The sequence below is a fragment of the Cervus elaphus genome, chromosome 23, assembly GCF_910594005.1.
Source record: "Cervus elaphus chromosome 23, mCerEla1.1, whole genome shotgun sequence".
Lineage (NCBI taxonomy): Eukaryota > Metazoa > Chordata > Mammalia > Artiodactyla > Cervidae > Cervus > Cervus elaphus.
The window spans coordinates 52,612,042-52,756,220 of NC_057837.1; the positions used below are offsets into that span (position 1 = coordinate 52,612,042).

The 144,179-nt window shown below is 43.5% G+C and overlaps 1 protein-coding gene, 1 non-coding gene and 1 pseudogene across 2 annotated transcripts; 1 reads left to right on the top strand and 2 right to left on the bottom strand.

Moving 5' to 3' along the window:
* Window positions 1-24,802: 24,802 nt before the first annotated feature.
* Window positions 24,803-66,748, bottom strand: TGM3 (transglutaminase 3). The gene is made up of 13 exons (XM_043884737.1): window positions 66,663-66,748; window positions 55,021-55,188; window positions 54,445-54,687; window positions 53,712-53,830; window positions 52,216-52,344; window positions 49,030-49,207; window positions 48,787-48,922; window positions 37,846-37,949; window positions 35,808-36,050; window positions 31,900-32,208; window positions 29,459-29,616; window positions 25,822-25,955; window positions 24,803-25,452 (listed from the first exon to the last, which is right to left on the bottom strand). The coding sequence occupies exons 1-13, from the start codon at window positions 66,667-66,669 to the stop codon at window positions 25,305-25,307; spliced, it is 2,076 nt and encodes a 691-aa protein (XP_043740672.1). The 5' UTR covers window positions 66,670-66,748; the 3' UTR covers window positions 24,803-25,304.
* Window positions 62,453-62,559, bottom strand: LOC122682271. The gene has a single exon (XR_006337290.1). It is a non-coding gene; the product is annotated as a U6 spliceosomal RNA (small nuclear RNA).
* A 5,691-nt stretch (window positions 66,749-72,439) lies between the features above and the next one.
* Window positions 72,440-80,544, top strand: LOC122681089 (annotated as a pseudogene).
* Window positions 80,545-144,179: the final 63,635 nt, after the last annotated feature.

The window sequence follows — 144,179 nt, forward strand, 5'->3', positions numbered from 1 at the left end:
ATTGATGTCAAGGAGATTACCACTTATTTTTTCTTCTAGGAATTTCATGGTTTCAGGTCTTATGTTCAAGTCTTTAATCTACTTTGAGTTAATTTTTGCGTATGTGTAAAATAGTGGTCTAGGATGTGGCTGTCCAGTTTTTTATCAACACGATTTTTAAAAAAGACTGTCTTTTCTCCACTGTATAGTTTCTACCCTTTTATTATAAATTAGCTGTTTGTATATTTGTGGTGTTATTTCTGGACTCTCAATTCTGTTCCATTGATATGTTTCTATTATTATGCCAAAACATCTATTTCTGCTTTATTGACCTTGCCAAAGCCTTTGACTGTGTAGATCACAATAAACTGTGGAAAATTCTGAAAGAGATGGGCATACCAGACCACCTGACCTGCCTTTTGAGAAATCTATACGCAGGTCAGGAAGCAACAGTTAGAACTGGACATGGACCAACAGACTGGTTCCAAATAGGAAAAGGAGTACGTCAAGGCTGTACATTGTCACCCTGCTTATTTAACTTATATGCAGAGTACATCATGAGAAATGCTGGGCTGGAAGAAGCACAAGCTGGAATCAAGATTGCTGGGAGAAATATCAATAACCTCAGACATGCAGATGACACCACCCTTATGGCAGAAAGTGAAGAGGAACTAAAAAGCCTCTTGATGAATGTGAAAGAGGAGAGTGAAAAAGTTGGCTTAAAGCTCGACATTCAGAAAACTAAGATCATGGCATCTGGTCCCATCACTTCATGGGAAATAGATGGGGAAACAGTGGAAACAGTGGGTGACTCTTTTTCTGGGCTCCAAAATCACTGCAGATGGTGACTGCAGCCATGAAATTAAAAGATGCTTACTCCTTGGAAGGAAAGTTATGACCAACCTAGATAGCATATTAAAAAGCAGAGACATTACTTTGCCAACAAAGGTCCATCTAGTCAAGGCTATGGTTTTTCCAGTGGTCATGTATGGATGTGAGAGTTGGACTGTGAAGAAAGCTGAGCGCCGAAAAATCAATGCTTTTGAACTATGGTGTTGGAGAAGACTCTTGAGAGTCCCTTGGACTGCAAGGAGATCCAACCAGTCCATTGTAAAGAAGATCAGTCCTGGGTGTTCATTGGAAGGACTGACGCTGAAGCTGAAACTCAATACTTGGCCACCTCATGCGAAGAGTTGACTCTTTGGAAAAGACCCTGATGCTGGGAGGGATTGGGGGCAGGAGGAGAAGGGGACGACAGAGGATGAGATGGCTGCATGGCATCACCGACTCGATGGGCATGAGTCTGAGTAAACTCCGGGAGTTGGTGATGGACAGGGAGGCCTGGCGTGCTGTGATTCACGGGGTCGCAAAGAGTCGGACATGACTGAGCGACTGAACTGAACTGATCATACTTTTTTGATTACTATAGCTTTGTAATATAGTTTGAAATCAGAGCACATGACACCTCCAGCTTTGTTTTTCCTTCTCAAGATTGCTTTGGCTCCTGAGGGTTTTTTGTGGTTCCATACAAAGTTTAGAATTATTTGTTCTGGTTTTGTGAAATATGTTTTTGAATAAAAAAAAATATTATTTATTTTCTTGGTTTTCCTGGGTCTGTGCTGTACTTGGTCTTCCTCTAGTTATGGTGAGTGGGGGGCTACTCTCTAGTTGTGGTGTATGGTCTTCTCATTTTGGTGACTTCTCTTGTTCTGGAACATGGGCTCTAGAGCATGGGCTCACTGGTGCATGGGCTCAGTTGTCCCTTGGCGTGTAGAATCTTCCTGGACTAGGGATCAAACCTGTGTCTCCTACATTGGTAGGCAGATTCTTAACCACTAGACCACCAGGGAAGTCTCCCTTTGGAATTTTTATAGAGATTACATTGAATTGAATTTGATAGTAGATTACTTTGGGTAGTATGGACATCTAAACAAGTTTAGTTATTCTCATTTATGAGAATAGACTATCTTTCCATTTACTTGTGTGTTCAATTTCCTTCATCAGTGTCTTATAGTTTTCAATGTACAGGTCTTTAATTTCCTTGGTTAAATTTTTCTTGTGTATTTTATTTACCTATTTTTGATGCAATTGTAAATTGGATTCTTTCCTTAATTTCTGATAGTTCATTATTAGTGTATAGAAATACCACTGACTTCTATAGCTGCTGCTGCTGCTGCTGCTAAATCCCTTCAGTTGAGTCTGACTCTGTGCGACCCCATAGACGACAGCCCACCAGACTCCCCCGTCCCTGGGATTCTCCAGGCAAGAACACTGGAGTGGGCTGCCATTTCCTTCTCCAACGCATGAAAGTGAAAATTGAAAGTGAAGTCGCTGAGTTGTGTCCAACTCTTAGCTACCCCATGGACTGCAGCCTACCAGGCTCCTCCATCCATGGAATTTTCCAGGCAACAGTACTGGAGTGGGTTGCCATTGCCTTCTCCGGCTGACTTCTATAGACTGATTTTCTATCCTATAATTTTACTAATAGTTCTTTTTATAGAATCTTTAGGGTTTCCAATAACATATAAAGTATCATACCATCTGCAAATAGTGACAGCTTTACTCCTGTCTTTCCAATTTAGTTGTATTTTATTTCCTTTTCTTGCCTAATTGGTATCATTAGTATTTACAACAAAATGTTGAGTAAAAGAGATGAGAATGGACATTTCCATCTTATTACTGATCTTAGAGGAAAAGGTTCCAGCTTTTCACCATTAATTATGAAGTTAGCTGTGGATTTGTCATATATAGCCTTTATTATGTTGAAGTATGTTCCTTTGACTCCCACTGTGTTGAAAGTTTTTCTATATATGGATGCTGAATTTTGTTAAATGCCTTTCCTGCATCTGTTGAGATGATCATATGCTTTTCATCCTTTATTTTGTTAATGTGGTGTATTGCGTTGATTGATTTGTGACTGTTAAACCATTCTTGTGTCCTTGCAATAAATCCCACTTAATCATGATGTATGATGCTTTTAATGTATTGTTGAATTGATGTGCTAGTATTTTGTTGAGGACTCTTGCATCTATCTTCATTGAGAATATTGACTTGTAATTTTCTTTTTTTATGATATCCTTGTCTGGTTTAAGTAGCAGGGTAATGCTGACTTCATAAATTGAGTTTGGAAGTACTCACTGTTTTTCAATCTTTTGGACAAATTTGAGGATAGGTATTAAGTCTGTTTTGAATGTTTGGTAGATTCACCAGTGAAGCCATCTGGTCTGGAATTTTATTCGTTGGGAGATTTTTGATTACTAATTCAGTCTTTGTACTAGTAATTAGTCTATTCAGATTTTCTATTTCTTCATGACTCAGTCTTGGAAGATTGAATGTTTCTATGAATTTATCCATTTCTCCTAGGTTGTCCAATTTGTTGGCATATAATTGTGGTAGTCTTTTATCTTTTCATATTTCTGTGGTATCAGTTATAATGATTCCTCTTTCTTTTCTTATTTTGTTTATTTAGGACTTCTATTTTTTCTTGGTTAGTCTAGGTAAAGATTTATTAATTTTGCTTGTCTTTTCAAAGAATCAGCTCTTAGTTTCATTGATCTTTTTGTTTCTCTTCCATTTATTTCTACTCTTATCTTTATTATTTCTTTCCTTCTCCTAAAGTTGAACTTCATTTGTTCTTCTTTTTTTAGTTCCTTTAGGTGTGAAGTTAGGTTGTTTAATTGAGATTTTTCTTATTTCTTGCAGTAGACCTGTATTGCTGTCAACTTCTCTCTCAGAACTTCTTCTGTATCCCGTAGATTTTGATATGTCATATTTTTGTTTTCATTTGTCTCTATGTATTTTTTTATTTCCTCTTTGATTTCTTTGATGACCCATTGGTTATGTGTGCATGCTTAGTCATGCAGCTGTATCCAATTCTTTGTGACCCTTTGAACTGTAGCTCACCAGGCTCCTCTGTCCATGGGATTTTTCAGGCAGGAATACTGGAACTGGTTGCCATTTCTTCCTCCAGGGAATCGCCCCAACCCAGGGATCAAACCCACTTCCCCTGTGTCTCCTCCTGCATTGCAGGCAGATTCTTTACCCACTGAGGCATAGCATGTTATTTAATCTCCACATTTCTGGATTCTTTCAGTTTTCTTTTTGTAGTTGATTTTCTGTTTCATACCATTGTGGTCAGAGAAAATGCATGATAGAATTTCAGTCTTCATGACTTTATTGAGACTTGTTTTGTGACCTAACATGTGGTCTATCCTGAAGAATGTTCCACGTGATTTCAGAAGAATGTGTATTTTGCTGCTTTTGGATGGAGTGCTCTATGTATATATCTACTAACTCAATTGTTGCAATGTGTCATTTAAGGTCAATGTTTCCTTGTTTATTTCCTGTCTGATCTACCTGTTGATGTATGTGGGATGTTAAAGTCCTCTACCATTATTGTATTGCTGTCAAATTTTCCCTTTAGGTCTGTTAACACTTGCTTTACATATTTTGGTGCTCCTTTGATGGGTGCATATATATTTATAAATATTATATCTTTTTTCTGGATTGGCCTTTTATCATTATGTAATTCCCATCTTTGTATTTTATAACAGTCTTTGTTTTTAAGACTTAAAATTTTTTTAAATTTATTTTTATTTATATATTTTTGGCTGCACTGGGTCTTCATTGCTGTGCACAGGATTTCTCCAGTTGTGGTGAGCGAGGGCTTCTCATCGTGGTGGCTTCTCTTGTTGTGTAACATGGGCTCTAAGTGCTCAGGCTTCAATAGCTGTGACACAAGGGCTCAGTAGTTGTGGCTCATGGGCTCCAGAGTGCGGGCTTAGTAGTGGTGAACAGGCTTAGTTGCCCTGTGGCATATGGAATCTTTCTGGAGCAGGGATCAAATCCATTTACCAGCTTTTTCATTTTCATGGAGTTTCTTTTTCTGCCTTTAACTTTTAGCCTGTGTGTATACTTACTTCTGAAGTTAGTCTCTTGTAGGCCGCATATAAATGGGTCTTGTTATTTAATTCATTTACCCATTCTATATCTTTTTATTGGAGCATTTAGTCCATTTACATTTAAAATTATTATCAATAAGCATGCACTTTTTGCAATTGCAATTTTGTTAATTGCTTTCTGCTTTTTTTGTTATTTAATTCACTTACCCATTCTATATCTTTTTATTGGAGCATTTAGTCCATTTACATTTAAAATTATTATCAATAAGCATGCACTTATTGCAATTGCAATATTGTTAATTGCTTTCTGCTTTTTTCCCCAGAATTCTTCTCTGTTCTTTTCTTCTTCTCATTCTCGCTTCCCTCATGGTTTGATGCCTTTCTTTAGTGTTAAGTTTAAATGCTTTTCTCTATTTCTTTTCTATATTTCATTTTGTAACTACTGTGAGATTCATATATAAAACCCTATATGTATGATGCTTTTGAATTGTGGTGCTGGAGAAGACTCTTGGAGGACTCTGGAGAGTCCCTTAGACTGCCAGGAGATCAAACCAGTCAATCCTAAAGGAAATCAACTCTGGCTATTCATTGGAAGGACTGATGCTGAAGCTCCAATATTTTGACCACCTGATGAGAGCCGACTTTTCCAATGAGAGCTGACTCATTGGAAAAGACCTTGATGCTAGGAAAGATTGAGGCATGAGGAGAAGTGGGTGACAGAGGATGAGATAGTTGGAGGGCATCACTGACTCAATGGACATGAGTTTGAGCAAACTTGAGAAGATAGTAAAGGACAGGGAAGGCTGGCTTGCTGTGGTCCATGGGATCACAAAGAGTTGGACATGACTTAGCAACTGAACAAAAAAAAATGTTTATAACAATCTGTTTAAGTTGATAGCAGCTTAAATTTAAACACATTTTTACCCCCTCCCACCATGTTTTATATTTTTGATGTCTCATTTTACATTGTTTTATTTTGTGTATCCCTTAATTAATTATTGTAGTTTTAGTTAATATTTACTATTTTTGTCTTTCAACCTTTGTATTTGCATTATAAATAATTGATTCACTATCTTTACTATATATTTATCCTTTTCAGTGAATTTTTACTTTTGTATGTTTTCTTGTTGTTAATTAGTGCCATTTCTCTTCAGCTCAAAGCAGTCTATTTAACCTTTCTTGAAAGGCTGATTTAGTGATGATGAACTTCAGCTTTTTATTTGGAAAGCTCTTGATCTCTCCTGATCTGCTGATAGCATTATGAGGTTTCCCTTGTATATAAGAAGTTGTTTTTCTCTTGCTGCTTTTAAGATCCTCTCTTTAACTTTTACCATTTTAATATAATGTGGATTTCTTTGGGTTTATTTTATTTGAAACACTCTTTCCTTCCTCACATTAGGAAAGTTTTCAGCCATTACCTCTTCAAGTTTGTTTTCTGGTCCTTCTGTCTTCTTTTTCTGGGACCCCCAGTAATGCAAATGTTATTCTCTTTGGTGTTGTCCCAGAAGTCCCTTAAGAAATCTTCACTTTTTAAAATTCTTTTTTTTTAAATTTTTGCTGCTCTAGCTGCTTGATTTTCCTTGTCTTCCAATGGGGCCCAGAAACACAAGCCCTTCTGGCCACCAACACCCGATGTTCAAGTAGTGTCCCTTGTGTGGGGTGCGTGCACCTTCTAGATCTAGTGGGGTGAGGCTGCTGTGGATGAGAGCCAAGATAGGGCAAGCCCATCTGCTAGATCTGGTGGTTCCGGGGCTGTGCTGAACAACTGCTGGACTGGGGTGAGGTCACACTCTGAGTCTGGTGGGATGGGGTCTGTGGTGGGTGAGCACCAGGCTGAGTGAGCAGTGCTAGTGTATAAGATTGAGAGTGCCAAAAATGATGCCTGCTAGCACCAGGCTAACAAGGCAGAAGGCGAGTTAGAAAACTGGCACCTGCCAGCACCTCCGTCCCTGGAGAGACCTCCAAAAGACCTTCACCCTCCAGTATACATCCTAAGATGAGTTAGCAAATCTCCCTCGCACATGGCCCAGGTGCATCTCAAGCTGCTGCTTCTGTGTCAGGACTTGGAGAGAGTGAGTCTGTGTATAAGCACGAGTGGAGGCTGTTTCCTACCGTCCTCCAGCTCTCCTGGATGTAAGCCCTGCCAGACTCCAGAGCCAGTCATTCCAGGGGCTCACCTTTCTGGATCAGGTCTCACAGGCTAGAGGCCCCCCTGTGGGGCTGAACCACTCACTTCTTAGGGAAGAGCTCTGTGTTTGCAGCATTCCTCCTGCTTGTGGGTCACCATACTTGGGGGTGGGGTGGGGGTGAGTCCTAGGAAGATGGCACCTCTGCCTCTCTTATCCATCTTGATGTGCACTTTTCCTCCTCTTTTGTCTTTTGTTGTGGAATAGCTGTTTTGCCCATCTTTGGGTCTTTTCTTAGAGAATTGTTCTATAGTAGTTGGAACTTTAGTGTGTCCATAGGAGGAGGTGCTCTCAGGATCCTCCTCTGTCATCATTTTAAACTCTTTTCCTGTGGTGAAGTTTTGACTGTCATGCCAGTTATGTGGCCATCATTTGCTCCTGCTCATTTTCTAAGCCTGGTCCTCCATCTTCTCTCTTTAATGAGAGTTCCCTTTGTCCTTTTGATATTTTCTCCTCTCCAGCCAGAGTCATTTTCCTTTGCTTGCAAGCAGGTCTACCATGCTTGGTTTCATCAGGTCTCAGCTGAAACCGCCCTTTAGAGAGACCTCCTCCAACCAGAGGGGAAGTAGCCTATTACTCCCCAGGACATCTGTGTTTTTCCTTCATGCCACTTATAACAACCTGTCATCATTTTATTTGCTTGTTTACCTGCTTCTGTCTGATTCCCCATTATGATGTAAACTTCATGAGGCCATGGATCATTGTGTTCTCATGTGTGCAGTGTAGTGCCTGACAGTAAGTGTTTAAGATGGTTGTGACTGAATAAATGCATAGATGGCTGATGGATGCATGGATGGTTCAAGAGGCTTGTTTTGGGACAGAGCTAACCTGGGAGGCACCTGATGGGCAGATAAGCCTTAGGTCACATTCCTTCCTTCAGAGTCATCTCAAATCTCCCAGTTCTCTTCCTCCACGATGAGCAGGCATATCATTTCTACAAGACAGCATCATGCAGAGAGAAACTTATTCTTAAGCAGAACCGCAAGGGTTGTTCCTGTCCTCCATTGGGAGTGTTCCTGCTTTCCCAATAAACAGCCAAGCACAAAGTGTAACAATAATAAGATACTATTTAGATAAAAGGCTATAATTGGCTTTAATGTTTGTGCATAATACCTACTTAGACATTGATAAGCCTGTAAATGATAGGGACACGTTAATGACGCTGGAAAATTATTCACCAGGCTGACATGCACCGAAGCTTGTGACAGTTACTATAAATGCATAACAGATTACCCCCAAACTTTGTGGGGTAAAATGTTCATGTATTGTTCTCATGAGTGAAGGTTTCAGACAGGGCAAGGTGGGGATGGCTTGCCTGTGCTCCGTGAAGTCCAGAGACATGGCTTGAAGACTCAAGGACTGAGGGTAACTCAGTGTCTAGGGCTGTAAGCTACTGAAGGTTCACTTACTCACATGGTTGGCAGTTGATTCTGGCTGGCAAACCTTAGCTGGTTCATGCCTACATGAGTCTCTTCATGTGCTTTGGGCTTCCTTACAACATAGAGGCTGGGTTCCAAAGCTGAGAGAGACAGAGAGAGAGAGAAAGAGAGAGAAAGAGACAGAGATAGCCAGGCAAGAGCCATATTGTCTTTTATGATTTAACAGAAGTCATGTACTACTACCTCTGCTGTATTCTGTTCATCAAGGCAGTCTCAAAGGACAACTCTTTGACAAGGGGAGAAATTAGATTCTACTTTTTGATTTAGTCTGCAAGAACACATGAAACTATAATTGTGGTCTAGTTTGGAAAATATTATCTGCCATACTGTTCCTCCCTTACTCTGCCCTGCCAAGTTGAAATGAACTCTGGCCAGTCAGAGTCAGGCTTTTCCGAGTCTTCATCTACTTGCCTCTCCAGCCTCACATCTGTCAAGTTTAGCAACATATCTTCCCTTCTCATGTCTCCCTATGCCAAGGTCCAAGGCCTCCTGCCTAAATATGAAGAAGTCCCAACATCTCTCAAGGTCAACTCATCTGAGAAGTCCTTTTTGATTGCTCCAGTCACCCATCCGCACCTCAAGTCTTTTCTTTCTGAAACCTGCTCTTCCTTCCAGGACTGCTCTGGGACTCTGAATACCTGGGACATCAATCAAAAAGATGCTTCCTGTGCTTAGGCCAGGGTGCCAGCACAGTGGATAGGGAGCTAGACACAGAGAGGTAGCCAGTGGGGGGCCAGAGTGAGCCTGGAGGGAGAAATAAAGAGCTTCTCTTCTACAGTTCCCCACAGCTCACCTGGTGCTTGTTCAGTCACTCAGTCATGTCCGACTTTTTGTGACCCCATGGACTATAGCATGCCAGGCTTTCTCTGTCCTTCACCATCTCCCAGAGTTTGCTCAAACTCATGTCCATTGAGTTGGTGATGCCATCCAGCGATCTTGTCCTCTGTCATCCCCTTCTCCTCCTGCCTTCAATCTTTCTCGGGAAGAGCAAAAGAGCTTGCTCCCTAAGACCTGGAATCACTGAATTGCTCAGGCTAATAGATGTTGGTGTCAGTTACATGCCTCCTTTCTTCATATCCCACATCGAATCCTTTGGGATGTCTTATGGGTTCTGTTTTCTCCACCACTTCTCAGTCAAGGCATTGCTACCACCCTAGTCTGAGCCACCGTCACCTCTCACCTGGGTGGTTACAGTAACCTGATTACTGGACTCCCTGCATCAGCCAGAGGGTTTCTTTTGAAACACAAGTTAGATCCTGACACTTCTCTGCTCAACACGCCCCCGGCCCCTGCCCGGACCCTCAATCTCACTTAAGATAGAAGCCAAATTGCTACGGTGGTCTCAAAGACCCTGTGGGATCTGTGCCCCCCACCCCACCTCTCTTTCTTCATTCTGATTACTCTCACCCCCACTTCCCCTCTACCAGAGCATTGCTTCCTTATGTTCTGATTACATACCAGCGATACTCACATCTCAGGGCTTTGCCCTGCTGTTCCTGGAACTCAACGTTTTAGATCTTTATATAGCATTCCTTCACAGTGCATTTTAGGTTTCTATCTAAACATCATCTGTCAGAGGGTTGCCCTGCCCAGTCCCTCCCCAACCCATGGCCCTATCCTGACTTTTATTCATTAGTGTACCAATAGTTACTGTCAGGAAGCATTTAACAAGAGGCTTCCTCTGTGCTGTTTTGGATCTGTCAGGAACCCTCTGGCCCTTATTAATCCCTGAATATTCAGGAATTAAGAGGAGAGGCACGCCTTTCCCGGGGCTGAGGAATCCAGGCATTTCTCATTACGGTGATAAGTACCCTCTTCCTTTTCATGAACCGTACAGTAAAAGGTGATTGTTTGCAACTCTCTCTTTGATAGGGATCTCGTTATGTTTTGTAAATCTGGAATTTTAATCTTTATCTTTGCTGAGAATAACTACCTTATATATGTCCACACCTTGTTGATTAAAACACCTTTGCTCCATCAGAGCTTGGGTCCCCGTGTCTTTCTTTCTGTTCTTTCTCTCTCTCTCTATTTCTGGCTAATTCCTTGGAGCGCTGAGGCCCGCTGAGCTCACTTTCTTGCCCAGGCTTCTAAGACCCTCTAGAGAAGGCATACTGTGCCTTCACCCACTTGTGAGGGCTCCTGGTGCCTACGTGCTGCAGCGCGAGCCCTAAGAATAGGACTCTATTAGTTTTCCGTGTAAACCAGGGGATATCAGCCTCTTTCTCTCTCTTACTTTCTTATTGTCGACTCCGGACCACCAGGTTCCGGTCCATTAAAGGACCAACAAGTTACTTAAAGATATATTTATTTGTTGGACTGTGCATTTTATTATCTATCTTCCCACATCTACTCCCATACCTCTGTCTCCAACAAACTTCCAGAAAACACAGATGATCATCTGTGCTGAGTCCCTAGAGTCTGATCACAGTAGGGGTTTATGAATCATCTATGATTCAATAAAATCTTGGCATTTAATGGTGTGGTGACCTGGGAGTTTACTCACATCAGGTGACTTGGATTGCTCATGTCATACACAGAAATGCCAAAATCTTGTAGAGTTATGCCCCCAGTCTCCACAAGGGTATCAAGATTAAACAGAAGGTGGGACTTTCAGTCTGAAGTGTGGACCATCAGATGATTTTACAAAAGCCTGTAATTCTCACCACAGCACAGTAGGAGACCTCAACTTCCCTCCCTCAAGAGCCCAGAAATTGAGAGGTGCACACTCCAAACTGACAACTTGTGTGTTTTCTGGAAAAAAAGAATAGAAGAGTGGGGAAGAGAACTATTTTCCCACTCTCTTATTTGCTGAAGCATTTAAGGAATTTTAAGGAATTTTTATGCTGTGACTGTATTTGTATGAAATATTTTAATAAATGTATCTGTATATGTTAAATATTTTTATTCTACAAAAGAGAATAAATGTTGAAGCTGAAGCCCCAATACTTTGGCTATCTGATGCAAAGAGCCAACTCATTAGAAAAGACCAGGAAGCTGGGAAAGATTGAAGGCAGGAGGAGAAGCGGATGACAGAGGACGAGATGGTTGGATGTCATCACTGACTCAATGGACATGTGTTTGAGCAAGATTCAGGAGATGGTAATGGACAGGAAAGCCTGGCATGCTGCAGTCCATGGGGTTGCAAAGTCAGACATGACTGAGCAATTGAACACCACCACCAACAATTTACTAGAGGTTGGCCATCAAGTTAAAATACATAAACAATATTACTTAATTTTATTCCAGGTTGAACGCGCTTGGTTACATCCTGAAGCATGCTGACACTGCGGGTTTATTCAGTGAAAGTCGGAGACACAGTTTACCTGGGACAGCATGCAGGACTCCTGGAATTGCTGTGTTAATGCTTAATTTCATTGCAGTTTTGCAGAAGACAAATTATGCTGTACAATAATTCAAACATGTTGAACTTAAGCAATGTCACTGAATAGATCATATATTATAATGTGATATCAATAAATCATTTTTATACACATTTGCCTATGTTTCTACCTTGCATAATGGCAACAATTGACAGATAAATGACTGCAATAAAGGTGATCATAAAGGTATGTGAAGGCTAGTATGAGAGCAGAGTGGAGAGAACTTGCTAAACCTCTGTTTCTGCACTGGTATAAGGAGGCGGGTAAGTAATGTCTGCCTATGAAAGCTGCAAGGAGGAGAAATGACATAATGGCAGGAGGACCCCCTACTTAGGGGGTAGGATCCAGGAGATGATGGTTGATTTCAGCTGTTTGAGGTTTGCTTCTCAGGCAGGTGTGTTCAAAGTTGGGAGGAGCAGTGGCCTGGAGCCAAAAGCAGGGTGGGTGGAGAGGCTGGTTCTGGGAAGAGGGACTCTTAGCTCCCCTGCTAATGGCATGTATTCAATGTGGAAAGAGAGAGCCAGGAATCAAGTCATTGCAGGAAAGTAGCCTGGGAGGAGGCATCCAAGGATGCCTCTCCAGGGCTGGGTTCTGTGGAAGAGGCACACTTCCTTGAGTTTCTTGTCTCTTACCTCCCTATCTCTGTAAACCTGTGATGGCATTTATTACTGGCTACCTTTTCAGAATTTGTGTAGGTAGTAGAGCATAACATAGAGGTTAGGCACTAGAGCCAGTCTACCTAGGTGCTAGCACTGCCACTTACTAATTCTCCTGTGACCTAATTAAGTCTTGAAGTCTTGGTTCCCTTACCTATAGAGTGAAGATTATTGTTACTCCTTTCTTCAAAGATTTGTTGGGAAGCTTAAATAAACAAATACCTATATAATGCTTAGAATAGACTTCCAGCGTCCCAGTCTAGCATGTAAGAAGCTTGAAAGTCACCAAGTACTATCAACAAGTAAAAACCTGAACAAACTGATAAAAAAACCCTCTTCTTAGATCCATAAGAGATGTGAGGTCACATGGCAAATTGCTGTCCCCCAAACTGAAGAGACTGGTGAAACAGAGAAATCCATGAGCACAACTTCTATTGGAACCAGTGCCAGGGTAGGAAAACCTGAACCGAAGTGACTGTTATGTTCTTTTTTTTTTTTTGCTTTGTTTATAGGATTTTAAAGGTAACTCATCTTAAATGAAGTCAGTTTTTACAGGATTAATATAAAGTAAGTAACTATTAAAGGAGGCTCAGTGTGGACAAGTCTGAAAGTTAAAAACTCCAGGGGACCAGAATTGAAAGAGACACTTGTACCCCAATGTTCATCGCAGCACTGTTTCCAATAGTCAGGACATGGAAGATGTCCATCGGCAGACGAATGGATAATAAAGCTGTGGTACATATACACAATGGAATATTACTCAGCTATTAAAAAGAATGCATTTGAATCAGTTCTAATGAGATGGATGAAACTGGAGCTTATTATACAAAGTGAAGTAAGTCAGAAAGAAAAACACCAATACAGTGTATTAATGCATATACATGGAATTTAGAAAGATGGTAACGATGACCCTATATGTGAGACAGTAAAAGAGACACAGATGTAAACAACAGTCTTTTTGGACTCTGTGGGAGAAGGCGAGGGTGGGATAATCTGAGAGAATAGCATTGAAACATATGTATTATTCTATGTGAAGTAGATCACCAGTCTGGGTTCGATGCATGAGACAGGGTGCTCAGGGCTGGTGCACTGGGGTGACCCTGAGGGATGGGATGGGGAGGGAATTGGGAGGGGGGTTCAGGATAGGGAACACATGTACACCTATGGCTGATTCATGTCAATGTATGGCAAAAACCACTACAATATTGTAAAGTAATTATCCTCCAAATAAAATAAATTAATTAATTAAAAAAAAAAACCTCCAGGGGAACCCAGTCACAGAGGATCCCAACACTTCTGTGGGCTTTCTCTCCAGAAGCCTTACCAAGTTTTCTTGGTGAAGATCAGAGAAAATTCCCCTAATGATTTTCTTGTTTTTATTAATATTAATTGATCTAAAAGATAGTAGTTTATTCAAAATAATAATGGCAACAATATATTTGATTGTGTATTTATATATCATGTATGGTATATATATATATGTTTGCATAATAGCAAAATGAAAGACAGCAGTGATATGAGGGACAGGAAGAAAGACTTTGGATTATTATTATAAGATACTTGCACTTAAAAAAGAACAAAGGGTATGCTACACCAGGAGATAAAATAGAATAATATAAAAGGATCAATTAAAAGCACAAGAAGCAGAAAAATAGTGAGAGAAAAAACTAGGAACTATGAACAAAGACAACAAATAGAAAACAGTAATAAATATGGTAGATAGCAACCCAACTATATCCAGTTACTTTGAATGTCAATGATCTAAATACACCAATTAAGGCAGAGATGGTTAGAGTGGATTGAAAAACAAGACCCAGATATATTTTGTCTAGAAGAAATCCACTTTAAATATAAAAATGTATATAGATTAAAAATAAATGAATGGAGAGAGATACACCATAATAACACTAACCAAAAGAAACTGGGAGTAGCTATATTATTTTCAGGCAGAAGAGATTTCAGAACAAGGAAAGTTGTTAGAAATAATAGAGGGCATTATATAATGATAAAGGGGTCAGTTCTCCAAGGAAACAGAACAGTCCTCAACATGTATGTGCCTGACAATGAAGCATCAAAATATGTGAAACAAAAATGGGCAGAACATGAGGAGAAATAGATAAATCCACTATTATAGTTGGAGACGTCAGCACGTCCTTATCAGAAATGGGCAGACCCAGCAAGCAGAAAAGCATAAGGATTTTCAACAATGCCATCAATCAACTGGATATGATCGGCAATTATAGATTAATGTATCTAACAACAGACTACACATTTTTCTCAGGCTCATATGGAATATTCACCAAGATATAACATATTCCAGACCATAAAATAAGATAGATCATATTCTAGACCATAAAACACCTAACTATTAAAGGAATAGAGATCGTGCAATGCATGCTCTCAGACAGCACTAGAATTAAATTAGAAACCAAAAGCAAAAAAATAACTGGAAAATCCAAAGATACATGGAGATTAAACAACACAATTCTAAATACATGAGTCAAGGAGGAAATTTCAAGAGAAATTTAAAAATATTTTGAGCTAAATGAAAATGTAACTTAAAATTTGTAAGATGCAGCAAGCCAGTGCTTAGGTGGAAATTTATAACACTGAATGCATATATTAGAAAAGGAAGATTTACAATCAATAATCAAAATTTCCACTTTAGGAAACTAGAAAAAGAACAAAGAAAATCAAAAGTAAACAAAATAAAGGAAATAAAACTTAAAAATTAAGAAATTTAAAAACAAGAAATCAAGAGAGAAAGCCAACAAAACCAAAAACTGGCTCTTTGAAAAGGTCAGTAAAATCAATAAGACTCTAGCCAGGCAAAATAAGAAGAAAGAGAGAAGACACAAATTACTAATATCAGACATGAAAGAGGGGACATCATTAAGTCCCATGAGAACTAAAAGGAAAATAAATATTATAAATAACTCTATGCCCACAAATTGTATTAATATAATCTAGATGAAATGGACCAATTCCTTGAACACACAATCTGTCAAAATGCACAGAAAGATCTGAAAAGGCTTATATGTATTAAATTTCTATCAAAGAAATTGAATCAGTACAAAACAAAATGCACCAGTCCAGATGGGTTCATTGGTGAATTCTACCATTTAAGGAAGAAATTATACCAATTCTCTACAGCCTCTTTCGGAGAGTAGAAGCAGGAAGACTACTTCCTAACCCGGTCAATGAGGCCAGACAAATACCAAAACCAGACAAAGACATTACAAGAAAAGGAAATTATAGACCAATATCTTAGGAACATAGATGCAAAAATCCTCAACAAAATAATAGCAATATAAATCCCACATTGTGTAAAAATAATTATGTACCATAATCAAGTGGGATTTATCCCAGGTTTGGGAGGTTGGTTCTACATTCAAAAATCAATTAATGTGGAAGGGATAAATTGGGAGATTGGGGTTGACATATACACACTACAGTAAAATAGATGACTAATAAGGACCTACTACATAGTGCAGGAAACTCTACTCAATACCCTGTAATGACCTATATGGGAAAAAGATCTTAAAGAGTGGCTGTTTGATCCCTGTGTCAGGAATATCCCTTGGAGGAGAGAATGGAAACCACTCCAGTATTCTTGCTTATAAAATCTCACGGACAGAGGAGTCTGGTGGACTACAGTCCATGAGGTTGCAAAGAGTTGCACACAACTCAGCACTATGTATATGTGTAACTGATTCACTTTGCTGTGCAGCAGAAACCAAGACCGCATTGTAAATAAATTATAATCCAATAAAAATTAATTAGAAATCAATTAATGTAACCCATTACATCAGTAGGCTAAAGAAAAATCACATAATCAAATCAACAAGTGTAGAAAAAGCATCTGACAAAATGCAACACTCAATTAAAACCTTCAGTAAACCAAGAATAGAGGGGAATTTCCTCAACTTGATTTTTTAAAAAATCTACAAAAGCCTACAGATAGCATCATACTAAAAGCTTTCCCACTAAGAACAAGAACAAAGCAAGGATCATACTATCAGCTTTCCCACTTTTTTTCAATATTGGAAGTTCTGGCTAATGCAAGAAGAAAAAAAAAAGAAATATATACAGACTGGGAAGGAAGAAATAAAGCTATCTTTGTTCATAGATAACATTATTATTTATGCAGAAAATCCAAAAGAATCAGTCACAACAACAGCAAACTCCTGGGACTAAGAATCTATTATAGCAAAGTTGTAGGATTTAAAGTTAGTATAAAAGTCAATCATTTTCTTATATACCTACAATGAAAAGCTGAATTTGAAATTTTAAAAACCTACAATATTATTTAATTCACCACCCTCCAAAATAAAATAGATAAAATTCTAAGAAAATAATACAAGATCTATATAAGAAAAACTATAAAACTCTGATGAAGAAATCAAAGTACTAAATATAGGACACATAGTCCATATTTATGGATAAGAAGACTTAATAATGCCAAGATGTAAGTTCTTCCCAATTTGATCTATAAACTCAAAGCAATTGCAATCAAAGTCTCATTGAGTTATTTGGTCTATATCAACAAAATGATTCTAATGTTTATACAGAGAGGCAAAAGACCCAGAATAGCCAACACAGCATTGAATAAGAACAGAGTCAAAGGACCGACACAACTCAACTTCAAGACTTGCTGTAAAGCTACAGTTATCAACACAATATGGTATTGCTGAAAGAATAGACAAATAGATCAGTGGAATGGAATAGAGAGCCCAGAAATAGACCCACATGCATATGAGGTCTGTACACAAAGCTAATCTTTGACAAAGGAGCAAAGACAATACAATGGAGAAAAGATAGTATTTTCAACAAGAGTCTGAAACAATTGGACATCCACATGTAAAAAAAGTGAATAAACACAGAATTTATAGCTTTTACAAAAATTAACTCAAAAATGAATCATAGACCTATATTAAAGATGTAAAATGCTAAAATTCCTAGAAGATAACATAAGAGCAAGTCTAGATGACCCTGGGTTTGGCAATGACTTTTTAGATACAATGGCAAAGGCATGATACATGAAAGAATTAATAAGCTAAAGTTCATCAGAATTAGTAATTGCTCATCTACAAAAAACTGTCAAGAGAATGAGAAAATAGCCACAGACATTAGTAGAAAATGTTTGCAAATGATATATCTGATAAAGGACTATTATCCAAAATATACAAAGAACTCTTGAAACTCAGCCATAAGAAAATAAACACCCTGATTAAAATATTGGCCAAAGACATTTACCAGACACTATATCAGGGAAAATATATAGATGGTAAATATGCATATGAAAGGATACTCCACTTCATATGTCATCAGGGAAATGCAAATTAAAACAATGAGTATATGGAGCAGCAGGAACTCTCATTCATTGTTGGTGGGAATGATAAGGTATAGCTACTTTGGAAGAGAAGTTAGCAGTTTCCTATAAAAATAAGTATACTGTTATCACACGATCCAGCAATTAGGCTCTTTGATATTTTCCCAAAAGAGTTGAAAACTTATGTGCACACAAAACTCTGCCAATGGATGTTGACAGCAACTGTATTCATAATTGCTGCAAGTTGGAAGTATCCAAGATGTCCTTCACTGGGTGAATGGATAAACAAACTGTGGCACATCTAGACAAAGGAATATTGTTCAGCACTAAAAATAAATTAGCTATCAAGTCATGAAAACACATAGAGGAAACTTAGGTGCATATTACTAAGTGAAAGAGGCAGGGCTGACAAAACTACCTGTTGTATGATTCCAACTATATAGCATTCTGAAAAAGGGCAAACGATGGAGACAGTAACAGGATCAGTGGTTGCCAGCCATTAGAAGAGATGGAGGGAGCACAGAGGATACTTAGGACGGTGAAACTACTGTGGTACTACAGTGGTAGACTGTACCACTGTATTATAAAATTATCTGAACCCGTAGAATGTACAACAGCAAGAGTGAATCTTAATGAAACAATGGTCTTCTGTTGATAATGATGTGTCAACCTAGGCTCATCAATTGTAACAAATGTACTATTCTAGTTGTTGATCAGTTGATTAGTCATGTCCAACTCTTTGTGACCCCATGAACTGCAGCACACCAGACTTCCCTGTCCTTTGCCATCTCTGAGAGCTTACTCAAACTCATGTCCATTGAGTTGGTGATGCCATCCAACCATCTCATCCTCAGTCGTCCCCTTCTCTTTCTGCCTTCTTTACAAGCATCAGGATATTTTCTAATGAGTCAGCTCTTTGCATCTAGTGGCCCAAGTACTGGAGCTTCAACTTCAATATCAGTCCTTCCAACTAATATTCAGGGTTGACTTCCTTTAGGATTGACTGGTTTGATCTTCTTGCAGTCCAAGGAACTCTCAAGAGTCTTCTCCAGCACCACAGTTCAAAAGTATCAATTCTTCAGCACTCAGCCTTCTTTATGGTCTAACTCTTACATCCATACATGACTACTGGAAAAACCATAGCTTTGACTATACAGACCTTGGTTGGCAAAGTCATGTCTCTGTTTTTTAATATGCTGTCTATGTTTGTCATAGCTTTTCTTCCAAGGAGAAAGCAGCTTTTATTTTAATGACTGCAGTCACCATTCACAGGGATTTTTGGAGCCCAAGAAAATAAAATCTGTCACTGTATCCCCATCTATTTGCCATGAAGTGAAGGGACCAGATGTCAAGATCTTCACTTTTTTAATGTTGAGTTTTAAGCCAACTTTTTCACTCTCCTCTTTCACTTTCATCAAGAGGCTCTTTAGTTCCTCTTTGCTTTCTGCCATAAGGGTGGTGTCATCTGCATATCTGAGGTTATTGACATTTCTCCTGGCAATCTTGATTCCAGCTTGTGCTTCAGCCAGTCCAGCATTTCCCATGATGTACCCTGTATGGAAGTTAAATAAGCAGGGTGACAATATACAGGCTTGACGTACTGCTTTCCCAAATTTGAACCAGTCTGTTATTCCATGTCGGGTTCTAATTATTGCTTCTTGGCCTGCATACAGGTTTCTCAGGAGGCGGGTAAGGTGGTTTGGTATTCCCATCTCTTTAACAATTTTCCACAGTTTGTCATGATCCACACAGTCAAAGGCTGTAGCGTAGTCAATGAAGCAAATGTTTTTCTGGAATTCCCTTGCTTTTTCTATGATCCAATGGATATTGGCAATTTGATCTCTGGTTCCTCTGCTTTTTCTAAATCCAGCTGGAACATCTGGAAGGTCTTGGTTCACATGCTGTTGAAGCCTAGCTTGGAGAATTTTGAGCATTACTTTGCTAGTGTGTGAGATAAATGAGGGTGAGATAAATTGTGTGGTAGTTTGAACATTCTTTGGGATTGCCTTTCTTTGGGACTGGAATGAAAACTGAACTTTTCCAGTCCTGTGGCCACTGCTGAATTTTCCAAATTTGTTGGCATATTGAGTGCAACTCTTTCACAGCATCATCTTTTAGGATTTGAAATAGCCCAGCTGGAATTCCATCACCTCCACTTGTTTTGTTTGTAGTGATACTTCCTAAGGCCTACTTGACTTTGCACTCCAGGATGTCTGACTCTAGGTGAGAGATCACACCATCGTGGTCATCAAGATCTTTCTGATCTTTAAAAAGATCATCAAGATCTTTTTTGTATAGTTCTTCTGTGTATTCTTGCCGCCTCTTCTTAATATCTTCTGCTTCTGTTAAGTCCATACCATTTCTGTCCTTTACTGTGCCCATTTTTGCATGAAATGTTCCCTTGATATCTCTCATTTTCTTGAAGAGATTTCTAGTCTTTCCCATTCTATTATTTTCCTCTATTTCTATGCACTGATCACTTAGGAAGGCTTTCTTATCTTTCTTGCTATTCTTTGGAACTCTGCATTCAGATGGATATATCTTTCCTTTTCTCCTTTGCCTTTTGCTTCTCTTTTTTTTTTTCAGCTATCTGTAAGGCCTCCTTAGACAACCATTTTGCCTTTTAGCGTTTCTTTTTCTTGGGGATGTTTTTGATCACCACCTCTTGTATAAAGTTATGAACCTCCATCCACAGTTCTTCAGGCCCTCTGTCTATCAGATCTAATCCCTTCAATCTATTTGTCACTTCTGCTGTATAATATTAAAGATTTGATTTAGGTCATACCTGAATGGCCTAGTGGTTTTTCCTACTTTCTTCAATTTAAGTCTGAGTTTTGCAACAAGGAGTTCATGATCCAAGCCACAGTCAGCTCCTGGTCTTGTTTTTGCTGACTGTATAGAACTTCTTCATCCTTGACTGTAAAGAATATAATCAATCTGATTTTGTTATTGATCATCTGGTGATGTCCATGTCTACAGTCATCTCTTATGTTTCTGGAAGAGGGTGTTTGCTATGACCAGTGCGTTCTCTTGGCAAAACTCTGTTAACCTTTGCCCTGCTTCATTTTGTATTCCAAGGCCAAACTTGCTTGTTACTTCAGATATCTCTTGTTTTCCTACTTTTGCTTTCCAGTCCCCTATGATGAAAAAGATGTCTTGTTTTTGGTATTAGTTCTAGAAGGTCTTGCAGGTCTTCATAGAACTGTTCAGCTTCTTCCTGCACTAGTGGTTGGGGTATAGACTTGGATTACTGTGATATTGAATGGTTTGCCTTGGGAACGAACAGAGATCGTCCATCATTTTTGAGATTGCACCCAAGTACTGTATTTTGGACTCTTTTGTTGACTATGAGGGCTACTCCATTTCTCTTAAGGGATTCTTGTCCACAGTAGTAGGTATAATGGTCATCTGAGTTAAATTCACCCATTCTGGTCCATTTTAGTTCACTGATTCCTAAAAGGTTGATGTTCACTCTTGCCATCTCTTATTTGGCCACTTTCAATTTACCTTGATTCATGGACCTAACATTCCAGATTCCTGTGCAATATCATTTACAGCAATGGATTTTGCTTCTATCACCAGTCACATCCACAACTGGGTTTTGTTTCCACTTTGACTCAGCCTCTTCATTCCTTCTGGGATCATTTCTTTAATCTTCTCCAGTAGCATATTGGGCAACTGCCGACCTGGGTTTTCATCTTCAGTGTCATATCATTTTGCCTTTTCATGCTGTTCATAGGGTTCTCAAGGCAAGAATGCTGAAGTGGTTTGCCATTTCAGTAGGAATATTTATAATGGGGGAAGCTATGCATATGTGGGAGCAGGGGAAATATGAGAAATGTCTGTACCTTTTGTTCAATGTTGCCATGAATCTAAAACTACTCTAAAAAATAAAATCTATTTATAGAGAAAGGGAAAGAACAAAAATAAGAATAATAATGACTGCTACTCAGGAATGGTATATAGGACTCAGTAAGATAATGGATGTGAAATACTGAGCACAATATCTGGCACATAGTAAGCACTCAATAGATTTTCAAAAATCCTTAGAACAGTAACTTACAGATTTACCCTCTCAATGAAGGTTAGATAACACATTTTTTTTAGTGATTCCAACTGGTCACTTCATTCATTTATTCATTTATTCATCTACAATATCATTTACTTCTTTGGTCTTTAATGAATATCTATGTGCACTTCATCTACACCAGACACTGCTAAGTGTGGAGGATGTGGAGCTAAAGGAAACCTGGTTTTTGCCCACGACAAGTACTAGTCTAAGATGGGGAGAGATGACCCAGATGACTTTAAGCCAAGTGGTCTAAAAAGACACAGTGAATGGAGTCATAGATGAAGCAGGGGCCAACTGTGTTTGGGTGCAGTGAGGTGGGAGGGAAATGGAGAAGGTTTCTCAGAAGAGGGAACATTTTCCTGGAGAGCACATAAATGTATGCATGGAAATGGAAAAAAATGGATCCTTTCCTGTATAACAAACCGCAGGAAAACATACTGACAAAACAACCACCTGCTCTGTGGCTGGTTAGGCTCCTGAACAGTTCCTGCTGGTTTTCACTCCCTTTCAATTTCTTCAATAGATATAGGGAATATTTACTTTTATTGAATGAATTTTGATAATTTGTGTCTTTTAAGGAATTCATTTTACCTAAGTTGCCTGATTTATTGACAAAACATTGTTCACTTATTCCTCCATTTCGTTTAAATAGCTGTAGCTTTTCTCATGATATTTGTAATTTGTATATTGTTTAATTTTTCCCAGTCAGTTTGGCTAGAAATATATCAGTGTGATTCATTTCAAAAAAACCACTTTTAGTTTCTCTGGCCAATAGGATGTTTGCAGAGGTGAAATGTATAATTTCAACTTTTGACTTTCAGATTGTCCCCTCGATGGGAAAGAGGGGGCCCATCAATTTGCCTTTTCTTCCTTCCTGCTGGACAGCCTGTGGCTTTTGCCTTGAGCTGTAACTGTCACCTGGAACCTGTAGGTGGAAGCTACATGTGGAGGATGACAGTGAGGTAAGACAAGGAAGCCTATGTCTCCCTAACTGTTTCCCTTGGCTCTTATACAAGAGAAATTAATGCCCATCCTGTTTAGGACCCTGGCAGTTTGGGTTTCCCTGCTGTGGTCGCTGAGCACAGATCCTAACCAATGGAGCAAATCCACCTGATTTTGGGGTTCAGCAGGCAGGCCCACTGCACCTCATACTTCACTACCACCTCTAGCTTTAAGTCTACCAGAAACAAATGTGGTGCTGTGGCCTTGGCCTGCTGTTACTTTGTTTTATTGTTCAATTCTTCAGAAGCCAAGTTGCGGAGGGGTGTTTAGTTATAGCTCTAAGACACACGTGCTTGGGAAATTTCTAATCACACACGTGATTAGAAATTCTACATGGACTTCTCCCATCACACCTTAGGAGGTTTCCCTGAGGATAGGAACCCAAAGGCAGGGTCATGCTCTTGTTGGTTTTTCATCTCCCTGGAGAGCGACTGGCAGAAAGGACGCATTCAGGAGACGCTGGCTAATGCTTGACAGAGTTAAGGTCTGGGACAGGCCTCATGGAGATGGGAGGAAATGGAAACCTCTGGATTTCCTTGTTTCTGATAGAAACCAGAGCAGAAGTATGTCTATTTAACCCCGCCTCTCCTCACTCTGAACTGGAGCCCAGACCCAAGGGGCGCTTGAGAGAGGGGCAAAGCATCAAGAGATGAGATGAGCTTCCCCCTCCACAGCTGGGAGCCTGCTGTCCTACAGAGACTGGGAGGCCCAGCTGCATTCAGACACCAGAAACGGACCCTGGTGAGAGCTCCTTGACACTGGGAGCAAACATGGACACAGATTCTGGTGCTGACTGCCCACCTGGGGCACTTGAATTGGGCAGCTGAGGCTGAACCAGGTTGAGATGAGAAGGGGGAGAGGAGGCAGCTAGGGCAGAGCAGTAGAGCCCACGAACGGAACGGGCCTCAAGCCATCACTATAGGACCACACTTCCAGTGCAGCTAGAGGTAGGGGAGAACTCTGGGGGCCCAAATCTGGAGGGACACAGTGCAGAAAGCCTGCATTTACACACCAGCCATGCGCTGGGCTTCCATGGTCATACTGCATCAGCACCAGTGAAGTGGAACTTTATGGTTTTTCTCTAAATTTCCTCTCTCCCTGCTCCAACTCTAATGGATCAAGCAACAAAAGAAGAAGGAGGAAGTAAGAGGAGGGCATGGACAGTGCCTCCTGCAAGCCTGGGTCAGGGTTGAGTTGAGCATAGGGAAGAAACCCTGAGCTGGATGCGAGCCTGAAGCTTCTGTTTAGATGGGACTGGTCCCTTATGTCCCACCAGTGAGGCATGATCGCCAAAATGAGGTTAGTCACCACTGGTGATGGAAGACTATGGGATCTGCTTGGGGCGATTTCAAGGGGCACAGACTAAGGAACCATGAGAGCATGTGTGAAGGCAGAGAAGGTTCCCGTGGAGTTAGCTTGCTTTGGCTGCAAGAGGAGGTATGTGGCACAAGTTGGCGTGAGCCCAGTGTGAGCAGAGGCTGGGCCATCACCCACAGCTGCTCTGTAGAAGGTTCCAGTGGAGACTGAAGTCTCTTCTCACTCTGATGCCTGTAGAGGGTCCTGGAAGGGTTCCCTTCGCTCCACAATGTCTGAACCTGCCTAGACAAGTCACTCCCTCCCACGGCAGTCAATCTATTTTTGGGCATCATCTTAGTGCAGTTTCCTAAACTGATTTGAAATGTCTCCCTAGTTTTGCACCTGGAACCACAGGGAACCAGCCCACTCCTTTTGGATATTGGAACGTGGAGAGCACAGCTTCCCCAATGCCATCCCTCCTCCAGAAGGATATGGCCCCAGCCCCACTGTCTCCTTCTCCACCACCTTAGGCAAAGCAGCAGTCTTGTAGAGTCAGTGCTGTGTGATCACACTCTTTTTAACATTTATTTTGAGGGCAGTTGTGAGTGTCACAATGGATGGCTAACCATCATCCCCCCCCACCTCCACAGTGACCTAGGGGAGGAGCAGGAAAGTGCCAACTGCAGGCTGGGGATCAGCAAACAGTCCAGACCATCTTCTCCCCCAGGATCCACTTGGAGAGTCGCTGGGTCAGGTGCCACTCTGTGCCCACAACATTGAGGGCATAAGGGCTGAGCAGGGCCATGGGGCTCACACACCAGGCAGCATCGGGGAGAAGCTCAGGGAACGTGCAAAAGTGATCAAGTGATGGGCCAGGATGGAACCAGCCCAGCCTGGGAGCGAGGGAAGGGGTGTGTGCTGGAGGCTGGAGTTCTGGATCCAGGCCGCCTTGGGGGATGGAGTGTTTCCCAGGCTTGACAATGATTATGGCAGGGGCTCACTCCACAGGCAAGTCCTGCCTGCTCCGTGTTCCCAAGTTTGTATGGGGCCACCCGGGCCCTTCACTCAGCCACATCAACGGACAGCATGGCCTTGATTGCGGGGAACTTGTTGCAGGAGAAGTTGGCAAGCAGCTGCTTGGTGCCACTCCGGGTGGGCAGGATCTCAAAACGCACGCGGGACCGCTCTTTGGGGCGCAGGGCTGGCACGCTGATAGGGAAGGGCAGGAGTCAGTGTGAGGCCTCAAGTCCTGCTCTGGTCAAGGTCACTGCTCCTTCAACTCCCTCTAGCTGCCACCCTGGGTCATTGAGCCCTTTCAGCCCTGGGACCCCCTCAGCAAGGGAAGGTAGGGGTCCCATGAGCTCCCAGATAGAAGGACCAGCTCCAAGCACTGAAGGCCTGTACTTCTTTTGAGATCAAGTTTGGTGAACCCCTAAACCAAATGCAAGTGTGCATCCCTATGGGCAGATTCCCAAGTTCAGAGGCTAGCAGAGTTCTGTCTACCCTGCCTGGGGCTCCGGGGAGGTCCCTCTGACCCCCTCCCACCATCCCCTACCAGACCCTCAGTGTGGGACTCACTCGATCTTGAGGCTGCCCAGGAGCAGGCCGCTGCCCTCCACCATCAGCACGCAGTCCTTCACCGGCTCATCCAGTGGGTTGGAAAAGAGCATCTGCACGTTCACGGGCTTTTGCACCCGGGCCTCGTCCAGCACCTGCGGGGAGAGGGCTTGACAGGGTCAGGCCAGACTGCTCGTCTCATCTGCCCTTGAAAGCCGATGGGGTGGTGCCTGAGACTTGGTCATGGGAAAGATATCGCTGGGGACAAAGGAAGGGAGGACCATTTGGTTTAGTCCTCCTAAGTGCCAGTGCCATCCAGGCAGGGGGTCCCTAAGAAATTGCTGTCATCCCCAGGCTACAGACAGGACACCCAAGCCCGGAGGGAGAGGCGTCAGGTTGCAGCAGCTGAAAGCACTTAAGTTCCCAGCTGGGTTCTGAGGCCTTTTCTCATTTCATCTCGGGAAGGGCAGCCCCCACTTCCCAGACATGTGGTCTGCACAGGGCCCTTTATCAGGGGCTGGTCAGAGAAGCAACCTGGACTATTTGTTTGGTCCCAAAGATGAAAGCTTGCACTCCTGCTGAGAAGCAGCCAAGCCTGAGCAGATGCATCACTTCCCTGGGCCTTGACTCCCTCCCTGATAAAGAGGGCTCATCCCTCCCCTCCTCCTTCCTTGGACTAGAAAGGAACAAATGAGATCATGGATGCAGAGAAAAGTGTTTTGGAAACAGAAACTGAAACTAGGTGACAGGTAGATTTTTCTTTTGAGGATCCCTAGAGGTAGCTGTGGAGAAGGCAGTGGCACCCCACTCCAGTACTCTTGTCTGGAAAATCCCATGGACGGAGGAGCCTGGTGGGCTGCAGTCCATGGGGTTGCGAAGAGTCAGACACGACTGAGCGACTTCACTTTCACTTTCACTTTCATGCATTGGAGAAGGAAATGGCAACCCACTTCAGTGTTCTTGCCTGGAGAATCCCAGGGATGGGGGAGCCTGGTGGGCTGCCGTCTATGGGGTCACTTAGAGTTGGACACGACTGAAGTGACTTAGCAGCAGCAGCAGAGGCAGCTGCTTTTTGTTCATCTGGCTTTCCTTTTTCTTGCCACCAATTCTTCCTACAACCCGTTTATAGTAATAAACCTGCAGTTCAGATTGACCCAATAACTGAGAGATTTCTGGTTCCAGAGCCGTTTTCTCTTCTTGCTAGACTTTGCAATGCCTGCCAATAAATTTGTGCATAATTGAAATGTTTTAGAGACCATGGTCTATACCACAATTTCTCCCATGGAACTCACTAGGTGTATGACATGATCTGAAGGGTGAAGCATAATTTTATGCCATTGGGACCCAAGAATATATATAAATGTTGCCATATTTTTTCACACTGATATTCAATTTGAGATTTTCCTATATTTATTTTCCTTTCTTTATGGCTGCTTAGCACTCTGTCCTATTGACCTAAATCTATAAATACACCCAAAGAAGAGGATAGGAGCCACCCCAGAAACCTGTGTCTGATATTGTCAGTAGGTCATGGGCCAATGTGAAGGACCTCAGCCTTTGAAATATAGTTCAGATTGTATGATCTGGTTCTAAAGTCCTCAATGCCTACTCCCAATCATAAATAAGACAATAGGGTGTTGCCCAAATTATTATCTTTTCATACAGATCACCCATGTGCCCTGCTCTGAGTCAGCTCTGCATTAATTCATTCAGTCAAGATTAGATCATCTTGATTCTCTGAAGGCTAAAGTAAAGGAGAAGTTGTGCTAAGAGCAAATTCATACAAAGATGTCTGAAAGAAGAAAGAGCAGATATTTTTAAAAAGGATTAAATAATTCCCAGGCTGTGTGTATTCTGATTTCCTTTTAAAAGATGTTAACGTTCTCTTGAAAGATGAAGCTGATTTGATATGGACATCTAAAAGATGTAGAGCAAATTTTTGAAAAAAAGAGAAAGCTATAAGCAAGTTTGAGGATACTGGATAAGGAAATATAATGGGGGAGAAACTAACTTTATCAAACACTGATAACTTTCACCCTGAATGTTTCATTTCATAGCCTCAAAAATGGCAAACGGCACTTGCTCCCTGTCATTCTACAGGGATGGGGCACGATTCTTGGAAACACCCTAGGAAACCGGAGAGGCTTCTACAATCGTGGATGAAAACTAGGTGGGTGGGACAGAAGGCAAGCCTGGAGCCCAGATGCTCTGTTCTGGTCCTGCTGGTGGAGGGGCCTCTTTCTGTTTCACAATCACCGTGATGGGCCTAGAACGGGGGTGGCTCCCTCTCCCTAACCTTGGAGATGGTAGATCACTCTGGCCCCCATTCTGAAGCACAGTCCAGACTAACCAGGACAATGAGAGAGCTCTATTTCGGGCTAGTGTCAAGGAGCAGGCCCTGGGTCCCCCTGCCATCTGTCTGACATCAGGAATCCCTGAAGCTGGGGTGTAGCTTAGGGAAGGTGGAACGAAGGCAGTCACAAGTTACTCTAGAAATCTGGGGCTAGGGATTCTAGTGACATTGTGATGGAACAACAACAACAAAAAAGGCAATTGCTGTCTAGACTTCTGGGGCAGATGGTGCAGCAGACTTGTGAGGAGTCTAACCCATGAAGCTCTCTATGGGGTCCCCAGGGAAGACCCCATCTTCCTCATCCATTCATCTGCCTGTCCTTGCCTGCCAGCCCGTCATCCCTAGATTTGGGCTGTCTGGCTCTGGCTGCCTCCACCCTGGGCTGAGGTTGGTGTGGGTAGCGATAGGCTTGGAGTCAGCCCCGTACTTCCAGCACCAGTGCTGAGGAAGGGACAGAGTGGTCTCAAGTGCCTCTCACAGACCTGTGAGAGCCCGTATGCCTGCGTTCCTGAGAGGGAGCCTGGGAGCAGGGCCTGCAGCCAAAAAAATGAGGCATCCTCATTGTCAACTACTGGGGAGATGCTGCTGCTGGGTATGGATTGGCCAGATGTCTTGGAAAGGGCCTGAGGTCTAGCCCTTGCTCTGGCAGTATTTGGCAATTCCTTTCTCTCTGGGTCTCAGTTTACTCATGTGTGAAATGGAAGGGCATGAGAGCTTAAGACCAGGTTTCTAAGAGTCTACAATTCTGTAACTCTGGGGTCTAGAGTCAAGAGATGCATGTGAGTTATGCCCATTTCTGATTTGCTCTACAAATGTGTCTGGGGGCTGGGCTGTGGGTTCCCTGAAAGCAGGACACAGCTCTTGAGATCTTTTGTGATTCCTGAGTCTGGCACAGCCCAGGACACAGCAGATGTTCAGAGCAAGTGAGCTGAAGAGCCCTCCAGCTGCTCCTCAGCTGGCATCCCCAGTGGGTCTAGAGCTGCAACCAAAGAAGCCGCAGGGCAACATGCCCATGGATCCTTCCAGAGAGGGAGCAAGGACATGCTGTGCTGCGCCACTGGCAGGATCTTAGTTCCTTAACTGGGGATTGAACCTGCACCCTTGGCAGTGACAGCGTGGAGTCCTAACCACTGGACCACTGGGATTTCCCAAGGACATTGCTCTGAGCAGAACTCTTGGCTGATCTTTTGGCAGAGGCTGGAGCCAAGCTGGACCCTGTGCTTGGCCTGTCAGCAGAGAGGGCTTTCCCTGTGGTCTGGGAGGGCTGGGCTAGCACAGAGCAGTGCCCCTTCAGCATCCCTTTACCTCGAGGGTCAGGGTGGGGTTGTCCAGGATGACATCCCTCTCCACCACCACCTCAGGTTCGTCGGTGACCTGGCACACGGCTGTGGTCCGGATCATGTTGTCCGCCTTCAGGTACTTCTCGTACTGAGCATATGTGATCTTTACAGGGTGCTCTATTTCTGGAAGAAGAAACCAGGGAGCAGGGTGAGAGGGGGTGGGGTTGGCTTCTGAAACCTTAAAAGCTGATACCAAGCTGAGCCAGTGTGGGCTGGCCGGGAGCACCTGGAGCCCAGGCTTGCCTGAGTCCTCCCTGCCGGGCCCTGGGGGAACACCCACCTGCTTCATACCAGCTGCAGAGGGGGGGCCCTGAGACCAAGAAGCTGGCTGGCTAGGTGGATTCCAGGAGGAATCCTCCCTCAGGATTTCCTCCCTCAGGCTTCCTCCCTGTCCTGGTAAATATCAGAGGGCAAATTTCCATCTAAGGGGCAGGGAAGAATATGAGTATTAACTCATTGCCCAATAAGGAAAACAGTAATGATGACAACATGATAATAACTAGCAAGGGAAGCCAGGGGCTGGCTACATAGGAGCTCGGTCCTCTCAGGTGACCGTATAGCCTGGGATCCTATTGCAACAGCATCTGAACCACCACCCTACTTCTGGTCTCTCCTGCTTCCAAATCACCCACACGCACCAGTCAGGTGGGCTTTAGAAGCACTTTTCCCCCAAATCATGTCACTCTTCTTCTGTGTCACCTGAAAAATCTCCTGTGGTCCCTCACTGCCTCAGGAATAAAGTTCAGACCCCTCAGTATGGTCCTGTGTCAACCTCTTCCTCAAAAGACTGTTCCTTCCCACACTTCTCATTGTCCTTTTGACAACACAGGTGCTTACCACCTCCATGCACTGAGTCACAAGCTCCCCTCAGATGGAAAGGCCTTCCCCAGCTTTTCTCCTTTTCTCTGGCTCCTCCCCAAGCCTCAAGACCCTTCTCTGACTCACTGGGCAAGCAACCGGGGGCCTCGCCTGCCTCTGGGTGCTCTCCCCCTCCCTCATGCAGTCATGCTAGGTGGTCAGGGGGTGCCCGGCACCTACAGGTCACACACTCCTTGAGGTGAGGCTGAAATGAGGGAGCTGTCTCAGCTTTTAGCACTGGAGGGATTTACCCAGCCTGCCCCAAATACGGAGACGACAGCCCCTGGCATCTGCTGGTCCAGCTCCCTTGGCCAGTGAACCCTGAGGCTCAGGAAAGGAGGGAGACTTAACAGTCATCCAGAGAGTAGGTGATGATGTCAGGACTCCAAGACCATTTTGCCTGCCTCCTCCTGCCTTCCCATTTAACTCTATTGCCTCTTGTAGAAGTACAGATTTTTAAAAAGCATTTCCCTCACATAACTTATTTTTGGCCTACAAAAATAGCTCTTCCCTTGAGCTTTGAAGGTAAATAACAGCCAGCTGGGTACTTTTGTTATAAGGAAGATTTCTGCTCAGTTCTGCCAGAAGACAGGTTGCTAGGGGATGCTGCCTCCTGACAGGTGTGATACCTCTCAGTTTCTCTGTAGACAAAATTTTTTCAAGATGGGCTGTATAAGTAATCAGTTTTTATTAGTTCCTTATGTGAAGCAAATAGCCACCCCACCCTTATTAATCTGCTTTGTTAAGTCCAGGCTTTTCATAACAGCTTGAAGGATTTTACAGGGCACACCTGCCTTCTAATCCTTTCACAGCCCGAGCCTCTCTCTGCTCCACCTCGTTCCCCTCCCATCTGTGCTACCCAGGAGAACCAACTCACTCTTCCTCCCAGAGGCTCAGGCCTCCAAGAAAACCCATCACTGTCGCTGGAAATCAAGAACCTTCACCCACCCACTGGAGCTGTGGGGGAAACACTGGTGGGAATTCAAGCCCTCATGGTATATTGCAACCCTTCTAGGGTCCCGGAAAGTGATTCATTGTGGGATGGGGCTAAGGTAGGGTGGGAGCTGGAAAGGGGAAGGGGTCGCAGCAGTAAAACCTAGAAAATGGGTGGTGGCACTGGATTTCATGTTAGGAAGTCTAGGACCAGGATCTGGCATTGCCACCTACTAGCCATGACACTTAATCTTTTAAGGGAATCACAATCTCTCCAAGCCTCAGTTTCTGGCTCTGTAAAAGGAATGCTGAAATCTGTCCTTGTAGAAGGTCAAATGTGATAGTACATAAGAGCATATAAGGAAGCGCTCTGCACACTGGGCAAAATGGTATGTGAGGGATATTGTGGTTTGCCTATTAACTGCCAATGTCTTCCTCCTTTTTCCTCCAGGGCATGAAAGTATTTTGGTTGGCACCACCCCCACTTGTACTGCTCACCAGGTGCTGTTTCCTTCCTTAATCAGTTGATTTGGTTCCAATAGGAATGCTGCAACCCCAAGAGAATACCAGCTACCATGAATATGTGGCATCCCAGCAGCCTACAGGTTGCATTACCTTCTTCAGGATTCAGGGATTTAGTGACAGAGTCCTTCCACACCTCGTGTACAAGTGTGCCATTATAGACGATGGTCCAGGCTGTCATATTCACCGTCACTGTCTTGGTATCACTTGTTAGGTTTTTGAGCATTAGGATCAGGTTGACTTCTTTGCCCACTGCCAGTACACCAGCGATCTTGAACTTCCCAGATATGCTAGGCTCCCGTTCCTCTCTTGCCAGGCTGCTTGCAGATGTTGCGCTAAATGACGCTCTGGGTTTAAGCTTCCCCAAAGCCTTTTCAAATACTTGTCTTTCCTGGCTGGAACCTGTGTGGTGGGAAAACAGAGAAGTATCTCAGAGATGTGGTGGCAATGTGAACAAAGAACAGTGCCCTGCCTGGAAAGGTGGCCTGGAACTAACAGTGGTTCTGCGGCTTGCACAATGATTCTAACCCAAGCAAGTGTCTGACCTCCTCCAGGTCCCCATTTCACCCTCCTTAACATGTGTCTGACCTCCAAGCAAGTGTCTGACCTCCCCCAGGTCTCCATTTCATTCTCCTTAACTCACAGCCCAACTCTTCCAATCAGCTCAAATTTCCATCGAGCTGTAGGGAAAGTTGCATAAAATACCTAGCTTGATATTTTGCTTAGGTTAATTAGGTTAGATCCCATCCTTCCTTCACTCTCTCCATCTCTCCCTCCCTTCATTCCTTCCTCCTTCCCTCCTTTCTTTCTTTTAATAAAAAGTCCTTTGTGAGACTTAAAGAACAAAGTGGGTGTTAGTCGCTCAGTCATTATGTCTGACTCTTTGCAACCATGGACTGTAGCCCACCAGGCTCCTCTGTCTATGGAATTCTCCAGGCAAGAATACTGGAGTGGGTAGCCATTCCTTTCTCCAGAGGATCTTCCTGACCCAGAGATTGAACCCAGGTCTCCTGCATTGCAGGCAGATTCTTTACCATCTGAGCCACCAGGGAAGCCCAAAGAACAAACTGATAATTTAAAAAAATAACAAGTCTGAGCTTAAAAAAGTTAGAATGAGTTCATAAGTGAAAAAACTATGATTTAGAATTACCTCACTGAAAAAAATTCCAAACCACTTTATTATGTTATTCTGCTTTATTTCTAATGATGCTTTGGGAATTGGAGAGTGGAACTTTTGTCTATGTCAGTTGACAAGAACTTCCCACAGTTGGTATGGTTCCAGGTTACGACTAGTTTAACTGTTGAGAGAGTTCAGGTTTCAAAAACACAGAGGCTGAACCGCAGGATGGGTTCAGCCTTTGCTGTGGGTGCTGCTGAATGTGATACTATAAATAGTCCCCAGAAAATGGCCAAGATTATGGCCGAAAAATCACGGCTCTTGGGGCACAAAGAGCTGATAACCAACTCCAAGCCTCTTGGAGTCAGGGTAGACCACACAGTGCACATAAGTCTCCTTACCTTGACCAGAAGATAGATCCACTAACAAGGAGAAGATATTGACCTTCCAGTAACATGGACAGAGAAACACAAAGAAGAATGACCATTTACGCTCCTGCCCCTAACCTCCCCAACAAACCTGTGAAATTTTAAGATGACTTATTAGAAGCACTTTATCATTTAGTGAAATCTTTCCTATAAGTTACATGTAACAACTGGCAGAGACCCCAAAGACACCTAAGCACATCACGTTAGAGTTAAGGTCCTAAAGGGGAGTGTCTGGTCCAAGTAGTTGGTAATCTGAGAATTAGGGGTGGAAAGAGGGCTAGTCCCCAGAAGTCTAGACCTGAAGTCTAGTAGTTCCTCCCACACATCCTGCTGAAAAGAAGACAGGCAGCCAAATTACCCAAGTTGATAGCTCCTGGTGGGCTGGGTTCCTTTCGGTGCCTTCCCATTCTCTAGCCGAGCTGTAAATCCACACCCAGGTCTGACGGCTGAGCAGGGAGCTGAGCCTCTGTGCCCAGAACCTCGAAGCAGTTGTGTTTGCACAATGAGTCTCAGAGCCTAGACACCTATATAGGTCACCTGCCAGGCTTACTCAAGACTAAGCTTCCTGCTACTGTTTTTTCCTTTGGTGTTGCTGTTGCGCAAATGCTTAGCAACCCATTTTATGGGCTTTTCCTCCCTGCGGCCATCAGACACAAGCTAGCATCATTAGGTAAGGGAGGCTGGGCAACAACAGGTGGGGTGATCAGTCCTGCTGTCACCCAGGGGCTGGGCCATTGCCAGGGGTCCAGCAGGGATTCCTCCACCTGGCTGTGGTCCCTCCTCATTGCTCAGGAGGTTTGGCTGGGACAGTCAGAGCCCCCAAGAAGTGGAATTAAGGTGTGACACTCAGATAAGGTGCCCCACAGCATCACACAACTGTATAGGCAGTGTGTTTCAAAAATCCCTTTGGGAGGTCATTCCGATGAGGCTGCAGATGTTCAAGTTGATAAAAACCATCACTATTTATTAAGTCCTCACTATGGGCCAGGCACTGCCCTTGATACTGTCTATATACTAGCTCATTTAAATCCCCTTGAAGAGAGGCCTTGCTCTTCTCATTTTACAGGTGAGGAAGTGAGGGATCAGAGATGCTAAGAACTGTGCTTGAGGTTACACAGCTATAAGGGGTAGGGCAGAGTTCACCTCTTGCCCGGGGTTATCCGCTCCTTGGCCCCTACCCTTGTTTCTACATCAGAACACTGTTGAGAATGCTTGTCACACTCACGCCTGACCCCCGGCCTGTGAGCTCTGGAGGGGCAGGCGCCCATCTGCAGGGTGCTTCCTGGCCTCCTGGAGCTGAGCATGAATGGGCACTCGGGGAGGTTTCAGTACATGTTTGCTGACTGAGAGAAAGGCCATGTGACCCCAGTGGGAGGAATGGGCTGCAGAGGTACACTGGGGTCTAATGGAAAGCACCAATCTCATTACTCTGGTGCCTGCAAAGGACCCACACCCAGCAGCTCATCCCCTGGACTTGGAGCCTACCCCCCCGCTCAGCTTCCCTCTTTTGTATATGGCAGCCAGCAGCAGCAGCCATCCAGGGCACCGAGTTGTGGGGTTTACTTTAGGGTGCACATGGGTACCTTCTCGTGAACACTTTTCTTGACACCTCAGAATCGGCAGTGAGGACCCGCTAAAGCAACTATTTCAAAGCGTTTAGAATGACACATCGATCCCATTAAGGAGTGACTGGCCTGCTAGAGCAAGCGTTAATTCACTTTGGCCTATTTCTAAAATGAACATCACCTTCAAATGTAGAATTTTGTCACTATTGAGATTCCTCAGAGGTATTAATTTGCTAACACTGAAAGCAACTTCTGAAACAGCAACACATGTAATTTGTGTTAAAGGTGGCCTCCTACCAACTAGGCTTCTAGGTGACTTTAAGGGGATCAGTACTCAAGTGGATGCTGACGATCTTAGGGACTCAGGCATTGTTCTCGTGGTGTAGGAGGTGTCCCCACCTCATCTGGCTTTCAGGGAGGCCACTGAAGTGGACAAAGCAGTCCCCATGTCTCTGGGGACCGTCCATTTCTTTTTTCAGAGGATGTTTCCTGCTTGTGCTTCTTAGAGGCAAGGGGAGTGGGCTGACAGAGACCCCTAGGGGGTCTTCTGTGGGGGCCATGTTTCTCCCTGTGATATTCAATCATGGGGCTGTCATCCCAATGGTGCAATTGGCAAAGGGACACAGCTGGAGATGAGCTAGACTGACAGCTGCCTGAGTCCTTCAGCACTTCAGTGCACTTCTGCTGGCACCGCGTCTGCCTATGATGGTTTTGTCCCCACAGGAAACAGTCTGGGGAACTGGGCATTAGATGCCAGGGAGCAGTCCTAACATTCAGGCACAGCTGGCTGAGAAAGCAGGAGGAGCATGAGCAAGTTTTCCTTCTCCTGCCTCAAGGCTGTCTTCCCACCATCAGGCCCTGGGTGGCACAGCCCATCCAAGCCCCTCCTACCTTCTGGATACTTGTACTTTTCGGTGACATCCATGCGAGAGTTGCTGCCCACCGCCTTGGTACTGATGTATTTGCCAACGCTGTGAGTGTCTGAGGAATTCTTCTTCAAGGCACCATTTGACTCATAGATCCATGTGATGCGGTCGGCATTGACCTCCGCAAAGATGAAGGGCATGTCGAAGTCCCAGTCCACGTTACCCTCTCGGATAGCGATCACCGAAGCAGGGCCGCACTGGAACACCCCTGGGGGCCAGGGTGCAGAGGTTGGATGCATGCCAAAGCCAGGCCCCTCTGCAACAGCCCGCTCATGGCCTGTTCCTCTGGGGGCCCTTCCCACCGCCCAGCTCCCCTGCCTCTACCCCAAACTCCTTCATCGCTGACTGTCTGCTCTCCTCTTTGGGCACTCAGCAAGACCCTCTGGGGCTACTGTTATCTTGTGCAATAGCACTCTGCTCAGACTTCAGCTCCACAGAAGACGGCCCACTCCCGCATTCTGTAGGTGCATAATTTGTGCTATCCCCCTGCCCTTAGTCTGTTTCCTAAAGAGGAAAGTCTGAGTGTCTCGTGCTCAGGGCTGCCTCTTTTCTACTCTGCAAGTATTCTTCCTAAATCTCACCCTCCTGTTTTGGAAGACTTCTCTGCAAACCCAGCCTACAGAGATGTCCTGCTTCTTTGGGCTCCCAAGCCCTGACCATCACCTCCCTTCTTGAGCACTCAGCATAGCTAGCTCAGAGAGATAGGCAGGTAGGTGCATGGATACATAGAGAGATGGACAGATAGGTAGATAGATTCATAGATGGATGGGTGGATGGAAGGACATAGATGTAGATGCAGGTATAGATACACAGATACAGTTTCTTTTGTGAAATGCCCAGATGATAAAAAGCAAGTTACAGCAGAATAGAAGAATATTATTCCATTTGTGTTTATAAAACAAACACACACACTTCTATAAGTCTGAAACAGTGACAGTGACTTTCAGCTTTTTTTTTTTTTTTTTTACCATGATCTCTAGAAATAAGATTTTACATCATGGCACATATATGGTCCTGAAACAAAAATTCCAGAGGACAATTCTTATTCTTAATATCCAATACACTCTGATAGTTTCTTTTTCTTTCCTCTCCTCACTCCTTTCCATGCTATTCTATTTCATTTCTTAAAACAATGGTCACAACCCATTAACTTGATTTTATAACCACTAATGAGTTGCAGTGGGAAGTTTGAATAGTGGCCTAGAAAATACCTGGAAGTTACCCTCCTCACACCCAAGTTCCCTGAACCTCATTGCTTCTGGTAGAGATGTTGCAGCAAGGGAGGGGGGTAAGACTTCATTTTGATTGTAAGTCCTTTTGAAATGATTTGAATTTTTTTTAACCATGTGCATATATGACTTTTATAATTTTTCTAAGTTTGAAAGAAACAAGTGAAAATGAAGATAATGAGCAAAAATGCTCTGGAGGTCAAGGGAAGGAAGAGGAAGGGTTCCTGGAGAGCCCAATGCCCAAGATCTGATGGGAGAGTGGCAAGAGGTGGGGACACAGGGTCAGGGAGGGGCCAGCCTGAGAGAAGGAGAGCTCAGCCTGGCAGGGGACACCCGGAAGGTGAGAGGGGTGCTGGGGGCTGTGAGCATAGTGGCCTGGAGCTGAGCCAGGGAATCTGGGCTAAGTCCCAAGGCAAAGGGAAACGGAAGGTTTCTGTGCTGGGAGGGATGGGCTACTAGAGGCTGTGTGGGAGAATCACTGTTAGCAGGGGACCGTTCCCTTCCCTATTGCCAGGCATGGGCCAGGGCCTTTGCAGCAGTTGTGTGGGAGCAGGGATGTCATTCATTTAAATAGCAGCCTGAACCAAGCCAATTAAGAGGAAAATCTACTTTGAAAATATTTTTGTTTTAATCCCTCTCTGTGCCCTCCAAAGGCAGAGAAGATTTAGGTGATCTTGCTGTGCCGCTTTCCACCATTGTAAAGACTGAGAGGTCATGACTTAGAGCCAAACCCAGAGAAGAGGGGCACCAGCCGGCTGACAGAAGATTGGTTACCTTGGCTTCTCTCCTGCGGGGTGGCGTCCAGAACCTGCCATCCACTGTACGAAGGGCCCAGGTCAGGCCGCACAAACCAGGCTTCATTCCAGACGTGGAAATTCCTGCAGACAGAACCATACACTGCGGAGCTTGGCCAAGGCCACACAGTACAGGAATGGCAAAGCCCCACATCTCTGATCTGACACTGCAGTGCCCTCGTACTCAAGTGAGTTTACTCTGGGCCAGTTATTGTGTTAGACCTCGGCGAGCACTGTCTCCTTAAATTCTCACAGCAAGGTTAAATGGGTACTCCTTTTATGCTCATCTCATAAAAGGGGAAACTGAGGTTCAGAGAAGTCAAGCAGCTAACAATGCAAAGTCAAAGTGTGGACCCAGCTATGCCTAACTCCAAAATCGCCAGGTTCTACTGCCTTTCTGAGGAGCAGAATGGATCTAGGTTAGAGCCAAGACCCAGCGAGCAAACCCACACAGCTTTCTCTTGTGCATCCTGTTGGGGTACACTACTGTATTTCATGTGGGATGAAAATGAATGGGGTACAGAACAGTGACAGGTCTGGCTAAGAGCCACAAAGCCCTGAGGTTAAGGTCTGGATAGAAGAATATGCACATGCCAGTCTTAAAATGTTCTTCATCAGTGGAGCCCCTCATCTTCCAATCTGCATGTTCTCAGTCATTGGTCCCCTCCCTCACCAGCTGTAAATAGTTATCCAAAGCTTTCTTCATTCTTTATTCTGCCCTCTATTCTCCTCCTCTCCAATCCCACAACAACTACATTAGCATTGGCAGTTTTGGGTCCAGCTTGGAAGAAAATGTAAGTCTGACATAAATTCAAGTTCTATTCAACTTGAAAAAAAATTTTTTTATATTCATGAGGTGGAAAAGATAGTTTTAAGCAGAGAACCAACTTCAGAATGATACATATGACTAGGTAAAAATATTAAGCTTTCATATACCAAGTAAACAAAGAGACTATAGTTCTGTTTCCAGCATGGAGGAATAAGCTCATAATAGATAGTCTCTTGTGCAAAAACAACAAACTGACAAAAGATAACTATCTGAGAGTAAGCAAAGTAGGAGGATTTTGGAAGGGTGTCAAAACTTTGAGGAAGAGACTAGCATGGAGCAAGTTGTGCTTTGGTGACCTTGTTCCTAAGGACAGCTGCAGTAGATGTACAATGCAGAGCAATAAAAATTCCAACAGACAGTCCACATCTTTCTGACCTGAGGAGTTAAACAAACACACCCTGGATTAACCAGAATCACTAGAGAGTGTGGGAGAAGTCTTGGACAGGAAAGTCAGAAAGCGGAACCCAGATTTGTATATTAACTCTGCCTAAGCTTCTGGGTGACCCCTGAGCTAGGCATATACAAGGCAAACCACAAACAGTCCAGATAAAAATTTTACAAATGAACTGAAACTTGGGCTCCTGCCCAACACAGGTGAGACAGAGTTTGCAGTTTGAGCCTACCCCAGGTAGGCTCCTAAGACAAAATGCAGAATCAAGACATAGCCAATGACCAGGATACAATCCCCAATTAATGAACATCTAAAGAACCAGAAAAATATCACTTATCCTCAAGGCAAAAGACAATCAACAGAAATTAACCCTTAGATAATCTGGATGTTAGAATTATTGGGTAAAGACTTTAAAGTAGTTTTGATAATTTTGATCAATGGAATAAAGAAAAATATGCTCACAACAAATGAAACGAGGGAACCTCTTAGCAGAAAAATAGAAAATATAGAAAAAGAGCCAAATGGAAAATTTTAACTGGAAAAAAGGCCAGTATCTGAAATTAATTCAATGGATGGCTTACTAGCAGAATAGAGATAACAGAGGAAAGAGTAAACTTGAAGACAGATCAGTATAAATTATCCCGTCTGAAGAAGAGAGAGGAAAAAAAGGTTGAAAAAAATCAGTAAAATAGGGAAAATACATGCAACATGTATATTAGACAGAGACTTACTATAATGAATATTATAAAGTATTTACAAATCAATAAGTCACAAAAGAACCTGTTCCCAGGTGGCTCAGTGATAAAGCCAGATTCTCCTATCTGCAATGCAGGAGATACAGGTTTGATCCCTGAGTAAGGAAGATCCCCTGGAAAAGGAAATGGCTACCCACTCCAGTATTCTTGCCTGGGAAATCCCATGAAGAGATTAACCTGGTTGGCTGCAGTCCTTGGTGTTACAAAAAAGTTAGGAACTAAACAACAACAAGACACAAAAGAAGTCAGGCATGCCAATGTTGGACAATGAGCAGGCAATTTTCATAAGCAATAAAAATGTTCACCGAACATATGAAAATAGTATTAACTTCACCACAATTAAAAGAAAATTAAGGCTGATTTGTGTTGTTGTGTGGCAGAAAACAATATAACATTGTAGAGCATTTATCCTCCAATAAAAAATTAAAATGACCAAGAGATATCATCACCCCTATTAGACTGACAAAGATGAAAGCATAGGATGATGCCCATTGCTGTGTGGGAAAAGCACTGTCATACACTACTGGTGGGAGTTTAAATGTGTATGACATTTGTGAAAGGCAATTTGGCAATCAGTGTGAAAAACCTTTAAAAATCTACATACCCACTGAACCAGTAATCCAACTTCTAGAAATTTCTCCTATAAAAACCCTCACATTCATGCACATAGATGTACACGGGAAAATGTTCACTAAAGTGTTGTTTGTAATAGCAAAAATAATGGAGGAAAAGTTTACCAATAAGGAGATGGTTAGACATATTGTGACACAACCATCCAACAGAATATCATGCAGCTGTCCAAAAGAATGAGCAAAATCAATCTAGCATTTACATAGAAAGATGTCTAAATTATATCACCAAGTAAGAAAAATTACAAGAGTGTGTATGTGTATGCATAAGCTTATAAAAATATATACTGATATGATGAACCTATTTTGATTTAGAAAATATATATTCTTGAGATTTCTTACAATTGTGAAAAAAGTCATCATAAAAAAAGTAGTGGGAGTCCCTTATAATTCCATTATCTTAGATAATCACAGTTTAAGTAATGGTTTGGTGTAAGTATTGTGCATATGGACAGATTTTGGTGCATATGAACTAAGTTGTACATTATTTATTTCTGCAATGTTTTCATTTTCTATAATGAAAATTACTTATTACTTCTACAATTTTGTAATTACAAAATATGTGTGTTAAGTTGTTTCAGTCGTGTCCGACTCTGTGTGACCCCATGGAGTTTAGCCTGCCAGGCTCTTCTGTCCATGGGATTTTCCAGGCAAGAATACTGGAGTGTGTTGCTATGCCCTCCTCCAGGGGATTTTTCCAACCCAGGGATTGAACCCACATCTCTGAAGTCTTCTGCATTGGCAGGCAGTTCTTTACCACTAGCACCACCTGGGAAGCTCTAATTACAAAATAAATGAATATTTTAAAATATGTATATTATATAAACACTAATAGCTAACACAGTTAAGTGTCAACACAGAATAATACTGTCTGTGTTATGTCTTAATCTTCACAGTGTTCTTATAAGGGAAGATAGGAATAAGTGTTATCCTCTTTCAACAATTCTGGAAACTGAGGCATAGAGAAGTGAAGTGACTTGTTCAAACTCTCAAAGTCAGTAAATAGGCAGCATTGGATTTTAACCCAGGCAGAAGTGCTGCAATGTCCATGCTTTTAACTACCAAACGATATTGTCTCTCTCAATTTTAATTTATTGATAAAGGAAGATATTAAATGTTCTAAAAGAGACCATTTAATCTGGTCCCATTTGGGTAATTATTACTCAACACACATACATCTAATGTGTGTGAGTATAAACAGCATGAATGTCTGGAAGGCTCTAACTCATAATATTATTAGTGTTTTTCTTTGGGTAGCTATATTACTATGACTCTCATTAATTTATTTTTTATTATTTTATAATCAGGAAAAAGTGTTTTCATTTTACATTTTGTAAAATGAAACTTGCAAGCCTTTCCATGGGGACCAGATCCAGAGTTCTACACTATACAGTTGTCAGGAGTTAGAAGAACTTCCTAAGTACTTATCAGGTGCACTATGACCCTGCTAGATTCTTCAGGGGAAAGGGGAAGAGCTAAAAAGTCAGTTCCAAAACAAGACAGAAGGGATAAGGCCATGAGAAGTGAACAAACAGATAATGAAAAAAAAATCAACCAATGATAGGAGTGGAAAGAAAGCAATCCCTTACTCACTATGGTAATGAAACATAACTCATTACAAAATTTCTGGAAGGCAATAGCAATAGGTGTCATAAGCATTTCAAATGTTCATTCTCTAACCTAGGATATACCATTTCTAGGAATCTTTCTCATGGGACTAATCACTGATGTGCTCAAGATTTCCATATAACAATGCTTGTTACATTGTTATTTAAAGTAGGAAAAAAATGGGAATAGATAGGTAACACAGGGAATAGAAAATAGTTTACTATTATAGTGGGGAAAGAGATAATGGCTTAACATTCAATGGAATATAATACATTTAAAATCTTATTTTTGAAGATTAATGACATTGGGAAAATGTTCATAATACCCTGTTTAGTCAAAAACACATGATTTAAAACTATGAAGTGGTTGGTTTCCAAGTATGGGGAAAAGCAGGATGTGTCTATTACATGCTCTGTCTTGTGCCCAATGCACAAAACTTATAAAATGCATGATCCCAATTCTATAAAAACAGCAACTCATAAAAGATTGGATAGAAAACTATCAAACATTTAAAGTATGTGAACAATAGGATTATAGATGATTTTTACTTCTTTATATGTTTTGTGAGATTTCCTACAGTTGTAGGGGAAAAAAGTCATCACAGAAATTATCTCCAGGCAGACCCACAAAATCTTTTTTGGGTCCTTAAAATCAGTTATATTTTACCCAGGAGAAAGCAGGAGTGTGGGAAGATGATCTTAGAAGGGTGAGAGGGCAAGAGAGGAAGACAAAACAGTAAGGACACCAAATTTCAGATTCATTTTGTTTCTGACAGAGAACCATAGGAGAAGGGTGAGTTGGTAAAGATATACAGGTTAGTAGCTATGTTTGAATATTTATTTGCAAGGCAAGAATTTAAGACAAAGTAGATAACAAGCACATCCTGGTTCCTCCCTTGTTTGAAAGCCATCACTTTGCTCACACTTACTTGGATGTATGTGCCTTTCAAGTGCATCATCAAGGATGTGCTGGTTTGTTTCTGGTTGTGTGCCACACTCTGTCCCACCTTCCAACCTTGGGCTCTGCTCCTATCTTGAGGGTTTCCCCAGTAAGAGCGTAGAAAAGCACAGACTGAAGTATTTATTTTACAAGAAACTGATCTCTGCCCCTCCTTGCTCCTCCATTCAAATCAATTCTAATTCGACCTTTGAAGTTTCTAAACCACTGTCCCTAGAGACAGCAAATTGAGTTATGCTGACCTTTGAATTCATGGGGTCAGGGGACCTTCTCTAGAAGTGACCCAGATTCCCACCCCTTATGCTTGTAAAAGCTTATTTGTCTTTCTAAATGCAGTTCAGATACTAACTCCTTCAAAAAATCTTGTACTAACATACTCAAGAAAATTAGAGATACCAAGGGAACATTTCATGCAAACATGGGCTCAATAAAGGACAGAAATGGTATGAACCTAACAAAAGCAGAAGATATTAAGAAGAGGTGGCAAGAATACACAGAAGAACTGTACAAAAAAAGATCTTCATGACCCAGATAATCACGATGATGTGATCACTCACCTAGAGCCAGACATCCTGGAATGTGAGGTCAAGTTGGCCTTAGGAAGCATCACTATGAACAAAGCTAGTGGAGGTGATGGAATTCCAGTTGAGCTCTTTCAAATCCTAAAAGATGATGCTGTGAAAGTGCTGCACTCAATATGCCAGCAAATTTGGAAAACGCAGCAGTGGCTACAGGACTGGAAAAGGTCAGTTTTCATTCCAGTCCCAAAGAAAGGCAATGCCAAAGAATGTTCAAACTACGGCACAATTGCACTCATCTCACATGCTAGTAAAGTAATGCTCAAAATTCTCCAAGCCAAGCTTCAGAAATACGTGAACCGTGAACTTCCAGATGTTCGAGCTGGTTTTAGAAAAGGCAGAGGAACCAGAGATCAAATTGCTAACATTTGCTGGATCATTGAAAAAGCAAGAGAGTTCCAGAAAAACATCTATTTCTGCTTTATTGACTATGCCAAAGCCTTTCACTGTGTGGATCACCACAAACTGTGGAAAATTCTGAAAGAGATGGGAATAGCAGACCACCTGACCTGCCTCCTGAGAAATCTGTATGCAGGTCAGGAAGGAACAGTTAGAACTGGACATGGAACAACAAACTGGTTTCAAATAGGAGAAGGAGTACGTTAAGGCTGTATATTGTCATCCTGCTTATTTAATTTATATGCAGAGTACATCATGAGATGTACATCTAGCTGGGCTGGAGAAGGCACAAGCTGGAATCAAGATTGCTGGGAGAAATATCAATAACCTCAGATATGCAGATAACAGCACCCTTATGGCAGAAAGTGAAGAAGAACTAAAGAGCCTCTTGATGAAAGTGAGAGGAGAGTGAAAAAGTTGGCTTAAAGCTCAACATTCAGAAAACTAGGATCATGGCATCTGATCCCATAACCTCATGGCAAATAGGGGGGAAAACAGTGGAAACAGTGTCTGACTTTGTTTTTTTTTGGGTTCCAAAATCACTACAGATGGTGACTGCAGTCATGAAATTAAAAGATGCTTACTCCTTGGAAGGAAAGTTATGACCAACCTAGACAACGTATTAAAAAGAAGAGACATTACTTTGCCAACAAAGGTCCGTCTAGTCAGGAGGAGAAGGGGACAACAGACGATGAGATGGTTGGATGGCACCACCGACTCAATGGATATGAGTTTGGGCAAACTCCGGGGGTTGGTGATGGACAGGGAGGCTGTGCTGCAGCCTGGCGTGCTGCAGAGTCAGACACGACGGAGCGACTGAACTGAACTGAACTGAACATACTCAGAGTGCCAACCCTACCTCTATGCTATCTCTGAATCTTGCATTATTCAGTTATTTAACTTCTGTTCCACAATCACCAGCTTCCTACTCCTCTAGTGAGGTTCTTGTATCTCACTTCGCTTGGTGCCCAGTGTCTAGTGCAAGGTCTGACATGCAGTTCATGCATCATGCTCTTTGAATTGAATTGTTCTGGAACCCTGCCACTCTTGCCTTGGTTTCCTTGCTGTGGGTCTAAGCAAGCTGCTCCAGGTACTTTGGGGACTGGCTAACTAGTAGTGGAGGCTGGTGGCCACAGAGATAGATGCCTTAGGAGTTAAGGCTCATGTAGGGGTGTGGGTTATGACAGTTCTTCTCCAGTACTGACTGACTCCACTACCCTGACCACAGGAATGGGCAATCTCCATTTGCCTCTCACCTCGGAGCTCTGTAAAGGCTACAAATAGAGTCAAGTCTGTGACTTGAGAAACTGGGGGTTCACATCAAATGAACCAAGAAAACAAGCCAGAAATGTCAAGATAAAGATAACTTTGGCCAAACTTTTCTAAAACATTTGTTTGCAGGCTTCAGAGACCTCCTTTACAGTGGCACAGAGGGGAGCCATAGTAAAGAAGCTTTCCTCAGAGCATCCTAACTCCAAAGAAGTGAAAACTCCAGAGCCTTGTGCCTTTTAAGTCAAACCACTGGCATGAGCAGAATGACTTAGAAGAAAACAGACCCCACTGGATGCTGTAATGTGATTCAAAGAGAGCTCTAGAAGAAATTGCCAAGGTCCCCTGACCTATCCCTTCATTTTACAGACAGGAAACTGAGGTACAGAAAGTTAAGGAACTTACATAAAGTTAGACACTTATTTAGAACACCCAAATGTCTCCAGGTGTTTACCAGTGCCTCTCCCTGGGCCTCTGGTTTCTCAAATATGAGATAAGTAGGTCCCTTTCTAAGATCCCTCAGAGATCTTAATGCTCTTTGACTTGGAATAGTCCTATTGATAGACACCTGTGTCTACCTCTAGCTTGGACACTATTTCAGTTTTACTTTGGGAAAATCGTTTCTCCCCACTGAACCCTGAGATAGCATCTAGTGTCATAGAAAATTTTCATTTGCCACCTAAGTGTGAACCAAAGAACCCAGATTCTTCAGCTGGTTGGTGTCCAGCCACTGCCCTAACCCCTATTCTGGAAAATCTCAAGTGATGCGGTCAGATTTCTCAAACATCAGTCAGGAATAGTGATAACACTCTTTGGCATCTCTCTGGGGCTTCATAGTTTACAAAGTAGCCTGGGTTCAAATCCAAGCTCCACTGTTTCCAAGTTATCTGCCCTTGAATGAATGACTCTATGTCTCAGGTTCCTCAGCTGTAAAATGGGGTGATGCAATAGTGCCTACTTCATTGTTTCTAAAGAGTACATGCAGGCATTCAGAAAGGGACCTGGAGCACAATTGCTCAGCAAATTATTAGTTGCTGCTGTTATTATTATCAAGCACTTTCAGGTGCATAACCTCACTTGATCCTTACATTCTATTACTTTAGACAAATCTGAACAAGGTTCTAAAAGCTTTTAACATTTGCAACATACAGATTCAGATCGAAGAATTTCTGTCCAAACTCAAACTGTCCTTTTAATGATAGGCAAGGAAAAAAAATAGGTTAGTAATTTCACTCCAGGCAGAAAATGACTTGTGAGCTAGTTCCCTCCAACCCCTGGCAGGAACCATGTTGAAGGGACTCTTGGGAGGTGTAACTGTAAATCAAAAAGTAGGGTGAGCTGAAGGTTCACAGAATCAAAAAGTTAAAGAGGCTTAAGCGAACATCTAGTTCTAAGCCAACAGTTACTTTTCACTGATGGGGAAACTGGGGGCCAGAAAGATGGAGTGGCTTATACAAGTTCTAGAGCTAGATGGTAGTGGGACTGGAACTGGGGCTCAGGAATCCCTGTGTACACACCATCCAGGGCTGGTTCCCCATCCACAGTTGGCAGGGAAGGGGGAGGAGGAGGGATGCTCATCACCCATTGCTTTCTGAGGAGGGTTCTGATGAGGGACCCCCAGGAAAAATCAGACTTTTAGGGCCTGACTTTCTGCAACAAAACCAACAGAAATGACAGTAGAGAATGTCTTCATGGGTCCAGATTTGCCCCAAGGTGGTTATATTTAGAATGAATTATGAAGCTAATGTGTAACATGAACCAGTAACCAAGAGATCTCAGGTCTAATTCCAAATTCAGCTTAAAGGCCCCAACTTCCTGTTCCCGGGAGGTCTTCCTTGATGGCTCCCTCCCTGAGCTCCCACAGTACTAAATGTCTGAATCACACAGCTGGGACACTGCATCACTAAATAGCCTCTAATGACCTCCCCACTTCTTGTCCCCTAACAGCACCAGAAATACTCTCAGCAGAAGGACTGAGCCTTATGCTTTCTGACCCCTCTGCAGTTCCTAGTGTGCAGGTTAATCACAGAAGGGTTATGCCAAAGGGGACCACCCTTTCCCCCAAATCAGTCATCTTGTTGCAACAAGCATCTGTTTTTCTAAAGGAAGACAAAGCCAGGATTGGCATTGTCCCAAGGATCAGAAAAGGTTGCAATGGGATTTTGAACACAATAACAAAAGGAAGAAACAGGGAGAAGAAAAGACATTCACTTATGAGAAGCTGGAAAACAAAACCTCACTGTAAGTAGCAGCATCACTAGAGAGAACATTATGTGTGTGTAGATTAAGGAAGAACATCTGAAATAAACTTTCTCTCCCCCATTAAACCCTAGCATCCATGTGACCTTGGATGCATCCATGCTTCCCTCCCTTCAGAGGGGAGAGGATGCTTACAGTATTCAGTGCCATTATTGGTGTGGGCTGTTGTATATTTGTTTTAATATCTCTTTTTGTTAATTTTAATATCCTTTCACATTATTCTATTAGTTACCCTAAGTACATTTCAGTAAAGTTGCATCTACTTATTCTGGGAATAATAAGCAATAAAGAATTTTTTATACAGACTATCTCAAAGTTGAACATCTGGAAAAAAGATGACATCTGTTATTAAGTTATCTAGCCATGTATATGCATGTGAATGATTATTATATGTCTATCTTTTGAAATGGATTCAAACAATGGATTATTGACATATGCATGTAGTACTTTATATACATAGGCATCTATGTGTATACACACATATAGACATAATTATTTTCAGTTGCCATCTGGTAATAACTTGTCATATGGTATAACCTTAAATAGCTGCAACAATATCTATTTTATGTATATAAGCAGCTATACAAAGTTATAGATATATTCCTGTAAGTTTTAGATAACCTACTTTCAGTTGGCATGTATTATATATTACACACACATATGCACATGTCATATTTATAGTTTAGAAATATATATTTCCAGTTACATATAAAGCTTCTTATTTTCAGTTGAAATCCAGAATAAGCTAACATTTTATTCTATCAATCAAGATACAAGGAAATTTCTTACATAGAGAAAATATGTTGCTTTTCTTTAAGAAAGCCTGTTAAGTCATATGGGTTGCCCGAAATGACATAAATTTATTCTTCTTACAAGAAAATCAATAGTTTCAATGTTTCTCTTCTAAAATATCATAGGGTCTAGGGGCCCCTATAAATTCAGGGCAGTTTCACAGAGCCCAGGAATCATATTTTTCACTGGTATCAGAGCCTTCATCCGGTGGCAAGATAAAGTGGACCATCAACATTTGCAGAACTCTGAGAAGAGTTTTGGGTCTTGCTAGCTTCGGCATTTCCATTCTACACTTGGTCTTAGCCAAAAGGCCAAGATATGATGGTATTTCTATTCTAAACCATGTGTTGACATGGTACTTGCCTCCTGACTCCTGTTTGGAGCTGGTCCCAGGAGCTGGGGAGAGCTAGGGAGGAGCTACTTGGATTTGGTGCTCAGAAAGGATCAGTACTCACCACACACTATCACTGCCTTTGTCTATGGGCCGTCCCAAGGGGTCGTAGTAGACATCCACGCTGAGGTTTCGGTCTGTGTCATGAGCTGAGTTGAAGTTGGTGATCACTCGGGAGGGAATTCCCAAACATCGCAACACTGCAAGTCAAGGGCAGTCTGAGGACGCGAGGTGCAGTGGAGATAGTACCTGGGGGCACCCCACTGCTGCCCATCCATCCAGCAAAGGCACACCTCATCCAGAATACCTGTGTTGAGGGTTCCAGCAAAGACCCAGCACTGGCCGTATCGAACAGGCCTGAAGCCAGATCTTTGCCACTCCTTGAGGATCTCCACGCTGCCATTCCAGTTCCTAGGATCCCGGCCACCAGTGTAGCTACCACTCCAGTTCCCAGCAAGCACGCCATTGTCATCATTGCTATTGACCTGGGCGGGAATAAACCCCAAGGGAATCAGCACACAGAGTGACAGGCAGAGTCCAGGGGGCAAGGTAAGGAGTTAAAGAAGGAAGCCAGGGAGACTCCCTCAAGTCTCTGTGTCCTTTCGGGTGATTTGGACGATAATTGTGAGAATGGGTATCAAGAAGTTTATGAATTTGAAAGTGCTTTCCTTAACAGGCCATGTTTGCCCCTAATTCACATGTCATTCCCAGCTCACAGAGAAAATCAAACCTCCATGGCTTGTCAGTGATGAAGCAGGGGTAGAAAATCAGCCCACAGTCAATTCCTGGCCAGAACTCGTGGGCTGCTGCTGCCTGACTTGGAAATCCATAGTTTGAAGCTCTCTTTTGGTGACCTGGTCTTCTAAAAAGATCACTTTAAAACTTTAGCCACTAACTTATTCTTGGAAAGAATAAAGATGGACTTTCACTTTTCATCCATCCATTCACTCATTCACTCAGCTTAACTCATGATTCCTGTATATGGGTGTTTTTGTGCATGCTCAGTCACATATGACTCTTTATAATTCCATGCCAAGCTCCTCTGTCCATGGGATTTTCCAGGCAGGAAGACTGGAGTGGGTTGTCATTCCCTTCTCCAGGGTATCTTCCTGACCCAGGGATCAAACCCATATCTCCTTCTTCTTTTGCATTGGCAAGCAGATTCTTTACCACTGTGCCACCTGGGAAGCCCTTGATTCTTGATAAGTCACGTGGGAAGAGCACTAGACTAGGAATCAAGAGATCTGAGTCTCTTAGTCTGAGTCTTTTAGAAACTCATATTGAAATATTTAGGGACAAAATGATGCAATATCTGGAATTTATCACATAATCCATGGAGAAGGGGACACAGATGAAACAAGACTGGCCTTGAGTGGGTAATTGATGAAGCTGGTGACAGGCACATAAGAGTTCATTTTACTTTTTCTTCTAATTTTGTGAACGTCTGAACTTTTCTATAATAAAGAGTTAAAAGAGGGACTTCCCTGGTTGCCCAGTGGTTATAATCTGCCTTGCAATGCAGGAGATATGGGTTTGATCCTTGGTCAGGGAACTAAGATCCCATGTGTCACAGACCAACTAAGCCTGTGAGTTGCACTGGGCCCAGGCACCACAACTAGAGAATCTGTTCACTGCAACGAAAGATCCACAATTGTGTGCCACAACTAAGACCCAATGCAGCCAAATTAAAAAAAAAAAAGTTAAAAGAGAAAGAAGAAGGAGAAAACTGAATCACGAGCCCAATCTGGCTGCTTGTCAGCTGGGTGATTGCTGACAAGCTGATTCATTCAAGCTCACCTTCCTACAAAGGGAATGGAAGAAGCAAGTACGCCCTCAGCTGTCTTCCGGCAGCCAGGTCTTCAGAGTTTATGAAACTGATTAACGTTTACCCCAACCTCACAATGAGAACTGCTTCCTCTCTCTGTGGGGGTCACAAGGCAAGGCCTGTGAGAACCAGCAGTCTGGAAATAGAAGGATCCTTGCCCATGACCAGCTGACCCAGCCTTCACGGCCCCTCTGTGTGCGGATGGCCAGGCTGGAATTGCAGGATCAGGGCCATGGGGCTTCTTCAAGATGGAAGATTGCACGGCCCATCTCCATCTCTTGAATCACAGGTGCTACAGCCTCCAGTGTGGTAATCACAGGCTCATCTCTGACTGAAAGCCGAGTATTTCAAAGCCCCACACAGGCCATAATTAGCTCGTGGTCCAGCCCAACCAGGAGGAGAGAGAGCAGGGAGGTGCAGCTGAGGAGCCTGGCTCTGAGATCAAGTGTTTTGTCCCGAGGGCTGGAGTGAGTCAGCAGCCGCTGGAGCCAGCTGCCTCCCCCACCCTCTCCTGAACTGAGGAGGCTCAACTTTCTAAGTTGCCCAAACACCAGCTTTCCTAGACCTTGGCCTGGGCTTTAATCCCACCCTTCCAGGACCACTTGGTTTTCAAGGTTCAGCCTGGGCCCACTCCCTCTCTGACTCTTCCTGCCACCCTGGTTCCCACCATCTCCTCAGGGCCTCCACATTCTCTGGGCCTCCCCACACCTGTCCTGCCAGGTTCCAGTTAAGAAGCCCTGTCTGATGACCCCCAATATCTATCATGTAGTCAGGAGGTCGTTCACTTAACCATGTAACTAGCTCATTAGCTTGGATATTCTCCAGCTCAAGAGAGACTGGAAATGCCTAGTCCATTAATCATACACACACAAAAGTTGACACTTCTGAGTAATTGTTTAGGTTCAGAGGGTTAAAGTTCAAGAACTCTCTGACTTTTGGCTTTCTAATTTATAACTTTTGAGCAGGTTATCCCTTGTTTGGACATTTTTCTGATGGAGAGGTTTTCTACCCACTGAGTACAGAGCATTCCTCCAGCATTCAGCTTGTGTATGTATCCAGCTAGTGTGTGTGTTTGGATAGGTGGGGTAGGTTTCTCATGTGGAGGGAGTGGGTGAGTTGAAGGTGGCCCCAGGCGGGCAGCTGGAGGCCTTATTCTGGCCGGACTCACTCGAGGGCTAAGTTGTGAGTGATTCCCTTTAGCCCCCTGGCATCTGGTTCCCCAGCTAGAAAACGACCATGTCAGCCTCTGCCCTCCCCACCGGCACTCACGCCCTCTGTGCTGAGGAGGGGTAAGTCAGAGCAAAGGAGAGTAACCCCTTCCCCAGGAGCCCCAGGGACGGAGCAGTGTCTCAGCTTGTGTCCTCCCAGCCCTGGCGGACCCCCACAGATCAAGTCCTTGTCGCCTGAGGAAGGCCTCACAATACAGTGCGAAGGGCTTGGGAGCCGGCAGCCTGGGTCTGGTTCTGCCTCTGCCGCTCACTCCCAAATGTCTCAGGCAAGTCCTTTAATTTAGAGGCGTGTCATGCTCTGTATGTACAAAATGGGGATATAATAACCACCAACTTTATTTTGTGAGACATCAACCAACAAGATGAGTGGTTGTGCCTAACCCATAGCTGAGTTTGATATAGGCGAACAACTAGTTATTATGGTTTTCTCAGCACTCACCATTGCACTCAGCACCCGGCCAATATATTTGGGGTCGTTTCTGCTGGCCACATCCGTAGCAGGGTCACGGCGAAAATTCAGACTGTTATCCAGGACTGACAGGCAAATGTTCAGAATGCCTTCTTCAAACTGTTCAAAATGGGGCCATATGTTACGATGAAAGAAATTACAAGTAGTATCAGCTAATTGAGGGCATGGAGGTTATGCTGGTAAGAGCCATGGGCACTGCCCATATCTCCCCCACCCCCACCACGGCCCCCAGAACTGAGAGACAGAGGAACGACCACCCGCCTGGCCTTTAACCCTGAAAAATCATCCAGACCTCTTGCTGTACGCAAGGCCTTGTGGTGAGGCCCCTCAAGTTTAATGAGACTCCCTCACTGTTATGAACTTGAGAGCAGTCACTTGACCTGTCTGGGCCTCAATTTCACCATCTGTATAACAAGGGATCAGGCTGAGCACATCTCAAAGCTTCCATCTAGTTCTGACATTGATCTCAAGCATTTCACTTAGACTTTTGGGAACTGATTATAAAATGTCTCACTAAAATTGGAATTTGAAGCCATTTTCACAAAATGGAGAAGGCCCATCTCTTTCTTGCCTTAGAGTCTTCATATATGCTGTTCCTTCTTCCTCCAATGCTTTTCCCCAAGATATTTATCCAGCTCCCTTGCCTCCATTAAGTTTCTGATCCTAAGTTCCTTTCTAAGCAAGGCTCTCCCAGATCATCCCATCAAAAATATCCTCCCTTCCACCCCTCCATGCACCCTATGCCCTTACCCACCACACCCCTTTTTCTTCTTTTCTATGAAACTTAACACAGAACACAACATATAAAAGTCAACATATAAAATATATGGCATTATACTGAAGATAAAATACATGGCAGATGTGCCCTGGTTGACTACTAGACACGAGAGAATGTGCACCTGTCCACCCTCTGCTGGACATCCAAGGCCCCCACCCAAGGGACTTCATTGTAATGCTTCATTTGTCTGCTGGAAAGAAGAAAATATGGAGGGAATCCCTGGATGTGGCTAGCTGAGCAAACTCGGGAATTCTGTGGACTCAGATGTCGTAGTACTCTAGGATCCTTGGGAGGTCGAATACTCACACCAAGGAAGTTTCATCACATTATGACACGGAATGAATAATAGAAACTACTGTTGTGCAATTCTCTACTGGGACTTATCTTCATTCATGTATCATGGTACCAATAACATGTTGTTGCATCAATTTAGTTATGTGTCTATTTTGCCCATGAAAATGTGACCTCTTCAAAGACATGAAATATGTCTTATCCATCTCCTGTATCCATAGGTGTACCTTGGTCTCTGGCACATAGTAGATCATCAATGAATATCTTCTGAATGGATGAATAAATAAGAGGCAGGCAAATGGACAGATTTGGGAACTGCCACCTATCTGTGGGGTCTGCCACAGAGCTTCTTTGGGTAGAATAGGGACATTACTGCCAGCCTCTATGATCCTTTTACCTGTCCATAGTTCCAGCCAATCATGCCAATTCGATTTGTGCTTCCCACAAAGATGATGCCAGCATCTTCCTGAACATATTCCTCTCTCTCAGCATGGTTATTCATAAAGACACCATCAGCTGTTTGACACGAAAAAAACAGATAGTAGGGGATAGAATCTTACAGAGAACTGTAGAGACTTGTCCTTGTCTCAGTCCTGAGTACCCACATGGTGGCTGGAGCAAGCCATACCTTCAACCCTTCCCCCAGCTGCAATGAGGAGTGAAGCCTTGGGGTAAAATGCTTCCACGTCATATCATGAGAACTATAAACTTGAAAGAGAAGCTGAGATGACCTAAGAATCTGAAAATGAGACCTCTGGGAATGAAAAACTTGCTTCTTCAGGCACAAGCTGTCTCCATGCTGCAGAAAGGTGCTGTAGTCATTACGCCATACTATACAGTTTTGAAAAACTCATGAGATCCTTGCAATAGCCCCAGAAATAGCAAGTTATCCATCTAATGGTGAGGAATTTGAGGCTCAGAAGGGTAGAGAGACTGCCAGACTCACATAGTGGGTTCAGAGTCAGAGCTGGACTAAAACCCCTGGCTTCTGACTTCTAGCTTCTGTGCTCTTTCCCTATTCCACAAACTTCCCCTAATCAAACCTGAGCCCATGAAAATCATTCCCTCCATCTCTTTTCCACGGGCATCCCTTAGCTGATGGCTGGAAGTGTGGGTGGTTGGATGCCTACCTTGCAACCAGGGGTTAAAGAGCAGTATGAATGTCCCAAGTTTCATCGTGGAATCACTGCCCTGGGAGGAGATTTGCATGTCTAGCGTGTACCTTCCAATGGGTGCATTTGCAGGACTAAGGATGGAGATGTTCAGAACATTGTCCCTGTTGGACACAAGTTGTGCACCCCAGCCGCTGCTGCTTGTCCCATTGGAGAGTGGAAACACAGCCTTTGTCTTGGCCGACTCTGAGGGGTAAGGCCCTGGAAAAAAGACATAGGACAATGGAAACCAAGTAGTTTTGGCTGACTGTGGAGAAACCAGATCCCAATATAACCGCAGGGATTCTTTGGGAGACGTTATACAATGAAGCAGCATGTTATGGCACTGGAAGCAACTGGAGATCATGTGGTCCAAATCCCTCTTGAGGTTAAGACTGTGACCCTCAGAGATAGGTGAAACTTGACTCTACCAAGTCAGTGGTAGATCTGGATTAGAGCCTGAGGCTGCCACCACCACCACCCCTTGGATGCACAGCCCCAAGGTCTGCTCAAGGTGTGTATGTGGGAGGGGGGCGGGGAGCAGTGAGCAGGTACCTGTGGAAGCTGTGAATGTCACTCTTCCTCCAGAGCTGAGACCTCGGTATAAGGTCAATGACACATGGAAGGGTTGGCCTCTCCGTACGATGAGATCCTGGCTGTAGAACCTGTCTGTGTGATGTGCCTGCCGGTTGGAGGCTGTCTGCCAGTTGACACTCTGGAGTCCTAAAGCCATGAGACAGAAGAGAGGACTTGAGATACTGGGAGAAAAGGGATGGTGGCATATGGGAAAAGGTGTAAGTTACCGAAGAGACAGCTTTTGGACAGGGCTTGCTGGGGAAGAATCTTCTTGGAAAAATCACAATAAAATGCAAGATGGCAAGCACTTCACAACCTATTCCCACCTGCATTTTCAGGTGGCTGATGCTTTGCACACAGTACCTCATCTCCCCTTCCACCTGGCTGACTATCACTCAGCCCTCAAGGAAGTAGCTTCCCCCAACCAGCGAGGAAACTGAGTAAGCAATTCTGTCCAAGTTATCCTCCTTCCGTTGTGGACAGTGGTGCATGTAGGGCTGGGAGGAGGCTACTTCTCTTGAATCTACCACCCTGGTTTGGCTTCCTTGCTTTTCCCTTTGTGTCTTCGCGGACACCAAGTGCCTTCTATCATGCCAACACCCAGCAAATGTTTACCTGTGTCATCTATACTTTATATGTGCAACACCTTGGTGTTGGCCTGTGCCCCTGAGGCTGAGAAGGATCGTGTGATTCTGGGAAGCATTTCGAGGCCTGGAGATTGGGAAACCACTGGCCTGGAGGGCCTTTCAAAGGCTCACTGGCAAGAGTGGTCTTAGGCCATGAGATCCCGGATAAGATCCTGAAGACAAACACCTCAAAATCTACCCCCAACTTCTCAGACGATCGTGTAGGTGAGGGAGCTAAGCTGAGAAGGGCTATGAGAGATTCCATGGGATATGAGGAGTTCAACCTTTTTAAAACTTTTGAGATATTTAATCCCTTTGAGTTATGTTTGAGACATAACAACACCCAATCTTCTGCAAATGAAAAACTGGTCTCTATCTTTACAATGTGGTCACAGCTATGATGGGTGTGTGACAACACAACTCTTATTTATATACGTCTGCCTTTGTTCATTAGAATGTGCCTTCTTTATCTTTATATTCTAATGCCTGACACATTGCTTGACTAGATTAGGACAATCAGATAAACAAATGAGGGGCTAAATGAACAAACAAACATAAAACTAATGTCATGCAATGACCTTCATGACTAGGGCTCCAAATTTAGTCTATAAGGAAAGGTGTATATGGGGTATTCATTTAACAAACATAGAGAGATTACCTGTTATTTGTAGGACACTATGTAAAGCACATGTTGGGGTGTGAAAATGTATGAAAATTAGTTTTAACCCTCAAAGAGCTTCAGCAGTGCATAAGACAACATGTCAGAATGAATGATGAGGGAAATCCAATCTCCTCCCCCCCACCCAAAAAGATGTCTCGGAGATACAGGCAAGAATCACTTTCAGTTATAGGAATCAGAAAAAAAAATTCATCGCGAACACCAGGCCTTGAAGGAAGAGAGAAATTTATCAAGCGCATTTCAGACAACAGGCAGAGAGACCGAAGGCCCAGAAGAGCAGGTGTATTTTTGGCTAGAGCAGAAGTCTTATCTGGAAGAGAAAGGGGAGACACAGAGGGCATGGCTCCAGGGCAGGCCTGGGGATGGGGATCCCTCCAAGCAGCTCCAGGGGTGGGCACAGGCTCATCATCGACTCGAGTGGGATGCAGAATCTAGGGTGATGAACCAAGGCTGCTACTGAAGCAGGCTTAGACAGTGATCGTGCCACCTGCTCAGTGTACTAAAGAGTCATTCATTCACATGTCCACTCATTTATTTATACATTGAGCAAATAACTATTGAAAGAATAAATTAAAAAGCTTTTTTTCTTAGACTCAGGAAAACTAAAACATCCATGCAGCCAACAAGTATCTACTGATTGAAGGGAAAGGCACAGGACAGAAGGAGATGAACATTCCTGCACATAAATGTTGAACGGTGAGAGCTCAGATCTTGGGTGGTCTCTGGCAAGCATCAAGCTCTATATGACCTGCAGAGACCTGGCTTACTGAAAGTTAGGACCCTCTAGGGCAACGTCCCCACCTTCTAAACACCTGCTTCTTACCAACTGCACTTACTATCTTCTGTGCATGGGAGTTGGTAGAGATTTACTCACTGTCTCGCTTTAGAAAAAAGAGCTCTTAGGTACAGTGGTCTGAGGTCACACAAGTCTCCCCAGAGATTCCTCCCTACTCCCAAACCCGAAAGGATGTGTGTCTTCTCCCCAGGAGAAGCTCACTATTCTTGACCATGGGTTGAGAACAGAAAATATGTCCCTGGACAGCCCTCCGATAGCACAGGTTAAGGAATGGGGGGGGCAGCAGGGATTCCCATCTGTAGCTAGTTTCTGCCAAGGCTTAAGCACTGTTTGCTAGAGCTGTGTCAAGAGCAGAGGCGTCTCCACAAATAACTAATGTTGACGAGGGTGTGGAGAAAAGGGAATACTTATACACTGTTGGAGGGAATGTAAATTGGTACAGCCACTATGGAAAACGGTATTGAGGGTCCTTAAAAAACTAAAAATAGGACTATCATATGACCCAGCAATTCCACTCCTGGGTATCTATCCAAAGAATACAAAAATGCCGATTCAAAAAGATACAATGTTCATAGCAGCATTATTTACAATAGCAAGCTATGGAAGCAATCTAAGTGTCTATTAACAGATAAATAAAGAAGATGTGGTATATACACACAATAAAATACTACTCAACCATAAAAAAGAATGAAATTTTGCCATTTGCAACAACATGGATGGACCTGGAGGGTCTTATGAAATAAGTCAGACAGTGGAAGACAAATACTGTGTGTGTGTGTGTGTGTGTGTGCTCAGTCACTCAGTCGTGTCCGACTCTTTGTGACCCCATGGACTATAGCCTGCCAGGCTCCTCTGTCCATGGAATTTTCCAGGCAAGAATACTGGAGCATGTTGCCATTTCCTACTCCAGGGAATCTTCCCAACCCAAGGATCAAACCTACTTCTCTTGCATCTACTGCATTGGCAGGCAGACTTTTTATCACTGCACTACCCAGGAAGCCAAATACTATATACTATCACTTATATGTGAAATCTAAAAAAATGAAACAAATGAATGAATACAACAAAACAGAACAGACTTATAGATACAGAGAACAAACTAGTGGTTACCAGTGGGAAGAGAGGGCAAGATAGAGGTAGGGGATAAGAGTTACAAACTATGAAGTATAAAATGAATATAAGGATAGACTGTACAGCATAAGAAATATAATCAATATTTTGTAGCAACTTTAAATGGAATGTAATCTATAAAAATTGAAACCTCATGTTATATATATGGAATTAATATAATATTGTAAATCAGCTATACTTCAATTTTTAAAAAGAGATTTGCAAGAAAAAGGGGGAATCAACACACAAAATACACACGGCCAGTTCACATAGGTTTGCCTAAGTCCTGAAAAATAAAACAATTCTAATTATTAAAAAATAAAAAGTAGAGGTGTGTCTCTTTCATCCCAGAACCCAGTGGCTTGTCTGTAGGGAAAATGATGAAGAAAAGGCTGAGCTCCAGGGTGCCTTGACTGCAGAGACACTGAAAGGAGACAAAGGGCCCTTTGCACACACTAGGTGGGGTCCTCGGCTGACAGAGAAGATCATCTCTGCCTCTCCCACCGTGAGCACTGGATGAAAGAGTCTTGCTTCTCCCTGGAGTGCTTGTGGGATGTGCAAGGCTTCTCTGAGCTGCAGGGTGAGGAAAAACAGGACTCACATTTGTCATTAGTGTCCTGTGTGTCAACTGTTAACAGTACACAGAGCAACTTACACACACCATTGATGAAATCTTCATAGAAACTAGAAACTGGGTGGGGGGGGATAAACTAGGAGCTTGGGATTAGCAAATACACACTGTTATATATAAAAGAGATAAACAACAAGGTCCCTGGGTAGAGCACAGGGAACTATATCAATATCTTGTAATAACCTATAATGGAAAAGAATATGAAAAAGAATATATATTTATGTATAACTGAATCATTTTGTTGTACATCTGAAACTAACACAACATTGTAAATCAACTATACTTCAATTGAAGAAAAAAAGAAACTGGAAACTAACACTCAGAGAGATAAATATCTTAAAAATTTTTTTAAATTTTACATTGCAGTATAGCCAATTCACAATGTTGTGATAGTTTTAGGTGGACAGCAAAGGGGCTCTACCATACATTTACATGTATCTGTTCTCCCCCAGACTCCCCTCCCATCCAGGCCGCCACATAACACTGAGCAGAGCTCCCTATTCTTTCCAGGAAGACCTTGCTGGTTATCCAATTTAAATATAGCAGAGTGCACATGTCGATCTCCAACTCCTTAACCAAAGGAGATAACATCTTATTTGAAGTCATGTACCTAGTGACTGACAGGTCTTACCCTCCCTGTTGCCATGGTCTCCTGTTCTCCACCTGGGAGGGGAACCCTGGCAGTTCCTTCAGTCCAGAATACACCCAGGTGGTAAGGAACCTCACTACACATTGTCCTCCCTTCTGGCATTTGTATCCTGATACAGAGGAGAGAGTGAGTCACTGGAAGGCCAAAGTGTCCCAAAGGCATTCTACATGAGACAAGAGTAGAAGGGGAGCATCCCTGAACCCCCAGGTGGGATGGGCAGGTTGACAGCATGCTCACAAAGCTCCCAGGTGGTTCCTGAAAGCCTTCTCCTTCAGCTGGCTGCCTTCAGTTGTCACCCCACTTCTGAATCCTAGGATCAGCTTGCCAGTCCAAATCAGGGATCTGATGATCCTGTTTGTGGATTATCCAGGGGCCTTTGTTCTCCCACCTGCCACCCCTTCACGTAGCACTAATCTCAGCCTGAGTTTGTTCTAGAAAGGAAAGGGAAGATAACCTCAGATATGCAGATGGTATCACCTTAATGGCAAAAAGTAAAGAGGAACTAAACAGCCACTAATGAGGGTGAGTGAAAGGAGAGTGAAAAAGCTGGCTTAAAATTCAATATTAAAAAAAGCTAATAAGATCATGGCATCTGGTCCCATCACTGCATGGCAAATAGAAGGGGAAAAGGTGGAAGTAGTGACAGATTTCCTTTTCTTGGGCTCTAAAATCACTGTGGAGGTGACAGCAGCCGTGAAATTAAAAGATGATTGCTTATTGCCAGGAAAGCTATGACAAATATAGACAGCGCATGAAAGAGCAAAGACATCACTTTGCTGACAAAGGTCTGTATAGTCAGTGCTATGATCTTTCCAGTAGTCACGTACAGACGTAAGAGTTGGACTATGAAGAAGGCTGAGTGCCGAAGAAATGATGCTTTCAAACTGGGGTGCTGGAGAAGACTCTCAAAGAGTCCCTTGGACATCAAGGAGATGAAAACAGTCAGTCCTGGTTTCAGAAAAATCAACCCTGAATACTCATTGGGAGGACTGGTGTGGAAGTTGAAGCTCCAGTACTTTGGCCACCTGATGCAAAGGGCTGTCTCATTGAAAAGACCCTGGTACTGGGAAGGATTGAAGGCAGAGGCTAAGAGGTTGACAAAGGATGAGTTCGTTGGATGGCTTCACCAATTCAATGGACATGAACTTGGGCAAACTCCAGGAGATGGGGAGGGACAGGGAGGCTTGACGTGCTGCAGTCCATGGGGTCACAAAGAGTCGGACACGCCTTGGTGGGTGAACAACAGGGCAGGGAATAGGGGAGGTGCACAACCATCCAAGTTTCTTCCTGAGTTTACAACTTCATGGATGTTTATGAGCTTCAGAGCTGTTCTTTGTGCCTTGTTGGATGAAGGGCAGGGATGAAAGGAGAGTGGCTTCACCCCTACAATTGACTCATCAACACAGACTCTCAGAAACATCAGAGGGAGTAACGTCTTGGAGACTGAGCATCTCCCCTATTATTCTGGCTGTGAGGACATGGAGGCCCAGGAAGTGATTTGCCCACAGTGAGATGTCTCTGGACTCTCATCCAGGACCCATCTCGCAATCCCATGCTGCGTCTTTGACTCACTGCCTGACTCCACCAGCAGGCCAGGGGCAGTTTCCCCACTTTCTTTATTCTGAGAATATCAGTGCCACCAGCACCACTGATGTGGTAGTGATTGATAAATGTCTATCCCAGTATACACTCACTCCTTCTTTCTTGGTTATAAAATCCCTCATGTTAATGGCCAGGCTCCCCTGCAGCTGGAGGTCATGTGAATGAGTTCTGGCTAATGACTTATAGGCGCAAGTTATATGTGTTAATTCCTAGGAAACCTCTTCTGTAAAAAGTGAGGTGAAATTCACCATTTTAACCACTTAAAGCATACAGTTCGGTGGCATTTAGTACATTCACAATGTTGTGCAACCATCACCACTATCTAGTTTCAGAACTTATTCTTCATCCCCAAGATAAATCCCCCACCCACTAGCAATCACCTTCCACCTCCCCAGCTCTAGCCCCTGGCAACCACTAATCTAATTTCTGTTCCCATAGATTTGTCTGCTCTGGTCATTTCATATCAATGGAGTCACACGTATATAGTCTCTGAGTTTGGTTTTTCACTTAGCATTATGTTTTTGAGGTTCGTCCATGCGGTAGCATATATCAGTAGTTAATTCCTTCTTTGTGGCTGAATAATAGTCCACTATGTTGATATACTGTATATTGTTCATCCATTCATCAGTTGATGGATATTTGGGTTGTTTCTACCTTTTGACTCTTATAAATAGTGCTGCTATGAAAGTTCCTTCGCAAGCATTTGTTTGAATACCTGTTTTCAGTTCTGAGGAAACCGCTTTTTCAAAATAGTTGGCAAAGGCCCTTAGCCTGCTTATTTCCATCTTCTTCCACCTGCTGCCCCAGGTCTGGGTGTGATGTGGACTCAGGTCTAGACCACACATATCTTTGGGATGACAGAGCGGGGATTTGCAAGAATCCAGGCCCTTTAGGATTGTGCAGCTGCTCCACTCACCAGAACTGCCTACATCCAGTAAACGTCTGTCTTGTTCATTTTCTCTAAGCCATTGTTATTTGGGATTCACAGCCATTTACAGTCAAACCTAGTTGTATGTAACTGATAGTATAATGCCCTCCCGCCTTATTCTGTGGTCCACTTTTGGCAGGGGTAAAAAGAGAAGCACAGAACAGATTCTAGACTGTGAAAGGTGACTCACAGGACAGATATATTAAAAATCATCTAGCCAAATGTCTTCAAGCTTTTTGTTAGAGACTGTGTTAAGAAGGACATTTTGTTCATTGCTTACACATATGGGTTTATAACTGATGTGAAGTTTCACAAAACTGTATGAACCCTTACTATGCACAATGATATTTTCTACTTCATTTTTTTTCTTTTTTCTTTTTTTTCTTTCTAAAAAATATGGAACGCTTCACGAACCTGCGTGTCATCCTTGCGCAGGGGCCATGCTAATCTTCTCTGTATCGTTCCAACCCCAGTATATGTGCTGCTGAAGCGAGCACTCTACTTCATTTTTAAAACAGTTTGCTGGTCACAATCCACTAAACTGATTTTACAGCTTGCTAATGGTAAAAACTGACAGCTTGAAAAGCAGCAATATGGTGCAATAGTCCCATGTGACAGGTAAAACAAATGAGGTCCTGGGAGGTCTCCTGAGGTCACCGGTAGTTGAAAGTCAGAGCTTGGCCCAGAAACCAGGTCTTAGATCCTGGTCACAGGGAGGCTGGTATTTGCAACATGCCCCCCTCCTCTGGGCATCAGGACGTCTCCAGCTCCTGGCCAGGTCCTCCCTCACCCCAGCCCTCACCAGTCTCTTTCTTTCTCTCTCTAGCCTGTGCTGCTTCCCTTCATCTTTCCTCTGCATTCAGACATTTTCAGTCCCTGGGCAGCATGGGTGGTACAATCTCTTGGTGCTCAGGTGGTGGGGAAATAGGGGTTCTCTGGGTGGCACTGAGCAAGGGGCTGACAAGGGTCCCAGGACAAAATTGAGTGAGCCCTGAACTGGTGGTTTGAGCGGCCTTGAGCAAGGTCTCAGCCTCTCTGTAGAAGGGAACAGTAAAAACGAACATCCTCCCTTGTAGGGTGTTGGTTGGGACCCCACATGCACCCATCACTGGCACCTGGGCTCCTGTCAGTGGTACAGATGTCTTAGGATCCCACACACAATGGCACCAGCGACAGAGGAGAGAGAAGGGTTTGAGCTTTTTCTGGGCTGCCGTGGAGGACCTCAGATGGGCAGACAAGGTGCGGAGTGTTTTACTTGCATATGTCCTTTCACAGTTGCAAACCCCTCTGATGTTGTCATTCCCATTTCACAGATGAGGGATTTGAAAGTCCAGTCAAGTGTCATCACTTGCCAAACATCACATGCTCAGGCAGAGACTGGCCCAAGCTCACACTGAAGCCGGTGCAGCCTGACCATGTGCCACTCCAGGTTGCACCCTGCATCTAGCCGAGGTGGTGGTGGTGGCAATGGGCACCAGTCCAGGAAACCGCCAGGGAGAGGGGGACATCCACAGCCTCCTCCTTGCCTCAACATTACACAGTCAGCATGAGTGAGGAAGGAAGGACTCCTTAGCCCCCTTCACTTGCAGAGAGAGTTTAGAATTTCTTAGACCCTCGCTGCTCACGAGGAGCACCTGGAGAGTTCATATTAGCCTGAGCCCCACCACAGGGACAGCACTAATTTCTTAAACTCTACTGGTGATTCTAATATGGAACCAGAGCTGGAGTTGAGAACCACTACCTTAAGCCTACACAGTGTCTCTTTACACTACGCAATCAAAGCTACTTTCCACAAATTCTCTCCCCCAAGCCACGTGGCCACTCTGAGCGGGAGGCAGGGGGGCAATCACTATCTCCTATTTACAAAGGAGGAAAACAGGCTGAGACAGAGGACTGCAGATCCTTCTGAGCCCCTCTCGGCCCTTACCAAGATGAGGGGCCTCGTTCCCTGGACTCCTATGCAATGGGGAAAGCGTTTCCTCTCTTCAGCTCACACCCAGGCCGGCATGCGGGCCCTGGGGACGAGAATGATTGCCCCATCTGTGGAGCACAGCCCAGCGGGGTGGAGGCTGAGCTGGGAAGTTATCTGAGGTGAGCAGAATAGCAGGGACACAGGCATGGGGGCCTGGAAATGGAGAAGGAGCTGCTGGCGTCTCAGCTCCCAGGAAAGGAGTTCCGTGCAGACCCACAGCCCAGAATGGCTCAGGTCCTCTGTAGGTTGGGGCCTGAAGCCAGCACTCTGCCCAGCTAAGCTGCTGGTGGGGACACTCACTGGCCTAGGGGGACAGGGCGCCTATCCCCGACACAGAGGTGCCGGGCTCCCGAAGGCAGAGGTCTGCATCCATGTTTGACCCTCGAGAACTGTGCCTCAGGGCCTCTGCATGGCCTCAGGGATGGGGAACCCCTTCACACTGGGCCCAGCGTCTGTGTCCACAGCCTGCATTTCTGTCCCACGTGGCGCTCTGGCCTTGGTGCGTGGAAGGCAGAGGGTGCCAACCACTTTGTGTAGAAGACTGCCAGGCCTTCCTCCACCATGTCATCCACCCCAGCCCAGGGCTGCCGTCTCCACTGGGAGGCAGAATAATCACACCCCACAGATTCCAACAAGAACCTTAACCTGGGAGCCAGAAACAGCCCTCTCGCACCAGCACGCTGCAACCCTGCTAGTCGCCTGGGTCACATGCGTCCAACCACCCATGTTTCTTTTCCTGTTCCCTCCTCCCAGAACACTCCTCACCCCACAAAACTACTTCTGACCAAGTCCAACTCATCATCCACCCCAGGTGCCACCTAGGGCCTAGGGTCTCTCCTACCCTAAACCGCCACCAGGGTTAATTCCTTCTTCCTCTTGGCCCCTTGGCAAGTGCTTGGATGTGTAACACGACCTAATGACTGTCCACAGCGAACCCACCATAGGGAAAGATTGCACCTTTCGATCTCTATGCTCCCGCTGCGCCTCGTGGCTCCTTTCCTGGGTGTCCAGTAAGCAAACTCATTCATTCAGGAACTCAGGAATTCATTACTGAGCCCTGCCTGGCTGCATGACTGGGACGGGCCAGGAACCACAGGTGTGACAGCTTCAAGGGAATGAAGATGTTTCCTCGTCTCTCTTTTTAAAAAACTGATTTTCTCTGAATTGACCATTGTCCACATTCCTCTGTGACCTTCGGGTATCTGGTGGACCCGGAAGTTGAGTCTTAAGAGTGCAGTGTCCCCAGGAGTCACAGGCGTGGACACCCTGGGCCCCTGGGGATGCCTGCAGGGCATCGCCTTCTGCCCCCTGTTTCCTTTCATGCAAGAGAGCAGTCAGTACAAAGGAACCTGGAAGTCCCCCCATTTCAAGCTTGAATCGGGAGCTGGAGCCTCAGCAGTAGCAGTTGGTAACAGAGTTCAAATGAGAAACCAGGTTCAGTATTGCTTTCCACGTCACAGATTTCACCCGCGGTCATGGATGAGCTTGAAACTGGTGGCAGAAAAGGTGCTACTGAAACCTAGTCTGGGCCCTGCTACCAACTTTCTGTGGGACCCAGGTAAGGGCCAACTCATCCTCTGGTGGGAGGGACGGAGGGAGGGAGGGAGGGAGGGAGATGGCCTGACTGACAGCTGGCATTCCCTCTTGCTAATGTCTACAGAATCCAAGGTTCCCCTTCTTAGCAAACCAGCACTGTTGCCTGTTCACGGGAAGAAGTCCGGGATAAAGGAAGAGTTCATTTTTGCAGCCACCCTGTCCTGGTCTTGGTGACCTCTGAAGTAACCAGCAGTCAGTCCCCTTTTGCATCGTGCTCAGCGATTTCTTGGGCAAACCTTCCTGCAGCCTTAACCTCCATTCACAATATTTTAGTGGTTTGACTCATGCCTTGTTTGGGTTTGGCGTCGCTGCCAGCCCACTAGGCAGAGCACCCACGACAGGCAATAATTAGCCTGCTGCTTAGCAGGGGCGCTGGCTAAGCAGAGCCCAGTCCTCACAGTGACCACAGAGTCAGAGAACCCGTGCTCCCCAGCAGCGCTTTTTCACTCCTTTCCCTGGTGCCGCTCTTAGGAACTGTGCTCAGCATACCTGCTCCTCCTTCTGCTCCTGGTGGTTTCACTCATCAAGTCACTTTCAAAGAGCCTGCCAGTGCTTCTGGATGTGTAGTTTGCTTAGGAGCATTCCAGCACCGCTGATGGTTTCTGTTAAATCGACTTACATGCTGCCACTCCCTCCCTCCCTTGTAGCTCTGAGACGTGCTTTTCTTTGCCTATATTACTGACAGCTGGTAAAATGACACTGAGAAACACAGGAAGCAGGTGCCAGCTGGCTTGAAAGGGCAAAGCTTGTCCATCTATCTAAGGGGATATGCCTCTGGCTGCACTGAAGAACCTGCCCATTACTCAGGACTTCATCCCAAACGTGCTCTAACCCTGAGACCACACTAGAGGGCCTAGGCAGGCATGGAGAAAGAGTTGCCTCTGAAGAGAACCTTAAAAAAAAACAAAACAGGCTCTGGCTTTCGGAGCCCCGAAGGCAGCTGTCATGAGCTGGGCACTCTGGCCTCTCAGTCGGCCCAAGAGAAGCGTGGGAGTCCAGTGGGGACTGGCAGAGAAGATGCCATGCACTCACCGGACATGTTTCGCTTTCCTCTGCCTCCTCTCTGCCTCGTCTGGGAATGGCACGGATGGTGTGGGGAGACTGACTGCCTTGCTGGGATCGCCTTACCATTTATAGAAGCCTCTCCTACACACCCCAATTAGAATTCTAATGAGGTAGGCGAGGCACCAGGTCATTCCTGTAGTGCCTGTAAACGTTTCACTTACGACATACTTGTCACCCAATGGAAGGTCATACCTGCTTGTGCAAGACCAGTTTGGGAAGAAAAGGGGAGATAAGGAAAAAAAAAAAACAAAACGCAGAGTTTGATTTTATTATTTATTTCAAGATGAACTACTTCCTGGATCATAGGGTTCAGGAAATGAGGTAATGCTTTTCTTGAAGTAGCTTGTCCAGAGCTGATGCTGAGAAGTCCCCTGGGGTCAAAGAAATGTCTCTGCAGAACCTAGAGCAGAAAATTGCCTAATGCTTTCTCACTGTCCACACACGCCGGTGGTCTCCACTTACACAAGGAGCGACAGATACTCATCACAGTTCACTGTACAGGTTGCCGTGTGCCAGAAGTAGCATGGGATTTGGGATTAGAAGCACTCGGTTCCAATGCTGGCTGGGTCCTGGGCCACCACTGGACCTTGAAGACTTGGAGGCCTTGTCTGTGACTTGAGGGGAGGCACGCCCACTCTTCTCAATTCAAGAATTGGGGGAATAATCAAATGAAGTGATGTGAGTGGAAAGTGCATGGATGTGTACCATATGGATTAAATCCAGTTGTCATCTGGAATCAGATGTCAGTTTAATTGCAGATGTGGGGTGGGGGGCAGTGTTAGTCATTCAGTTGTGTCCGACTGTTTGCCATCCCTTGGACTGTAGCCTGCTAGGCTCCTCTGTCCATGGAATTCTCCAGGCAAGAATACCGGAGTGGGCTGCCATTCCCTTCTCCACGGGATCTTCCTGACCCTGGGATCGAACCTGGGTCTCCTGGGAGTTGGGGGAGGGAGGATTATTCTTTTCAGTGAGGCAGTGGGGACGGCCAGTGAAGCTATACTGTGACACAATTTCATTCTGGTTCTGCCACACACTGTCTGTAAAACTGGAGGGCAAGTCACGGACCTTCTCTGAGCCCAGCTTCTCTACCAGTTTTTAGAAAATAAGAGGAGGGAGATTCTCATTCTACATTTTTTTTTACTTGTTTGTTGTTTTAAGGGGATATATATATATATATTTTTAAAGATCCTATGGTGGCTATATACAAGTTCCAAGCTTTCCTGTGATAGACAAGGGAGTTTTAAAAAATAATGATAATGCTCCAAGTGTTTGTGGCAGAGAGGAAACTTCTTAAGGCTTCCACCAGACTTGGAGTGGGAAGGAAGCACCATCACACAATTAGGTCTTTAGGGAGAAGATGGGAACGCTGGACCCTGAGAAAGATGACACTGAATAAGGTGGATGGGAAAAAGGAAATCCGCATCATCTCTCTGTCATCTGGGCTCCCACAGCACTTGGCACGTTTTAGGACCTCTCTTACCATATGTGTCTCCCTGCACTGGGACAATCTGGTTACATCTATCCCCATCACTCACTCTCGAAAGGTCCAGGTTGTGTATTACTCACGTCTTCTCAGAACCAAACATGGGCTTGTCACATGACAGGAGCACGCATATTTTTGAATGCGTGGATCAATTAATCGAAGTAAAGACAGAAATAATAATTCCCATCAATGTAGAACCCAACCTGGGTAGGCATTGGCTAAACACTTCACGTGTATCACCTTTTCTTGTCTTCAGAGCAGTCCTGTGGCATAGGTACCATTACTTCTGCTGTCTTACAGGAGGGAGAGATTCCCACCCCTGTGTGAGCGACTCCAGAGTCTGTCTGCTTAACCTGGAGGCTGGCTGCCTCAGTGAGGTGGTAGGTCAGCCTTTCCTGGGTCTCTGGCTGCTCTGCATCTATGGCCCCACGGAATGTGGCCACTGTTGGCTCTGGCAGATGACCCACAAGAGAGCAGAACATAGAGAGGTGACTGCAAAGTAAGCTGGACCCTGATCAGCAGCTGGGTGTGTGGCGTGGGTCCTGGGCCCTGCCATGGGATTGGCTGAGGCTCTGGGCAAGGGTCTCACTGCGCTGAGTCAGTCCTGCCAGAAACCCAAGAGCTGCGTGAATCCAAGGGATGTAAAGGGCTGTGCATACCCTCAAGAGAGGGATAAAGAAATGGAGGGGGGGTTGCTTATTACTGCTGTTGTTGTTGACCTGAGAGCCAAGAATTGGACCCTTGGCATCTTTTTCAGTGACCTGGCAGGGAAACCTGTCAGATGACAGGCAGTCACCTCTGCCTTGAACTCTGAGATCACACAGATCTGGGTCCAAACTCTGGCTCTGACATAGCCCTCCTCTGAGAGTCCCGGTTTCCTCATTGGTAAAGATGAGCTAGAATTCTAGCTCAGGGAGGGTCAAAGCAGAGCATGAACATAAGTGCTCAGCACCGCCTCTGGCACCACTCAGCGAAGCCCCTTAGTGTTGACATTACCGGTATTCTCATTGTCCTTAAAGCACCCCCAGGGGTCATAGATTTTGTGATGGGACCCACAGTGTGGACAAAGGTGCCTGCCCACCGACCCTTTGGCCTTCCCTTGGAAGGATCTGTAGCTGACCACTCTTGACCCCAACGTGGTGTGGCAGAAAGATGCCCACGCTGGATTCAGAAATCCCGACTGAAAGCCGGGCTCTGGGGCTTGCCCACTGTGTGGTTTGGCAGAGTCCTTTTCCTTCTCTGAGCCTCAGTTTTCTCACCAGCCTACCCAGACACCTCTCAGCACTGTCATGAGGCTTCAAACCCTGAAGTCGTAGATATGACACTCCCCTATAGACCCTTTACACATGTAAAGGTACAGAACCTTATAAGCAGTCATCTAACCCCCAGCCATTCTCCCATAGTAAGAATCCTGTTTCCGGGTGGTGCCGGGTTGCCTCCTCTCATGCCTGCCACTTGCACGCTGGGCTCCCTGCAGCTTCTAACTGCCCAGCAGCAGGGCCTTGTGTCCTCACCCTGAGTCGACTCCCTGTTAGCAGCTGGAGGATTGCACCATGGCCGCAGCCGCAGCCCCAGCCTGCAGGCGGGCCGTAATTTGCACGCTGTCACAATTTCAGCTAAATGATTTTCAATTCACAGGTGGAGTCACCCAGCTACACGCAGGATGAAATTCCTGCTTGGCCACCCCCTTCGCACCTCAGACTCCAGTTAGAATGGAACATGCAAATATGGACTTTAAAAGAAAAGAGAGAGACACTAATTGATCATTTGCTTTTTTCTCTCTCTAATTAAGAGATTTAGAGTTGCTGAAAATTTCACAACACATGTAAAGGTACAGAACCTTATAAGAAGTCATCTAACCCCCAGCTATTCTCCCATAGTAAGAATCCTGTTTCCTGACACATTTCTCTTGAAAACTCCAGTGACAGGGAATGCACCATCTCGGAGCAGTCCCTACATGAACCAGGCAGCTCTGCCTGTAACATCCATGTCAGGGATGATTCTGTTTAAGGCGCATCTTCCCCCTTCCTGTTTCACAGGTAGTCTGTGAAGGCAGGGGCTTTGCTGGATGCTTCACTGCTCCATCCTCAGTGTATCACTATGCCCAGGGCATGTGGTGGTTTCTCAGTAACTGGAGTTTACAGTGCATTGAGAGGAATAGAAATTTCTTCTTTTTTTAAAAAAAAAACTTTTTATTTTGTATTTTGGTATAGCTGATTGATGATGTTGTGATAGTTTCAGGTGAACAGCAAAGGGACTCAGTCATACATATACATATATGTACATATACATACATATACATATACATACATGTACATAGATCCATTCTCCCCTCCCATCCAGGCTGCCACATAACACTGAGCAGAGTTCCCTGTGCTATACAGTGGGTCCTTGTTGGTTATCTATTTGAAACACAGCAATGTGTACATATCCATCCCAAACTCCCAAACTATCCCTTCCCCTCATCCTTATCCTTGCAACCATAAGTTCTTTCTCTAAGTCTGTCTCTCTGAAAGTTCCTCCTAAAGAGTCTATCTTGCTTGAGCTCCTGCCCATTGATCTTCGCTGCTTCTCTTCCATCCATCACTGATCCCACAGGAACCCACCTAACCCCTCTTCACCCAACAAAGATCACATGCTCCCCCAAATCTGGCCAAAAAAACCCCTTCCCTCCCAACAAGTCTCTTATTCAGATTAAGCATCAGTTTCTCCAACCATTCCTGGTGATTCACTATTTGGAGACCTCTCATATCCTTGATGAGATCAGGTCATCCCCTCTTCTGAAACCTTCAGTGGCTCCCCAGAGCCTCTCTCAGCTCAAGTTCTTTACTCTGGCATTCAGGGCCCTCCAGTGTATGTCCAACTTAATTCTGTTTTTTCTTTTCTACTACTCTTACATTAACTGTCCTATTCAGCAAAACACACCTAATCATTTTTCCCGGAACCCCACATATTTTTCCCTGCCTCTACACCCATTTGTAAAATGCCCCTGCCTGGAACACCTTCTATTTCTTCTGCATAAAGGTCTCTCACTACCAAGCCAAAGGTCTTCCCTCTTCGTGCTCATTCCAGTGTGCTGTTCCAGGAAAGAGGGCTGGTGACAAAAGAAGCAAACTGAAGTTTAAGCCTCAGACACCTTCTAACTTATCACAAGCACATATTCCTATAATCACACGGACTTTAGGCAAATCACTTAACCTCTCTGAGCCTAAGTTTTCTCCTCTGAAAAATGGGTCTGGTGATGCCAACACCACTCACCCTCCACAGCATCCTGAGGAATCCTGTGATGACATATGTAAGTGACAAGGTACAGTGACTTCTCTCCACCCGGGTCTCTGGAACTTGCCCTGTGTGACTCACCAGGCACCTCATGATACATGATCTGACTCAGGAGGGGAGCATGTGGGTCTGCATGGCTCGCCACTTTTTCCTGACACCAGGCTCTGTGCTAAGAGTTTCACATTAGCTGACTTAAGTGTCACAACACTTAAAAGGAGGATATTTTCAATGCAATCCCGAGGGAGATATTTTCAAGGCAATCCCTTTTAATAAATAAGAAGCCAGAGGCTTAGAGAAACTAAGGAACTTGACAAGGGTACAGAGCTAACCAAGTAGCAAAACAGGGTGTGAATCCAGGTCTGCCAGACAGCAGAGGCCTGTCCATGCTGCCCCGTCCCTGACAAATCCTCCAGTGCAATGACACCCGAAGTGACTCTGGATCTTGCATTCAGGAGAGTGTTACTGATTCTGGTGATGACAGTAACTCAGGGCTGAACAGAAGGAAGCGTCCCTGCAGAACTAATATGAAAGCCTCGACTTTAATGTGTTTATCCCTGCATTTCCCACTCTCACCCAAACAAATGAATAAAGCAAAATGCTGGAGGGAGAGTAGAAGTGTAAAAGTCCTTCTTCATAGCTCATGTCAACGCTGATTTCTTACAATGCCTGTTGAGGGGGTTCGAAGGTAGTTAGCACTGTAGATACCCAGCCCTCGGGGAGCTTCCTTCAGGAAGGAAGTCAGAGAGCAGCTTAGGGAGAAGCTGAACTTTTCTTAAACTCAGAGACTGATAGGAGCTAAAAAGAGGTGCGGAACGAGTGATGGGCTCCAATTACAGAGATAAAAAAGACTGACTTATTGAGGAAAAGGGGAGAAAAGGTCAGAGAGAGGACAGCAAGCAGGTCATTCTGGGAAAAGACTGCACATGAGGTTATGGGGAGCACCTAGCGTGGGAACAGTGGGGGAGGGTGGGGGAGGCTAGCCATGCCCCGGAACAGGGTGAGGACACAGATCCTGGGCATGAGGAAGGGACCGCAGTGGGCAGCCCCGCTCAGCACACGCATGTCATCTCTTAATAGTAGGGGTGGTTCAATCTGTCCAGCTGTCACTCAATCACCTCTGAGCTCGGGGCCAGAAAAACCAACCAGGAAAGAGAGAAGGCTGCAGCCCACCACCCGGAAGGCTGGCGGTTTGCCCAAGAGCACGGGCACCAGAAGGGCTCCAGGAAGCAAGACAGACAGAGGGCAGGTCTCCAAGGTTGAGTCAATCCTCAGAAAGGAAGCGATCCAGAGAGGTCATCCAGCCCAACCCTTTCTTTCACAGATGGCAGAACTGAGGCCTTCAGAGAAATGATTTGCCTAAGGTCACGAAATAGCTGGCCTGGGCTCAGAACTCGGAGAGTGTTAAAGGTCATTTGTCCAACTTCTTTATATGCAGAGTACATCATGTGAAATACCAGGCTGGATGAAGCACAAGCTGGAATCAAGATTGCTGGGAGAAATATCAATAACCTCAGATACGCAGATGACACCACCCTTATGTCAGAAAGCGAAGAACTAAAGAACCTCTTGAGGAAAGTAAAAGAGGAGAGTGAAAAAGTTGGCTTAAAACTCAACATTCAGAAAACTAAGATCATGGCATCCAGTCCCATCACTTCATGGCAAATAGATGGGGAGACAGTGGAAACAGTGACAGACTATTTTCTTGGGCTCCAAAATCACTGCAGATGGTGACTGCAGTCATGAAATTAGAAGACGCTTTCTCCTTGGAAGAAAAGCTATCACCAACCTAGACAGCACATTAAAAAACAGAGACATTACTTTGCCAACAAAGGTCTGTCTAGTCAAAGTTATGGTTTTTCCAGTGGTCATGTATGGATGTGAGAGTTGGACTCCAAAGAAAGCCGAGCACCTAAAAATTGATGCTTTTGAACTGTGGTGTTGGAGAAGACTCTTGAGAGTCCCTTGGACTGCAAGGAGATACAACCAGTAAATCCTAAAGGAAATCAACCCTGAATATTCATTGGAAGGACTGATGATAAGCTGAAACTCCAATACTTTGGCCACCTAATGCAAAGAACTAACTCATTGGAAAAGACCCTGATGCTGGGAATGATTGAAGGTGGGAGGAGAAGGGGATGACAGAGGATGAGATCGTTGGATGGCATCACTGATTCAATGGACATGAGTTTGGGTAAACTCCAGGAGTTGGTAATGGACAGGGAAGCCTGGAATGCTGCAGTCCATGGGATTGCAAAGAGTCGGACACGACTGAGGGACTGAACTGAACTTCCTTCCTCCGAAGAGAGCACTGAGGCCATGACACCTGGAACTAGAATGCACGCTTCCCGTGCTTCCCAGCTCACCACACTCTTTCTGCTGCCAACTTTCAGTTAAGAAACCCACCTTAGAAAGGCCTCTGAGTTGAGTTTGCAAGATTAGGGAAATATTTTTCAATCTTCTCAATAGCAGCAAATATTAACATTGTTAAGAAGTAAAATGAAGTGAAAGTCGCTCAGTAGTGTCCAACTCTTTGGGACCTCATGGACTATACAGTCCATAGAATTCTCCAGGCCAGAATTCTGTAGTGGGTAGCCTTTCCCTTCTCCAGGGAATCTTCCCAACCCATGGGTCAAACCTAGGTCTCCCAAATTGGTGGCAGATTCTTTACCAGTGAACCACAAGGGAAGCCCAACAACACTGGAGTGGGTAGCCGATCCCTTCTCTAGTGGATCTTCCTGACCCAGGAATCAAACCAGGGTCTCCTGCATTACAGGCAGATTCTTTACCAACTGAACTATCAGGGAAGCCCTAACATTGTTAAATACTATACAATTATCACAACATTTGCTTTTATATTCACCATCTCCCCGATCCTTACCTGGTTCCTAGGAAACAGATTTTAGTACAGTTGCCATGTTACGGGGGAGAGAATGGAGGCCAGATTCAAATTTAAAATTCTGGACTCCAAATTTTGTCCTCCTTCTTCTGCACTTCAGGTCAAGTGCTAATAATAAATGGGAAAAAGATGTTCAGGGTCACTCACGTGCTGGATGATTTGTAGTAAGTAACTTGTATGTACAGTGTTTCACTTTATTTTTGCCACCTGACATAAGTTACTTGATATAAATATGCTTTATGAAGAATCTACAGGTTTGGGAAGAGGTAAAGGGCTGTCCAGGGGAGTATGAAGGGGGAAGGAGGGCTGGGTTAGGAGTCGATAGTCAGGGCCCTCTCTGACACTTGCTCTGCTGCTCAGCCATAGGTTGGCTCAGAACCAGATGCTCCCTCTCAGGGCCTATTTCCCCAGCCTCCAAAGTGCTAAGAGAATTGAGGCAGTTACTTTGCACAGGCCCTGCCTCTAACCTGGGCCCTTCCCATGGTGCCCAAAGAATCAACAGATCTTCCACTGAGGTTTCAAAAGAGAAGAAGAAAGATTAGAGGGAGAGGCAAAGATTTGTCTATATTCCATTCGTTTATCCACCACACACTTATTATGTCCACCATGTGCAAGGCTCTCTTTAGACCCTTTGGGAAATTCAAAGATGAACACGTCTCATGGAGGGCAATTTGTACCAAAATGTTTAAAAGTACACGTACACAAATTTATTTAACACATTGATCCATAAAATTTGTAATAAAAGGAAATATTTTGGGAAAAAATGTCAGTGTTCAATAATAGGAAGTATATTAGATTGTGGCAGACCCACACATTATGACGATGTAGAACTTCCCTGGTGGTACAGTGGTTGGGAGTCTGTCTGCCAGAGCAGGGGATGCAGTTTCCATCCCTGGTCCGGGAAGATTCCACATGCCAATGGCCAGCTAAGACCGTTCACCATGACTATTTAGCCTGTGCTCTAAGGCCCATGAGCTACAGCGACTGAGCTCGAGGGGCACAGCTACTGAAGTCCCCTTGCTCTAGAGCCTGTGTTCCGAAACAAGAGAAGCCACTGCAATGAGAAGCCCGTGCACTGCAACTTGAAAGTAGCCCCTGCTCGCTGCAACCAGAGAAAGCCCCAAGCACAGTAATGAAGACCCAATGCAGCCAAAAATAAATTAATTCATTGGTTAAAAAAAAAAAGGGATGATGTAGATACTTAAGAATTTGACACTGAAAGATGTTCATAGTAAGTTAAAAATCTTATATGAATGAATATATTTTAAATAAGTATACATGAGTGTGATGCATATACATACACTTGCTCTCAGAAGAAAATCTAGAATTCTAGCATATAGAGGGCTTTATACGAGAATGTTAATAGTGGTCTATCTGTGTGGTATGATTAAAATATAATCTTGACACTGTATGCAGTTTTCTATTCTCTCAATTTTTATAAATCATATCACATTTTTATAATCAGAAGAACAACATATTTCCATTAATTAAAAATTACCATATTATCACTGATGTTACTGATACACAATAACATGAAAGAAAAATTTAAAACTTTATGTATAGAAGGATCCAATTTTGATACACCTATAAAGGTAGAAATTTTAAATGTAGGAATTTTTAAAAATTGATGTATAGCCAATGTATAATATTATATAAGTTACAGGTATACAATATAGTGATATAGTAATAAAGTAACTCACAATTTTTACAGGTTGTATTCCATTTATACTTATTATAAAATATTGGCTATATCCCCTGTGTTGTACGATATATTTTTGCAGCTGATTTCATACCTAATAGTTTGTATCTCTTAATCTCCTATTTCTATATTACCCCCCTTTCCCTCTCCCCACTGGTATCCACTAGTTTATTCTCTACATCTGTGAGTCTGCTTCTTTTTTGTGATTAAATATAGGAATTTTAAAAGCCTCGAATGTTGTACAACAAAATGCAAATGCTTTGCATTCCCTGATTTTGCTTTGCTGTATTGTCTGCTGTCTAGAATGAATGTGCATAAATTATTAACAGGCAAGTAAAATTATGTAACAAGAAGGTTTTTATTTTTTTTAAAAAACACATTAATAAAATAGAAGAAATGTGAAAGTGTTAGTCGCTCAGTTGTGTCTGACTCTTCGCGACCCCATGGACTGTAACCTGCCAGGCTCCTCTGTCCATGGAATTCTCCAGGCAAGAATACTTGAGTGAGTAGCCATTTCCTTCTTCCGGGGATCTTTCCGACCCAGGGATTGAATCCAGGTCTCCCGCATTGCAGGTATTCTTTGGAGCCCCTGCCTCTAAAGTGTTGATGGTCTAACAGAGGAGAGGAGAAGAGAAATGGGATGACACCAACAGCAGCATTCTGCCGGCTCATCTGCTGCAAGATAGGAACAATCACAGTGCAAAGGGGCTCAAGGAAAGATTCACGGAAAAGACACATTTGAGCCACACCTTAAAAGGTAGGTATGGACAAACAAAAATTGGAGGAAAGGGCATTCTCAGCAGGGAAAAGGCTTGGAATAGACTTGATCACACATGACCAGCTCTCAGTCTTTCTTTCCCACCCAACCATCAGGCTTAGTCATCAAGTTCATCCACACCTTTTCAAACAAGGCAGTTCTGAATGAGTGCAAAGGGTACACTTTCCATTCTGGTTTGATCTTGTTGTATACTGGATGTGGGAAATAAATATGGATTCAACACTATGTGACTTATGAGTGAATTATTTTAGTTTGAATTATTGGTTCTTGGCAAACAGGTTTAATTGGCAGTTTTCATCTTCACCAATTGCATCTGATACTAAAGATTCTTCAGTTCTCATGAACAAGTGGGGATTTCCTAATGCATCAGGTTCAAATCTTAGTTTCATGCATCTATAAAGAAAACAATAAATTATGGAGGGCTCAGGCTTGTCCTGGCACCCCTCTGGCATAAAACTTTTCCTAGGCACTACCTGCTTCCAGCAGGCCCCAAACACTTGGCCTCTCTTCAGCTTTGCTCCCAGCAAAGCAGCTGGGAGCACTTCCTCTGGCTCACAGTCTGTTTTTAATGATTACATTTAGGTGACATTTGAGCGATAAATTGACTGGAGACTCAGGTGCTAATCCTGATTCCGTCACTAACTCAGTTGGAGACCTTGGAAATGAGGGGCTTGGTGTCAGTCAGGGGGCCAAAGCTTCTCTTCAGCCCCCACACCATCACATGTTCTACACACTCTCATCCAAATGCTTATTTGGACACAGTGATTGTCAACATGTGTGGTCCTTTCTCTGAGCTCCCCTGAGAATCTCAACAAAATGATCTTCATATGTTTCACCCCGTAAGTCTTAAGGTTTAGGATTCTAGATTTAAATGATCATCCAAAGAGCACTGAAAAAGAGACACACACAGTGATGCCTGCACATACTTTTATGTGCTTAAACAATAACTGAAAAGATGTAAGGAACAGTGATTGTCCTCTAGGGAAGAGACAGAGAGTCTGGTGGTTAAAGAAACAAAGAGACTGATGTTTCACTGTATACTCATTGGTTTTGTTTACTGAATATATATTAAGTTAGGAACGTCAATTGGTTGCATGTAAAAGAGACCTGAGAAATGATGACTTAAGCAAACATCTTTTGTATTCTTACTAAATAAGAATTCTGGGCCAGGCTGTCCAGAGTTGAAACCGAGGACCCAGGATCCTCCCAACTCTCTCTTCCCCCTCCTGAGGTTCTGGCCTGCATCAGGACTCAAGTTCATAGACAGCTGCTCCAAGTATGACCCCTGTGTTTCAGGCAGGAAGGTGAAAGGGCAAAGAGTATTGCTTGCTGACTGTGATCCCTTAAAAAAGCTTTACTGGAAACCCTCCTCAGCTTACTTCTGCTTACCTCTCATTGCTCAGAACCTGTGTGGCTCTGTCGTTTTGGACTGAAGGGAGGCTGGGACACATTGCCATATCATGCAATATTGGGATTCTGTTAGTGAGAATGGATACGAGCTTTGTGATTATCAGTGTATGTGCTGTCTTTTTGAAATTAAGACTATCTTTTACAGCAGTTTTGAGTTCACAGCCAAATTAAGGGAGAGGTGCAGAGACTCCCCATACACCTCTGCCCCCACACATGTGTAGCCTCCCCGACTATTAACATCCCCCACCAGAGGGTACATTTGCTACAACTGATGAACCTACATTGGCATATCATAATTACTGAAAGTCCATAGTTTACATGAGGGTTCACTCTTGGTGTTATATATTCTGTGGATTTGGATAAATGAATAATGACACGTACCCATCATTATAGTATCACACAAAATAGCTTCACTGCCCTATATTCCTCTGTGCTCTGCCTATTCTTCCCTCCCTTCCTCAATCCCTGCAACCACTGACCTTTTTATTGTCTCCATAGCTTTCTCCTTTCCAGAGTACCATATAGTTGGAATCATACAGTGCTTAGCCTTTTCAGATTGTATTAGTAATTAGGTTATATTAGTAATACGCATTTAAATCTCCTCCATGTCTTTTCATGACTCAATAGCTCATTTCTTTTTAGTACTGAATGATATCTCATTTTCCTCACATAAAACAGTTTATTTATCCATGTCCCCACAGAGGGACATTTTGGCTGATTCCAAGATGTAATTATGAAGAAAGCTGCTATAAACTTCTGTGTGCAGGTTTTCGTGTGGACATAAATTTTCAGTTCCTTACAGTAACAGTATGTTTAGTTTTGTAAGAAATTGCAAAACTATCTTCCAAAGTGGCTGTGACATCTTGCATTCCTATCAGCAATAAATGAGAGTCTCCATTGCTCCACAGCCTCGCCAGCATTTGGTGCTGTCAGTGACCTAGATGTGGGTCATTCTGATAGATATGTAGTGGTCATGTATTGTCTTCAAATATATACATTTAAATATATATTTATTACATATTTTATATAATGTCTGGGAGTTGTTCCGCATGTAGATGTAGTTTTTGTATCTTTGTGCAGAGAAAATGAGCTCCACGTCTTACTCTTCTGCCATCTTGTTCTTGTCATCTGAGGTTATTCTTAAGAACAGCTTTGGTTCTCCTAGGACTGGAAAGCCCAGGTACCCCAATATGACAGAATGCAAGAAATAGAACCAAGAAATGAGATATTCAGGTTTAAGTTGCTGTTTTCTTGAGCAAATCACTTCCTTTCTCTGAATTCTACTTCCTCGAGAGAGAAAACAAACAAAACCCCAAAACAATTAGGAACTAGGAAGACGACTAAGGCCAGCCCCAAAGACTCAAGAGTCATGATTTGAGCGTGAAGCCCCAGTCTCCCCCTCCTAAATTCTGCTTCCTCTCCTCCTGTAAGTAACACATGCTCTCTCTGTCTCTTTCTCTCTCACATCCGTTAAAAATGTTTAGCTCCCTCTCTTTGTGCCTAGCACAGCCTCAGGGTCCAAGAAGCTCCTGAATTGCATAGCAGCTCCAAAGCAATGGATGCTGGATAAATTGATGTGTTTGCCCCTCATCCATCTACCAGTCCCCACAAGCTGAGGGAATGTCTCCCTCTAATTATTTTCCTGAGGAACAGAGTTAAGTTCTAAGGGACAAACTTAAGAAGATGAAGTAAAGAAGATTTGAATGCAACATTTCATTAAGATTAATGGCAAGGTCCAAACTGATATAATCTACCCTGCTGGTTTTATGGATGTCATCAGCATTAATGAGACTTAAGAGAATTTTTGTTTGATCTATGACCCCAAGGGTTGCTTTGTTGTTCATCGAATTACACTTGGGAAGGCCAAGTACAAGTTGTGCAAAGTGAGAAAGATCTTTGTGGGGACAAAAAGAATCCCTCATCTGGTGACCCATGATGCTCGCACATCTGCTACCCTGATCCCCTCATCAAGGTGCATTGACACCTTATAAATTAACCTGGAGACTGGCAAGATTACTGACTTCACCAAATTTGACACTAGTAACCTGTGCTTAGTGACTGGAGGTGCTAACCTGGGAAGGAAGAATTGGTGGGATCATCAATCTGGAGAGACATCCAGGTTCTTTTGATGTAGTTCATGTGAAAGATACCAACGGCAACGGCTTTACCACTTGGCTCTCAAACATTTTTGTTACTGGCAAAGGCAATAAACCATGAATCTCTCTTCCCTGTGGGAAGGGTATTAACCTTACCATTGCTGAGGAGAGAGACAAGAGACTGGCAGCCAAACAGAGCAGTGGATAAAATGATCTCTATGTGACATGATTGGAAAAGTCTTTGTACTTAAATATGACAGTACATTAAAAAAAAACAACTGTTTATCTCTTGCAAAGCTCCAAAGGAGTGTTGAATGGTGCTGCAGATGAGGATTTAGTATAGGTAGAATTTATTATATAGGTATTGTTAGAATTTCCAATACCTGATTACATCAGAAGACTTAGGCAAGAATCATTTTCTAGTAGGAAAGCTAAGAGATGCATCTGAGAGGAAACAGAGGTAAACAGGCAATTCCTACTTAAAGGGAAACTATGGAACAACTAGGGTAGGGCTAAAATAGACTTACAAATCAAGTAGGTACGTGAGTAAGTTGGTTTGCTTCCTCCCTCTTTCCTCCCTTCCTTGATCTTCTTCATCTCTTGGGAGTAGACGAGAAAGAAGGAAAAAAGCCCTTCAAGGCCTGCCATGTGCCAGCCACTGTGTTGGGTTCTGGACAGTTTCCCACCCTTGGTCACTCATGTAACGTATTCACGGGTTTTGCCATATCTACACACCAGCTATGCCATCATCTACTTAGTGTTTTTCTTTGAATCAGCTCTCTTCTCTTTTTTTCCTTTAACTTGTATAGCTACTTTAGCCTTCTACCAATCAATGTCATCTATAGAAGGGCTTGGTAGGTTAGTCATTTTTCTAGTGCATATTTAAATCAACACATAGCTACTAGAATTAAAAAATCATTTGTCCCCATGTCATAGTTACTCATGCCATACTTCAGGATATATCTAGATTAGCTTGTTCAGTCTTGGCTACCACTCTCTGATGTAGGGATGATGGTCCTCCTCCTACACATGAGGAAGCCAAGGTTGAGAGGGGTTGTAACTTGCTCAAGATCATGAAACTAGCAGAGGCAGAGTAAGAATTGAAGCCAATTACATTTCTAAGGCCCGTGCTCTTTCTCCTAACACTGCCCTACGGTGGGAAGGAAGGAAGAAAGGAGATATACAAAAATGAGATCTTTCTGTAGAGTTTAATGCATTAATCCACCCAGCTTGCTCAGTTCCTATAAAGAGCCAAGCCCCACAGCCCATTCTTGCCTCCCTGGAGAACTGGTTCCCTTCATCATGATCAAGCCCTGCACCTGGCACAGACCTGGTGCTTGATTTGTCCGTCAAGTGGTGGCTCTGCTCCAAGGGCAGATCCTGAAACAGCTGTCCTGGTGCCAAGGCTCCTAGAAGCCATCTTGAACCCTGCCCTTTTTTGCTGCCATCACTCAGACCACTGCTTTTGTTTCAGCTTCTTGTCTGGGCAAACAGGCCAAGGCTTTGCCTTTGAGCTGGGACTTGAGCAGGGTTTGGTATTTTAGGTAGTGGATTTATGATATTTAGTGGTATTTAGGTAGTAGGCTTTTCTTCTGGAACAGTTTCACAGCATTCTTCATCTTTTCTTTTTACCAACAGCATCTGGTTGCCTAGTACAGAGAGAACACACTTGCTTGGCAAAGAAGGGCAAGATCTTCTGCTACCTCTCCCTTGGCCCCTTCACCTTGGTCCTGCTGAGGTGTGGTCCTTCCATGAAACTGAGAGGACACTGTCAGGGTCATGTGTGGACTTAGACTCAGCGTACCTCCTCCTATATTCTCTGCCCTGCCAATGGCTGGCTCTAAGTTTGGGGGATGTGGGGGTGAGAGATGAGAGAAGAGGGTCAGGAGTAATGGGGCAAAAGAACTGATATTTATTATGGGCCTCTTATGTGTCACACACTGTATTAGGTGTTCCATACCTGTTATTTCATTGAATTCTCTCAACAACCTACAACCTTCACAAGCAGGTGTTATCATACTCTTCTTACAGATGAGGACATCCGAGTCTGGAAAGTTAAGTAACTTGTTTAAGGCCGCACAGCCACCATAAAGCAGGGCCAGGATTCAAACCCAGCTCTGTCTGCCTCCAAAGTCCCTGGTCTTTTCCCTACATCAGACTACTACGTCTCTGGCTAGGGTATATTACAAGGGGACTAGGAAATCGTCTAGTTTGGGATCCCCCAGGCTGTGTGCATCAAAACACCAGTTCTTCAGGGAGGAGGAGGAGGTCAGGAGATTTTGGATAAAGTTGGTTTAAATAAAATTAAATTGACATCTTTTCTCTGGGACTTCTCAGAGCCTTTAATATCCTACTGTGTACATGAGTCTCTGAGAGGGAGCTATAGTATGTATGCCACATCATCTAAATTACGTGTTTTTTTTTTTTTTTGCCTGAAAAATACCAAGAAACCCATGTTTTTAGAGCATTTTGGAAGCTGAAAAATACAGAGAGACCTGTGTTCTTAGAACTTTTTGGAAAATATTCATCTGATCAGACTCCTTTAAGTATTAAACAGGAGGCAGGAGACTTGCCCAAGTAATACAACAAGCAGAAGCAGGGTAATTCCAAGCACCGCCACGACCTCACTCCTGTCCTGCCTTTCTGTCTCCATGGAGAGGCTCTGCCCGTTTCATTAGTTGTTATGAGTAAGGTAAATACCCAGCATAGGCCAGGTGCTGGGGTTAACATGGCACCGTGGAGAGGCAGCCACGTGGCAGTATGATGATGGCACTGGCGATGCTGTGACAGCACGTGGACCTCCCTTGAACCTGGCTCAAAGGCCTGAAGAAGGCTTCCTGGGAGACTGAACAGATCAAGGGACTGGCTCCTGTGAGGTGCCAGCTCAGCCCATGGGAAGCTGGAGCCTCTGCCCCTGGCCCACACAACAGGAACAGCAGAGCTGCCTTAGGACCTCCAGTCACATCCACAAAGCCCTTCCTTCTCCCATGACAGTGAAAGAAGCAATTGGCAGAGGCAGAGATTCCTTAAGAATTCACTGACAGTGGTTGACATCCCTCTGCAATGCAAGTAAACATTCCTGGCCTGACCACAGAATGATCATGGAAAGTCAGAGCTGGAAAAGAGAGCTCAGTGACTAATCTGGGCCAGGCTACATGGGGGTCTGAGGCCTGGAGGCTGAGGTCTCCCGTCACTGGGATCCAGTGTGGGCGCCGCCCACAGTTCATGTGCAGTGTGAGACTTAGGCTATCGAGGTGGAAAATCAAAATTCGGCGGTTACGAGCCTGCCTGTGGGGATTGGGTGAAGAAAGGGGGAACTGTATCAAGTGCCTCCCGCCATGGAGCCTTCCTAATTCAGTGCAATCACTCAGTCTTGTCCAACTCTTTGCAACCCTATGGACTGCAGCATGCCAGGCTTCCCTGTCCATCACCAACTCCCAGAATTTGCTCAAACTCATGTCCATTGAGTCGGTGATGCCATCCAACCACCTCGAGCTCTATCGTCCCCTTCTCCTCCTGCTTTCAATCTTTCCCAGCATCAGGATCTTTTCCAATGAGTTGGCTCTTTGCATCAGGTGGCCAAAGTATTGGAGTTTCAGCTTCAGCTTCAGTTCTTCCAATGAATATTCAGGGTTGATTTCCTGTAGGATTGACTGGTTTGATCTCCTTGCAGTCCAAGAGACTCTCAAGAGTCTTCTCCAACCCCACAGTTCAAAGGCATAAATTCTTCAGCATTCAGCTTTCTTTATGGTCCAACTCTCACATCCATACATGACTACTGGAAAAACCATAGCTTTGACTAGACGGACCTTTGTTGGCATTGTCTCTGCTTTTTAATATGCTGTCTAGGTTGGTGATAGCTTTTCTTCCAAGGAGCAAGCGTCTTTTAATTTCATGGCTGCAGTCACCATCTGTAGTGATTTTGGAGCCCAGGAAAATAAAATCTGTTACTGTTTCCATTGTTTCCCCATCTATTTGCCATGAAGTGATGGGACCAGATGCCATGATCTTCATTTTTTTGAATCTTGAGTTTTAAACCAGCTTTTCACTCTCCTCCTTTACTTTCATCACGAGGCTTTTTAGTTCCTCTTCACTTTCTGACATAGGAGTGGTGTAATCTGCATATCTGAGGTTATTGATATTTTTCCCGGCAATCTTCATTCCAGCTTGTGTTTCATCTAGCCCGGCGTTTCATATGATGTATTCTGTGTATAAGTTAAATAAGCAGGATGACAATATACAGCCTTGATGTACTCCTTCCCATTTTGGAACCAGTCTGTTGTTCCTTGTCTGGTTCTAATTATTGCTTCTTGACCTGCATACAGATTTCTCAGGAGGCAGGTCATGTGGTCTGGTATTCCCATCTCTTTAAGTATTTCCCACAGTTTGTTGTGATCCACACAGTCAAAGGCTGTAGCATAGTCAATGAAGCAGAAGTAGATGCTTTTCTGGAATTCTCTAGCTTTTTCTGTGATCCAACAGATGTTGGCAATTTGATCTCTGATTCCTCTGTTTTTCTAAATCCAGTTTGAACATCTGGAAGTTCTCAGTTCAAGTACTGCTGAAGCCTAGCTTGGAGAATTTTGAGCATTACTTTGCCAGCATGTGAAATGAATTAAACTGCGTGGTGGTTTGAACATTCTTTGGCATTGCCTTTCTTTGGGATTGGAATGAAAACTGACCTTTTCCAGTCCTGTGGCTATTGCTGAATTTTCCGAATTTGCTGGCATATTAAGTGCAACACTTTAATGCATTATCTTTTAGGATTTGAAATAGCTCTGCTGAATTCCATCACCTCCACTAGCTTGTCTGTAGTGATGCTTCCTAAGGCCCATTTGACTTCACACTCCAGGATGTCTGGCTCTAGATGAGTGATCACACCATTGTGGTTATCTGGGTCATTAAGATCTTTTTTTGTATAGTTCTGTGTATTCTTGCCAGCTTTTCTTAATATCTTCTGCTTCTGTTAGGTCCATACTGTTTCTGTCCTTTATTGTGCCCATCTTTGCATGAAATGTTTCCTTGGTATCTCTAATTTTCTTGAAGAGATCTCTAGATTAGAACCTCCATCCATAGTTCTTCAGGTATTCTGTCTATCAGATCTAATCCCTTGAATCTATTTGTCATTTCCACTATAAGGATTTGATTTAGGCCATACCTGAATGGTCTAGTGGTTTTCCCTACTTTCTTCAATTTAAGTCTGAATTTTGCAATAAGGAGTTCATGATCTGAGCCACAGTCAGCTCCCAGTCTTGTTTTTGCTGACTGTATAGAGCTTCTCCATCTTCGGCTGCAAAGAATGTAATCAATCTGGTTTTGGTATTGGCCATCTGGTGATGTCCATGTGTAGAGTCGTGTCTTGTGTTGTTTCAGGAGGGTGTTTGCTATGATCAGTGCATTCTTTTGGCAAAACTGTTAGCCTGTATCCTGCTTCATTTTGTATTCCAAGGCCAAACTAACCTATTACTCCAGGTATTGTTTGACTTCCTACTTTTGCATTCCAGTCCCCTATGATGAAAAGGACATCTTTTTTTTTTTTTTTTGGTGTTAGTCCTAGAAGGTCTTGTAGGTCATCACAAAACTGTTTAACTTCAGCTTCTTTGATATTGGTGGTTGGGGCATAGACTTGTATTACTGTGATATTGAATGGCTTGTCTTGGAAACAAACAGAGATCATTCTTTCATTTTTGAGATTTCACCCAAGTACTGTATTTCGGACTCTTTTGTTGACTATGAGGGCTACTCCATTTCTTCTAAGGGATTCTTGCCCACAGTAGTAGATGTAATGGTCATCTGAATTAAATTCACCCAATCCAGTCCATTTTAGCTCACTGATTCATAAAGTTTCTATGTTCATTCTTGGCATCTCCTCTTTGACCACTTTCAATTTACCTTGATTCACGGACCTAACATTCAAGGTTCCAATGCAATATTGTTCTTTACAGCATCGGACTTTGCTTCCATCACCAGTCACATTCACAACTGGGTGCTGTTTTTGTTTTGGCTCAGTCTCATCATTCTTTCTGAAACTATTTCTCTGCTCTTCTCCAGTAGCATACTGGGTACATACTGACCTGGGGAGCTCATCTTTTAGTGTCAAATCTTTTGTCTTTTCATACTTTCATGGGGTTCTCAAGGCAAGAATACTGAAGTGGTTTGCCATTCCCTTCTCCAGCGGGCCACTTTTTTTCAGAATCCCCCACCATTACCCATCCATCTTGGGTGGCCCTTCGCAGTATGTCCTAGGAAAACAAGACTAACTTCTCTGGACTCCAGGGGTGGGTACTGAGCCCTTCTCAGCCTCTGCCTGCACAACATTGTGTGCCCTTGTTGGGGTGTGGGGGTCACTTCCCCTCTCTCTGGGCCTGTTTCGTCATATCTAAGAAGAAAGAGGTTGGGTTTGTGATGTTTATCAGTAAATGATCCATGGAAGGGAGTTTCATGTCAAACACAAAGCATAGCTGATGCCCTTCTGCCTCTCACTGCCCTGTTCTACAGCCTTATCCATTTAATCCCTGGCCATTTAGTGGGCATGTTTTCTCTCTTGAAATTATAGAACCTGTGTTCAGAAGACTCAAGACCCAGTTTGGACAGGCCATGCTGTTGGCAGAGAATAAATTAAATTTCAACTAACCTGCCAGGGCGAGACTAGACCTGATGGGGCCACTGCCCAAGCTGCAGGAAGGAGAGTCAGCCTGCCCTGAAGGAACCTCTGGAGACCATGGCCCCTCACCCTCTGTTGGGCCCACAGCCACAAGCAGGGGCCAGCACCAGGCGCTGATGGCTAGAGCATTGAGGCATTGACCGGTGCTGCCTGTTGCTGTGACAACCCAGAACAGTCCCAGGTCATGGACCCTGCCATTTCTAATACTCTAAAGTTCCCTGAGTTCAGAGACCATCCTTCCATCCTGCACTCCCTCCCCTCTCAGTGGGCATTTTTCTGAGGTCGGAGGTAGGCGACGAGGAACTCATCTAGAGAAAGTGCCCTCTGCAGTTCAGACTATCTTTGGAGTCCAACTTCCATTCTGAAATTTGGACAGGAGGGCAGCCATGATGACAATGGGCCTGGAAACCTAATTCCTCTTGGAATGTTTTCAGGGAGTCCCCACTGACTGAGATACTTGTGTAGAGCTGTGTGGCTGCATGAGACAGAAGCATCACAATTAATGTCTTCAGCAGCTGACAGGCTGTCACGTTGAAGAGGGATTGTTTGGGATGAGCTCCAGCATAGAAGTATCAGGGTGGCAGGTTGGGCTCAACATAAGGGCAACACTTTCCAGAACTCAGATCAAGAGAAACAACACTTCAAAGGATGGCGGATTTGTCCACCTCTGTGGAACGAGTGGAGGCTCGAGGACCATGACAGAAATGTTTTGGAAACAGTTGGTGGACAAACCAGGGTCAAGCAGGTTACACTAGATGTCAATCTCAGGAAAGGCCCTTTCAGTTTGGAGATTTGATTTCTAGAAAATCCCTAATAGAAGATGCTTGCCCTTTTGGGTGCCCAGTAGTGTCTGAAACCTTCCTGAAAGAAATCACTATCCAAACATCTCTGGATTTATTTAAAAAATTACATCTTTTCTCTCATCATTGGCCATCATTCCTCCTTTGAGGCCTCCTTATAAACACCGGGAGTTCTAAACTTCTTTTAACATTTCTCGCCTCACCCTTGAAATTCCTGGAGAATAATTAAGCAGTATCTTCCTGGTTAAGGTATCTGTCCTATAAACTGGGATTTCAGTACCAGGTGCTGCTGGGGGATTTTATGTGTGTGTGTGCGCGTGCGCATGTTTGTGTGTGTGTATTTCCCCCACTTTCTTTGCCAAGTTGGCATTATTTTACACCTGTGATTGATGGCTCTTGGATTAATTCCTCTGCTCTGGATTCTTGATGAGATGATTAGAAATTTGGCTACTGTTCACTACCATCTTCACTCTGCCTTGGGCTATTTAGGAAGCAGAATGCCAATTTGATCTTCTTATTGCTCTTCCAGAGTGAATAATGATTTAATTTATAGAAATGATCAGGAATGACAGGAGAGACCTGAGATAACCCCAGATCCTCACATCATGGAAAGTCTGACTGTTTCCCCCAGTGATATCCCATGGTGCAGGTTCAGAAACCATATCTTAAGGGAGAACTCATATAGGATCATGATCAGACTTGAATTCAGAAAATAAGGGATTCTGTCTTGTGTCTCCCCACTTTTTGGACCTCAATTTTCTCATCCATAACATGGAGATTCATTTATTCATTTACTCAACTCAACAGAGCATTGTATGCAAGAAGTAATAACTTTCTCTACTTGTGAGGTTGCTATACATACGAACTGGTTGAGATATGTCTGAAAAAGTTTTATAAATTATAAAGTGCTTTGGGAAGGAATGGGTTATTATATATAAGATGGGATCTAGGATTTTTTTTTTCCTTTCTAATAAAGTCCATTATGTCCAGTTCTAGGGAACTGTTTCTTAGCAACAATCCTACATCTTCTGTGGCTGACATCACTGGAAAAATCGCCCTTTCTTCCATCCTGTCCAAAGTGAAAAGTCAACACATATGAGAGAACCGAGGCCGACCTACTTCTATGCTTGAGTTCTCTTTCAGCAATTAGCTGGGGTCTCTCTAGACATAGAGTCTTCTAAGAAGCTCTTCACATGCCCCAAATTGTATAAGGCATCAAGGCCACTTTTCTGTTGTGGGGAAGCTTAGGAAGGCATCAAGAAGTAGTGATGATAAAAACACAACAAGCTGCATCACTCTTAGAGACATCTTTGTCATTCACTGTGGTCCTCTGTCTCCTTATCTTACCATGAAGAGCTGTTGTGAAGCTCCAGTGAGACAATGTTATGAAAGATCTTTGCAAAGTTAAAGAGCAGGTACTATTTTTCTATGCTTACCACCTGAACTTGAGTTAGCCCTTGTGATGCCTGCCTGTCTCCATGCCTCTCAATTACCAATACTGGCTTGGGCTGCAACCACAAGTGATATTTGATATTCTGATCAGTATCTACTAAATAAGTTTCCAACACTTCTATTTGCTAAGTGTCATTCTCTCTTTTTCTAAATACCTGTGAGAATCATTCTCCCAATACAGAAGTTAAAAACTGATTTCACCTGATAGCCTAGCTGTCTGGCTAATGCCACCTGTTACCAGGAAGTATAGCTCTATTTCCTTTTCCTGTTTAAGCTGCAGTCATTCTAAGTCATGGCCACTTACAGGTTAATGAATATGACTTTATTCCCAAGCCTGATGACAGTACTGAGATAGTGCACCACTCCTTGCAACACCTCCCAGACAACTTCCCACAGTTAGACCTACTGATAGACGGGAAGGATTACTTAACATTTCTAAAGCACAAAGGAATTTATGACTTGTTTTTATTAGTTCTTCCTTAGAAGTCCCTAAAAGTATGGTCCATAAGACATTGGTAAAGAAATCTGCGTCCTGGGTAACACCATCAACATGACAATTTACCATTTCCATGGATAAGACTTGTGTGATTAATTCCTCCAGTAAATTCCTGTGGGATCAATCAAGTTTTGACGTTAACAATAAAAGGATTGTGAGAGTGCCATCCAACTATCAATGAAAGTGATTGGTGCCGATGGTCTTTCAAAACTCCACCAAGTAAGCTAATGATTTTCAGATGCATTTTCCTCCAGCTAGATTTCTCTCTTTCCTACATGGATATCTTAATTTTCTCAAAGGTGGAACAGGGAACCTGGAGCCCTAAGAAGAGAAATAACTTGCCCACATTCATTGAGTAAACTGGCTGCAGAGCCAAGACCATAGCACTGGTAGGTGCTGGATAAATAAATACTTGATAAATGAGTGACTGAAGGAACCCAAATCTGGTACATGTTTCTCTACCCTGACTGTGCTCTACAAAAAGCTAAAACGTGGCAGGTCCAAATAGATGGACTATATATGAACCTCAAATTTTGAAGGTTTTGTATGAAAAAAAAAACAACTGTAAAATATTACTAATTTTTTAAAAACTATTGTTCAATCAGTAATGTTCAACCAATAATAGTTTGGATATACTGGGTTAAATAAAATACTGTTAAAATCAACCATATTTGTTTCTCCCTTAATATGGCAAGAAAATTTCAAATTCTATGTATGGCTTCCCTTTGTGGCTTACATTTTAAATCTGTTGGGCACTATTGCAATCTAGATTACAGAGGCTTTAGAAAAAGGATTATATATTGCAGGGTTACAGGAGATGAGTAAAATAGGTGAGAGATTAAGAGATACAACCTTCCAATTATAAAATAAGCCAAAGGGATACAATGTACAACATTGGGAATATAGCCAATAATATTGTAATAACTTTGTATGGTGAGAGAGGATAACTACTAGACTTTCATGGTGATTATTTTATAATGCATAAGAATATCAAATCGCTTTGTTGTACAAAAAAGAAAAAAGCTTTAAAAATTAACCAAAAAGAATTATATATGAATTGTTAACCTTCAGCAAAAATCACTTTTTCAGGCTAGCTGAGAAACTAGGAAATAAAGGTAAGGGTAATTAACTTTCTTGGGAACAACAAAAAGATTCCTCCTTCTTTTTTCTACCTTAATCCTTTCCCTAAAGTTTCCTTTGCAGTCTCTTTAACCACATACCTAGAAAGCTGGGAAATCCACTGAAATATTGGTAGCTTGTTGGGTGGCTGACCAGCCAACCCAGGAAGCCAGGCATCTAACCAGAAGAACAACCATCCCAATTCCAACTGCCACAGGCACAGAAGTCATATGCGAACCAAGGAAGTATTTTTGGAGTATACTCTTGGTGAATAAGTTTTCATAACAATAATTGCCATAATAACTGACGTTTTATAGTACTTTGCAAATTTATCACATATTTTCATGTATCATCCCTTTTGATTCTCATAATGGCCTTATAATACAGGCGTTATTATGATCCCATTTGATACAGACACAAAAGTCAAAATGATTGAAAGGTTTGCTTATTATGGCCACGCAGCTAGAAGGTGGTAAATGTGGTTGGAAACCCTGGCCTCCGAATACAGGTCTTTAGTTTGTATCTCAGGGCATCCAGAATCCAGGGTGTGAGCTCCCACTGGCCTGACTGAGGGTTCGGCGGCCCCAGTGTTCTTTTCCTGAAGTGCCTCTCTAGAATAGGCACCAGCAGAGGATGAAAGGAGAGATTTAAGAAGAGAAGAAAAATTCAGGTAAGGGGACACAGATGTAATATCCTGATGTGAAACTTCCTTAAGCGCACACCATAATCCTCACTCTAATGATCTTTTGTGCTGATGCACACGGAAAAGGAAGTGTTATCAAGGCCAAATCCTTACTAGGGGAAATCTTACCTACTGCTGGGCAGAGGCCAGCATTACTGTGTCCAACTGAGAGATGAGGAAACTGAAGCTCAAAGGTATTAAGTTCAGTGTTCACTCCACCACCCTAAGTTGGTTCATACATCATTATACAAATCATATGCATCTTTATCATTGGCATCTATTTTTTGTCTTCATTCATTAATTATTCAATAATTATCTTTATTTTTATACTTGTTTTTATTAGTTCTTCCTTAGAAGTCCCTAAAAGTATGGTCCATAAGACATTGGTAAAGAAATCTGCGTCCTGGGTAACACCATCAACATGACAATTTACCATTTCCATGGATAAGACTTGTGTGATTAATTCCTCCAGTAAATTCCTGTGGGGTCAATCAAGTTTTGACGTTAACAATAAAAGGATTGTGAGAGTGCCATCCAACTATCAATGAAATGTGTTTCCATTACTTCCACTGCATGTAATAATATCAAAACTCATTTCCTTAATGCTACTTCATTAATACTTTCATATTATTCAGTTCTAAGTATTTTATAATTTTCACTGGCTTTCCTCTTTAATATGGATGTAACATGGAAGTATGATTTTTATTTTCCAAAAATAATATCTGTTTTTTTAATACATGGTACAAAGTTAAAGAGATATGAAAAAGCATGCAGTGAAAAGAGCAGTATGGAGATTCCTTTTAAAAAGCTAGTAATAAAACTATCATATAACCTAGCAATTCCATTACTGGGCACACATCTTAAGAAAAAAATAGTTCAAAAAGACACATGTACCCCAATGTTCATTGCAGCACTATTTACAATAGCAAGTACAAGGAAGCAACATAGATGACCATGGACAGATGACTAGATAAAGAAGTGTGGTACATATATACAATAGAATATTATACTCAGCCATAAAAAGAAGCAAATGTGAATCAGTAGAACTGAGGTGTATGAACCTAGAGCCTGTTATACCGAGTGAAGTAAGCCAGAAAGAGAAAAGCAAATTTTGCTGATTAACACACACATATATAGAATCTATAAAAATTGTACTGATGAACTTGTTTGCAGGGCATGAATAGAGATGCAGATGTAGAGGACAGATTTATGGCCACTATAGGGGAAGGAGAGGGTAGGACGAATTAAGAAAGTAGCATTGACATATATACACTACCATGTAAAATAGATAGCCAGTGGGAACTTGCTGTAAAGAACAGGGAACTCAGCTTAGTGCTCTGTGATGACCTGGAAGAATGGGATGGGAGTGAGTGGGAGGGACTCTCAAGAGGGAGAGGAGATATGTATATATATATATAGAGAGAGAGAGAGAGAGTTATAGTTATGACTGATTTGTGTTGTATGGCAGAAACAACACAACATTGTAAAGCAATTATCCTCCAATTAAAAATAAATTAATTAATTTTAAAAGAGAAAAGTCTCTCAAAAGCTACATATGTGTGGTTCCATTATTATGCATAACAGAAAAGGCAAAACTATAGGGAGAGAAAGCAGGTCAGGGGCTAAAGATGGTGGGAGCTTGGCTCTAAAGAGACAGTAGAAAAGCTGAGAGGTGATGGAACTGCTCTATGCCTGCACTATGGTGGTGATTGCATGCTGTATACATTTGTCAGGGCTTCCCAGGAGGCTCAGTGGTAAAGAATCCGCCTGCCAGTGCAGGAGATGCAAGAGACCCAGGTTCAGTTCCTGGGTTGGAAACATGCCCTGCAGTAGGAAGTGGCAACCCCCTTTAGTAGTCTTGCCTGGAAAATTCCATTGACAGGCTATAGTCCATGGGGCTGTGAAGAGTAGGACATGACTGAGTGCATGCACACACACACACATACATACATTTGTCAACAGTTGGAGAAATGTTTAATAAGAATGGTGTGTTGCACTGTACGTAAATTACATCTTAATTTCTTTTTTAAAAAAGTCTCCTTCGCCTCACCAGAATCAAACACTAGTTTCCCCTTTCATCTAAAATCTGTAGCTTTGTTTTTTTGTCTTCATAGTACAGCAACATCTATTTTAGTTACAAGGAAATTTCTAAAACTACCTAATTTTTGAAAAACTAATTACCAAAACAATATTCTGAACTAGAACATGTCCTTCTCAATCTTCACAATTTGCATACTGTGATTCACTGGTAAAAAATTATCTTTAACACATAGACCCCTATACCTGGGATCTACTATGTGTGTTGGAATCAATTAGCACTTCTTGGAAAGCTTAGGGGACTCTGGCAAAGTTCTGAACTCCCCTCTCTGGGTCATTGCTTGAGATACAACTAGAAAGATCAGGTTCACAGTGTGCTTAAGCCCTGGACAGCATCAGCTCTGGTGACACGAGTTAAGTAGTCATAGGAGAAGCTTCCTAAGATGACATGGTTATAATCATCCCTAGCCAAACTAAAATAATCTCATTGTCTTTAATATTGCTGGGTTATGATAGCCAAACAACAGGATTAAACAGGGAGTAGGTAAGGTCCATCAACAGCATCATAATAATCCCTCCTGTGCACAGCAGGAGGATGCAGTAAAAGAAAGCCCTGCTCTAGGAGGACTACTCATTAATGGAGTCTTCACCTTAATCCAGAAAGTCTTTAAAGATGTTGAACCCTTGCTTAGTCATTAAGTACACAAGCATGGTTGGAAAAGTCACTCTCCCTATGCCTTGTTTTCTTTCTCTATAGAGAAAATTCCACCCATTTCACTTGTTACTAGAGAGACTGAGAGGAATTGTGGGCAGAGTCCAAGCACCAGAGAAGATTCCTTCCATAACCACTGTATTTGTCAAGTGAGGATCTCTGATTCTCCTACTTTAATGATGAGGGTAGCCTCCCATCCTAGCTCCTCAATGGTTAGGAGGTCCAAAAGAAACTCTCATCTGTGAATTTCTCAACAAGCATCATATCAACCCCAAATGAAATAATGGATGGATAAGGGCTTTGGACCTTACAAAACGCTGTAATGGCATCAATACCTCCCTTACACATCCACACATTCTTTCCTACATGAGTAATTCAAACCTGTCCTTCAAAAATCAGCTCAAGCACCAGCTCCTCCAGGAAGCCTTTCTGGAATGCCTGGCTGGAGCTTTAATGGCCCTCCTCTGGGTTCCCAGAGCCTCTCATACTACTCTGTGATTGTAGGTTTGCTAGTCTGTCACCTCCTCTGATCTGGAGGCTAATGGTCCAAGTCTGCATCCCTCCTGTTTTCATTTCAGGGGAGGTACGTCACCCAGCAGAGTGGGCATGCAAACATGGTGTCAACAAATTCTTACTGATGAAATTTAAGGTGCTGCTTTTACAAAGTCTTCCCATCTCTCAACCAGATATAATTTTGCTTTACTCTGAACTCAGAGTTCTGTCTAATTACTGTCTTTTTCTCCATGAGATTGTAGCAAGTCTTCACCCTCTGAGCCCAGTGATGGCCACAATACTCATGCTAATGCTGTGGGAGCAGAGAGTTGGGAAGGTGCTCTGAAGGGATTGAGGGAAAGGAACAATGGGGAAAAGGCTCAAAAAATTTTAAATTTATTTTATTGAAGTGTAGTGGATTTACAGTGTGTTAGTTTCTATTGTACAGCAAAGTGATTCAGTTATACATATGTATATGTTCCTCATTGTATTCTTTTCCAGTATGGCTATCATAGCTATAGCTATGGCTATAGCACATAGTTCCCTGTGCTATACAGTAGGACCTTGTGGTTTATCCATCCTATATATAATAGCTTGGGGTTTCCAGGTGGCACTAGTGGTAAAGAACCCACCTGCCAATGCAGGAGACTCAGGAGACACAGGTTCAATCCCTGGGTCAGGAAGATCTCCTGGAGGAGGGCACAGCAACTCACTTCTGTAGTATTGCCTGGAGAATCCCATGGAGAGAGGCACTTGGTGGGCTACAATCCATAGGGTCACAAAGAGTCAGACATGACTGAAGTGACTTGGCCTGCGCACACACATATAATAGTTTGCTAGTCCCACACTTCCAGTCCTCCCCTCCCATACTCCCACCCTTGGCAACCATAAATTCTCTATGTCTGTGAATCTGTTTCTGTTTTTTAGATAAGTTCATTTGTGTCACATTTTATTATGGATTCCACATATAAGTGGTATTATATGGTATTTGTCTTTCTGACTTACTTCATTTAGTATGATAAATCTCTAGACCCATTACATGTTGTTTCAAATGGCCTTGTCTCATTCTTTTTTATGGCTGCATAATATTCCACTGTATACATGTACCACATCTTCTTTATCCGTTCATCAGTTGATGGGCATTTAGGTTGTTTCCATGTCTTGGCTATTGTGAATAGTTCTATTATGAACCTAGGGGTGCATGTGTCTTTTTGAATTATAGTTTTCTCTGGATATGGGCTTCCCTGGTGGCTCAGGTGGTAAAGCTCAAGTTCGATCCTTGGGTCAGGAAGATCCCCTGGAAAAGGAAATGGCAACCCACTCCTGTATTCTTGCCTGGAAAATCCCATGGATGGAGAAGCCTGGTAGGCTACGGTCCATGGGGTCACAAAGAGTTGGACATGACTGAGCAACTTCACTTTCTTTCTTTTCTCTGGATATAGGCCCAGGAGTGGGATTGCTGGACCATATGGCAACTCTGTTTTTAGTTTTTTGGGAACCTCCATACTATTCTCCATAGTGGCTATGTGAAAGTCGCTTAGTCATGTCTGCCTCTTTTCGACCCCGTGGTCTGTCCATGGAATTCTCCAGGCAAGAATACTGGAGTGGGTTGCCTTTCCCTTTTCCAGGGGATCTTCCCGACCCAGGGATTGAACCAGGGTCCCCTGCATTGGCAGACAGATTCTTTACCTTCTGAGCTATCAGGGAAGCTGCAAATGTCTATTTAGGTCTTCTACTCATTTTTTCATTAGGGAAGTGGTTATACCAATTTACATTCCCACTGACAGTGTAGGAGGACTCCCTATCCTCCACATCCTCTCCAACATTTGTTATCTGTAGATTTTTAAATAGTGGCCATTCTGATTGGTATGAAGTGGTACATTATTGTAGTTTTGACTTGCATTTCTCTAATAATTACAGACATTGACCACCTTTTCTTCTGCCTGTTGGCCATCTGTATGTTTTCCTCAGGGAAATGTCTATTTAGGTCTTCTACTCATTTTTTCATTAGGTTGTTTGGTTTTTTGTGGTTGAGTTGTATGAACTGTTTGTGTATTTTGGAAATTAAGCTCTTGCTGGTTGTATAATTTGCAAATATTTTCTCTCGGTCCATAGGTTGTCTTTTTGTTTATGGTTTGTTTTGCTATACAAAAGCTTGTAAGATTTATTAAGTTTCTTTTGTTTATTTTTGCTTTTATTTCTGTTGTCTTGGGAGACTGACCTAACCTTGGGAGAATGACCTAAGAAGACATTGGTATGAATTATGTAAGAGAATGTTTTGCCTGTGTTCTCTCCTAGAAGTTTTATGGTGTCTGGTCTTATATTTAAGTCTTTAAGGGCCTGAACTCTTGCTTCATCTTTCCTGTGTACCCTTTTTCTGTGGAACCAGGAACACATTTTAGAGACTGAGTCAGGATTAACTCTCAGCCATGCGTTCACTTCCCTCCCTTCTCTGGAATGCCTGACTCTGCACAGGGCTGATCTCTCTTCTGTGGAGGACCCTGACCTTCCCACTGGCTTCCTGTGGGTGACACACATCTTGCTGATTTCCCAGTGTCTGCAAAGACAGAGAGGCTCTGAATCCTCATTACACGCTGATTACTAAAGAGAGTTCCAAGATTCCTCTCTACAGCCCCCTCACAAACTCTGGCTTGATCAATGTGCCATGGGTCTGTGCATGTCCCAACTTACATGGGTCACAGCTGGGACCCCAAGAGAGGAGGAGAACATATTATTTAGAAAGTTTAACTAAATGGTCTCCAGAATGCCTCAAGCCTACAACCCTACATGTTTAAGCACATTCCCTGCTCCCCAGACATGTAGAATCTTAAAAGTCAATGCTGAGAAGGCTGTTGGAGATCAACCAGCCTGGCCCATTAATTCTTAGATTGGGAAGCCGAGGTCCAGAGAAGGTACGTGATGTGGCAGGACCAGAACTTGAACACAGGTTTCCCGACCCAGATTAATGATTCTTTCATGACCCAGGCTACCTTCGGGGATAGCAAATAGCTCTCTGCACCAGGGAATTGAGTGGCGAGGTTCTTAACATTTCTTTCAAATGAACTGCAGAAGCTCATGTGTGATTTGACTAAAGCTGTTCACGACTATTGTCTAGACAATCTTGAACAGAAAAATTCTGAAATCACTAGTTACAAAGTCATCAAACAGGGATGAGTTTGAGCCCCAGCTCTACTACTGACAAGATGACTGACTTTGCACAATTTGCTTCTGTGAACCTCAGTTCTGTCTCGTGAGCAACTGAGTCATCAGTGGCAAGTTACATCAGTGCTGCCCAGCACAAACCCTCTGAGCCATGCTGGAATCCTCTAACAACACAGCAGTCACCAAGTCCTGCTGATTCCTACACTGATTTCTTTATCTCTTCCATTTCTCTCTTTCCCCTGACCCTTTTCTAGTTCAGGCTCCTGTTTCTGCTGCTCTGAATTATGGTCATAGGTGACCTCACTTGCAGCTCCAGAAGTGGGACATCTCAGCTGCCATCCGACCACTGAAAACCTTCCCACCAGTCTCAGAGTAAATCTAAACTTCATACTAGGCTCTCTAGGGTCTGCTGTCTGCCTACCTCTCTGGCCTCATTCCTCATCTCCCCAACCCATCACCTCCATCCTTCTATCCCACGCCTGGTCACTCCAGGTGCTTTTAGTTCCTTTAGGAAATCTTGCCATCCCCGGGTCTGAGTTAACCCACCTAAGTTAACATTCTGAGCTGCTTCTATTATGACCACAGGATACACTGTAACTTCCGTTTACCTGACTACCCCCCACAGAAAGTACCATAGGAGGGACCATCTTGATCATGAGTTTCGCTGTATCTCCAGAGCCAAGTATTGTGCCAGGCAATATGGCAGACACTTCATTTCTTTTGAAACATGTGAATGGGTCTATAAAATGATATGATATGAGAAGAATGTCACACAGAGTAAATGAAATAAGTCTTCACAGTGTCTGGCTTGCAGAAGTGACTTTTAATCACTCATCCCTGTTTCTCTTTTTGATCTGCTTCTAAAAGGGTAAAAACTGGAAGGGAGATAACACAGCAAAGAAAGTAGAAAAAAAGTCAAAAAAAATTCCTCATGAAAGATGATACCCAAGTGGCAGAAAAGTGCTTGATTTCATTAGTCATCAGGAAATACAAATTAAAACCTCAATGTAATACTGCCCCACCCACCAGAATGGCTAAAATGAAAAGGATAGATAATAGCAAATGTTAACAAGGATGTGTAACAACTAAAACTCTCATACATTGCTGTGGGGTGTATAAAGCAGAACAATTACTTTCGAATAATATTTGGGGGTATTGAGTAAAATGAACATATTCATACTCCATGACTCAGCAATTCCACTCCCAGAAGTGTGCCCAACAGAACTGCATTCATATGTTCACCAAAGATATGTGCTAGAATGTTCATAGCAAGGACTGGAAACAACCCAGATTTCTATCAACATCAGAATGGATAAACAAACTGCTGTTTACTTACACAAGAAGAATATTACACAATAATTAAAATGAACAACCTACGTACAACATCATGGTTTAATTTCATATATATCATGATAAGCAAAAAAAGCCAGACACAAAAGCATACCTGCTATATGATTCTATTCATATGAAGTTCAAGAACAAACACAAAAATTATGGCCTTAGAAGTCATGACAGTGTTTACCCTTGGAAAGATGGAGTAATGATTGGAAGGGACTACAAGTGGGGTTTGGGGATTCTGGTAACTTTTTTTCTCTATTTAGGTGGTGGTTACCCAGATGTGTTCACTTTGTGATAATTATTTTATTCACATTATTTTATGACAATAAGCCAAGAACTTAGATTTGGGGAAGATTTCTGTCATTCCTAATGAAAAGAGTGGCTCACTGTGCTAAACTATTGGTAGGAACCACATGGTTTATGCTTTCCTTCTGGGAATCTGGAATTTAGTACACGCTTGGCAGAGGGTGCCTAGTGACCTCCCTCTACTCAAGGATCTAGGCCTCTGAGCTCAGGGAAGCTTCCCTGGTAGGCAAGATTATATACCTGCTGTTGCAATTCATTGTTGAAAGAATTAAGTATGTCCTGCTAGACTCCACTGGGAGACGACTCTTGGAAGTTGGGCCTGGTTTGCCTCTGGGCTTCACCCCACGCAATTTTTCCCCTTACTGATTTTGCTTCGTATCTTTCCACTGTAATAAACCTTAGCTGTGAGTATATGCTGAGTCTTATGAGTCCTGCTAGTGAATGACTGAGGGCTTCCCTGGTGGCTCAGATGGTAAAGAATCCACCTGCAATGCAGGAGACCCGGGTTCAGTCCTTAGGTGGGAAAGATCCCCTGGAGAAGGGAATGGCTATCCACTCCAGTATTCTTGCCTGGAGAATTCTATGGACAGAGGAACCTGGAAGGCTCCAGTCCATGGGGTCACAAAGAGTTGGACATGACTGAGTGACTAACACTTTCACTATAGTGAATGATTGAACCTGAGAGCAGACCCTGGCACAGAGTCAGAAGTGGATTTCCCTAGAAGGAACCTGACTCTGAAATACAGTGAAAGGACTGTTTGGGAGAAGGAAGGATGAAGGGGCAGGAGATGCTGAATACTTGGTGGCTTTGGAGATAGGGCTCGAGTAAAATAGCTGCTAGTTGCTGCCTCTTGTGAGAGGGAAAAGTTACCTACAGAATTCGAAAATGTGAGTTCTACTCCAGAAGAATTGGCTTACAGCTCCCCTTGCTACTTGCTGGCCAGAGTGAGAAGGGAAATCCAGACTGAGAGATGTCTTTGGTTTCATCCTCTCCTCCAGAGCCCAACTCTTCCAAAAGGGGAGCTCGAGGGGGCTAAGGAAGTTGACATTGCAATGTCCTCTCCTCTAAGGGGGAGGGCAAAGTGGTGGCCAGCAGTAAAACTTTGGGTAAACTAGCAAAAACCAGAGAAGGCAAGGCAGCCAATTCTTCAGGCCCACACCCCCTTTGCATTCCAACCATGATCTCCTGGCAGCTGTAATGTTAGTCATGTAAATGCTGACTGCTTGGGACTTGTGTAAATTTGCAATGAGAAAAAAAGAAAGGGGGAATTTTTGTAATGGCTTTGTATTTTGTGGCTAGGGCATCTGGATGTTTGGTAAAAACTGAAGAAAATTGCTAGCCATGCAATTTCATAAATGCTAGAGAGATTATCTCAAAGAGGGAAACTGCAAAATTTAAAAAAAAGTATTCGTGAAATACATCCTTACCGTGATTTTCACTTTGAGTTTTGCCTATTGGAGCCTCTGGTGTGACCAAATCAGGTCTGTTTGCCCAGCGGTCAGCCAGCCAAACTCTGAGACACTGAGGTTTGCAGTGGAGAAAGCATTTATTCACAAGGTGGCCAAGCAAGGAAATGGGAGAACAAGTCTCAAATCCATCTCCTGGAAGGTGAGGGGCTGGGAATACTTATAGGATAAAGAAGTAGGGTAGTCTGAGGTGTGGGGACAGATGGCTTGAGGTAAGAGAAAGGTGAAGTAATTGATGTTCTGTACAAGCTTATCTGTCTTACGTGCTTCTTTGTGGGACATTGTTCAGAAAATAGCATCATTAACATGATCTGAGAATGGAGTTTTGGGTCTCTGATGACAAAATGTCATCCACTGGACATTCGCACAGGCCTAGTTGAATGGTCAGTGGTCTCTACCGATTTGAACTGAACAAAACTAGCTCCACATTCCTGGAAAACAATTTAAACAACCAATTCTAGAGTGACCCACACATCAGAGGTGTTATTTATAAGGGGCAGTTAAAAGAGTCTTGTGATATATTATCTAAGTTACCTGAAGCTTGGGGGACATGTATTTGTGAAAATAATTAAAGCAAGTTAGTCAATGAAGGCAGGTTACAGGATATTATTTACTAAGCAAGTTATGGGCTTCCTAGGTGGTACTAGTGGTAAAGAATCCACCTGCCAATGTAGGAGCCACAAGAGATATGGGTTCGATTCCTAGGTTGGAAAGATCCTCTGGAATAGGAAATGGAAACCCACTTCAGTATTCTTGCCTGAAAAATCCCATGGACAGAGGAGCCTGGTGGGCTACAGCCCATGGGGCCCCAAAGAGTCAGACTCAACTGAGCACATGCACAAACAAGCTATAGTTTGAAGGATCTAATTGATAGTTACCCTTGGTTTCACGGGGAAAAGGCAATTGACATGAAAATAGAGGCACTCACCAGCTGAAAACACACATTGAAGTTTTAAAAAGCAGTTTTTAGTAGCTAATACATATCATGAGGAAACAGTGGAAGCAGTGTCAGACTTTATTTTTTTGAGCTCCAAAATCACTGCAGATGGTGATTGCAGCCATGAAATTAAAAGACGCTTACTCCTTGGAAGGAAAGTTATGACCAACCTAGATAGTATATTAAAAAGCAGAGACATTACTTTGCCAACAAAGGTCCATCTAGTCAAGGCTATGGTTTTTTCAGTGGTCATGTATGGATGTGAGTTGGACCATAAAGAAAGCTGAGCACCGAAAAATTGATGCTTTTGAACTGTGGTGTTGGAGAAGACTCTTGAGAGTCCCTTGGACTGCAAGGAGATCCAACCAGTCCATCCTAAAGGAGATCAGTCCTGGGTGTTCATTGGAAGGACTGATGCTGAAGCTGAAACTCCAGTACTTTGGCCACCTCATGCGAAGAGTTGACTGATTGGAAAAGATCCTGATGCTGGGAGGGATTGGGGGCAGGAGGAGAAGGGGACGACAGAGGATGAGATGGCTGGATGGCATCACCGACTCAATGGGCATGAGTTTGAGTAAACTCCGGGAGTTGGTGATGGACAGGGAGGCCTGGCATGCTGTGATTCATGGGGTCGCAAAGAGTCGGACACGACTGAGCAACTGAACTGAACTGAACTGTACCCATCTGATAATATCAGATCTTGTAAATGCTGATCCTAACAGGCTGATATTCCTGCCTGCTATGCATATTTTTGAATGGGTCAATTTGGACTCTAAGAACCCAGACTAAGAATCTGGACTGTCAGAAAGTGCTTAGGAAAGACTTGCTTGTCACTGGGCTTGGAACCTGGCCTTTTGGTCCACTAGCATCAGCTGTTTCTGCTGCCAAAGAAATGCCATTGGCCTTTTGGGGTCCTAAATTTACTGATCTTAAGGGCCTAAGTCTAACTCTGACCTGAAACCTAATGCTCTCTGCTCTGGGTCTTTATAGCCTCAACTGGAGCTGAGCTGAACTAAAAGCTGGACCTAAGCTCTAGGAACTCTGGGACCCATGTAGATAAAAGGTCCTAAACAAAGAGAATGTCTCGGATTCTGGCTGAACCATCTGGGTCGCATACAAGTGTCCACAGGAAAGAGCTTAGGATCAGATGGGACCATCTGAGAAGGAGCTCCTGCAGAAGCTCCTCAGTGCTTCTGACGCAGAGACTGATGGCATTCTCACTTGAGTTTCCTGCTGGTAGCTGTACCTCAATGTCTGCAACCCCTCAGCCTCCCCCAGAAAGATGGGCTTCTCATGCCCACTTCCGAGATGTCTCCCTGCTGTTCCCAGAATGTGCATCGATGGCCCCTCCCCTCTCTTCCTGGGCCAACACCTTAGGAGGCCCCTTGACTGTTAAGTGGAGCTGCTCCAGAAATCGCTGCTCATTGGATAAAAGATCAGGGTGAAAGGATGGGAAGTTATGGAAGCCCATTCTGAAAGGTGTTAAAGATTCTGGGTTTCATCCCAACCAATTCTTGAACAGGATTATCTTTCTGGTTCAGTTGTATAAGAATGTTTTTCAATAAGAATGCTTTTGATCCTTCCACATACAGCCCTCCTGGTGAAAGGTTTGGAGGACCCTAAGGGATGCTTTCAACATGTTAAGTTATGATTCTTACATGGGACACACTGAGTTTGAGACAAGAGAGGAAAATCCAAAAACCAACACCCAGGGAGCTTAGGGCAGTACTGATGCTCTGTTTTTCAGAACTTCCCTGGAGGCTTCCCTGTTTCTGAAGGAAAATTCTCTGAGCACCTTTCCAAGTGGCTGGAACCTTTCAATTCTCACTAAGCCTGGAACACACCTGGCAGCGCTGAGCATGGTGCAACCCAGCCCCCACACTTCCCATGGAGGTTGCCTTCAGATGCTGTCACTCGCGGCGGGGTGAGCTGCTATCTCAGACAAGCCCACCATTTGTGACTGCCAGCCTGGGGTAGGCCCTCTGAATGTGAAGACTGATGGAAGTGGAGGCCTTTGGAGGGAGCCCCACGATGGGGTGGGGGGCATACTGGGGGCCCTGAGAACCTGTACTGCCTGCCTAGTGGTTGTCCTGTTTGGGGTGCCCTGATGATCACCAGCTCTGGGTTTCCAGGGGTTCCAGGTACGCCCTCTGGGGTGCTTTTCTTGTGTGTTGCACCTCAGCATCACTTCACCCCTTGGAAGCCTTCACGTCAGCTTCAACTTTCTATCTGCAGCTGTGCTGAACTTCAGCTGATTCCTGGAACCAGTAAAACTTGAGGAGGAAGCCACCTGCTTTCTAAAATAGCCCTTTCTGGTTACTGGGCTTTAACTGGCAGAGTCCTGAACCTCTAAAGGACATGACTGAGGTTGATGCTGCAGGCTGGTCTCACCCTGTTTCACGGGCTCCTAGTGAGAATAATTTTGCTTCAAAGATACCTTGGCCAATAAGGGAGGAAGTGGACAGTGCAGAAAAGAGTGAGTGTAGCAGGCCTGAGGCTGCATTTCAGAAAGACAGGCCCTCAGCTGGCACTGGGCAATGTGAATTTCTGGAGGGTTCTATCCAGTCCTGAGATGATGAATGGTTGTCTGTCCTGACATGTTTGTACAAACGACGTGGTTCACACTGAACATCTGCTTTCCTTCTGGGAACCTGGTGTTTGGGGGCCTGCCAGGCAGAGGGTACCCATGTGACTGACCCCCAACAAAACCTCGGACCCCTAGGCTATGATGAGCTACCCTGGTAGATAAAATCTCACATGCATTGTCACAGTTTGTTGCTGGAGGAATTAAGTGCATCTACTGGGAGAGAGTCTATTAACACTTCGGGAAGCCTGAATCTGGTGCCCTCTGGACTCTGCCCCATGTACCTCTTCCCTTCGTTGATCTCACCTCATGTCCTTTCACTGTAACTTAATCATTGTTGTGAGTCCTCGTAACAGATCACAGAAACTGGGAGTGGTCTTAGGAATATCCACACAGTTTCGAAAAAGGACCAGAAGGCTTAAGAGATTTGTAAGAAGGATGAAGAGAGCTCAATACAAGATGGGGAAAGGGACAAAGACCGGAAACGAGGCAAGAATTAATACGGCAGCAGGACTGAACTTGTGGCTCCTGGGGCTGCTACCCGCAATGTGAGCTCAAGGGCTCACAGAATTGTCCAGAGGACAGTCCTCAGATGACCCTGGCAGAGCACAACTGCCAGAGGGAACACCCTAACCCTCAACTCTGCTGGAAACATGAGCAGACAGGATAATAATCTATTATAGGCTGTACTGTTGTACAGGATTGAGGCCTTTTGTCCATTTTGTTGAGCTTTTGTAACGACTCTGTGAGGAAGACTAGGCAGGGATTATTATTGTTCCTAATTCACAGAGCATGTAAAGGCTTCCTCTCCCTAGAGCCACAATTTACTCTCCCAGCTGTTGGTACCTCTTTGATGAAACTCACCATGATCTACCACAAGTGCTGGTTCACTGTGCATATCTGTCTCTTCTACTAGACTTTGATTTCCTTTTTCCTTATCTTTGTTTAAGATGGGGGAGAGGAAAATATCTTCTCATGGTAAATTCATCATGGGAAAATACTAAAATAAAATAAAAATCACATGAAATCCCTATTTTAGTCATCTTTGTGTGCCACCTGTTTCCAAGAATAACCTGGCACACAGTAGGTGTTCAATGAACAGTGCATTGATCTGTTGTCAGCTGAAGGGTTGTCAGAGGATTAAATGAGATTAGACCTGGCACTAATAGGCACTCTATCAATGTTAATTGAGTTTCTTTGGTATTTCTATTGCTGTTATAAATTGAAACAGAAGGAAGAAGATCACCATTTTGGCTTGCAGAAACTTAGTGTAACCGGTCTAGCAGGTCACTTGTGAAACCAACCTCAAAAGGTCTTTCCCCCAAGAGACCACACAAATAAAAAGTTACAGTCAGCAGCTTCCACCCCTGAGATGAGGCGCGGAGTAGAATCAACTGTCTCATCCAGGTGTGAGGCTTCTTTTCAGGATCAGCTTCACTGTGACTCACTCAACATGGAGACAGGGGTAGGAATGGCCGCTTTTGTCATCGCATATCATGAATAAGTGTCTGGAGCAAGGACAAAGGAGACTATTAGGGTGGGGAAGGGCAATTAAAAACGTCAATGAAGAAACTGAGGAATGACCAGAAACAAGCAATGTACAGAGGTGAGACATGTTGACTTGAGATCACATCATGATGGTACCTCAGATATTTTAAAAATGCAACGTGTGGGGTCAAACTACAGTAGACAGAAAATATGAGAAAAAAAAGCTGTAACCACAATCAGAAAAGGCCAAGGTCAACAAGCAGAGAGGGAGATCCAAGTTCACCTAGTTTTCCCTGCAGGCACAGGGGTCTTCAGAGATGCTACAGGTACTACCAATCATTAAGTATCTCTTGCCAAGAAGACAGCTTGCTGCTTATGGAATCTTTCAAGCTTTTAATCTGTTTCTGTTCCAGTGCTAAAGATCTAAAAATTAGTGATGTATGTCAGGCTTATTTTTTATAGCTAGGAATCTAAAGCCTAGAGAAGACAATTAACTTGTTCAGAAAAACTCAAGGGCAGACTTGGGTCTTCACAAGTCTTGCTTCCCTCCCCAACATGGGGATAAATTGATACATCTGATAGACACACTGGTGACCGATTCCAGGTGACATGCGATGCCAGATGTGGGCTTCTTCCTGCCACAGACCTAAAGGAGTTCTTTATGAGAGCCTTCCTCTGGTCATCAAGAAGTGAGGCTCAGCAGCACTTCAAGTTTTGGGGATCAGAGGGGATTTGAAACATGATCTCCCCAGATTGCTCCTGCCTGCTTACAACAGAACTAACCTCTTACCCGCAGCTTCTAATCCATGCTGCTCTGGCCCAGCATCTTCACTTGCTCTCACCTTCCTGCCCCTAGGGGCTCAGGCTGTGTGGTGCAGTGTGCAGTGAGTGAGAGGTCTTGGATGCCTCAGCTCCCTGTTTTGTCAGCTCTCTCTGAGCCTGGATGGGCTCTACCTCCTTGTAATGCCCTAGGGCAGTTAATCAGTCCCAGTCAGAAGAATCCTTGAGTTCTCACAGCTTGAAGAAAACTTCAAGACCTTCTAATTCAATCCTCTGATTTTGCAGATGAGGAAACACACACAAAATCACACAGTAAAACTAGGATTCGTATTTAGGCTTTAACAGTGAAAAAGCTGGCTTAAAGTTCAACATTCAAAAAACTAAGATCACAGCTTCTGGTTCTATCACTTCATGGCAAATAGAAGGGGAAAAATGGAAGCAGTGACATATTGTATTTTCTCATTCTTCAAAATCACTGCAGATGGTGACTGCAGCCATGAGATTAAAAGACTCCTGCTCCTTGGAAGAAAAGCTATGACAAACTTAGATAGCATATTAAAAAACAGAGACATCATTTTGCCATCAAAGGTCCACATAGTGAAAGCTATTATTTTTCCAGTGGCCACATATGGATGTGAGAGTTGGACCATAAGGAAGGCTGAGAGCTGAAGAATTAGTGCTTTGGAATGTGGTGCTGGAGAGTCCCTTGGACCACAAGGAGATCAAATCAGTCAACCCCAAAGGAAATCAACCCTGAATATTCATTAGAAGGACTATTGCTGAAGCTCAAGCTCAAGATCCAATACTTGGCCACTTGATGTGAAGAGAGACTCATTGGAAAAGACCCTGAGGCTGGGAAAGATGGAAGGCAAAACGAGAAGTGGGCGGCAGAAGTTGAAATGGTTAGACAGCATTTACCAGCTCAACAGACATGAATTGCAGCAAACTCTTGGAGACAGTGGAGGACTGAGGAGCCTGGTATCTGCCAGCCATGGGATCACAAAGAGTTGTTCAGGACTTAGCAACTGAACAACAACAGCAGCAATCCAACACCCTCATCCAACATCCTTTCAATAACCACACCAGTATTCTCCCTTTTAATTCTACTCAGTTTAAATCAACACACACTTCCAGAATGTCTAACACGTGCATTTTAAGAAAGGGAGAGAAGGAGGAAAGACACATGAGAAAGGAGTAGGAATCACAAAATGATCCAGAAGAAGCTGTGAGGGGGGCAAGGGTGTGGGGGATGCACTCATCATCCTTAAGAAGTGTGTTGACTAAAAGGAAAGGCAGGGCAGGTATATATACCCCAAGGAAATATATGAGGGCTCTAAAAAGCTTTACCCAGGTTAGATAAGAGCAAAGGGAGTTTAAGATGCTTTGCAAAGTCTTTGGGGGAAAAGGCAATATTTCAAACAGGTTCCATTCTCTTCTAGCTGACCCTTAGAGACTAGAAAGTCAGAGACCTTCCCCAAATCCTTTGCAGTTGGGGTGGCGAGAAGACTCCTTTCCGGCCAATGAGACATAAGCAGGTTCCTTCGAGGACAGCTTCTACCACTTCTGCTTCATTCTTCCAAGAACTTGGGTTGTGCTTAGAGTACAGCAGACATCACTAAGGCAGTACAGTCAGGAAGATGTAAAGAGCCTAGTCCTGGAAGGAATTCAGGACAAAGTTGCCATGCCAGCCCTAGATGGCCTGCCCCTGGGCTTTCTGCTGCACGAGATACTTTGACCCTATTGGCTTGACCTCTACAGCAGAACTTCTCTAATATGCAACTGAACCCAAAACTGGTTGCTTCACAGACCTTGGGAAAGTGATGGGATTTCAAACAAGCGAGGACTCCAGGACGGGGGCATGTATGGGGCATGTTCTCAGAAAGCAGGGGCGAGTACAGAGGAGAGGTTGAGAGAGGCAGACTGGCTCTGGGATAGAACCTAGAAGCCTGTGGACTTCATTCAGAAAGCAGAGAGGGAGGGCTGGTAAGGGTGCAGTACTCTCTCCGGGAGCTGATGTGAGTTCCTCGGCACCGAACACCAGGCACTTGGTGAACAGGCTTGGTGGCTGGTGAGGAGCCTGGAGCAAGAGTGGGTGGCCTATTTCCTTCTAATCCACAGCATCTGTACTACATTCCTGTTTGCTGAGTGCATCCGTGGAACCTCAGGAACCACAGTACCGCAAATTCCCTCCCAGCCAGAGGCGCTGCTCTCATCACTTTCCTCCCACCAGCCCTTGCCCAGCTGGCGGAGCACAGCCAGAGCCCTCTGGCTCTGAAATTGCACCCTGCTCTGACTGTGGTCCATGTCAGACCACAGGCATCCTCACCAAGCTGTTCAAAGAGGGAAGCCATGAGACAGATGTACACAGAAATAAACCTGATCTGGGGTCATTGATGGGAAAGTGGAAGTGGGGAAAATATCCAACCTGTGATGGTCCTGAACAGGCTCAAGACCCCCAGGCAGCAACAAGGAATAAATTCTTCCTAGACTGGACACTCTGTGCGTATGTGTTTCTCTGATTCAGACACTTGCGCCCAGAGACAGAATGAGACAGTGGAAAATACTGCTTCCAGTTTGCTTCCAAAAGATGTTTGGACTAAATATTTTATTAATTTTGAAAATCTTTAAATTTTAAAAATTATCCTTCCCTAGACTTCAGTCTCCCCATATATTCACCTGTATACAGAGAGGCCTGGAGGGAAAAACAAAAGCTGCACCCTCCAAATTCCCAGAGCAACCAGCAGAGGGCCGCACTGTCTCCACATCCAGCTCTGGGCCCTGTTCTGGGTCCTCAGTTCCTTGATCAGAAAGAATCTTCTTGTCTCCCCAGTCGGTTACGTAGCAGAAACTCAGTGAATCTTTACTGAATGGATAAATGAGCTGCCACAGTTATTCTTTAATAAAAGTTTTAGGAGAAGTACAAACAGTCTACAGGCCTGGGACCATAATAAGTACAACCAAGCCCCAGGCCTGCTGGCTCGAGAAGAGAATGAGGCTAACTTAATGCGGTTTTTCACCACCTACATTCCATAGAACTAGTCTCACTAGATTTTGATAATGTTCTACGAAAAAGGTCCTCTGGTCAAAAAAAAAGTTTAAAAATTTGCCAATTTTACCTGGCATTCTACCCATCCCCTGGGCATTAATTAGCCTAGGAAAGACTCCAAGAAAGCTTATAGGAAAAATACCTGGTTAATTGTGTAACCTAGAATTTCCCAAACTTATTTATCCATGGAAACAGTTTTTGGAGAATACCTATGAGTATTACCATGGCTGGAGAAACAGTTTTAATGTGAATGGTTTTTACAGTGAAGTTTTTACATACAAATCCTATTGAGCAGTAAAATCCCCTCTAGGACAAAAACTCATCAACTGCTACATAAACAAATGGACAGGATGAGGAAATGAGGACAGATATAAGAATTCAGAACTATTATCAAAATTACTGTCTCACCCTTCAGTGAACATCTACTAGACATCAGCAGATTATCCACTTTGTTAAATGCAGGGGATATAAAAAGAAATAAGGTAGGCTCCCCTTTCTCCATAAGATCACTGCCTAAATGGAAGAGACAGTAAGTACAGAATAATGTTCCAGCATCGAGGAAGAAAGACCTGGGAGGATCATGGAAACATGACCTTGAATAAGATAAATAATAATAGCATTAACAGCAATATGTTTATATAGTTCTCATCACACTACCAAGTACTATTCTAAGCACTTTACATATATTAAGCCATTTAACCTCATAAAAATCTTGTCAGGTACCTTCAGTACCTGCATTTTACAAATGAAGTCAGTGAAGCTCAGAGAGGTTAAACAACTTGCCCAAGATCACACAGAGAGAAGTGTGGCACAGTCAGGTGGCCAGGCAGTAGGTTGTAGGGCTTCTCTAGCAATGAGTGTACCAGATGGGGGGCAGAAACTTCCACATAAAGGGAATCAGGAGTAGAGAGTAGCTCTGTGTTTATGAAACAGAGAGAACATGCGGGGAGAAACAGCCCATAGGTAGATAGACAGACAGATAGAGACCAGGGCTTAAAATTAGAACTCTCAAACCTATGCGGAAAAGTTCTGAATGCATCCTGTTGGTTGGTGTCCTCAGACTGTTCCATTAATGTCCTTTAGGCAAGAAAGGAAAACATAAGCCTTTAGGAGAGTTGGAAAGTGTAGCCTGAAGTGTCTCCATGGATTTTTTTTTTTTTAATATTTATTTACTGGGCTGTGCTGGGCCTTAGCTGTGGCACTTGGGATCTTTAATTGTGGCATGTGGGATCAAACTCAGGCCCTGCATTGGGAGCATGGAGTCTTAGCCACTGGACCACCAGGGAAGTCCCCTCCATGAATTTCTTTTGAAATTTGTTGACAAGAGCTGAAAACCTGAGAATCCTGTATTTTATACCATAACAGAATTGTGTTGTTTTACTACAAAAAATTTTATTCACCTATGAGTTCAATGATTATTTTTCTACATGGAATCCCAGGCAGAGCTAGCTGTATCCCTAATTCCCAGCGGGAGGCATAGCTGTCAACAATGGAAGTCATTTAAGATGCCCGAGCCAGGGAGGGGCTCATGGCAGACACCAGTCAGATCTGTGTCTTCAAAGATAATTAGTTAGAATTGCAAGATCTGAGAAAAAACAAAACTTAAATACCATCAAGAGAGAAGTGGCTGAAGAAATTACACTGATATGATAGAATACTCTGGTATTTAAAAAAATATGCATGAGATCAGCATATACAGATAAGGAGAGCCCTCAAAGGTAAGCCAAGTGCAAAGAACAGAGTGGACGTCTGTGCAGTGTCTTCCTACTGATGCGAAGTGAGAAACACGTGTGTTTTAACGGTGTCCTTTGGACAGGCAGAAAGGGTACGCCGCAAACCATCAACCTCCAGGGAAGGACACAGAACACGCAGTGAGAGAACTTAGTTTTCATTCCATCCCCTTTGGTACTATTTGAATTTTTATCATAGGCCTGCATTACTTTCTCAGATAAAAGGAGCAACTCAGTCAGTCTCAAACTGCTTCAAAACAAAAAGTGCAAGAAAACAGTTTTTAAGAAAAAAAGAAAAGAACTCTGGCAGCCCCACTTTAGTAACCCTGGCAGCACCACATTATAAATGGTGGATGGGGAGATGAAAGAGTGGTTATTTCGAAAGATCTAATGAAAAGCCTCTGCCTGAGAGCAGGTCTGCAAAGGAAGCAGGGACAAGGAGGATGTTCAAGAGACATTTGAGCAGTGAAGTTCCAGGACTTGGCAACTGGTCAGTTGTGGAGCATAGGACAGAGGCAGAAATTAAGAATAAGTCTGGGGATAGGGGATGGGGAGCTGTTCACTAATGGAAGGTGAGCAAGAAAAGGGGGCAGAACATGGGGAGATAATGAGTCCAGTTTTGGACATTCAGGTAGAGATGACATATTAGAAGCGTGAGTACTACTCAAGCCACTTAACTTTTAAATTATTTGTTGGTCCCATTTCTTCATCTACCAAATGAAGAGCTTGGCAACAAATTAAATGAAATGGAGATGGAAGGCACAAGGGAAATTCTAATTAAAAAAAAAAAAAGTTCCAGGATAAGAGAATGGAGCTGCCCATGGAAATAGTTCCATTCTCTTCTCAAACTTTTGCAAACTTTGCAGCAGAGAGTTTTAAAAAGGGGGAAATAGCTTTTTCCCTAAAGAGCAACTGATACCAGACAAATAAATCAATATTGGTGAGTTGAAAATACCAAAAAAAAAAAAAAAAGAAGACGCATGAGTCTAGAACATACGGGGATAAACAATCATGTTTACCTTACTGATGGCAGCACTAGGTTCTAACAGAACTTTCCCTGCAGAAAAGAGTTAACACAACAGGCCTAAGGTGGGTTATCTTTAGAAAGTTCTGCCTGGGACTTTCCTGGTTGTTCAGTGGTTTAGGCTCTGGGCTTCGCAGGTTCAATCCCTGGTCAGGGAAATAAGATTCTACATGCTGTGCAGTGTGGCCAAAAGAGAAAAAAAAAAAGGCCTGCTTTGCAAGGTTGACCCTTGGCTTACATCTGGGAACCTGACCTGAATGGCAAACAGCTCCCTGCACTGATAAGAGACTCCCTAAATGATGAAGGTGTTCCTAGACTGTGTATACAAACACTGCGCATTGCTGAAAACCATTTTCTTCCTGGAAGTCTGGAATTTTGGCATGTGTTAGGCAGAGGGTGTCTATGTGACCAGCCCTGGGTAACAACCTTGGGGATGAGCTCTCTAATGAGTTCCCCAGGTTGACAACATTTAACATGTGTTGTCACTGTGTGTTGCTGAGGAATTAAGCACAGCTTGCATGATTCTACTGGGAGAAGACTCTGGGGAGCTTGGGCCTGGTTTCCTTTGGGTTTCACCCCATGAAGCTTTTCTCTTCGTTGATGCTGTTTAGGTCCTTTCTCTGAAATAAATCTCAGCCACAAGTACAACTACGTGCTGAGTCCTGTGAGTCCTCCTAGCAAATTATCAAGCCTGGAGGTGGTTGCAGGACCCCTGCACGTCTCCCCTCAGGTGGTGGTGGGCTGGGTGGTACATGCTAAACCCGCATGGCCTCTCTGTGTCCCTGGCTATCCTCCCATCACTCTCTATCGCAGTTCCAAAGGAATACAGAGCATCACATATTTCTTTAAAATAAGCCTATAGCTTTTCAGATAAAGGTAGGGTGTGGGTGACAACGTGTGTTCCTCCAGCCCCACCTGTCCCATGACTGCATCCAGAGCACCAGCCAGATAGCACCCAGGCCTGGTGTTCGTCTCTGGGAGGCTTAGCGACACACATGGACCAACCACGTGTTCTCTGGGTGCCTGTTCACTCCAGTGGCCTGAGACTGCATGATTACTCCATCCTGGAATGGTCCGGGATTCTCCTGAGACAGATCCCAACAGAGGAGACAAAGGCTGATGGTCTCAAAGCTTGTAAAAGGAGGTGCAGGGCGAAACTTCCACGCCCGGTCAGAATCCAAAGTAGCCCCAATTAACGTGATGAGTGAAGGGTGATGCACCCGGGACCTCTGATCTTTCTTGTCCCCAAGTTCAGGAATCTGTGTGTACTCCCAGCCAGGCCCTGGCTCCAGGGGTCTCAGTCATAAAGGTGTGTCTCAGGGAGGAGCTGTCAGGACAAACCCTGGTTCCTCACACGGGCTTTGCTCTGAAAATCGCCAAGGTCCCCAATATTAAGCCATGCTTGCCTGAGAAATTGGGGGTAGGGAGCTGAGGGTGGAGAGCTGGGAGGGGGAGGGTTGGTGGCCTTTTTGTGTTGCAAGTCATAGCTTTTGTTGCTGCCACACCTTTTAAGATATGAGCTGGGGTAAAAAAAAAAAAGAATTCTAGTAAGCCCTTCACTGTCAGTTCCCCATCCCTCAAGGGACTGACTTTCTTCCTAGAGCTTCAACATTGGCAATAGAGACGTTTTCTTTTTATTCTTTCCAGAAATACTCTTCATTTCTTCCAGGAAAATAGAACACCACCAATCTTGAAAGTAGCAACCTATTTAACTGCAGATGGAAGAATTTATAGGGTTGCTAAGGGCACGATTTGGAGAAGGCAATCGCACCCCACTCCAGTACTCTTGCCTGGAAAATCCCATGAACAGAGGAGCCTGGTAGGCTACAGTCCATGTGGTCGCGGAGAGTCGGACATGACTGAGCGACTTCACTTTCACTTTCATTTTCACTAGGGGCACAAAGTGCCTCTCACACAATTCCATACCAATATGTGAAGGTAGGTACCTGATTTTCCTGTACAACCATGAAGACCATTTGAGTCTTTGTAAGATGTAGTCCTTTTTTTTTGTTCCCCAGAGAGTCCTTAGTCTTCATTCTTTGATGTAGTCATCTGAGGCTAGCCTTGCCTAATCTAGATTTTCCTTTTGGCAGTTCACTAAGAAATTTCTATTTTCTTCTTAGTTGCACCCAAATTCTATTTTCCCCCAAACTAGAGTATTCCTTCTGTAATCTATTACCTTGTAGAAACAACCAGAGTTCTGAGTTAAGATCCAAAAGGGCTTGGTTAGAAATGCCACCTGTGGACTTTGGCAGGTTCCATAATCTGTCTGGACCTCGTTCTTCTCACCTGTAAAATAGGAGCAAATACAATAATCCACATGACACACGCTTAGCCTTGTGCTCTTCACACAGCAAGCCTGGAATAAAACATGGCTGTTATTATATTATTTGCTACAGTAAAGACTTTCTCCAAGCCTCCTTAACCTCAGATTTTGGAGGACGACCTGCAGACAAAAGTATTGACTTTTTTTCCTATTTCTTTCTCATCTTTTTTAAACTCCTGATTTATTTTCTCTCCTCTTACTCCTTATGGATTACTCTCTGACATCTGAATCCCATGGGCTCTTTGACCCCCCAATTTGTTGTTGTTCAGTCACTCTGTTGTGTCCAATTCTTTGCAACCTCATGGACAGCAGCACACCAGGCTTCCCTGTCCTTCACCATCTCCCAGAGTTTGCTCAAATTCATGTTCATTCAGTCAGTGATGCCATCCAACCATCTCATCCTCTGTTGTCCCCTTCTCCTCCTGCCTTCAATCTTTTCCAGCATCAGGGTCTTTTCCAATGAGTCAGCTCTTCCCATCAGGTGACAAAATTATTGGGAGTTTCAGCTTCAACATCAGTCGTTCCAATGAAGATTCAGGACTGATTCCCTTTAGGATGGACTGGTTGGATCTCCTTGCCCTCCAAGGGACTCTCAAGAGTCTTCTCCAATACCACAGTGCAAAAGCATCAATTCTTTGGTGCTCAGCCTTAAACTCTCACATCCATACATGACTACTGGAAAAACCATAGCTTTGACTAGATGGACCTTTGCTGGCAAAATAATGTCTCTGTTTTTTAATATGCTGTCTAGGTTGGTCATAGCTTTTCTTCTGAGGGGCAAGTGTCTTAATTTCATGGCTGCAGTCACAACCTGCAGTGATTTTGGGGTGCAAGAAAATGAAGTCTGTCACTGTTTCCACTGTTTCCCCATCTATTTGCCATGAAGTGATGGGATTGGATGCCATGATCTTTGTTTTTTGAATGTTGAGTGTTAAGCCAGTTTTTTCACTCTCCTCTTTGACCTTCATCAAGAGACTCTTTAATTCTTCACTTTGTGCGTAAAGGTGGTATCATCTGCATATCTGAGGTTATTGATATTTCTTCCCAAAATCTTAATATGAGCTTGTGCTTCATCCAGCCTGGCATTTCATATGATGCACTCTGCATATAAGTTAAATAAGCAGGATGACAATATACAGCCTTAATGTACTCCTTTCCCAATTTCGTACCAGTCCCTTCTTCCTTGTCCAATTCTAACTGTTGCTTTTGGACCTGCATATAGGTTTCTCAAGAGGCAGGTCAGGTGGTCTAGTATTTCCATCTCTTTAAGAATTTTCCCCTTGATTAGCAATCTTTGTCATAAGTACACTACTGGTGCTTCTTCCTCACAACTCTCAACATGCCCATCTTAGTCCATTTTTTTGTTGTTGTTCAGTCACTCAGTCTTGTCCGACTCTCAACCCCATGGACTGCAGCATGCAAGGCTTCCCTGTCCTTCACCATCTCCCGGAGCTTGCTCAGACTCATGTCCATTGAGTGGGTGATGCCATGCAACCATCTTGTCCTCTGTCGTCCCCTTCTCCTCCTGCCTTCAGTCTTTCCCAGCATTAGGGTCTCAGTCACTTAGCAGGTGTTCACAGAGAACTTTCCAGACCACGACAACATTTTCATGGCAGATAGGACACATTACATTTTTCTTCAGTCAAGAAGAAATTATTAACTTGGAGTTAATAATTAATAAGAGCTACTAGAAAAAGTTTGTTTCCTGATTTATCTCTGTTTTGTATTACCTATAACAAAGATTTTATGGTTGATTGAGATATCTAAATAACCAGTTTTCTTTTTTCATGAGTCACATGCATTCTAGATGCTTCTTTCCTCCTAAGGGTCTAGCAATGTCCCAACCTTTCTGCCAGAATAACAATGGCCACACAACCATTGACTAGTTGTGTGGATTTCTGGGATTGGCAGGGAAAAAGTAGGTGTGAAACCCCATCACAAATCAAGCCAGAGTAGCTTCAAGGAGAAGCAAAAGAGGGCATTTAAATATCAGATTCAAGAGGCAGAATAGGTTTAGACGTCAGTGAAATGTAAATCAAACCCATAATGAGATACCACCACACCTACCATTATATAATGGCTATAATCAAAAGGACAGATAATAACAAGGAAAGAGAATTTGGAAGCCTTATACAGAGCTAGTGGGAATGTAAAATGGTGGAATTGCTTTGGAGAACAGTTTGGCAGTTTCTTAAAATGAAAATATTAAACATAGATTTATCATATATATGTGTGTGTATTATATATATATAATCTAGCAATTTCACTCTTAGGTACATATCCAAGAGAAATGAAACATATGTGTGTACAAAAATTGTATGAATAGTCATAGCCGCATTATTCAGAATAGCCAGAAATCAGAAATAAGCCAGATGTCCACAAACTCATGAATGGATAAATAAGATGTGGTATGTCACAGTGGTAGAGAATCTAACTGCCTATGCAGGAGATGCAGGTTTGATCTCTGGGTCGGGAAGATCCCCTGGAGGAGGAAATGGCAACCCACTCCAGTATTCTTGCCTGGGAAATCCCATGGAAAGAGGATCCTGGCAGGCTAAAGTTCATGGGGTTGCAAAGAGTCAGACATGACTGAGCACACACACCCACCCATGTCCAATAGTGGGATGTTATTTGACAATAAAAAGGAATAAATACTGGTAGATGCTAAAATATGGATGAACTTTGACAACAGTGTGCTACGTGAAAGAAGCTGGTCACAAAAGATTACATGTTGCATGATTCCTTTTATATGAAATGTGCAGAATAGACAAATCCACAGAAAGCAGATTAGTAGTTGCTTAGGGCTGAGGAGTGTTAGAGGGAATTGGGAGTGACTGCTCATGAGTATAGAACTTCCTTATAGAGTGATGAATATGTTCTAAAATTGATTGTGGTGATGGTTGCTTAACTCTGTGAAATACTGAAAAAACACTGAATTGTACACTTTAACTGAGTGGATTGTGTAGTGTGTCAACATCTCAGTAAAATACATCTCAATAAAATAGTTATACTATAAATAGATAAATAAGCAAGCAAGAAAGCATCTTATCTTGATAATAAAGACTAAAGACTAAAGGTCTTTAACCCCTAAGTGAACCTAATCATCAGTGAAAAATGGGAAATCAGTGCAAAATGCTGTAAGGAAAGCACAGTGAGAAAACCAAACCTTCAAAACTGGATAAAAGTGGATCATCTAAAAAGATATTTTAATGTCAGTTTCCCTTGGCTCCTTTAAGCCTTGTAAGCCAATCTGGATTGCTCAGGATAGTAATTATGAGGTAAAAGCTAAACCTATATGAAATGCTATGTGGCAACCAAACCAAATAAAGATGTTATTGGCCATTGTGTACTCCACACCCTCAGACAACTCCCAGGTTATTCTAGGCCCTGCCTGGGAGTTGTTTGCAGTGTCTGACAGTGCTCTGCCTGTTACATGGCAACCAAATCAGCTTTGCCATCTGCCTCAGAGTCTCAGCTCACCTCTTACCACGAGTAGCAAAAGTAAAAGATGATGTTCCCATATTTAGTAATAACCAAAAATAAAATAATTGTATAAAATATAAAAATAAGTATATTTATTTTGTAATATAATATAAATATAATAAAGATCTATTGACAATGGCAACAAGGAATACAAAATGCATGAGATGTAGAGAGGAATTATGAAATTTTACTGGAGAATAAAAAAGATCTCAATAAAAGGAACAATAAATATTCCATGTACCAGTATGGGAGGATTCAGTACTGAAAAGAAACCAATCCCCTCTAAGTTATTCTGGAGGTTCAGGAAAATTCCAGTGAAATTTCTAGTGGAAGCAAGGGTGTGTGTGAATGTGTATGTGTGTGTGCACCAGTGGGCATGCGTGTAGTGTGTGCAACAAGCCCTTTAGCAGGGGCACAGTTTGGACAACTTGATTCTCAACATTTCTTGGATGAGACTAGAGCCAAGAGTTTTTTTAAAAATAGGAACAATGAGAGTGGATAAAAGAATAGCTAGAGAATTAGAGGAGCAGAAGAGAGTCCAGACACAGACCCTCATATGTGTAAGAAATTTGTAAATGGTGTTGGGACGGCTGCCTAGTGTGAGAAGCCACAACTGGCCTGCTCCTGGGACAGTGCAAGGCTGGAGAAGTTCTCCAGGGCAGGGAAAGCCCTCAGGTCAGATTAAAAAGTCCTACGTCTGTGACACAGCTAAACTAATCTGAGAACAGGAACCCAGACATCAGGACATCTAGACATGGAATCTACCTTGGCAGGGACAGAGTAGTTACATTGTTGCATAAGGCAGGGTTGGGAGCTAGTGTATTAATAACATGCCTTCCCACAATACTGGGAATAATAACTCAAGCAGAGGAGATACAGAAGTTTCCCCAAATCCTAATCTCTGCCACCCTAGGTAGCCTCAGAGACAGAAGGTGGGCTGTGAGGAACTGTGAGAGATTTCCATCAAGATACCCTTCACCTGGGTTCAGTAAGCACTTGCCCTCACTGACTCTACATCTGAATGTCTAATTTTTATGTACCTAGAAACAAACAGGAGCCTTGGCCTCTCACAAGCCTCCATATGGAAAAGTCGACCCCTCCCTTAATCTGTTCACAAAGATTAATTCCAAATAAATTAAACTTCTGATGCAACAATTCAACTTCCAGGAATCTCACCTATAGCAGTGCTCTTAAAAGTATATCAAGACATACATAAAGGAATATTCATTACTGCAAAGCTTTTATTGGCTCAAAAAGTGGAAAATAGTAGTCCTGATAATAGCTAACAAATACTGAGGACTTACTGTGAGTCTGGCTTTGCTTGAAGTCTTTACCGAGGCCCTCATTTGACCTGTGCCACATCCTGATAATGCTGTGAAAGTGCTGCACTCAATACGCCAGCAAATTTGGAAAACTCAGCAGTGGCCACAGTACTGGAAAAGGTCAGTTTTCATTCCAATCACAAAGAAAGAGAATGCCAAAGAATGCTCAAACTACCACACAATTGCACTCATCTCACACGCTAGTAAAGTAATGTTCAAAATTCTCCAAGCCAGGCTTCAGCAATACGTGAACCGTGAACTTCCAGATGTTCAAGATGGTTTTAGAAAAGGCAGAGGAACCAGAGATCAAATTGCCAACATCCGCTGGATCATCAAAAAAGCAAGAGAGTTCCAGAAAAACATCTATTTCTCTTTTATTGACTATGCCAAAGCCTTTGACTGTGTGGATCACAATAAACGGTGGAAATTCTAAAAGAGATGGGAATGGTCAGGAAGCAACAGTTAGAACTGGACATGGAACAACAGACTGGTTCCAAATAGGAAAAGAGTATGTCAAGGCTGTATATTGTCACCCTACTCTTTAAACTTATATGCAGAGTACATCATGAGAAACGCTGGGCTGGAGGAAGCACAAGCTGGAATCAAGATTGCCGGGAGAAACATCAATAACCTCAGGTATGCAGATAACACCACCCTTATGGCAGAAAGTGAAGAACTAAAGAGCCTCTTGATGAAAGTGAAAGAGGAGGGTGAAAAAGTTGGCTTAAAGCTCAACATTCAGAAAACTAAGATAATGGCATCTGGTCCCATCACTTCATGGCAAATAGATGGGGAAAGAGTGGCTGACTTTATTTTTCTGGGCTCCAGAATCACTGCAGATGGTGATTGCAGTCATGAAATTAAAAGACTTTTGCTCCTTGGAAGGAAAGTTATGACCAACCTAGACAGCATATTAAAAAGCAGAGACATCACTTTGCCAACAAAGGTCCTTCTAGTCAAGGCTATGGTTTTTCCAATGGTCATGTATGGATGTGAGAGTTGGACTATAAAGAAAGCTGAGCGCCGAAGAATTGATGCTTTTGAACTGTGGTGTTGGAGAAGACTCTTGAGAGTTCCTTGGACTGCAAGGAGATCCAACCAGTCCATCCTAAAGGAGATCAGTCCTGGGTGTTCATTGGAAGGATGTTGAAGCTGAAACTTCAATACTTTGGCCACCTGATGGGAAGAGCTGACTCATTGGAAAAGACCCTGATGCTGGGAAAGATTGAGGGCAGGAGGAGAAGGGGACGACAGAGGATGAGATGGTTGGGTGGCATCACCTACTCAATGGACATGGGTTTGGGTGGACTCCGGGAGTTGGTGATGGACAGGGAGGCCTGGCATGCTGCGGTTCATGGGATCGCAAAGAGTTGGACACGACTGAGCGACTGAACTGAACTGAACATCCTGACCAGAGAAGTGGGATTATCTGTTCCATTTTACAGACAGGGAAATGGTGGCACTGAAAGCAGGGTGGGGGGTGGGGGGTTACATAGCTGATTTGACTCTAGATATTTGACTCCAAAGCTCATGCTTTTAAGCTGTACTTCTCACTGTGTGTGCATGCGTGCTATGTCACTTCAGTAGTGTCCAATTCTTTGCGACCCCATGGACTGTAGCCCACCAGGCTCCTCTGTCCATGGGATTCTCCAGGCAAGAATACTGGAGTGGGTTGCCATGCCCTCCTCCAGGAGATCTTCCTGACCCAGGGATCTAACCTGTGTCTCTTATGTCTCTTGCGTTGGCAGACAGGTTCTTTACTACTAGTACCACCTGGGAAGCCCCAGTCCTCCTCACTGCCTCAACCCAAATGTCTATGACACATTCACTCATTCATTCATTCAAAAACATTTCTTGAGCACTACTCTAGGCTAGGCACTGGAGACAGTGAAAACAGTAAATATGGTCCCTACCTTCACTGAGCTTACAGTCTAATGGGGGCAGGGTGGGGAAAGACATACAAAAGCTTAACTGCAGTGAGTGCAAATAGGTCACAGGATGAGCCCAGGGTTCCGGGAAGGCTTCCCTGAGGAAGTCACATCTGAGCTGAGATCTGATGAAGCAGTAGTAGGCTGGGGCAGGTAAGGGCGTGTGTGTGTCTGTGTGCGCGCAGAGAACAACCTTTGTAATGATCCTGTGACAGGAGGGAGTGTGGTGTGAACACTTATACCAGTAACTATAAATGCTATTTTAAGGCCCTGGCTTCTGAGAAACCTATGCATGTCATCCTGTTTTCTCCTAACCAGAGAATGATGGCGCTGGGTAGGGTGGAGGGTGATGGTGGTTTTGCCCGAGTCCGGAGTATATGCCTCTAGGGGGCAGGGAAGCAGGTGCAGATACCTCCAGTTCCTGGGCGGGGGCTTAGCATGCTTCGCTTGCAAATGGCACCTTTGGAGATCCACATCTGCAGGAGGGAACGTGTCTAATCTGGCCTGGAGGGAGGCCACTCCTCCAGATAGGAGAGACAAATTCAGATGGGTACAGATGACCAGAGACAAACTCATGTTCAAAGGACTATGCCGTGGGCACAGCTGGGAGGTCCTGGCTGCTTTCTGGAATCAGATACAATCGTGCATCTGCTCTCTGCTGGAAAGCAAGCCTCCGTGAGCACTGGGCAGGGGTAAGGCACAGGCTTGCCTGCTGCAGGCAGTTGAAAGAAATACTGTTCTTCCATATCTCATAGGGCTTCAAATCCTTTTTGAAATAAGGAGCAGTATAAATAAACATAACACTTGGAAAATGCAAGGCATACACACATAAAAAGATCAAATTCTACACAAAATATATTACGAATATAACCATATGAAACAAACCAACCAAAATACCATAAATAGTAAAAGGACAGGGGAGAAATAGTCTTAAAAAAGAGTGTAAATTACGTTTTGCCTTTTAAATGTGAAATTATATAAGGGTTTTCCTAATTTTTGCATTTCCTAAAGTTTGAAAATAAACACAGACTACATTTTTGATGGCAAGAAAAGTAAATTTATTTAAATCCTTTAATTAATGCACTCAGATTCTCACTGAGTGCCTCTTGTACCAGGGATGGTTCTAGGCTCTGGCATTCAATAGTGTGTGTTTGACATGACATCGCAAGGATCAGGAAGGTCTGCTTGGCAAAGGCAGAGGGAGGAAGGGGGAGCATTGGGTGAGGGGCTGGGGAGGGTAGGAGAGGAGATTATAGGGTAGTGGGATCCTGTAGGACCTTTAGAACATGAAAAGATTTGGGACTTTACTCTAAACAGGTTTAAACAAAGCAAGAGTTAAAAGCTCTTGCAGGAGAGAGAGACAAACAGCATATAATTGTATGGTTCAGATGTCACAGTGAGAAGGGCAAGGGCCCTGGGCAGAAGAGAGAGGAAGGCTTCATAGACACAGTAATCAGCAAGGTGGGCAACAAGGAAGGTGGGATTCACACCAAAGATAAGGAAGGCCACTCTGGGAGGAGGACACCTATTTTGTCACAGCACTTTCTTTAACAAAATCAAAACCAAAAGCTTACTATTACAAATAAATATTTTAAAGGAAGGAACTTCTGTGTTAATAATGGACAACTAGACTTTTATTGGAGACTAAAAAATATGCCAAAAATTTCAGGAAATTTGCAAGATACTGTCTGATATAATCGTTTCCGCAAGAACTCAAAATATGTTAAGCCTCTTGGCTCTTAACGAAATGTCCACACTAGGGAGGAAAAAGAAATTCTGCTTAGAGGGCAGCCCAGCACCTTTGCAAACCTGTCAAGCAATAAGGAAGAACTTTCCATTCCTTCCGCCACCCCCTAGCATTCTTGGCACCTGCTAAGAGGGCCCTGCCCACTCATTAAACACAAGCTTGTAGTTGAGCATGACACAGCATTAGCCACGTGTTCCGAAAAGACTAGTGGAGCTTTACTTCTAAAGTCATCATACAAGGGTACAATTTCAGAGCACTTCAGAGCCACATAAAGTGCCAGGCACAATACTGCGTCACCTGTGAGGGTCACTCAACAAGCAATTACTGCACAAGGACCAAAGCAAGAAGAAAAGGGGGGAGGAGGCCAGGGTGCTCTTATGAGAAGTAACAGAAGAGTTTTTGCTTTATGTTCCCCCACCAAATGGAAGGTGACCTAGACCCAGCATTCCTAATCCCCAACCAAGCCACAGAAGGCAGCCAGGTAAGCTCATTCCTTCCCCGGATCTAGCAAGAGTCCCTCTACCAACATCAGGGTAGCCTGGAAGCACTAGCAAGTAGAACAGATTTGGAGCCCTGCTGGGCAAAAAGCTCAGCCAGGGAAAGTGCTCTGTTTCTCTACCGGCCTGGACACGTCCAAGCCCATCAAGGGATTACTGGGATGGTGGGTGGTGCTGACAGGAGGGACTCTGACATCACAAGCAGACTGTCCAGAAAGTATCTTTGTCCCCGTGGACCTCAAACTCCATTCCCCTATCCAAAGATGGGGTTAGGCAGGTGATATCGATAAGAGAAATTCTGCCACAGCAAGAGTATGGCCTAAGAAGCCTTTTTGTCCCTTTGGGCCTTGTCCTTCCCTAGAAGACACTACGGCCTTTCCCTCACCTATAGGCAGCACCAGCAGGAGCCTATGGGAACAGCATCAGATAAACCAAGCAGAGCCAAATAACATTGCAAAGGCTCTGAAAATTAAACTGCCAGTGACACTATAGCCCACCAAAGTAAGCCAGGACCTGTGTGCTAAACCTAAGCACAATAAATGCCTCCTAAATTTAAAAAAAAAAAAAAAATGTAAATAGGACCTCAAGTATCCTAACACAGTAGACAGTATGTCCAGGAAATAATTTTTAAAAATCTATTGCATCAGACTTCCCTGGTGGCACAGTGGATGGGAAACCACCTGCCAAAGAAAGGAACATGGGTTCAATCCCTGGTCCAAGAAGAGTCCATATGCTGAGCAGCAACTAAAGCCCATGCACCATAACTAGTGAGCCTGTGTGCTGCCTCTACTGAAGCCTGTGTGCCTAGAGCCTGTGCTCCACAAGAGAAGCCAACACAATGAGAAGCCCGTGCCTGGCAACAAAGAGTTGCCCCTGCACATTGCACATTGCAACTAGAGAAAGCTCTCTTGCAGCAACAAAGAGTCAGCACAACCAAAAGCAAATATTTTTAAAACTCATTACATCAAGAACAAAGAAAATCACAACTTGAATGAGAAAAGACAATCAACTAATACCAATAAAGATGAATTCGATGCTGAGAATTACCTGATATGGATTTAAAAGCAGTTGTCATAAAATGCATCAATAGCCAATTATAAACCCTCTTGTAACAAAAGAAAAAACAGAAATTTTCAGCAAGAAAAGAAATTACAAAAAATAACCAATGAAAATGGTACAACTGCAAAAACAAAAATAAAAATCTTGCCAGATGGTCTTAATATTAGAGAGGAAAAGACAGGATAGAATCAGTGGACTTAAGGAGACCAGTAGAATTTTAACAGTTGAACAACAGAGAAAAATAGAAAAAAAAAAAAAGAACAGAGCCTCAGACTCTGGTGGGATAATAACAAAAAAGCCAACATTCATCACTGGAATCCCAGAAGAAGAAGAGCTAGAAGAGTATTCAAAAAAATAATAATCAAAAACAAAAGTTTTTCAAGTTTTATAGACACAACCTATAGATACAAGATTCAAGAAGCTGAGTGAATCCAAAGAGGATAAATCTAGAGAAATCCACCCTAAGACACACGATAATTAAACTTTTAAAAACTTTTAAAAACAAACACAAAATTTTGAATGTAGCCAGGGAGGAATAACACATTACCTATAGGAGAACACCAATTTGAATAACAGATTTCTCATCTGAACCCAGGAAGGCCAGCTGGAAATTGTACCACATTGTTTCAAGTGCTGAAAGAAAAACTGTCAGTGGTAAACTCTATGTCCAGTGAAATTATCCCTCTGAATAAAGGAGAAATGAAGTCATCCTCAGACAAAGAAAGAAGAATTCAATGCCAGCAGACCTACTACAGAATGCTCTTCAAGTAGAAATAAAATGTTTTTTTTTTTAAATAAAAGGAATCTCAGAGCATCAGGAAAGAAGAAAGAAGAATGGATAAAACAGAAATATGAGTACATACAATAGACTATTCTCCTAATGAGGTTTTTAAACATTTTTGATGATTGAAACAAAAATAAGACACTATCTGATACCCATGTAGATAGTATTTAAAAACAGGGATGGTAAAGGGACCTAAATGAAAGTAAGGTTTACATACTCTACTTGAAGTGGTAAAGTCACATACTTATAATATAACACTGACAGCATTCATTAAGAAAATTATACCAAGATACACTCAAAAACACTAGAAATAAATCAAGATAGAATCCTAAAAAAAATGTTCAAGAAACTCATAGGAAGTCAAGAAAAGAAAAACATAGAAATGACCAGAGGAATCAAATAAAAAATGAATAATAAAATGGATTATTTTTAAAAGTGGTAGATAAAAATAAATGCTGCTTGCGAGAATCTCATTTCAAATTCAAAACATAGGTAGCTTAATCATAGGTAGAATGTAAAAAGATACATCATGCAAACATTAAAAATAAAAAAAAAATCAAGAGTAACTATATTAATATCTGATAAGGTAGATTTTTAGCAAAGAAAGTCACTGGAGACAGAGACATTACACAGTGATAAAAGAATCACTTTACCAAGACATAACAATCCCAAATGTGTATGCACCAAACAACAAAGTGTCAAAACATATGAGGCAAAAACTGAAAGAGCTGGAAGGAAAAACAGAAAAATCCAGTTACAGTTGAGGACTTTAATACTTCCTCTCAGCAACTAACAGAGCTATAAGAAGATCAATAAGGATATGTAAGAGCTGACGAACACAATGCTGATTTTCGGATATGATTTCTATCCTCTGGGAAAACTGGTTCTACCTCAAAAGGATTATTCATACTTTGAGAAAAGTCTTTGAGGAAATCACCATATCCCTGCCTCCGAAGAGCATAGTCAAGCAGTATATGGACCACATTGCAGAATCAGCAAAGAAACTTTATACGGACAACTGGTCAGAAAATGATAAGCATCATACTTAGGTCATTAAACTTGAAAGAAATCTTAAGATAATTTATACCATCTCTATATACATCTCATGTAGTACTTCTTTCTACAACATTTCTTCTACCAAGTAATCTAGCTCAGTGATGTCCAACTATGGGGCAAGAGAAAGACTCATTCTTTTTAGAAGCTGTTATAATTCATGCTCAGTATTAGGAAAAAAAGAGTTGAGACCACAACTTTAGCTTATGTTCCAACAGTCTTCTTACTAGAGAGCTCATGGCATCCCATTCTTTCTTTGACAGCCCTGTTAGAAAGTTCTTCCTCATAAAATAAGCACTCTTCTTCAATGTCATCAGCAGTCCCAGTTAGCACAAAATCTTGAGAAGATAATATACATATAGAATCTGCCTGCAATGCAGGAGACCTGGGTTCAATCTCTGGATTAGGAAGATCCCCTGGAGAAGGGAATGGCAACCCCACTCCAGTATTCTTGCCTGGAGAATCCCATGAACAGAGGAGCCTGGTGGGCTGCATTCCGTGGGGTCACAAAGAGATGGACATGACTGAGCGACTAACACTTACTTACTTATACATGTATGAAAGTGAAAGTGAAAGTGAAAGTGAAGGTCACTCAGTTGTGTCCGACTTTTTTCAACCCCATGAAATATACAGTTCACGGAATTCTCCAGGCCAGAATACTGGAGTGGGTAGCCTTTCCCTTCTCCAAGGGATCTTCCCAAGTTGCTATGGCACCTTTTTATTTTTGGCACTTTTGTTTTCCTCATAGCCTTGTTGGTGTAAGTAAAGCAGTTAACTGAGGCAAGCTCAAAATTATCAAAAAGATGAGCTCATGCAGGAATAGAAGAGGAAATGCAATTCAGGACACAAACTGCAGCAAGCAACAGGTGCTGAGGGTTGAGGGAAGGCTGTAGTGATGGGCAAGAAAGCAAAGAAGGGACAGTTCACACAGAGTCAGTTAAAATAAAAACAGAGACCAGCTTGAAAATTCCTCGAGCACACAGAACCAGTCCAGTCATACAAAGTTCAGTTCAGCTTGTTTTTCGAGACCAACCTAACCTGGGTTATTTCTTATTCATGCCTCTGGAAACCATAAGTAAGACTTCCCAAGGCTGATATGAGGTAACCCTGACCAAGTCCCCTACCATTTGAGAAAATGCCAGTAATATCAACTTGCTGTAACCAGGCATTTACAAGAAATTAGTTTCTCAGTTAAGTTTTGTTTTCCTGAGAGCAGATGTGTAAGATTGTCAATTTTGCATGCTCTGGCCCCATTTCAGACTGAAATTCTTTAACAGTTTATAAAATGTTTACTTCTATAAGCAGTCCATCCTAAAAGAAATCAGTCCTGAATATTCATTGGAAGGACTGATGCTGAAGCTGAAACTCCAATACTCTGGCCACCTGATGTGAAGAACTGACTCATTTGAAAAGACCTTGATGCTGGGAAAGATTGAAGGCGGGAGGAAAAGGGGACGACAGAGGATGAGATGGTTGGATGGCATCACTGACTCAATGGACATGAGTTTGAGTAAGCTCTGGGAGTTGGGGATGGACAGGGAGGCCTGGTGTGCTGCAGTCCATGGGGTTGCAAAGAGTCAGACACGACTGAGCGACTGAACTGACTGACTGATAATCAGAACATATTCAAGTTAAGTTTTGATTTTGATAAGAACCTTACCTTTATCACTATGGCAATCAGCCTACCCCTTGCTGTTCCTTTCCACCATCAATGACCTTGTCCCTATGGTTCTCAAAGTTTGACTTACACCTCCTTCCTTTTGAATTGTGCATGCTAAGCCACTTCAGTTGTCTCCAACTCTTTCAACCCCATGGACTGTAGCCCACAGGCTCCTCTGTCCTTGGGATTCTCCAGGCAAGAATACTGGAATGGGTTGCCATGCCCTCCTTCAGGGGATCTTCCTGACCCAGGGATTCAAACCTGCATCTCTTATGTCTCCTGTATTGGCAGGTGAGTTCTTTACCACTGGAGCCACTTGGGAAGCCCTTTTGCATTTACTTTAGCTCTAACACAAGCCAAAATCTTCTTTTTTCTTTCTCTTCAGCAGGCCATGGCAAGGTGGCATTTTCCAAATTCAATTAAGTCAATAAAAAAGGAAAACAACTATAGAAAAAGCCAGTAGGAACAAAACATTTATGATGAGACACTGTTGGTCTCCTCACTGGCACACTCTCCACACCTGTGTTACCTGGTCACCTGTGCAAGAGTCTCTGGTCCAAAGCGAGATGTTCTAAATAGACACCAGGTTTGGAAGATGTCATACAAAAAAGTCTTAATTATCTCATTAATAATTTGTACACTGATTATATGCTAAAGTGATTTAGGGATCTCCAGTATTCTTGCCTGGAGAATTCCACAGACAGAGGAGCCTGGTGGGCAGCAGTCCCAAAGAGTCAAACACAACTGAGTGACTAACACTTTCACTTTTCCACATTAAATATAACATATTTTAAACATCTATTTCAGCTGGGGTTTTTGTAATACCCCTTAAAAAGTGTGCTACTAGATAATTTAAAATTACATAATGGCAGACTTCCCTGGTGGTCTCGTAGTTAAGAATTCACCTGCCAATGCAGGGAATATGGGTTCGATCCCTAGTTCAGGAAGATCTCACAGGCCATGGAGCAACTACTACTGAGCCAGCACCCTAAAGCATGCGAGCCATTAACTACTGATCCCACATGCTGCAACTACTAAAGCCAGTGCACCTAGAGCGCATACTCTGCAACAAGAGAAGCCACTGCAGTGAGAAGCCCAGGCACTGCAGCTAGAGAGTAGCCCCTGCTCACCCCAATTAGTGAAAGCCCATGCACAGCAACAATGGCCCAGTGCAGCCATTAATAAATAAATTTTAATAAAGTAAATTACATCATGGCTCAAGTTTGAGTTTCACTGGGTAGTACTGCCCTACCCGTGTGTCTCTTGTCTGTATTTACAGGAAAGGCTACAAAGCAAAACACTTTCTGGCCTCACTTTCATATGGGGGGAGTCATGAGACATGGTCTTGGCCAAGGGGGACTACAGGGATCTGGCAAGGATGGCATCCTAAAAGATGATGCTGTTAAAGTGCTGCACTCAATATGCCAGCAAATGTGGAAAACTCAGCAGTGGCCACAGGGCTGGAAAAGGTCAGTTTTCATTCCGATCCCAAAGAAAGGCAATGCCAAAGAATGTTCAAACTACCACACAATTGCACTCATCTCACACGCTAGCTAAGTAATGCTCAAAATTCTCAACATTCAAAACTCAACATTCAAAAAACAAAGATCATGGCATCCGATCCCATCACTCCATGGCAAATATATGGGGAAACAATGGAAACAGCAACAGATTTTATCTTCTTGGGCGCCAAAATCACTGCAGATGGTGACTGCAGCCATGAAATTAAAAGATGCTTGCTAACCTAGACAGCATATTAAAAAGCAGAGACACTGCTTTGCCAACAAAGGTCCGTCTAGTCAAAGCTATGGTTTTTCCAGTAGTCATGTATGGATGTGAGAGTTGGACCATAAAGAAGGCTGAGCACCAAAGAATTGATGCTTTTGAACTGTGGTGTTGGAGAAGACTCTTGAGAGTCCCTTGGACTGCAAGGAGATCAAACCAGTCAATCCTAAAGGAAATCAGTCCTGAATCTTCATTGGAAGGACTGATGCTGAAGCTGAAGCTCCAGTACTTTGGCCACCAGATGCAAAGAACTGATTCATTGGCAAAGACCCTGATGCTGGGAAAGATTGAAGGCGGGAGGAGAAGGGTATGACAGAGGATGAGATGGTTGGATGGCAATACCGACTTGATGGACACGAGTTTGAGCAAGCTTTGGGAGTTGGTGATGGACAGGGAAGCCTAGCATGCAGCAGTCCTTGGGGTCACAAAGAGTCAGACATGACTGAGCTCCTGAACTGAGCTGAATTGAAGGATGGCATTCTGAGAAAGCTTTTGCTTTCCTGATAAAAAGAGACAGACCCAGCTGGTTCTGCCCCTTTCCCTCCTTTTCCATTTTGGTCTCCCTTGAATGAAGGTTCAATGCCAGGAACAAGTGTGGAAGAGTTGGGCCTTGATAACAAATGCCAGCCCACTTGCCAGAAAGAGGGAGCAAGGCCCTGTAGGCCCAAGAGCCGAGATCTGCAACGGAGCCAGTGCTGACAACCACCCGATCCACATCTCTTGTCCCCAGATGCTGATTTTTACTGTTAAAGACACCTGATGTGGTCTCTTACTTGCCCATATTCCTAGCTGACAGTGAAGCTTCCAAAGAACAATCCTCTGCCCTCAGCCAACCTGTGTGCACCCTACGTGGCCCACCTCAGCCACCAGCCCAATCTTGCTCTCTTCTCCCTTGGCTGTCCTCCAGCTCCCGTGAGGCCCCCACTTTATCTCAGGCCCATAAGGGAACAATCTCATCTCCTTCCAGGTTCAGACCTCAAAAAACCCAGTTCAAAACTTTACAGCCCCCAGGCTGTGCCAATGCTCAGACTGGAGACACACGTGGGTTAGATGCTGGCACAGCTGTGGGGACAGGAATGCAGCCCTCACCTGCAGCTCACACACCTCCCATCCACGGGGAAGTAGTCAAACCCAACAGGAGCAAAAGGGTAATACTTTAATTAACGAATAATGCTTTAATGAATGAATGCTTTAAATAATGAAAACCACAAATTATATATAATCAGAACCAGCAAACACAGTAGCAGGAAGCACGCTCTCAGAGGAAATGCTCAAGTCCCAGTGACTCGTCTCCAGGCAATACCCCGGTTCTCTGGGCTGTCCCTGGTCAGGGCATAGTGTTCTGAACATCCTCTCCTGATTGTCCCATGGTCTGCCTGATTCTCCTTCAAGTGTGCCCCTGGGGGAAAAGAAAAACCCACTTGTTGATCTGCCACGCTTGAGCTCTGCTGAGCTCTTCACAGCCTGAGCCATTGGGGCGCCAGAATGCACTGTGGGCAGCCAGCTGCCTCAGGTCACAGTTGTTGCCCCTGAAGTGGAGCCAACAGAAATGAAAGTGTACTGACACTAACAGACACCAGGCGGCCTCCACACTGGGGATCTGTTGACCCAGCTTCTAGATCCAGCTTGTGCGCCCTTGGGAAAAACCACGATTATGGGAAAACCTCAACTCACACCCACTTCTGGTCTCAGACCTTAGAGCATCACTGTACAGCGTCCTTCCTGCATCATGAGAGCAGCTGAACTGGCAAACTGTGACCAATGTCTGTTTCACCCCTCCCTCTTCGCTCCCTCAGTAAACAGCACCTTTCCTCCAGGTGCTCAGCCCCAAACCTTGGAGTCTTCCTTGATTCCTTTTTCTCCCCCACTGGACATGGAACTCTTAACATAACTTTTAAGCTCTACCTTTCCAAATGCATCCAAATCCAGTGCCTCCTACCTTTCCTCTCTACTATCCCATCCAAGCTATCATCAGCTCACACCTGGGATCTTTGAAAAATCTCCTAACTTGTCTCTTCCTTCTGAAATCTCATTACCCAGTCACCAGAATGGTGTTCCACTGCCCTTTCCTCCTGCATCTTCCCCAACCCTTTGGAAAGAAAACCTAAAGTCCTTTCCGTTGTCTTTAGGGTCCTAGTGCAGACTCAAGCCCTCCCTGCTCCCTCCACTGGCTCTATCATCCCCCCCTCACCAGAAACTCTTGATCTCCCACCTCAACGACTTTGCACAGCCACCCCTCTGCTTGGAATGTTCTTCCACCGTTTATCAATCACTTCCTTCAGGTCTCTGCCCACATGTCCCCTCCTTGGAGACCCTCCTTGGAGAGGTTATCCATGGCACATACCTTATTGTCTGTCTCCTCCTACTAGAGTATAAGCTACTTTGATGGCAGGGACCCACTGCTGGGTCTCCAGCACCCTTGTACAGAGTCCGGGAATGAGTTTAATGAACAACCAAGTGTGTAAGTAGCTTGCTCAAAGCCTCTGTCTGATGACTGTACAGACTTGCTACTAAAGTTTCTACCAAATCATGGAAACAGACTTGTTCCTCGATATTTCATAGATATTACAGAGCTCACTGTGGTTGAACCAGAGGTAGGGTCGTCCAAGCTTTCCTTGTCTGGGAAGTTCTTCTCCCCAAAAAACTCCCCGGGGGAAGGGGCCCTCTGAACCCCCAAACCCCTACAAAACAGTACTAAAAGCACTGGATTAGGTGATTCTTAAAGGATTCTCTAACACAACAGTCCAACACAGTGAGGGAATCAGGAGCAAAAAGGCCTTCCCTAGGACTGCTGCACTGCTCTGAAAGTGACCAGACGTGACCAGAGAGGGAGAAGGAGGAAGCTGATGCCGTGTGATGTTGTCCTGGTAAACAGGGCCTGTGCAAGCTGAAGGGCTGCAGTGATAAACTCTCATCAAGCCCTGCTGTCTCAGGAGTATAATGTCAAGCAATCCACTAATAAGAGATGAGGAAATTGCATCAAGGAAGCCGCTCACTCTTGGGTAAATGAGAACACAGGGCCTGATGTCAGTATAACATGAGACTCTTATCTTAGCAGAGCCTACGTCACAGAAATGATGCTGCTGTCAACCTCATTATGAAAATAGTACAGAAGTCTACAATAGATGTCACTGTCAGCTTCTGGACTGTGAATCAATGACACTAATGCTTCAGTCAAATTAGAAGCTAAACAAGGTCATTGCACTTGACTATTAGATGAACTAATGGGACATAATACAATTCCTGGAACAAATGCCCAACAAATATTAATTGCTAATAGCCAGCTATGTGAAACTGACTGTTAACTAGAGTTTCCTGTGTGGATTTACTAATTCATTTCACAAACATTTGCTGGCCGCTGCTATGTGCTAGACAATAAAGAGAGGGGAAAAGGCTATAAAAACCGCCCACTTTTTTGTAAGCTAACAATATAATAAAAATGATGGTGGTGATGAAAAGAGCAGCTAGCATTTTTTGAGCATTTGCTGGGCACCAAGTACTATTGGATCCTTTCAGTGTGGTATCTCACATGGGTATGACCATTCTTGTTTCAAAAATGTGGAAATTGAGGCTCAGAGACTTATCCAAGGTCACACAGGGGCTCAAATTCCCTCCAACTTTCAAAGTCAGTTATCTGTGACCTCCATGGAACACAGTTCACCATCTGCCCTAGTGGATTAACATTTAAGAGGAGTTAAGGGAGGGTTTCTGAAAACAAAAGAAGAAAACTACTATTACCAGATGCTCCTGCTCCAGCTGGCAGAGGAGGTCAGCCCAGGAGTCCAAGGCTGGGAATCTGTAGCAGTGGCCAGATTAGACTGTGGGGCAGGAATGCATTTAGCTACATAGTTGCCAACAAGATGGGGGAGGGTGATCTCATGTTCTAGACATTTTATTGGGTGGCAGGATGAAACCATTCTTATTTTACCCTCAAAGGACTTGGCATTTCTATTAGAAATACAAAGTACAAATTGAGAAATTTACTACCCTTTCTTACAATGCCCATAGTATCTCAGCTGTAACTTCCTCACAGCACTCACTAATTTCTATTTTACTATTCCAGAGACTGGCTGGCACAGAAGGTACTAATTAATTTTTATTGAATATATTACTAAGGACAGAGAAATGTGGACAAATTTATCTGTAATCTGCTTGTGTGTGCTCAGTAGTGTCCAACTCTTTGTGAGCCCATGGACTGCAGTCCACCAGGCTCCTCTGTCCATGGGATTCTCCAGGCAAGAGTACTGGAGTTGGTTGCCATTTCCTCCTTCTGGGGAGCTTCCTGACCGAGGGATTGAACCCGCGTCTCCCGCATCTCTTGCATTGCAAGCAGATTCTTTACCACTGAGCCACCAGGGAAGGCGTATCTGTAATCTAGTCAGAAACTAAAAATCCTTGTAGTAGCAGGACAAATAGATCCTTTCCAATTCACAAGCAACGGGGGGAACAGATGAGCCCCAGTGATGACAATACTATCTTCATGGTAATAATGGGGAGTATTTATATAGCACATACTGTGTGCCTGTCACTTTTCGAGGAACTTGACAAATATTCACTCTTACAATCCTCATCACTGTGTTAGTTGGGCGCTATTACAGACTTCATTTTCTTAGTGAGGTTGGGATAGTTACAGAGAGTAACTTTCCCAAGGTCACCGAATAAGTAGCATTTATTGAACACTTGCCTTGTGGCAGAAACTGAGTCCAAAAACTCTACAAGTTCTATTATCTCGTTTAACATTCATAGTAAGCCTGAGTAATTACTGTTATTACTACCACTTGGAGATGAAGATCGTGGGAGTGGGGAAGGTAACTAGTTCTGAGCTCAGAGCACGTGGTTTTAACCACGTAGCTAAATCGAAGCGTGCAGAGCAGAAGAGCCGACACAGCCTGGGCTTGAGCGGACCGGGCGCTGGGCGAGAGACCTGTTCGCTCCAGGACATGGAACGTCACGATGGAGTCCTCAACCTGGGCCGCATGGGGTCAGATCTGAGTGCGAGGAGGACCCTCAGCGTCCTCAGATCTCCACGCCGCAACTTGGAGATTTCCGCACCGGGATGCTGCGATCATCGCTAGCCGCTACTGCCCCCTGCCGCCGGCCCGACCCGAAGCCCAGGCAGGCCCCGCCCATCTCGGTCCTCCGGGGAGAAATTGGTCTGGAGCTGACCGCTGAGACCTGGGTCCTGGCCCGCTCGCAGCCGCGACCACCACACCCGGCCCCGCCGCTCCTCGTACCAAGAGAAAAAAGACCTCGACTGCCCTGCACTTTCCGCACCCTTCTCTCCGCCCTCACTTCACTTCCCACTCCTCCGGTCTGCCACTCCCTTTCCCTGGGACACCAGGCCATGCCTGGCTGCCTCGCCTGGAACCCGCGCGAGCCCACAGCACTCGACCCCGAGTTGCCATGGTGATGCGGCGCAGCAGATAAACGCCGGAAGAGGCGGTGTCCTGGAGTCTTTGGAGAGCGCCTAGGACCTGAAAGTTGGCAGACCGCCCTCGGTTGCCATGGTGATGTGGCGCTCTGGAGAAGAGTAGCTAGGGGCCGAATCCGTTGACTGACTGAGCTAGCCAGACATCGCCGAGGCGGAGGTCCTTCCTCCACCCCGGCCCAGGCACTCTTGTCTCCGGGTAATAGGGGGAAGTTCCTTGCGGCTCTCACCGCAAGGTGACCTCCAGTCACCCCTCTGCAAGGAAAGTGGGGGCTGGGGTCGCAGACACCCCCTGGATCTCCGGATTGCAGGGGTGGTTGGGGCCGAAGTCGCTCAGCTCCGGTCCACCTTTTCCCTCTGTCAGTGCTGCTTAGCCAGCGGTTGCCATGGTAATGCGGGAGCCGAGGCGCTTCGGGCCACAAGTGACTGGAGGTTCCCTCTCCGCTTCCCCCCACTCTTCTGCTATGGGTGGTAGACGGCGACCAAAGCCCCAGCAAGATTCTCAAGATTGTGAGGTGGAGAGCGGTGTTGAGGAAGGGACACGCTTCTGGGGGCCTCTTGGCTTCTCATCGCGGTTGAGGGTGCAAGAGAGTGGACTGATACCTGTTGTCGCAGGACCGCCTGACCTCTTAGAGGCCGCCTAGATTTCGGTGGGGCTTCCCTGGTGGCTCAGTGGTAAAGAATCCGCCTGCCGATTCAGGAAACGCAGGTTCCATCCCTGGATGGGAAAGATCCCATGGAGAAGGAAATGGCTACCCACTCCAGAATTCTTGCGTGGGAAATCCTATGGACAGAGGAGCCTGCTGGACTACAGTCCATGGGGGTGCAAAGAGTCTGACACAGCTTAGCGACTAAACAACAACAGTTTTGGGTGGCATGAATGTGCCATGAAAGTGTAACCAGTCCCCTTCTGGAAAAGATTTATATCCAGTCTTTTATTACTGCAAACAGTGCCATAGTAATAGCTTCGACTATACCTCTGTGTACATGTGCAGTTTTCTCTGTAGAATAAATTTCCAAAAATAAAATTGCTGTGTCAAAAACCAAATGCAATTTTAATCTTCATGGTTATGGCCAAATTGCCCTCCAAAGACACTAGCAAATTAACACTGCCAACAAAACTGGAATCCAATAATTTTAATTGGAATTATATCAACAGTGATAAACTGCTGCAAAAGAATTTTTCCAGAACCAATGCCATTAAGCCAACTTAATTCTTTGATCAGTTGTTTTTTAACACAATATAGTCAAATAGTATTCAATCTCATTTTATGGAAATTATCTCTGGGTGATTCTTTTACATCTAGATTTCACAATAATAAACATTTTGCTTGTTTAATTGTGTAAAGCATTTTATTTTAGTTTTTCTCATAGTGAAGTTTTTTACATCAACATCCTTTTACTGAAAACAAAGACAAAAAACCAGTCTTAGACATTCAGAAGCTGACTTGACATAATTTCGCCATGTTATTCTCCTACTGAACATAAGCAATATTACAGAATACTAACCTCAGACAAGCATCCTCTGGAAGCATGCTAAAATGAAACAGAGCTATGCTACCACACAATTTTGTCCCAGCACAGACAAAAAGATGGTCACTGTCTCAACCACAAAACACCAAACATCCCCCTCTCTTGGCCAAAATGAGTGACTGCGACTTCTTTACCAAGTGGAGTTTCTACTGAGTGAAGTCAGACAGGGAAAGACAAATATCATATGATATCATTTATATGTGGAATCTAAAATAGGATACAAATGAACTAAGCTGAAGCTCCAATACTTTGGCTACCTGATTTGAAGAGCCAACTCATTGGAAAAGACCCTGATGCTGGGAAAGATTGAAGGCAAAAGGAGAAAGGGGAGGCAGAGGATGAGATTGTTAGCATCACTGACTCAATGAATGAATGTAGAAAATTATGTAGAAAATAAGCTTACAGGTGGGAGAGAGAAATTCGAATCTGAGAAAACCCTGGGAGATAGTGAAGGACAGGGGAGCCTGGCATGCTGCAGTTCATGGTCTCAAAGAGTCAGACATAACTTAGTGACTGAACAACAAAAACAAAACAGAAATAGAGTCACAGATGTAAAAAATAAATTTACAGTTTCCATGGGGTATAGAGGGAGGAGACAAACTGGAAGATTGGAATTGCATATACACACTACTATATATAAAACTGACAATTAACAATACTCTGTAAAGGCCTATGTGGGAAAAGAATCTAAAAAGAGTGGATATATGTATATGTATAACAGATTTACTTGGCTGTACACCTGAAACTAACACAGCATTGTAAATCAACTATACTTCAATAAAATATTGTTTTAAAAATTAGTTTTATCCTCCTGTAGTTTGCCTTCCCAAGAGATTAGATTTATTGAGATACCCAGTCACAGAATTGCACCTACTTTCTTAAAGCAGCCAATCTAAAGCAAACCCCACTTTCATAAATCTTCCCCAAATCAACCAACCAAAGTTCAAATCCTATGAGTTTCTTTCCAACCCCTTTTCTGAGATACTCAATATTTCCCCTGTGGTGTATGTTCTCCCGGGCTGCAACAATTAATAAACTCAACTTGGTCAATTACATGTGTGTTCCTGGGGGTCTTTGACTAGAAGGCATCGCCACTAGCAAGCTCAATTTTCTTTGGTAGAACTTGCCAGGTCTAAAATTTGTCGGTGGCAGTCTTCCATAAATGTTTAATATGGAACAAGTTTCATGTGGACTGATTTTTCCCAACTTTTGCAATTTTCAATGTTACCCTCAAGATACGAGTCTTTTGAGTTTTTTAAAAATAATTTTGCAGCAGGTGCATCTTAAACATTATCAATTATTTCTACCAGTAATTGTCATTGTGAATCAGACTGAAGATTGGTAATTGGTATCTACTTCTTAAGAACTATCAGTAGGGCAATGATGTAGGATTTGGCTACACAGCAAAATAAACATGTTTTGCTTTAATTGGCAGGTTTATCATATGCTACCATGCCCTTATGCGGCACAGGGAACACAGACCTTGGCGTGAAGAAATTCAGAGTCTAATCAGAGAGATAGAAGACCTGGCTGGGCTCAATTTGCCAGTTGGATGAGAATTAAAATGCCCTTCCAGATGGAGGGAACAGCCAAATGCTGTCGTTTAGTCACTCAGTCGTGTCCGACTCTTTACGATCCCATGGACTGCAGCACCCCAAGCTTCCCTGTCCTTCACCACTCCCGGAGCTTGCTCAAACTCACGTCCATTGAGTCAGTGATGCCATCCAACAATCTCAACCTCTGTCATCCCCATCTCTTCTCGCCTTCAATTTTTCCCAACATCAGGGTCTTTTCTAATGAGTCAGCTCGTCACATCAGGTGACAAAAGTATTGGAGCTTCAGCTTCAGCATCAGTTCTTCCAATGAATATTCAGGACTGGTTTTCTTCAGGATTGACTGGTTTGATCTCCTCACTGTCCAAAGGACTCTCAATAGTCTTCTCCAACACCACAGTTCAAAAGCATCAATTCGGTGCTCAGCCTTCCCTATGGTCCAATTCTCACATCCATACATGACTAATGGGAAAACCATAACTTTGACTAGATGGACCTTTGTTGGCAAAGTGATGTCTCTGCTTTTTAATATGCTATCTAGGTTGGTCATAGTTTTTCTTTCAAGGAGCAAGTGTCTTTTAATTTCATGGCTGCAGTCACCATCTGCAGTGATTTTGGAGCCCAAGAAAATAAAATCTGTCACTGTTTCCTATGTTTCCATCTATTTACCATGGAGTGATGGGACCGAATGCCATGCTCTTCATTTTTTTGAATGTTGAGTTTTAAACTAGCTTTTTCACTCTCCTCTTTTACTTTTATCAAGAGGTTCTTTAGTTCCTCTTCATTTTCTGCCATAAGGGTGGTGTCATCTGAGTATTTGAGGTTGTTGATATTTCTCCCAGCAATCTTGATTCCAGCTTGGGATTCATCCAGCCTGGCATTTTGCGTGATGTACTCTGCATACAAGTTAAACAGGGTTATAATATACAGCCTTGACATACTCCTTTTTCAATTTGGAGCCAGTCCATTATTCCATGTCTGGTTCTAACTGTTGTTTCTTGACCTGCATACAGGTTTCTCAGGAGGCAGGTAAGGTAGTCTAGTGTTCCCATCTCTTTAAGAATTTTCCACAGTTCGTTGTGATCCAGTCAAAGGCTTTTAGTGTAGTCAATGAAGCAAAGGTAGATGTTTTTCTGGAATTCTCTTGCTTTTTCTATGATCCAATGGATTTGTTCAAAAAACATTTATTGAGTAATGCATACTCTGTGTCAGGACCTGGACTGGGCATTGGGGATGCAGAGATGAACAGCTCCATGGGGTCCCAGGTCTTCCAGAGCTCTCAGTCCAGTGGGAGAGATGCATTTTAAATAATCATACCAATGACAATGGTGAGTGATAACTGTTGCAAAGAAAACTTGGGTTCTGTGGGAGGCAGGGGTGACAGCATCCACCAGTGGGGTTTGGGGACATCTTCTTTGAGAGGGTGATTGTTCATCTGAGATGAGAAGGATGAATTGGAAGGGTGCTCCTGTCCAAGGAGACAATTCATGCTCTGAAGTGAGAAAATGCTTTGCTATTTTGAGGGCATGGAAGTAGTAAGTGTGGCTGGACTAAAGTAGACTGTGGGACGTTGTTGAGGATGAAGTCAGTGGACAGGTATCTGGTCCTGCAAGGCTTTGTGCACTACGCTAAGGAGTTTGCATTTTTAACTTAAATCAACAACAAGCCAGGGAGGGAAGAGAACTGAGGGGTTGTGATATGATTATATTAGATATACATTTTGACAATGTCTGTATGGAGAATGGATTGGAGGGGGAGGATTAGAAATGCCATGAAACCAATTAAGAAGAGATTTGCAGTTGACCAAGGAAGTGATAATGGTAACTGGACTGGGTGATACTCAGAGGAAGGAAGGGTTCCATGGAGCTTTGAGGATGGAATGAGACTTGGGGATTGAGGAGTGCACCAGGTGAGGGAATATCTAGTAAAAACTGTGGAAATCACCCTGTTATGAACTGAGTTGTGTCCCCCTCAAATTTATATGTCAAGGTCCTAATTTCCAGTCCCTTAGAATGTGCCTGTATTTGGAGATAGAAACTCTGAGGGAGTAATTAAGGTTACATGGTGGGGAGTCCTAACCCAACATGATTTGACTGGCATCCTTATTGGAAGAGGAAGAGATACTGGGAATGCAGAGACAAAGCCAGGTGAGAAAGCGGCTGTCTGCAAGCCCAAGAGGGAGGCCTTAGGAGAAACCAAACCAGCCCATATCCTTGTCTTGAACTTCTACCATCTAGAGTCATGAGAAAATCGATTTCTGTTGTTTCAGTCACCCAGTCTTGGATATTTTGTTATGACAGCTCTTAGAGACTAATGCAAACCCAATTGCCCAAATAATAGGGGAGTGGGGAAATAAATTATGGTGCATCTTATCACGGAAAAGAGTCTCACCCCGAGATATGCCCATGCAAGTTCAAGCTTTTGACTCATGAAGAGCTTCATTAAACATCCTTTCTTTGACTTGGAGGAATTCCAGTGCATTTACAAGGACTAATGCAGAACTTCAGGAGCAGCTACTGGTCTACAGGGGCCTGGTTGGTGCAGGCTGCAGTTGAATTTGCTCCTTTATTGCAGTGACAATCTCAGGCATTGCTCATATTGCTTCCCTTGCTCTCCTTTGTCTCTTTTTTTATGGAGTTTTTTTTTTTTTTAATTTCATGGCTCTGAGAATCAAACATGTTTTGCTTATGAACTCTTGTAGTAATTGCTGTATACCATCAGTTTAAATAGTAATTATCTTTTCCATTTATGAAACTTCACCATATGAATTTTTTTAGGAACAATTGGTCTTATAATGAGAGGGAGGAGTATTCCATGCAAATGTTAAAAAGAATAAGGTAGGGAAAAAATGAGCTAAAGTGTCAGGAAGCATTTAACAGGAGGCTTCCTGTGTGCTGTTTTGGATCTGTCATGAATCCTCTGTTCCTTATTAATTCCTGAATATTCAGGAATTAAGAGGAGGGGCAAGCCTCTCCCGGGGGCTGAGGAATCCAGGCATTTCCTTCGTTAGTTTTTCAATATGGTGATAAATACCCTTTTCCTTCTTGTGAACCGTACGGTAAAAGTGATTGTTTATAACTCTCTCTCTTTAATATGGGTCGCTTTATGTTTTGTATGTCTGGAATTTTAATCTTCATCTTTGCTGAGATTAACTACCTTGTAAGACAGTATATATGCCCACACCATGTTGATTAAAACACCTTTGCTCCTTCAGAGCTTGGGTCCCTGTGTCTTTCTTTCTTTCTCTCTCTCTGTCTCTCTCTCTTTCTGGCTGATTCCCTGGAGTGCAAAAGCTGGCTGCATAACCCAGGGAATATTAGCCTCTTTCCTTCTTTCACTCTCTCATCGTGGACTCTGGACCACCAGGTTCCAGTCCAATAAAGGACCAACACTAAAGCTATAAATACTGACATGAAAAGTTGTGGGAAAATGTATGCAGAATTGTGAACCTATTTTTGCTTTTTTAATAGAACCATTTGTTAGCAAATGCTTAGGGAAAAAAATTGGAACTATATGTGGCAAACTTTAAAAGTAGTGTAAAAATTCTGCCATTTAAAGATCTGAGTTCTGTCAAGTGAATCCTGTTGGTGACTTCTTGTAGCAGGGAAACTGTGGTCCATGGTAATATGCTGATGGCTAGTAATTGACCAAGAGTCTCAGCTCCTCACACTGGAACTCCCATGCTTACTGTCCGTGATACGTGACTGAGGGTGGCCTCTGGGGTCAAACCACATAGTAAATACTAAATAAAGCTTAATGCTCATCTCATTTTAAAATAAACACAAGTATAAATCCTAACATTCTTTTCCCTTGCCCCAGTGGACCACCTTGTGTAACCTACATATGCTGCTTAAGAGATAAAGTGAAAGTGTTAGTCACTAAGTCATGTCCAACTCTGTGCAACTCCATGGACCATAGCCTGCCAGACTCCTCTGTCCATGGAATTCGCCAGGCAAGAATACTGAGGTGGTTTGCCATTCCCTTCTCCAGGGTATCTTCCCATCCCAGGGATCAAACCTAGGTTTCCTGCTTTGCAGGCAGATTCTTTACCAACTGAGCCATCAGGGAAACTCTCTGTGTTTTTCTAACTATATAGATGGTGATTCTTTAGAACAGCATGGTGATGCAGTTAGAACGCAATTTTGTGTATATAGCATCCACTATGTATGATTCAGAGAACACAGCTGTTCTTAGAAAAGAGGCAGTTAGTTGGTATTTATTTTCTTCCTTAAAGAAGATGGACTTCAATGCGCTCTCAAAAAAAAAAAAACAAAAACAAATGCGCTCTCAGAAGGCTTCACACTGGCTTTCTGACACCACTGGCTTTCTCTAAGCCACTGATTAGTATGGTTCCTTGAAGGAAATAGTGTCCAGGATGACCATTCAACTGAGTGATACGTGGCAGACTTTGAAATAAAGGTAATTTATTTCACAAAAAGTCATTTCATGTGATTTAGTGTGATTCCTCCTTGAAGATGATCTTTTTTTTATAAAACTTGAATTTAATAAAAGGATTATATAACTATTCTCTCACAATACATTGAAATATTGATTTTCAGGCTTTTAACTACTTCTATTGGAGATGGAGAAAGACGCTTAAGCTAATGCTAAGTGCTGTTACCAAGTGGAGAAATGAAAGTTGCACATTGCCAAATTGATTGTTTGGATTTTTGAGAAATTGTTTAGTTTATCAAAATGAAATTCATAGAACTTTAAGCAAAAAGTGTACAAATAATCAAAATGGCAGTGAACTTGGGAAAGTTAATGAATCAATAGAACAATCTTTATTGAAATTTTCTGTGCTAGGATCGGTGGAGGAAGCACAGTAATGCTGGCTGACTTTTATCATGACATTTATTGTGTGTGTGACAGGCTGAGCCAGATCAAAGAGTGAATTATTTGCACAGGTGCCCAAAGCACTGATGCTTAAGCATCACTAAAACATCAAGGGGACAAATGGGAACATGGTATCAGTTGCTTGTGAATTTCACACAGGATTCTTTCAGAGTTCAAAAGTTGTTAAGTGGTCCCACTCCCACTGATACACGCAGCATGAGCTGGACGTGAGGGGGCTTTAGACCAAATTGGAAGGGAACTTTCAAGCTAGAATTACTGAAGGTAAAGAAGGAGCCAACCATGAGGGCACCAAGAGAAGAGTGTTCCAGGCAGAGGGAAAGTGAAGTGAAAGTTTGAATCACTCAGTCTTGTCCAACTCTTTGCAACCCCATGGACTGTAGACTGTCAGTCTCCTCTGTCCATGGAATTCTACTGGAATGGGTTGCCATTCCCTTCTACAGGGGATCTTTCTGGCCCAGGGTCTCCTGCACTGTGGGCAGATTCTTTACCATCTGAACCACCAAGCAGGTAGG

Excerpts from the sequence above, each read along its gene's own strand:
- TGM3 (XM_043884737.1), bottom strand. Across the intron at positions 53,831-54,444 it reads CTTTAACCCCTGGTTGCAAG|CTGATGGTGTCTTTATGAAT; the intron begins GTAGGCATCCAA and ends CGTGTCAAACAG. Across the intron at positions 29,617-31,899 it reads ATCCCTGAATCCTGAAGAAG|AAATAGAGCACCCTGTAAAG; the intron begins GTAATGCAACCT and ends TTCTTCTTCCAG.